A 118,064-nucleotide genomic window follows, 5' to 3' on the forward strand; every position below is an offset into this window, starting at 1 on the left:
AACAGTCATCAACCTGAAACATCAACTCTCCCCTCTCCAGAGATGCTGTCAGGCCTACTGAGCATTTCCAGTACATTGTTTTTATTATATAAAAACTAAAACTGAATTTCAGGACAGTAGACTTCAGGGAGAGTGAAATCCTACACGAAAGGAATAAAATTTCCAAGAAATATTTAAATGGAATCATTTGGGACGGCTTATGATTTTCTTAACATTAAAAAACATACGCAAGCAATTTAGCCCAGAAACAAGTTGATAGTTGATGTCAAAAAGAGAGCAAAACTGATAGAGAAAATGGAAGTCATGGAAGACATTAGGGAGACAGAAAGGGCAGGTAAAATTTTGAAGCGTACAAGGCACAGGATAGGGAGAATTATAAAATCAAGCAGAGAAGGGCCAAGAAAATGATCAGATGCAAAAGGTTGAGCCAGAGATCAGTGCAGATGGACACATCTAATTTTCAGTGGCAGTAGGGAGAGCAAATGTCTAAAGACAGGGATCTGGTGAAATTGCTAAAGACTGTTTTACTGCTCAACAGGGAAAAAGAAGATACCAGGGTTGAAGGAGTAACAAGGGTGTGTGTAGACCTGGAACCCATTGCAGCACAAGACAAAATCTAGTAGATAAGTTTCTTCAACCTAAAGTAAACAAGTTGAGCTCTGAGTTTCCAACCAAGAGTATTGTAGAGTGCAGATCTCCAGACTGGCAAGTAGCACATTTGACACTACATTTGAGAGAAAACAAGGATGAACCTTCAAATTACAGCTTGCAAGCCTCACATCAATTGTGAAAATGTTCAACACACGGATACAGCATTGTATGTGGGATCATCCAGAATGGTCACATATGGGAGCCATAGGTTCAGTTGGGGTTGGTCCTAACTGACCATTGTGCAGGTTTTCTTTGAGGCAAATCTGGTACAGAAATATGAGACAGTGGATGCTACCTACTTACATTTCAGGGAAACATTTAACACTGCCCCATCTAACAGGCTGATTAACAAGATGCAGTAGGTTGAAGAGCAGTGGTACTCAGGGTAGTGCCATTGTGGAAACTGATTTGCCAGTGGTAGCCCACAGAGTTCAGTTTTGGCACTGTCATTTTTATGAGGGCAGAAAATGTTCCAAATTGAGTGCAGTCGTCACTTATGTTAGCCATTATGCAATAATCCAGAGGGAGCCAGACAGTTTCAAGGTAGACAGCTTAAGTATAGAACTTGCTTAAGCTAGAACAAGCAAGAATGTGGAGTAGAAGATAAGTAGTCATATGCCTGAGGTAACAAAGGAAAGGGATATGGTGGCTTTGATTAGGTTATTAATTTTGAATAAGTCATTAAAGCAGTGTTTACAAGCAATCAAAACAGTAAATAAGACATGAGAATTCGTAGCTAGTGGTGGCGAATTACTGGTCAAAGGAGATGGGGTTGAATTGCATCTAGCTTTTGAGAGACCAAGCTTTGGGCAGGATTTTACAGCCAAGCCCACTGTCAAGATCATCCGGTCCTGTCAAAAGTCAATGGACTTTTAGCTGGTTCGCTGCATCCCTGGTGGCAGGTCCTGCCACAGCAGGGCCGGAAAATCCTGACCTTCGTTTCATCTTCACGTTACACAGAAGGCAGAATCATCCCAGATTTGCACCAAGTGTGGTAGCTAACAGGAAAAAGGTTTTACCCACTGGCCGCAGTGGCGGCTCTTCATGCCTCATCAGCCCAAACCTACCTCATTAATCATGCATTCCGGGAAACACGCCGTTTCGATGGTGGGCGGGCTCTCATTTGCCCACCATGCCATCACCTCATTGCTTCCTCACGTCAAGTGCCATATTTAAAGTGCTGCTGCGTGAACACCTGTTTCCAACCCAGGACAGAGGACATGGCCCCAAAAGGTAAGACTGCAGCCCCTCAATTCAGTGGTGTCTCTGGAATGTCTTTTGGACGCAGTGATGCCCTCTCTACCCTCATTCTGGCTGCAGGAGGTCCAGCAATCTCACTACTTCAGCTTGGTAGGCGATGGCAGTGGTAATCAGTGGCAATGCTGTACAGAAGAGGTTGGCCATCTAATGCAGAAAGAGGATGAACGAGTTCATTCATGCTACCAGGGTAAGACAACCATCTCATCATTCTAAACTGTCACAACTCAAGCCCATCATATATTCACTGGCATCTCACTCACTACCAGCTCAAGGGATATCGCCACACACTCACTCACATCCCCTTACATCTCCATCTGGCCTCATCTCTGGAGACTGCCTCCTCAGCTCTGACCATCTTGAGGTCACTTGCACAAATCAACTTGTGCCCCCACACACATACCCTGGAATATTCACTTTCCCTAGTATAGCCCTAACCCTACAGAGCTCGTCTTGCCCGAGGCTGCCACCTCTCTCCCCGAGCAAGCCCTTGCTCTGCAGTCATTGAAAAGCCTTACAGTTGGTTTGCTAGGTAGACACCTACTTGTGAGCCCCCCTACAAGTGATGTGGTGCTGCCTGCGAAGCCTGGTGCTGACGGCCACGCGTGCTGCCTGAAGCAAGATCAGGAAACATACCTCAGAGTCCTGAGTGAAGTGCAGCTCACCAGGTGCAGGTCGCTTACGTACAGTTGTGAAACACGTTGGCATGATCGGATGATCCAGCATGGGGGAATGATTCCGGCAAGCTGGGCTTATAATGATATGCACATGTATCATTGACTGGCAGAGTGGACAATTGCAAACTAGTTTCACAATGTTGTGAAACTAATTTTTGGCCTTGCCATATTGTCCGCTTATGCCACCAAACACGTCCAATGCCATGGGGCATGGAAAATTCCACCCATATTATTATTGATGGGAATCCAGAGCAGGGTTGTGAAGCTAATTGCTGAATTTAATATTCATCACAAGAAAACATTGCTCACTCTAGTACTTTATTCTTCAGAAAGATGAAGATGAGGAGGAACTTCAGAAGCCTAAGATTTTCAAAGGTATAGAAAAATTAGATCATGGAAAGTACTTGGGAACAGAGTTCAAGGACAAGGAACAGAGTCTAAAATTAAGGAAGCCAAAGGTAAAAAGTAAGTTCAAACAACATATCTTTAATTAGAGGGTGATAATATTGTGGAATAGATTAGCAGAGTTGGAAAATAGCAAAGGTTTGAAAGGTGACTAGATGAATTTTAGTGAGGATAGAAGGCTATTAATTCCAGAATCGAGTAAGCAACCAGAGGATAGGGTAGGCTAGACAAACTAGTGATCTCAAAAACATTTCATAATGTTTAATATTTCAGATTAAACCAATATTTTCTATATAGCTTGATTTCTAACATTTGATTTTTTTAAAATTATTTGTACTTTCCTGGCTACCATTTTTGTCAGTGGTTAAAAATGCAATGTTTAAAATAGATTCAATTACACTTTGTCACTGACACATTACAGGTAATTTCCAATCTACTATAAAGTGAATCCAGTGGATTACATCAGTCTTTGTGGTGAGGCACATATTGCAATGCAACTAAACAAGTAGTACTGGATTGGATTCAGCAGTTTCCTTCGCTCAGTGGCTTACCTGATGTGGTCTTCAGTATTAGTGAGCCCAAAGAACCAAATGCTGGTGAATGAGTTGCACCCAAACCACATCTCATCATTAGCTGCTTCTTTGGTTTTCCCTTCATGACTTGTGGTCAAGCAGAAGCAAATAAATTGAGTCGCTGCATTAGTCACTGGTTCTTCAGGCAATCTTCCTACAATGTACAGGTTTTTAAAATCTCAAAAATTGATGTCACTCAACCACAATTTTTTGATTCTTGTTTTCCCTTTTCAACTTTGCTTGCATACTGCACTTTGGGCCTTGGCCCTTCACAGCAGACAACACAAACTTTTGATTACAGAATTCATAGATTTGACCAGACTCTACAGTAATATGTCAAAAGGAAAGCACTGCTTGCAACCTGATCAATATTTTGGCATTAATTGGTAATTAAAGAAAAAGATTCAAACTCAAAATACACAACATGCACATAACTGAATTCAAACTCTTTGGGCCAAACCCTTACTGGATGAATCAGAGGTGGATGGCTAAAGAAGAGGGATCTCATGGTGCAAGATATAGAAAATGATTCCCCCCCAACCAACCACCACTCACTTAAGGGGGAAAAGTTAGTCTTTTGATGACCTGATTATCCAAATAAAGTAGCAGACAGTGAATGGTATTTGTTCATCCTTTTTTTCCTCCATCTGTTTTATCACTGGCTTTGGTTTTAAAGGTTGTCTTGAAAGATGACAGAAACATGTTGGTAAGGACTAAAATCAGCTGGAACTATTTCCACATAAAAAAGTCTCAATATCATTTGCCATAATTGAACTCAGACCACTTAAGTATGAAAGCAGAAGAGTTTGAGCTTATACAACTTTTCCCCCTTCTATCCAATACTTAACTTTTTTCCAATGCTAGATTGCCCTGTTTACAGAAAACATATTTTGCCAGGCACAACTGCTTTTTGAAAAAGCATCTGAATTTATTTCAGAGTAGTTTATTGTATGGTCTTACTACAATGTCACACCTGGTAAGTCACATTCCAATTACAACAAATAAATCTACAGGTATAATCGGACAACTGGAGTAGTTATTACAGTATGGAAAATATTTTTCATAATTCTACTTAACCTTACACAAGAGTGTTGAAGAATTTTAATACAAATAAGTAAATCTAAATCGTTGAATTTGTGCTATAACATTCCTGTTCCAATATTTTATAAACAAAGACATGCGTTCTTTTAGTTTGTAGTAGTATTGCTGAACAAAGTAGGTTTTAAAAATGAAATCACAATAAAAACAATCACCCCTTTATGCTGTAAACAGCAAATAAGTCTATAAATTAATGTACATCCCATTTGTACTTTTTATAAAAGTAACAATTACTGCTTGCATTTTTTTTAGTTTTGGGTGTTTTTTTGTACATGTAATTGAACATTTAAAATAGTATGCAATTTTGAAAATAAAGCATACAAATACACAAAAGTTTACCAGTTCGAATACAAGTGCTTGCAAGAGATTTAGTTAGCAAACAGAGTTCACAGTGGATGATAATGACAATATACAAAAAGCTTGCTCAGGATTTAGCAAAACATGCAGGATGTAGAAGAATTGTTATAAAAGTTCTATTTTGCCCTCACCCACAAACAATCCGTCATCAAGACCATGGTAGGCACTTGATAATATTGGAAAGAACCATCAGTCGAACTGGTTAAGTCCTCACAGTGATGCGATACAAAAGATCTGAATACAGAAGTAAGATTTTTATGGCTCAAATTTCCATATTCTCGACTTGTAACTCTGGTGGCACAAAGCTGAGTACTTCTTCGTAGGTTAATCCTGAAAACGAAAGAACAACGTCTTAAAACATTTTTGGATTTTCAAATGTGGATATATTGAATGAAAATGAGCCCCATTACATGGAAGATACAAATACTTGCACTCAATATTAATACAAATTCAATCTGGTTCTACAAACAAACTCCACTCAAAAGCGAAGAAGGAAATTAATGTCATACTATTTTCTACAGGTGTCCATTGTTGCACATTTCTACCATAATTGAAAGGTAGTCCTAAAGTCAACAATAAGAATTCTTATTTTTTTTTCAACTTCTTTTTATAGTTAAAATCATGCATGGCATAAGACGAGGAATGCACAACAGTCCTTATCAATTGGAGTCAAAGGATTCCTTCAAACTGGTTTCTAAAAGCCACCTTCATAAAGGTTACACATTCACTCCGATCAACGACATCCTCAAAAAGTACAAATTTTTAAAAAACAAGGTTTACATTATTTTGTACATATATAGTTCAATTATATACACAGGAAAGCTCTCATAAATGCAAAGAGTTTTGTTGGAAAAATATCACATTTTAAGGATGAAGGAACCAGTGACTTGAGCAATGTCAGGACAACTCCATGGTTTTCTTGCTGAATTGGAATGGTTTGAAAGTTGAGATAGTTTATTATGAGCAATTTTGAATGGGTGCATTTTGGCCTAATTGGGATTTTTCACAAAGGATTTTTGGACTATTTTTAGTTGCCATAAAAGAATCTTGCTGCACATTAATGGTATTGAGAAACGCTCCAATATAGTGAAGATCAAATAAGCATCCAAGGAATTTAGCTTCTTCAGCCACAACGCAACCTTGTATATCCTGAATATTGGTTAAAATGCTGAGTACTTCAGGTGGTTTCTGGTGGTGTACATTTACTATTCGAAACTGCAAATTAATAATTCTTATTAATAAACCTATAAAATAATGCTCTCAGTCTGGAGAAGTGCAATTGTACTGAGTTGGTTGCAGTTCCATGTCAAACACATGATTCAGTTTCTGTCGAAGGGTCATGAGGACTCGAAACGTCAACGCTTCTCTTCTCCGCCAATGCTGCCAGACCTGCTGAGTTTTTCCAGGTAATTCTGTTTTTGATTCAGTTTCTGCCTTCAGTAATAGATAAATCTGCACTTTACGCTTTGTGCTTGCGTTAGTAATCCTGCAATACTTCCCTCAACATCCTTATCACTGATTTTTTCCTTTATTCAGCAATCTTGAGAGCAATTAGGAATGGGCAATAGATGCTGGCCTAGCCAGCAACGCCCTGTGAAAGAATTTTTTTTTTTTTAAAATGTTGCTTTCGACACAGATTGGAAAAAAGAAAAGAACTTATTCAACTTCAGCATTCATCATCCCATCTGAATGCACAGCCCAAAATCCTTTTTGGTACAATGGGCCAGATTTTAACTGTCTCACCTGATCATTTGTTAACATTTTTTTTCTTCTGTTAATCTGTATGTGTTTCTCTATCATACAGTGTCTTTGATCCTCCATTACACTACATAATTTCTCAAATTATTTGTCTCTCTTACTTACTTGTTCTAAAACTGAGTGAAAACTGTTAAGATTCATATTTGATTGGCTGGAAACAGACATTTATTTGTAGTTCTGAAGCTGTCCTTCAGATTATTTTTGTTTAGAAACAAAGCAGGTCCAAGTATTGGTTCTACATTCGTAGTTTCCAATAAAGATTTTTTGGGATACTTTTAAGTAAATTTTAATTGTCCATTTGGTTACAATCATCTCAAAAATCTGGCAACACTGGAAAATGCACAATGACATTTCTAAAAATCATCCTGTTGATATGCCTAGAAATTTATTAACCCAAAGTAAATTGCAAATAATTTGGAATATTAAAAGGGCAAATAGCCTACATTTGTAAATCATCAGGTTTTGGACCAGAAGCCCATTAGAAGGTAATTTCCACACCCCCCCTCCCCCCACCACTCCATTCATGCAGAATTTTAGATCCCTTGGATCCAATAACAACTTGGTCTTATATCATCTGGAAGAAAATATGTTCCAATATTCCAAGGTCGTGCAGCTTGTGGTTGGTTGCAGGTTTTAAATTTGTAGGTTTTAGCACATCTTTGATCTTTGAGTTACCTTCAAAAGCCTCTTTTGAATGTCAACATGCACTAAAGTAATTTGTAAACTCAAAAAGACAGCAGGTCCTAAACCAAGTCTGCAAATTTTACATTTTAAAGCTATAAAAAATGTTTTGACTAAATTAGAAGGATTACCAACTGCATATACATACTGAGCTTTTAATCACAAAGGAAATAGCAAACATTTGGTTTGGTCAGTTGAATGGCTGATGTGGAAATCCATCACCATATTTAAAAGTCTCCAAATCTACATCTGTTTGTAGGATTTCTGTTTGCAAAGTACAGAGAACACACACACACTCTCAGCAGAAGCATATCCTACTTGCCCAAATTGAAACCCCTTAGGGCAATTGGTAGAGCCAAGGATTAGTGGTGGCCATGAGTATTCAGATGTACTATCGGGTTTAGTTAGAAAAATCTTCATAGCTTACCAAAATCACTTCCTACTACATGTCCAGCAAGGAGGAATGATGCAATATTTTCAGAATTGCTTGGAACAAACACATCAAAGCAGTTCATTCAAAGAAAGGTAGAGTGACTTCAAACAGGATGGACAATGGTTGGCAACACTTGCCAGCTGACTGAATCTGTATTATATCCTTAGAGATTCTGGAGATCAAGTATAGATTTGAGATCATGGAGATGGAGTGTAAACCCAAGATTTGGATTTGAATTTTTAAAGTATACAGGTTCATAGTGAGAACCACATGAATTAGTACACTGAAAGCCTTGGGAAAATCAGTAATATGTGTAAAATCCCACTGGTACCTTTCTGACTGTTCCATTATCTGACAAAGCATCACAATGCTTACATGACAAGCTGGATAGCAACCTTAAGAGCCACTGACCGCATTTTTTTTAAAATCCAGAATAAATGTCTTAATTATAGTGAGAGCCTATTCTTCTACCAAGATTAGCAATAGTCTTCACTCCGTTTGATAATCTTTAAGATGGGCCCAGTTAAAAATATAGGCAGTGTACAATTAAGCTGAACTGTACAAAAGGTTCCTGAATGAGCAAGGCAATTTTGCATTAATGGAGTGCAGTCAAAGCTGCACAGTATCCCTGCTTTCAACACCACTATCACATCGAATGTCTCCAATTCCATCCAAAAGCAGAGTCACATTGTTTCTCCATTATAGCAATGAGAATTGCCATCTCAGCCTGATGGGCAATGATGACAGGAAAGGAATATTGTGGACAGCGTGGCATAAAAACTCTTTGATCTTTGAACACAATTCCAGAATCACTTCATATGATGTAAGAAGAATAGTTTCACTTACTTTTCCATTCTTCTATTTCAAGCTCTCGGCTTTCAAACGACTGATCGTAAGGGTCTGCTTCAGGTTCATCATCCGGGTCATGATACTGAGAGAAATATGAATGAGCCAAAGCTTCTGCCGCTGTGATCCTCTTATCTGTGTCCAGCACAAGCATTTTCTCCAAAAGGTCAACAGCTACATGAGGAAGTAATAATAGTTAATACAAAATTGAGGTGTTTTTTGCAATATTATTACCATTTGAGTGTTTCTATTCACTAGCAAAGATTCATACATTGATATGAAAAATGTAGCTGATAACTGTAAACTAACAGAATGTCACAAAAAGCAACTGAGAGAAAGGCATCTGCTTTTGTCTCTTCTCATCCCCTACCTTTCTTAACCACAAAGACAATTAGTTAGGTAAAAAATACACCCGAATATAAATACAGCCTGCAGCTGCTTAGGGCAGGCACAGTAGGATCAGCGCAATATGCTCATTATGAACTTTGGACCATAAAACCATACATTTTAAGAATGAAACATAGCCCCAGAAATCCTACAGGTTCTGTAGAAATGTAAAAAATTGGTTGGATTTTTAACAATATGAGGGTGGGGTAGGTGAATTAACCTATATTACCTATTAACTATATCTTATCTACCTTGCATGCTATTAAACAAAAGCAGCCCTGGGCTTCAACACTTGAATCATTTGCATCCCTATACAGACTTAGGATTTTTGAAAGAATGACACTAGTGTATTAATGTAAGTTTAGGAAAACAAATGATTTGCTGCGAAAGAAAGAAAAACAGGAAGTTGGTTATTGTAAGAAATCACTGTTAAAACCTCAAAGAAATATATTGACTATAGAATCAGCTTGCTCCCTTTCTTCTTTATAAATAGCACCCTGCTGGCTTGACAAATACAGGGCAGCGTAAGTCTGTTATTTCTGCCAAGGACATGATTCTAGCGCAGGGTCTGGAACAATACACTCCTAAACCTAATAAGGTTGGATCTCATGACCAATACCTAAATCAGTAAAGGCTGAACAGGGCGTCCTAACAAGCGATAAACCACAAGATGACTTCATGGGCTTTGGAGGGCTTATCTTGAATATCTGTCCCTTGCTAATGGGCAATTGAGTAAGCGATTGATATGAAACAGCTCTAGAAATAAGGTTCATAAATGGGTTCTCAATAAGGGGGAGAAAGCACTTCAGATAGCAAAGAGCTTCTCGAAGTGCATTCATGCTGGTTTTGGCCTAAATTTCGGCTAGCTCGGGAAGATTGAGAGCAGTGATGGAGATCGGCTTCATCAGCCTGTTTGTCTGATCTAGGACCAGAAAACCGTTCTTGCCTATTTAGCTTACGTATCATATCCAAAGTGTTGCTTCTTAATAAATTGCTTTTAAAATCCAATGACCCCTTTTTTGGGTAATCTGTGACTCCAGGGTCAAATCTTACATGATTAGATTGGTAAACGTAAGGGGAATGACCTGCCCAAAATAGCTAACATGCTTGATAAGTATAAGTGATGACTTTGAGTTTGACTCCTATTTACTGGTAATGGGTTGGCTTTATTTTCCCAATTGAGGTAGCTGGCTGTTATAAGCATGGTTCAATGAGTTGGGAACCCGGTTTATGCCTGTAATTCCTAACAGTGAATTTGGATATCAACTTTTTAAATTGATTATTACTTCTCTACAAAAAAATTACAAACACTAGACCATCTATTCCACTCCTTTACACCTCCTCTCTTCCAGCTCCAATGTGGCAAAAGAACTAAAATAAATTGCTATCTATTCAAATCAGGAATAGGAAACTAAGCTGATGAAAGATACATCCGAATACACATAAAAAATGGCATTACCTTGAGGATTTGCTCCAATGAATACATCTTCAAAGCTCTGCTTTGGCATATGCTGTAAGGATTGTATGTAGTTTCTAGCCTGCAGAAATAGATTATTTATCTTCTACTGAGAATCAGAAATAATTTATCCTCTCAATCCAAGCTGCCGTATCACTTTTCCTAGGTATTTTGTGGAAGCATACTGAAGCTCATGTGAACCATAATCACCAACATAGATCAATTGGACTGAATTACCAGCTGTAATTGCTGTACACTTGACATAACTATGTAGTATTTATATTTTAGGAAACAATTTTTAGTTCGTGGTCACTTAGCAAAATGTATTTTAAGGTCAGAAAGATCTTAGTGCAAGTCCAATCACAATGTTACTCTTCTCAGTTTGAGTTGTGAAAGATAAATTTAAAGATCACTTGAAAAGTGATACCACAGGTTAATATTAAAAAAAATATAAATTTCAAACAGTTAACAGATTTTTGTAAGATATAAAATTAGACATGCCACAATGCAGTCTTCAGAAAACAACCACAACCCTTCCCCCTAACTGGGATGATACTGGTTATAGACCAAAAATGACAATATTTTTGGTTGTCAAACTTTTATAAAACAGGCAGTAGTGAGATTCATCTGCTGCACATCATTTTATGGGCAACTTTGAACAAAATATTCATATAAACCCAAAATTCTCATCCAGAACAATTAATAAAAAAACTCAATGACAACGTATAAAAATGGTTAATGCCAGGTAAAGCTTTGTTGCTTTGATTATTCATTAAAAAAATTTACCATGTCCAACTTGCTGCAATGCTTTATTTAGATAAGCAATTTGCAGAAGATAAATTTATTTCACATCCGTAATTAAAACAAGTTGCAGAATTTGAAGGTATTTCACAAGATGCTCAAAATTCTTACATACCTGTGTCTGACCACATTTTGTTCTGAAGAAAATAATTTTGCTGAACAGATACTAACTTCCCAGGAAATTTTGAATATCAAAATTTCAATGGACAAGAAAAATTAAACTAAACCAAAATAATCTACTATAAAATGGAACAGAAATAAAATTAGAGTACGAATCTTAGAAAATTATTCTCTTCACTAGCAGATGTCTGCTCCAACATCAGATCAGGTCAAGGACAGATAAGGGTATTCGGCAGAACTGAATGCATACAAACTGAGTGAGATAATGAAGACAGTCAAGAAAGCCATTAACTCATCGTTTTGCATATAGTGGAACTAATTAACCATTGATCACTTCTTGGTGTACAGCACAAGGAAAATTTTCAATTCAGGGCTCTAAAGGAAACAAGACGACATTGAAAAATCATTTGCATTAGCTAATTTAATAATTCAATGCGTGTGACTGCAGACCCGCTTGAAGTTCTAAGGAGAGAAATAAAAGCTGCTGGAAAATACCCAATTTTAAACATCTTAGCCAGGTATTCAGTAAACTTAAGGTGGCATAACTTCTGCTGATATCTGCTTTAGTCAATTGTAAAAACTGACAAAACAGGATTTGAGATTGCAAATTAAGTGGAAACTACAACAATTAGGAGCATTTCCTGTTTTAGAACTACAAGGATAGATGTTTTGGGACAGGTTCTTGACAGGGGCAGAGAGACTGGCACTTTATATAGAAGTGGCTTTATAGATAATACTTGGTCCAGGTGATATCTTGGACAGATTTCAACTGCCCAAAGCAGAGGGCAAAGTGCAACTGTCCATATTTTTATCTATTTATTTTGGGCTCTGCCTTGCCAGTAGGAAAGTGGCAGAAGTATGTTGGGTAGAAAGTAAGCAATATATAGCATTTTTCATAACCTTAGGATACCCCAACATGCTTTTCAGCCAACGAAATACTTTTAACAGGTGCTCAAATCAGCATGAGGTGTGGAGAAAGGCTTGATGAACCAAATGGTCTTTTCCTATCCATCAGTTTTGTATGTTGACATCAATTTGATATAGCACAAAGTCAGTATACATTAACCTTGCTAATCTGTCTTAATGAAAGAATCTCTGATCTATCCCTAATGCCTTTTAAACAGATTGCAGCAACAAAAAATTAAAGCTGAGAAATAGCAGTCAAAATTTTTAACAGGATGAAGGATATTTAAATGTGTATTTCTTAATTCAAAGGGCTGCTAATTATACATATCAAACAAAATACAGAACATCTCTATATGTAAAGTCAATGACTTGTTACCTCTCCAGAGGTGGGGACTAAGTTGGGCATTTTTAAAGAGTAAAATTGGCTTTAAACCTTTCAATGAGAGTATAGAAAGAAACCATTCAATATCATGGTACATCATAGACAAAGGTTTCATTTTTCTCAGCTATATCCATTATGCTTTCCATGAGCTTTAGAATAATGGTAATCGTAATATCCAAGTGCAGTTAGCAAGGCCTGGCTTTGGTAATTACAGAACTTACTACCTTCCAAAGAATCACTGGAATTTAAAATAGTTTGACACCATAGGTTGCCTATCTAAACACTATACATTTAAATGGGATTACGGAGATCCTATATAACAAACTGCTTCACACACTGACAAGGTCACACAATTTTAGAAGCTTTACTCCCCTCAATTTCAGGAAACCATCACATTGTCCAAGAAAGATGTGAAAGAGACAGCCCATTTTCTTAAAGCTAGGGTTCTATGGTTGTAAAAAAAAATAAATTAACATATGAAAGAATTGAAGTTCACAAAAAGAGCTAAACAATCCTCCATTCGAAAAGGCTGTATGAAACAAATTATCTGCAAAAATGAGATTCTTGACCACCATACTCCCAAGACTGCAGAAATAAACATAGGGATCTGAGCCACCCAAAAGCCTCAAATTATTGCTTGCAGTTTAGACTTAAAGTCAATTTATCTACATAACTGTCCTCATTTAGAAGTGGGTTTTCTATGTGACACATTTCTAAGAAACATTAGTTTAACAATAGGACACTGCACAGACCTTAGAAATCCTATATGGATATGTTGGCCCACAAACAACTCAAAGTTGTTACATTGAAATCTTACCTATTAGTTCAATTTTGTATTTTGCCCACAAAAAAAAGGACTCTGAAGGCAATTTATCCTGAACAATAGCTGGCAGCTAAGTTTATCATCAGTTAAATGGTCCATTGATCCAAACATACAGAAAAGACATGAGTATCAACAGAAGTCCTCCCTACGAGGAGTTCATTGGTAGCCTGTCTGTCTCACCTCGTGGCTGGGCATCCTGTTAATTAAGGAAGCAGGAGGGGTTCCTGTCAATCTCATGATCTGCTGAAGCTGGTTAATATCTTAAACGCCCAGGTCAAGGCGTTTATCCAATTTTCAAAAGGTACTCAAAAAATTTGAAAAACAGAGTTTTGAACAACTTTAGTAACCATCCTAATGAAATCCTTGTGTTGCTGGTTGTTATATTAGAAAAAGACAGCAGGATGCAGTAGAAAATAAAAGACACAAACATGCAGAGAAGGGGAGATGGGGAAGGCCATGATCAATGATGCAGCATGCTACGGGGTTAGATTGGTTAGTACTAAATGGATGTTACTGTACTTGAATATAGAGCACCTAAAATATAAGCAAACTGCAAACATTCAATATTTGTTGTCAAACCTCACAATTAAAAACTTTTAAAATCAGAAACTGAGGTTCTTGTGTTATTTTAGGCTTGTTATGGATTAGGGTGAAACATTACCTACAATACTATTTCTGTATTAATCAAAATCGCCACAGCAATGTAAAAAAGAACAACATTTCTAGTAGAAAACCAAACCGTGCCAATTAATGTTGGTGAATTTGTGCTTTAATTTGCAGTATTGCAAGTGACTTACTAGAACGGTCAATAACTAATCAGTGGAAAGTACAGGCAATACAAACTCACAGAATCAGATGATATTTTCATCAAAAGTTCTGGCCCTGGTGTTCCGACGAGCTGCATTATTAGCTTCAACTGATCAATATCTAACATTGTAACATAAAGGAAAACATAGGGGACAGGTTATAACAAAAATGGCCAATGCATTTTAGAGTTGTAACGATAACGGAGTCCAGAGGAATCATGAGCCAATGTTCAGGTTATAAATGCCGAATGGATTTAGTTAATTTCTGATAACTGAGGATTGTGGCTTCATAAATTGTACTAATGACTTTGAGGCGGTAAGAGAAAATCTGTTTCACTCAGCAACACAATTCAACTCCTGAATAATACTTATTCTCATGATTTTAAGTAACTGTTTTACTAAAGAATTAAAAATATAGAAATTATTAATTTAGCCCATTGTAACCTAACAATGTGTAAGTTTCAGGGCCAATCAGCAGCATTAACTTACTGCAACATGTAAAAAGTTGTTAAATTATTTGTGGAAGTTTTACTTTAAAACTTTGCTTATGTAACTGTTACATTTGCAAGATACAAAAAGCTGTCATATTACCGATACAACTCTAAACCACTGCCAAAATAAAATACCCTATTCAGACACACATTTTATTCCATTCTTTAATTTTCTCCTTTCCACCACCTACTATCTGGGGACCCTTCTACTTTTCCATTGACCACAACCAGGATGGCAATTAAATGTTTCAACCAACCACTAGACAGGACTAGATAGCAACCATTAACATTTCCCATTTATGATGCCCAATCTAGTGGCATGGTTGAGATTCATGGCACTTGAGATTCAGAGTCTCAAATGAGACCAGACAGGGTTTAAGGTAGACACACTTCACTTCACCTCCCATGCTCCAACTGAAATAATTTCTGAACAAAAAAATGCTTAAGTTTTGCACTCCCATACATCCCAGTGCAGTCTATTGATTCTAGATGCACTTAAGTACAGTACATAATGACATTTAAGTATTCCCCCAAATGTCAGCAGTGATCTATGGAAAATAAGTTTCAGAATTTCTGAAAGTAGTATATTTTCTATGGATATTTGAGGTCAATATTTTTGACGTACTCCAGCATAAGAGATCGAAAGAGTGTGCTAGTGAAGCAGCCAATTCACAAAATTGATCAGCATGTCAGGAATTCAATCCAAATTTTCACTAAATATAAAAACAAGAGTTAAAGCAAAAGATTTATCACAGGAAGCTCCATGTAAACTTCAAAAGTTTTACTATTTAAAAATCAGCATTTGTGATGCACAGTAATTTTAATTGTATTCTATTGATATAGAAGAAATTCAAACACTTACAATGCTATTAGTACAGTTTTATGGGTTAAGATTTCTAGTATTCATTAAAAATCCAAATTTACACAGGTGAAAATGGTCAGATTCAGCATCAATTGAGTATTAGAATATATGTTATAAACGCTGTTCCTTTCCTGAGGTGTTTACTCATTTTGGTAGACAATTCCACCGGCACCAATAGCCATCCAGTATATCACTCAAATGTTTGTTCTTTGAGAGTCAAGAAGTTTTGACATGCTTTTCAATCATTAGTGCAATCAGAAGCACTCTGATAATTTCCTCACCCACTGTCCCTACAAACTTACTTTTAACAACAGGTAAACCACCAATGCAATCACCAGCCCTCCCTTTCCTGCCACCCAAGAACAAACATAGTACCCAACATGCCACTATTGCTGGGAACAGTTCAATCAGCAGAGACCAAGAAATTGGAAACTTCTAGTCTAAACTGTTCAGTACTGTTTGGTGCCTTTACTCACTAGATCATCAGGGATCTCTGCAAGGTCTTTTAAATCAAATTATTTAGTTTATTACTTAACTATACAACCCTATCAGCTTTATAAATGTATTCAATAGCTATAGGTATTGGTCATTTTAATTGACATATCATTGTCAAAAGTCAAATCCTTACTTCATAAGGAAGTTTCAAACTTGAATTTGGCCCCTCAATAATATATTCAGTGTGTAAGCTTGGTTAAGACTGCATGCAAAACAGTTAAATTTTCTTGTGACAAGCTTTAAGAGGTCCAACGAGCAATCAAAATGTTTGTCTGAGCAGGATTGGGTTAGTAAAGACAAAACACAAAATTAGTGTAAACACATGAAACTATGGTTCATGCAGGTTTCAAGTAACCACACAGTGTTATAAAATACTGGGTCACTTTCCTATCACCAATTACATGCATAGTTGAGGTCACAGCTGTGGTCTTCCTTCTAAGCAAAATAACTGAAGCAGGAGAGAATATAAGCATTGAAAAAATGGATTAATTGCAAAACATTCCACAGTAACACAAAGCATTAATTCATGCATAGAGTGCTAACAAACCTATGAACAGTTTTATGATTTACTTATTGTTTGTAAATTATCTTACACAGATCTGGCACACTCAAGTTAGCAATCAACAGGAAAACAAGTACAGCTCAAAAAAGTACTCAGGTAAGTTAGGGGATCACTCAAAGACAAGATAAACGTAATTACAGAACAATGCAAATATATCAGCAGAGATGATTCATAGGTTATTCAATGCAGTACTCCACTGTACTAAAAACAAAATCACAAAACAAGTTTAAAAATATACTGTATTAGGATGAAAGACATGTTTGCTTAAAAACATCTGGTAATGCATTTGTTTCCTAGGTGGAAATGTTCATAATCATGGAAAGGTATATACTAGCACATTGAGTATAATAATTTTTTTTGAGAAATTCAACTACAAAATGTCAAAAATGATATTAATGAGGGGTATTTGAAATTATGAAGAGAACATAATATTCATTTCTATACTGTGGACAGATAATTTCTTAAATATTCACTTTTCAACAGAAATTGGAACTGAAATCACATACATTTTGGCAAAATGCAGTCATGACAAAAATAATTGTTAGTGTTTGAATAGTGTCAGTGTATAGTTGGCAAGGTCAGAGCCAAGAACAAAGTTTGGACAAGGAAATAGTTTTGCTTGGGAACAAATCAGGACACAGGCTACTGAACACATTCAGTTTCACTGATCACAAAGCAAACTTGGTTGCAAACTTTGCTCCAATTCAAAATCTGACAGTTAAGTTCTGCACGATTAGTGGAATCAGAAAAACAACTTCCATCTGAAACAAACTGGATTGTTATGTGATATAGGCAAAGGGAAACATTATGGTCAGGAGAGAAATGCCATGAGAAAGGAGAGCTGGGAATGCCATTATGCGAAAAGAAATGCTATGTTTTGACTATTGAAGGCATCCAACCAATGAGAACCAATCCTATTTATGGGTTGAAGAAACTCATTTTTAGGCATATTATCGTAGAATGGCTCACAGCCTAGTGACATAATAGTAAACCCTAACATGCAGGGTGCTAAGATGTTAACTGTTTATGCATGAACATTTGCAAGCTTCAAAGTCAGGAATCTAAAAAGATGAAAAAAAATGGAGTAACCAGTTTTCCACATTTTGCTTTGCTCAAAGCTTTAACAAATGTTTGGTCTTAGATCAGGTTAATGTGTGTCAGCGTAAACTGAACTAAAAGGCAAGAATGCAATTAGTAATAAGTTAACTTGTCAGGCGATTTGTCAGAAGTGGAATAGCAGATGCTCTAGTAATCAAAAAATGGATATTTAATTTTGTAGAAAGCATAAAAATATAGTACCCAGTATCTAAGATAACATTTTGAAATGGTGCTATAAAAAGTTAGTTTTGAAAGCAACCAAGTCTAAAAACGGCAATATGTAACCATTCAACTCTATTTTAACTAAAGGTTAACCAACTCATGTTTGGAAATGTGTATGGGATTTTGAATATAAGTTGAAGACATATTACCTTGATATTGTTTCAATGAACTGTTTGCTGACAAAAGCTGGAAAAGTCTTGATTCACCATGTTCAGTGGGAATATATATTCACTAAATTAGTATTCATAATACTTTTGACTTTTATATCAGGCAAAATGCTCCAGGTGCTTTAAACCAGGTTGGGGTGGGACATGAGAGAAGTGGGGCAGAAGAAAATTGGGGATGTAATCAAAAGCACAATGGGGTAGGTCTTAGGGAGCCATCTGAAGGTGGGAAAGGTGGACCAAAGTAGTTCAAGAGGGGAATTCCAGAGTAAAAGGAGCATGATAGCCAATACCTTGCCACTGGCCAAAGATCAGATAAGAAGGGGGAAGCATGGGAAACCGGCAGTAGAACAGTTTTTTTGAGGAGCAGAGGGTGCTGGGATGTAGGTTTACAGTAGATTGCACAGCTAGGGAAGAGGAACTTAAAATCAAGGATGAAGATTTTAGGTCACTTTACTGTAAACTAGGGAGTCAATGTAGGTTGGCAAGAACCAAGCTCCTAGGAATGCAGAATTTCATGTAGAATAAGATGAAGGTGACTGAGCTCTGCACTAAGTGGAGATAAAATATTATAAAAGCCAGGCAGATGATTCTTCAGAAAAACCACTCAAATGTATTCTGCACCTTCTGACAAGGTAGTATTACTTTTGTGAAAATACATTTTGAAATGAAGATGCAATTTACTTCAAGGGCATTTGCACAATTTAGAGTTGTATGCAAATTATTAGCAATAAAGCAGCAATAAAGAAGCTTAGTTCTCAATGTACCCATTTTGAAAAGAAAAAACCCATCATGAAAATGTTGTGAAATCTGTTAAAATGCGAAGGGGCTTTAAAATCAAAGACTTTAGTTCAAAATTCAATAGTTTCACAAGGAGAGTTTGTTCAAAGAAGTTAATTAAGAAATTCAATGAATGCATGTGTTAATATTGAGGTAAAGTTGCTATTTTAGTGAAATAATGCACTCTAAATGCCCAACATCAAAAATAATGGTCTTAAGACACTTACCCAGCTTGTGAAAGTGCAATAAAACACTTGCTACTGTGATGACAATTTAGTATTTATGGCGAAAGAAAGACAAAACCCTTCTCCCTGCTCAAAATTTAAAAAAAAAACTTCAGGTGGTGCTAAGATTTATTTTATTAATAAGCAATCAAGGATACGGTCTGTGCCTGGAAACAGAGTCTTTCCTGTCAGCAATTCTGCCATAATGCAGCCAACAGACCAAATATCAACTGGAAATAGAAAAGAAAAAAACATCAATTAGTATTTTAATTCAATTCCATATGAACTATTTAGGAATGAAAAAAATTACAACACTTAAATTCATTTACTTGTATGACTCAAGAAAATGAACAAGGTCTTTAAGCCATTTAGTTGAAGTCAGTGTATTAAAATTACATTTTTAGAAACATTCTATAGTGTAAAAAATAATAATAACTGTGTCAATTCCAATTAAGCCAACATTATAATTATCTGAATGCCAAATGCCATACAGCAGCTAATTTTCAATAGTTGACAGCTCTAAATAAACAAATCAGTCAAAAGACCGTTGTATCTGCTTGTAGATGTTCCCAGTCAATGACTGGCCTTTTCTTAAAAGTTTTATAATATAGTTTTCCATCTTAATGTAGGACATCTGGTTTGCAATTGATGGGCACTAAAAATACAAAAATACCGTATCTACTACATTTTTGTCCAAGACACTGCAAATTCTTTTGCTTACAAATCAGGTTAAATTATACAAAGTTTAATTCAAACAGCAACAATTCCCAACTGAATTAGTAAAGTGGGAATAAAAAAGAAACACCAAAATTCAAAAAAGCCACATATAGAAAAAAGGAAATTCTGCAATTGATACCAATTTAAAAATGATGAACAAAGCAAATTGTTCCAACTTTTAAAAAAACAACCTCTGGTTACCAGCTTGGGTTCTCCACTAAAAATATTAACAAAATGGACAAAGTTATAAAAAATGCTTTAAACTTGCCAATACAAAACACTTTCTTTAAAATGCCTATAATGTTTTTCAAGGCAGCTCTGTGCCTATGTGAGAAGTCATGCAGATTCCCAGACTAAGCACCACTGAAGAGACACATGCTAGGAGGTTATAATATAGACCTGTGCCTACAACTTCTTGGAGCTATGACTGAGAATGCAAAAACAATGACTTCATTTAAACAAACAGGTTGCAACTTGCAGAAATCTATGTCAGGAAGATATAATAATTTTCATAATGTTATTGGAATTTGTCGAGTAATAGTGGGGTCTGTGTCAATGGGGATGTGTGTGTGTTAGTTAATTGAATTAAAGACAGCTGGGCTGAAGGCTTTGATGTATCAGAAGATAAGCTAGGTTGAAATTTTAAATAGGTAAACATGGGTAAGTTTTAGGATGTAAGGTGTAAAGGGAACATTTGCATTTTTAAATAAATCAGACAAGCATGAATTCAAAGGAGGGAGTGAAATGTTACACCTAACCAGGATAAGTTAAGAAACAGTGTTTATTTTTCACAAAGATTACTGGTAAAATTGGTACTATGATAGATTTGTTATTATTAGAGGTAAAGTCCAAAGACAGAGTGAAACAATGGGAGTTTGCATTCAAAGGGGAAAACATGTATAAAGGAGAAATGGCCGTGTGTAAGGGCAGGAATTCTAAGATCTAACACAAGTTTGAAATGCCTCCAGCATCTAAGCCTCAAGCTGCTGATTACAAAGAACTGAAGCTGAGAAAACTCACTTTGAATTCGACTGTTCAGGGTTTGTGTGTTGCTTTGCCTGGGTCTTTTAAAATCTGTGTCTTACTGTTGCCTTAACAAAAGTGTAACTGGGAGTTAGATTAACGAGGAGATTTAGAAGTTATCATAGTAGTAATCTGTAGATCTATGTAAATGTTTCAAACCATTTCTTCTATTAATAAAGGTTTAATTTAGTTTTATAAGAAACCCAAGACTCTGTGGTCTTATTACTACTGAATTCAAAGTCCGTATCTGGAAATACATATAAATTGAAAATAGTTGTGGTAGTTGCTTCAAGATTCTCTCTGGGATTTGTGCAGTTCAGCATTTACCATTGGCTGTGCCACAACACCGCACAATTGAGTTGAGACAAAGTTCTGAATAAAAGCATTAAGTTTAGAACGATCAAAACGTTCTGCTTAAACAAAGAACTATCACCAAGAAATTTGATAAAAATGAAAAATGCAAGATTAAACTATAAATTTCTTGGATTTCATTATTAAAAGCCACGTCTTGAACAGGTGCACAATAAATAGTTCCATAAATTCCACATATACCAAATGTAACTTTAAACAATATAAAATATAAAAAGAGTACATTTTGGAAATTTCACAATCCCCAGGCTTTTAATTCATTTATGCTGAAAATTCAAAAGAGGAAAACAGTTACAGTCACACCCCGCACGTTGTAACCCATAGTGTGCTAGCTCTAGTTTCCTAAGTTAATGGCAGTGATTCTGCCAACCAACACAAATTTGAACCTCACTTTTTTGCTTTGGACAGGGAACCAAAGAAAAACACCGTTGTACGCAATGGACTTGTAGTTATGTAATTATTTCTTTAACTACCTGAATCAAACCAGAGCACAGCATGTGGAACTACTCAAGGAACTACCAAGGACATATGAAGTGTATGAGCAGTCAGCATAATCCATCAATAAAAGAAAGATGAGGAGAATAAATCAAAGTATTCTGAGAGTTTGCATAGCATTGTCAGTGCTGAAATGCTTAACAACATTTTCCACAGCAAGTCTGTTACAAGAAGCTTAAAACCAATCTTCATTAGGTTTGCAGTGCTACAACTTGGTCAGTTCAAAACAGCCCTGGAAAAATAGCAGACTACAGCTTAAAACAGCTGTATTTAAACACTCTGGGAGAAAACTAACAAGTACCTGTAAAAACATGCACTGGTCAGGCTCAAAATTGAAAACTGAAAACATTTACAAAGAAAAAAATGACGAACCCAAACCTGTGGGTAGACTAACTGCTTACCCCAATATAGTAGTAAAACGAAAGTCAGCTGGCAGAGGGTGGAGAGAAAACAAAATAACGCAGTGGTTTTCCATAGTGTAGAAGTAGGAGACTAAGTGCAAATCAAAATATGCCTAACTCAAAATTCAAACATTTCTTTCCTTGTGCCAGAGACAAAGCCCTGTCAGCTAATTTAAGACAAACAACATATTTTTAAAATTAAAGGGTCATTATTACTCAGATTTAAAAACACATTACCACTGTACCTCACCTGTTTGATTGTAATGCATCCAATTTAGCATTATCTCTGGAGCTCTGTACCATCTAGTGGCTACATATCCAGTCATCTCATCATCAGTATGACGAGCCAATCCAAAGTCCAAGATCTATAAGCATAAAACAATTATAGAAAGATCACAGAATTTTATCATTTAAAATTTTAAAAAGTCAAAATTATACCTAGTTTTTGCAAGTAAAGGAGATGCCTTTAAGTTAGCTGAGAGATAGTGGGAGAAAGAAACTAATGATAAATAGGGTGATCTGGAAATCCAATCATTATATTAACAGAATATTACATATATCCCAGTTTTGCGTTACAATAGGACACTATGGGGAGATGGTGGCATAGTGGTAATGTCACTAGACTAGCAATCCAAGGGGACAGGGATACAAATCCCAACATGGAATTTAAATTCAATTATTGAAGCAGTCCATGTCCAAATGCAGAAAGACCTGGACAATATTCAGGCTTGGACTGACAAATGGCAAGTAACATTCACGCCACCAAGTGCCAGGCAATGACCATCTCCAACAAGAGAGAATCTAACCATCACCCTTTGACATTCAATGGCACTACCATCACTGAATCCCCCACCTGGGGGGGTTTCCACTGACCAGAAACTGAACTAGCCATATCAATACTGTGGCTACAAGAGCAGGTCAGAGCTAGGAATCCTGGAGCGAGTAACGCACCTCCTGACGTCCCAAAGCCTGTCCACCATCTACAGGGCAAAAGTCAGGAGTGTGTTGTATTACTCTGCACTTTCCTGGATGATTGCAGCTTCAGCAACACTCAAGAAGCTTGACACCATCCAGGACAAAGCAGCTTGCTTGATTGGCACCCCACCCACAAACATTCACTCCCTCCACCATCAACGTACAGTGGCAGCAGTGTACACCATCTACAAGGTGCACTGCAGCAACTCACCAAGGCTCCTTAGACAGCACTTTCCAAACCCACAACCACTACCATCTGGGAGGACAAGGGCATGAAATGCATGGGGACACCACCACCTGCAAGTTCCCCTCCAAGCCACACACCAGCCTAAATTAGAAATATATTGTCATTCCTTCACTGTTGCTGGGTCAAAATTCTGGAACTTGCTCCCTAACAGCACTGCGGGTGTACCTGCACCACATGGACCGAAACGGTTCAAGAAGGCAGCTCACCACCACCTTCTCAAGGACAGTTAAGGATGGACAATAAATGCTGGCCTAGCCAGCGAAGCCCAGATCCCATGAATGAATAAAAGAAGAAAAAATCTGGAATATAAAGCTAGTCTCAGTAATGTTAACCATAACCATCATCAATCGTCTTATAAACCCATATGGTTCACTGTCCTTTAGGGAAGAAAATCTGCCACCGTTACCTGGTCTTGCTTACATGTGACTCCAGACTCACAGCAATGTGGCTGACACTTAACTGCTCTCTGAAATGGCCTAGCAAACCACTCAGTTCAAAGACATTTAGGGACAGGCAACATATGAGGGCTTGCCAGCAATGCCCACATCCCATGAAAGAATAATAAAAACATAACTGATGACTCAATTCTAATCTCAAATGACATGTGCAAGCAGGGTTCTTCCTTTGGGCAAGTTTGGCCAAAGTTCAATCTAAGGAGGGAGCACAAAGGTCAAAGTACAGTGTTCTTGCCTGCTGAGTTCACAAGTGACCAACTGAAGTCTTTTATAGTAAAATACTATTCAAGAACTATTCCCAGCCTATACAAAACAAATGAAGTTTCTGTGAAGTGTACATTTCAAAGTTGTGTACCATTAATTCGTATTTTATTTTCCATACAGATCTACTACCCACTTTTAAGAACAAAATAGTTGTCCTAACATTCAATGCAGAGAGTAGTAGGATTCAGGTGCAAATTTCCACGCAAACTGCCAAGCAGGGATCACGTAATTGGAGTACTGATGGGGTGGGAGGCGTGCAGGTGAGTGCAAGAGAGAAAGAAAAAAAATTGAGTGTTAATTATTCTACCTACACACCAGCAGGAAAAGCAGGCTGCAAAGACTTTACAAAGCTTTCTGTCAATTGCTGCTGAGAACTGCTACTTAATGTATTTCAGTCAATGTAATAAGGAAGGCATTACTCCCAAGCCTTTGCTAAGTACAAGACCATGACCAACATAATGCATACAAGGCTCCTTTGCCAAGCAGCACGACTATTGTTTAGAAAGTCACATCGCCCATCAGGTGCTTTAACTGGAAAGTTGGCATTGTTCATCCAAGAAAAAAAGTCAGCCAGGCTCTTGCAAACACCATGTTTTCATGGTGGGCAAGGGCGGGGAAAGAGTAAGAGGAGGAGAAAGTTAAATGGCAAGGCCGATCTATGTCATACTTTGCACCATAATCCTTTCTGCATTATCTCTTTGCCATATGAAACTAGACAGGTCAGAATATTCCAAGCGGTAAATGTGTTTTCATCAACTGTATTCGTGATACTGCGTCATTTTGTTAAAAAAAACGATGAATGAATACTTGTTATACTTCCACAGGTTAGCTATCTAGAACAGCTAGCAACCATAGGAAAGACATTACACATACACAAGTTGATTGCGTAAGATGTTCCCTCAAGTCTTTGAAACATTAAACAGTAGCTGTTTCAAGCCATGCTATTTAATATACAAGTCCTGAGTTATAAAGCTAAATAATATAGAACAGCCAAAAATGTCAATCTGAGTGGTAAAACTGATCAATATGACTGTGTGTCTTGTTGCAAACAACTGCATTGATCTGAGCTGTTTTCCAAGTCTGCTTCCACTTCAAAAATTCTAGAATATATCTTCACAACTGATTTAGGATATTCAGTTCTGTCACCTGTCAGTTTCCATGTGCCACAGGGAAAGAGTTGAATAGAATTGAACACCCATGTTATATTCAAAGACTGAATTCAAAAATTCTGAGAACAAGATTTTAGATTTTTATTTTCAAGATAATTTAATGTATTACACAAGTCAAGCACTGAATAACTTTTCTTTTCCTTTTTTGTAATTATAGCTTGGAAATTTGGCTATAAGTTAGCATGGTCTCTATTTTAAATTCTGCTTTTCAGAGTGAAACACAGGTGATGCACAGACCAGTCAACCTCTGGTTTCAAAGATAATTAAAGAGCAATTTTTAGTCTATGGCCCACTACCGTTTCCACATTATGCTTAAATTTTCAAGATCCAATCTTTGGATATACAAGTAAAATTATGAATGTTACCTTGTTGCACTGGGAGAGCAAAACATTGTAATGAGATGTGCTGTGTTCTGACAAATGAATGATGCATACAAGGCTAACACTGTGCAATTAGACCAAAGGAAGTTGTGAAGAAGGATAGCATTGCCAGCCATGTTAAGCTCCAGAGGCCGAGGTTGGGTAACAAAGTATGCTCAGTGACAACATTTTCTCTGGAAGATTTCAATGCTTTGGATAGAATGCCAGAATAAGGCTTCTTATAAAAGCAAAATGCTGTAGATGCTGGGAATCTGAAATTTTAAAAAGCTGCAAATACTTAGCAGGCCTGGCAGCATCTGTAGGGCGAGAAACAACTTTTCCGGTTGATGATCTTTCATCCTCTGGTGATCATTGACCTGAAACATCTTTGTACAAAATACAGTTTATTTAGAAGCCCAGTTTTGCCACTCACATGGTGGCCTACAATCCTTAAAAGATGATGCAGAGAAGAGCCACTAGATTTATAATTAATATAAAGGTTTTAGCTACAATGATGAGCTGAGAAAGCTAAATCTTTCACTCTGGAAAAGTATTGAATTTCAAGAGATATGATGGAGATCTTTAACATAAACATAATAGTGATTACAAGTGGATAGGCTTTGAGTCAGGTTAGAGGGACTAGGGTATAAGTACTGCAAACATAGAACTAGGCCAGATGCCTGGAGGTATTTCATTTCAGATAACGACTTTTGGAGCATCATTGGTGAATATAGATTTGTTGCAAAAATTGAAGAGTGCTGGAGGGTTTCTTGAAGGTGGCCAATATAACTACACATAGAAGAAAGGTGGGTATTATAGGGGATTTTCTGCCCATCACTATGGTCTTTTGAAATGCTTAATTGTTTTTAGGAGCTGGAGAGGAATTTCCCCAGAGTATTGTTTCTAAACCAACCCAAGGGTTTTTCTGGGTTTTTTTTTGCCTCTCCTATGAGATGGTTTGGGGAAGTGGAAAGGTTAATGACTTGCATAACTTACACCATCATTTGGAAAAGACTCAACGAGCCAACTGAATTGTTCCTGTCCTTTATTTTATACAAAGCATATGGAAATTAATTACAACAATTTATACAGAGTTGCCACTTGGAGAAGTTCACAATCTATTGTAGAAAGTTGCTTGTGCAATTATAACATAGTAAGCCATTGCCACTAAGTGACTGTTTAACTGCAGGGGTATTCATATTGTGATCCAGCTATGGGGTGAGAAAAGAATTTAATTTTAAAAGCTGTTTTGAGGACTGTACTTACATGTGCACTGCAGCATGTGCTTCGTCCAGAATGTGCAATCTAGCCCATAAATACCTTCTCTTATGGAACTCATTTCGAGATGCCATCAATGATTCCACACAATCAAACTAAATCCATTTCAATATTAGTTTATTTTGTTTCTAAGATTTTACCATCTGCAGTTACCCACTTAAGAACCACTGACTATTCTGTACATTCTGGTCAAGGAAGCCTTGCAACAAATCAGCCAACAATTTAACTTAAAATATTTTCTCCTTACCTTTAGCTCACAATCTTCATTCACTGCTAGATTGCTGGGTTTCAAATCCTGCAACAAGGAATAACTTTTTTCAAATGATTTGCTTGGCTGCTTTGCTATATTTTAAGTGACTCAAATATATGCTGAACCATTCCATTAAGCATAAGCTAAATGCCAAGGGTAAAGGAAGAGCCTGCATAGCTGAAGTCAAGACAAACATCCTGGCATTTTGATTCACACTGACAGCTTTTCACTAAAAAAGCTGTCTTTAACCTGATTGGCCCAAGTAACCAATACTGCTAATCTGATTCAGATTTCCAGATTGATTCTCTGATCTAGCATTTACAATATCAAAAGTTTTCAATGTTTAAATAAAACAAAATACTGAGGATGCTGGAAATCTGAAATAAAAACAGAAAATGCTAGGACAAATAATTAAGCAACAGTGACATTGAAACCATTGGCTTTTATGACAATTGACAATCTGGTTCACTAATGTCCTTTAGAGAAGGAAATTTGCCATCCTTACCTCATCTGGCCTACATGGGACTCTAGGCCCACAGCAATGTCGTTGATTCTTAACCCCCCTCTGAAAAAGCCTAGCAAGCTACTCAGCTCAAGGGCAACTAAGGCTGGGTAACAAATGCTGAGCTTGCTAACGGTGCCCACATCCCACGAAAGAATAAATTAAACAAAGCTCTTGAAGTAGAACCGGTTACAAGATTAACCAAACTCCTTGCAATTCCAGTTTCTTTCCCAAGTGTTACATAGGATAAAAATGTTAATACACATGTTCCTCCAGCCAGGAAGGCAGTATCCGACTTATGTGCAGGTGCGTCACGATGCAACCTCCAAGATATAGCCAGAAACCCAATTTCACCCAAATCACAATCGCTAGTTTGCAGCTTTCTTACCCACAATATGAACTGCCCCCTCCCCGTCCATTTAAGCTCTCCTAGCCAATCTTGCATATCCTGTGGCCTTGCTCACTTCCTTCTACCCCACCTCTGAAAACTTAGATCATTATTTAGTCTCTTTGTCAAAGTCATTAATATAGATGACAAATAGCTGAGGCCCCAGCACTGATCTTTGCAGCGTTAATAGTCACAGACTACCAACTTGAAAATGCCTTATTTATCCCTATTATTTGCTTCCTGTCTGTTAACCAATCCCCTATCCATGCTATTACCCCCCCACCCCCAACTCAATGTGCCCCTATCTTCCGTATTAGCCTTGTGTGGTGCCTTATTGAATACCTTTTCGAAATCCAAGTATACTACATGTACTTGTCCCCTTTATCTACCCTACTAGCTACATCCTTAAAACTACTAATGGATTCGTTAAACATCATTTCCCATTTGTAAAGCCATGTTGACTTTTTTCTGATCATAGTGATTTTCTAGGTGCATAAGACTTCCTTAATAGATTTTAGCACTTTCCCAATGATTGATGTCAGGCTAACTGGCCTTTCCTAAATAGCAGTGTTACATTTGCTACTTTTCAATCCACTGGGACTGTTCCAGAATCTAGAGAATTTTGGAAAATCATAACCAGTGCATCCACTATCCTTGCAGCTACCCCTTTTATAACCCTTGGATGTAGGCCATTAGGTCCTGGAGATTGATCAAATTTTAGTCCCTATTTTTCACCAATGTTTTTTCTCTGCTGATATTAATTATCTCAAGTGCTCCCTCAGTTACCCTCTATTTCTGGTTAAGTGAACTGGCAAATGAGGCTAAGGGATAGGTCAATCGAGGTTCGTGACAGATATTTCAGAATACACAGAACATCTATAGTCCAATGAGAAAGAAAAATTCCTTCCAAGGGGAGGGCCCATCACCCACAGTTAACTAAAAAAGTTAAAGACAACATCAAACTTAAAGAAAAAGCATATAATTACGCAAAGATGGGTGGCAGGTGAGAAGATTGGAAAGAATATAAAGAACAGCAAAGAATGACAAAAAGATTAATAAGGGGAGAAAAAAATTACTGTACGAGGGAAAGGTAGCTAGTAATATAAAGACAGATAGTAAGAGTTTCTATAGATATTTAAATAAGAACAAAGTGAACATTAGGCCTATAGAAGGTGCGAGGGGAATTGGTAATGGAAAGGAGGGAGATGGTGGATGAATTAAACAGGTATTTTACTTCAGTCTTCACTATAGAGGACAGAAGTACCATCCCAGAAATAAGTGTAAATGAGGGAATGGGAGGGAGACAGGAACTTGGGCAAACTAATCACCAGGGAAGTGGCATTGAGCAAATTGTTGGGGCTGAGGGCTGACAAATCCTCAGGTCCAGATGGACTTCACCCTAAGGTCTCGGAAGGAGTGGCTCATGAGATAGTTGATGCAATGGTATTAATTTTCCAAAATTATCTAGATTTGGGGAAGGTTCCATTAGATTGGAAAAGGGGAGGTGGGGTGGCGGGGGGGTGTGCGGAGAAGACAAAGCAGGAATCTACAGGCCAGTTAGCCTAACATCTGTCATTAAGAAAATGTTAGGAGCTGTTATTAAAGATGTTATAGCAGGTCACTTAGAAAAATTCAAGGCAATCAGGCAGAGTCGACATGATTTTGTAAAAGGGGAATCATATTTAACCAATTTATTGGAGTGCTTTGAAGGAGTCATGTGTGCTGTGGATAAAGGGGAAGTGGTGGGTACCATACTTAGGTTTCCTGAAGGCAATAGATAAAGCGTCACATCAAAGTTATTGCAGAAAATGAAAGCTCATGGTCTAGGGGGTAACATATTGGCATGGAGAGAAGATTAGCTAGCTAACAGGAAGCAGGGAGTTGCCATAAATGGGTCTTTTTTGGTTGGCAAGATGTGACAAGTGGTGTGCTCCAGGGATCAGTGCTTGGGCCTCAACTTCTTACAACTTATATAAATGACTTGGTTGAAGGGACCAAAGAAATGGTTGCTAAATTTGCTGATGACACAAACATAGGTAGGAAATTAAATTGTGAAGAGGACATAAGGAGGCTATAAAAGGGACATGTATAGGTTAAGTGAGTGGGCAAAGATCTGGCAAATGGAGTATAACGTGGGTGGTCCAGTTCTGTTGAAGGGTCATGAGGACTCGAAACGTCAACTCTTTTCTTCTCCGCCGATGCTGCCAGACCTGAGTTTTTCCAGGTAATTCTGTTTTTGGATTTCCAGCATCTGCAGTTTTTTGTTTTTATAATGTGGGTGAATGTGAAGTTGTCCATTTTGGCTGGAACAACAAAAAAGATTATCTCAATGGTGAGAGACTGCAGAGCTCTGAAATTCAAAAGGATCTGGGTATCCTAGTACATGAATCACAAAAGGCCAGTATTCAGGTACAGCAAGTATTAGGAAGTTAATGGAATGTTATCATTTATTGAGAGGGGAATTGATTACAAAAGTAAAGAGGTTATGCTTCAGTCAGACAAGGCACTGGTGAGACCACATCTAGAGTAGCGTACACAGTACTAGTCTCCTCATTCAAGGGAAGATGTAAACATGTTAGCAGTTCAGAGAAGGTTTATGAGACTAATGTCAGAAATGGGCAGGTTGTCTTATCAGGTAAGATTGGACAGGTCAGGCTTGTATCCACTGGAGTTTAGAAGAGTAAGAGGTGACTTAATTGAAACATAAAAGATCCTAAGGGGTCTTGACAGTGTGGATGTGGAAAGGATGTTTTCTCTTGCAGAAAAATCTAGAACTAGGGGGGGGTCACTGTTTAAAAAAAGGGTTGCTCATTTAAGACAGGGATGAGGATAAATTTTTCTGAGGGTTGAGTGCCTTTGGAACTCTCTTCCTTAAAAAGGCAGTGGAAGCAGTCTTTGAATATTTTTAAGGCAGAGTTAGACAGATTCTTGATTAACAAGGGAATGAAAGGTTATTGGGAGTAGGCGAGAATGTGGCATTAAGGTTACAATCAGATCAGCCACGATCTTACTGAATGCTCCTAATTTGTATGTTCTACTGTGAAGACAGACAAAATATTTGTTCAATGTCTTGACCATTTTCTCATGCCCCATGATAATTTTTCCTGTCTCTGCCTCTAAGGTACTAACGTTTACTTTAGCTACTCTTTTTTTTTTAAACATACAGGTCAAATACCCTTTATCCGAAACCCTTGGGGCCGATTGCATTTCAGCTTTCGGATACTGCATATAAACTTACATTACAACAGTCTAAGCCTAGGCTAGCTAAAGTAAATAAAACGGCTAGAATAGTAAGTAGTATCACTGAATAATAAATAGAGTACATGAAAAAGTTTCTTTATAATATGGTCACCACAAAAATCGCAAGGTAAACAGTGCAGACAAACAAATAGACTTTCCGTGCTAAAGGTCGATGAGGTCCAAAAAATGCAGTTTTTGGATGTGTTTGGTTTTTGGATACTTGACTTGTCCCTGTAAATGGTCTTATAAATCGGATTTTATATTCTTGGCCAGTTTACTCTTTTTTTCCCCTTTTTATCAACCTTATGGTGGGCCTTTGCTGATTTCTAAAACACTCCCAATTCAGGTTTATTACCATTCCTTGCAACATAAGCTGCTTCTTTTAATCTAATCAACCTGCCTCATTGCACATTACAAGATCTAAAATAGCTTCATTCCTAGTCAGTTCCATAATATTTTGATCCAGGAAACTCTTTTGAAAGCATTCTACAAACTCATCTTCCAGACCACCTTTACTAATTTGATTGGTCCAGCCTACTCTCCACAATTATTACATTGGAGTTTTTAAACAAAGACAATTTATTGCCTGTTAAGAGGCAGAAAATTGCTCCCTCCAGCATTTTTTGACCCTTGTTATTCCTAATCTCCATCCATACCGATTTACTACTTGATCTTCTGAGGCATGATCCTTTTTCACTACTGTCCTTATGTCCCTTTTTACTATCAAAGCTACTCCTCATTTTCCATTCTTTCTCTGAAGTATGAATATTTCCCAATCTTGGTCATTTTGTAACCATGTCTCTATAATGGCAATTAGATCTAAACCATTTATCTCTAATTTGTGCCATGAGTTCATCTATCTTATAGTAAATATTTTGTGCATTCAGATTAAAAAAGGCATTTTTTTTTTAAAACTATTTGCATTGACCTTATTTTCTAATGTATTTTCAATTCTGCCCCTTCCTATCCCACTATTTGTCTTTGCCTAACTTGCTACACTGTCTAGTGTCTCCACTCTTCTCCTTAGAATTCTAAATCTCCTTTTCACCTGAATCCTCCCTTCCAAAGGGCTCGCATTAATTTAAAGCTCTATCCACAAATTGTTCAACCTTACCATCAGCTCCACTTTTGAAGCCCTGGTTTCAAGGACAACACTTTATTTTCTCCCAGCCCATTAATTCCCTGGTATGACTCGTATTTTTGTGCTCCCCAAGAGTAAATTTCATATCTGGCACACTGACGTAACCATCCATCCCCAGATCTAGCATAGCCAATCAGGCCTTGCTCTCTTCTGGGAGAAAAAAAATTACCTACATCTCAAGATTTATCTTTGAAATCAAACTTTTTTTCTTCATTACCAAATGTCTCCTTAAACCTCTCTCGTATGCCCCATTCATCTTGGTCACAAATATTTACACCATCTGTTTGATTAATACTACTGCTTACCCCACCCTCTTCCAGGCCATACGTCTTAGCCTACTTATTTGCACCCCTTCGGGGAAAGAATGTGCACTCCACAGTCAAACAGAAATCATTTATAGATTATAGATTTTTAGACAGCTTGAAGTGATAGGTTTCAATCTATGCCAGACACCTAAATGATCCAAAATTAAAAGCTAGAGATCCTGAGTGCTCCACCAGGAGACAACGACTATTAATTGCAACTTTTCACGTTTTGAAAACTTTGCAAACTAGATCTTCAGACTGGCAATGAATACAGACCTAGTCAGCGGTTCCATATTTTTATCTTAATTCATTCTCATATCAATATGGAGAAGGAAAACTAGGGCGCTTCAGTTTTTCTTTCCTCTTTTACGCACATGGCCTTGCTTCACAGATGTCATTGTGGACCACAAGAAAAAGGAATTGGGTATCTGTCGAAACCAACTCCCCTTCCTACTATGTCTTGGCTACTTGACAATAATAAAAAGTGGCATTTCTCAGTTTAAAATCAAGAAACTAAATGGCATTGCAGCCATCCTACATAATGTCAGCTCCAATTGCACTGAAGTCTCTTTTTTTCAACCTTCCATAAAAGGATCACAACAAAACTTGCAGAAGTAAAGCTGTACTATTAGATTTGGTGAAAACTACAGGTCGCATGCAGATATTTGATACAATGTTCAACAGTTATCAGGTCTTAAATTAACTTATTTGTGATCACACTCACATAAACAGATAAAACCATTTACAGCATTTAAGATGCACACCAAACGTTACAAGGACAAAAGAATCTGCCATACTGCCTACACACATTTGAAAAGGGTCAATAGCTACTTTTATTAACTATCTATAGAAGCATTGAAAGCAAAATAATACATTCATAACACAAAATACTTACTCTATGTATGATTCCAGCTGAATGAATATACTGTCAAGAGGAGAGCAAAATTAGATACTGTTGTAGTTTAAGTCAAACATAATTCTACAAATTAGATATTCATTTTAATTCATATCTGATTGCAACAACTGTTTAGAAGGCATTCTATATACAACAATAAAATTTGATGAAAGAACTAATATTAACATGGTTGTTTAGGGCTGTTAAAGTTACTGAACTGAAAATACTAAATCAATTACTTGGCTTACAGTAAACACTTCCGTGTTGATGAGGTACAATCATTTGATCTGCTTTTGCACTTACTATTCAGAACCAATAACCAAATGAGGATTTGCATTGCTGAGACTAAGTATGACTAAGATGGTATTCATTCAACATAAATGGTGCCTTACAAAATAACCTTATCAGATCAGAAGTCAAATTATTAGAAAATGGGTACACTATATATATGCTCCAATTCAGGACTGCATTCAAGGAAATCAAGCATCAGATACTTTTACCGTAATATGTTTTAGGATATGAATCTAGGATTACTTTATTTTCAAAGCTTGAGGAAATAAAGAGGGTTGATGAAGATAGTGTATTTGGGTTGTGAATATGGACTTTCAAAAGGTGTTTTATAGAGTGCCACATAATAGACTGGTAAACAAAATTGGGGCATGTGGGATTAAAGGAAGAAAGGCAGCATGGATTTAAAATTAGCTAAATGACAAATAAAAGAGATTATTATGAAGGCTGCTTTTCAGACTGGAAGGGTACAGTGGTGTCACCCAAGGGTCAATATTAGAATTACTGTCCTGATATATATTAATTACCTGGACTTGGATACAGACAGGTTAACTTCAAAGTTTGCAGGTGACACAAAATTTGGAAATATAGTTAAAAAGTGAGGATAGCAACAGCCTCAGGAGGAAATAGATTGGTAAACTGGGCAAACACATGACAGATACAATTTTATGTAGAGACGTTTGAAGTAACGAAAGAAGAACGAGTGTAATTTAAAAAAAAAAAGAGGGTAGGGTGTAGGAACAGGGAAATCTGGGAAGAGGTGTTACATACATAAATCTTTGCAAGTGGCAGGACAAAGTTTCTAAAGCTGTTACAAAAGGCATATATGACCCTTCACTTTATCAACTAAAGCATAGAGTATAAAATTAAGGAAGCTATTCTAAACCTTTATAAATCATCGGTTATGCCTCACGTGGAGTATTATGTCCAATTCTGGGCATCGTACTTTAGGAAGAATGTCAAGGCCTTGGACAGGGTAAAGGGGAAGTTTACTGGAATAATAATCGCCAATCTAAGTCCTTATTCAGTTATGGATCCCAAATAGTAAGTGCAGGGATGAGGGGTTTCAGTGATACAGAGAAACAGATTAACAGGCAATTTAATAGGAGTGCTTGCAGTTCAGGGTTTTGATAGAGTAAAGAGGGTGAAATTAGTTCCACTGGCAGGTAGGTCGGTAGATTGACAATTCAGGTTTAAGAAAATTCACAAAAGAATCAGAGGGAGGAAGCAGTGATTTTTTTTTTATACGTAGCAAGTTATGATGATCTGGTTGCAGTTTATAAAGGGTGGTGAGGATGATGGATTCAGTAATTTTCAAAAGGGTTTGGATGTATTGTTAAAATTAAAAATATTGCAGAACCAAGAGGGAAAAAAGCAGAGGCAGAATTTTCCCTGCCCGCAGGCAGCAGGCGTGATAGTTGGCATCAGCAGACAACACAGCAGGATCGGTTTCACGACGGCGGGAAGGCAGGTTGCGATTGTCCACTCAGCCCACAGATGGCGGGCTGTGTTTCCTGCCATTGGTCATCGGGAACCTCATTGTAATACATCAGCATATCATTATCAGGCCAGACTCTTGCAAACTCGTTGGATCGTCCGTCCACGTCAGCACACGCAGCAGGGGAGGAGTATAAGTGCAGCCCTGTCTCCAAGATGAAGGCTCTAGGATGGGGGCTGGCAAGTGCCATTGAGGCAGGGGTGGGGGTGTAGGGCGAGCGAGGGAAGTGGCCACGTATTTCGAGAAACCTGTAGAGAGAGAGAGTGACCATTCATCTGCATCGGAGACAGTTCAGGCGCAGCCACATTGATATGAGTGGGGGCGGGCTCCTAGCTTATTTGCCCACTCAAGCAACGGAGAGGCAAAGTGCTACCAAGTTCTGCAGAGCTCCCCACCCTCCCCGTTGGACTGCACACATTGTACAAACTCCTCACGAAAGTTGGCCATGTAGCAGTCACTGTTGGAGGCGCTCACAGCCCCTTGCAATGTCAGCATCTTGGTTTGGCATAGTCTCCCTCATGGCTCAAACTAGCAGGGCAGCCACGCAACACACTAATCTCTGGCCATCCAAGTGGTGGGAGCACTTTCCTGGAAGCGTTAAGGGGCCAACACACTTAACTAGGACAGGTTCTTAGAACAGCCATGCTAACCACGTGTCTCTCTCTTTCATCCTGCAGGAGTAGTACATCAGGATCATGGAGCCTGGTGAACCAGCTGTATGCCTGATGGCCTACAGGGAGCGAAGACAACAGATGAGAGCGCGACTGAGGCTCCTGGCTGCAGAGAGAGAAGCAGCAACCTCAGGAAGAAGGGGCAGCTGGGGCTCATGCAACACACCACCCAAGAGCCACAGCGGGCTGTCGCTGGTCAGCACCTACTGACACCCTAGGTCTTTCGACGCCACCTTTCATTCCTGTAGATGACCAGTGTCGCTGAAGACTGCGCATGTATAGGGAACTGGTCGCTCACATCCGCCATTTACTGCAGGATTTGGCTTCACAGGGACATGGAGGGCAACCCCTGCTAGGGGCTGTGAAAGTGACCACGGCACTCAATTTCTATGCCCATGGCTCCTTTCAGGGGACCACAGGTGACCTCTGTGGGATCTCACGAGCTTCCACCTACAAATGTATCCATGGAGTCATGGATGCCACCTTCACGAAGGCACACAACATTGTGCATTTTGCCTGGGACCAGGACAGCCAGGATGCAAGAGCAATTGGATTTGCCCAGATCTCGGGTTTCCCACAGACATGGGTGCAACTGACTGCACTCACGTGTCACTCAGATCTCAGTCGCAACACGGTGGGCTACATCATCTGCAAGGGCTTCCATTTGCTGATTGTGCAGCTGGTGTGCGACCACCAGGAATGCATCCTGCAGATGTTCCCACGGTTACCAGACAGAGTACAAGGTGCCTTCATTCTCAGTCGGTCACAGATCCTTGGAGTCTTCCAAGGTCCATAGAGGCTGCAGGAGTGGCTCCTCGGGGACAAGGGCTACCTGCAGAGGCCACGGCTGATGACACCTGCGCAGCGGCCTCAGACTGCAGCAAAGCGACAGTATAACAAGACTCATACAGCTTGGTGGAGCAGACCATCGGAATGCTGAGTATGAGGTTCTAATGACTGCACTGGTCTGGCGCAGGCCTACAATATAGTCCACAGAGGGTGTCACACATGGTCGTCGTCTGCTGCGCTCCTTACAACCTGTGGCGCTCCAACGGGGTGATGAGCTGGTTGAGGAGATGGAGGAGCTGCATGACTCCCCCGTTGGCGGCAGCATCCTCAGAGATAAGGCTGAGGAGAGGCGACAGGGATGGGGCCTTCGCCCTGGCTAGACGAGGAAGGAGTGCTCAGAGGCCCCCATAGCTGCTCGATTTGTGGAGGGCGATGATGACATGCAGTGAGATGACCCCATTATTCTTCACATTGCATTTGTGAATGTTTGACTCCAGTCTGTCTAATAGCAGCATGAATACCCTCTGAGAATGCTCATATCATGGAAAGGCAGTGGAGGCCCTAATAATTGCTTAATTGCAGGATGACAACAACATGCATTGAGGACACTCCATAAATCTTCACACAGCCTCAGAACTCCTGTCCGGCCAAGGGCAGCTCGCTTGGCTCCATGATCAGGTTCATATCAGAGACACAGCCGTGAAACTTTAGAAACATCTGATGCTTTGTGCGCCTTCAACACAGCATCAGTGGTCACAGATGCTGAAGAGATGGGGGCCAGCTCAATAAAGGTGCTGAAGGTACACCAAGAGAATGAGCGTACTCTTAGTGCCTGCCCACTACATTCTGGCAGCAATGACAAGCACTGCCGAGGTGCAGGCGTCAGTAATGTCTCCAGGGAGTGTGAGGCTGGACCATCACTTTGGTTTGAAGGCTGCACAAAGCACAAGGAAGAGTTCCTGGCCTAAGACACCTGCCTTTATGTTGTGCAGAAAGGTTTCACATCCGAGTGACAAGAACACTGTTCATCAGAACAATGAGCCATAGGCAGGGAGACATTCTTGGGAGTTTACTGACAATAGCAGAACAGTACGTACAAGTGATTGACACCCAGGCCCAGCTGTGCAATTAAACCTCCTTAACTGTCCAAACTCTGCCGCTACATCTTGGTGCTCCTCGGGCATCCACAGCAGTGGTGCAGTCAGCAGGCTGTCTCCAACGTCTTGTCTGTGATGACTCCGAGGAGCAGGGGTAGCTGGACTGAGATGGAGCTGCCCTGCACCCCTCTTGCATACACACTGTTGGAGGCCAATTAAGGCATCAGCGATAGAGTTGAGCCCGCATAGCAGTGCAGGAGCGACGTCCCGGACCCAGGTCTACCATCCTACCAGTGTTGACCTCGGTGCACTGGCATGCCGGCGCCATCACCTCAACCCGAAGGTGGTCGAACTCCTCCATCATGCCTTACAATCCGAGGAGTGCAGCGGGGGTAGAGGACATCCCGACAGGCATCCAAAAGTCGCTTGACTGACGCGTCACTGAACCTGGGTCTGCAGTCTTCTTCAGTTTCAGAGCCATACCTTCCGTGCAGCAGTGAGCTGGAAGCACTGTGAAGTGTGCTTGTGGCTGGACTTCAAACATGGCGCGTGGAGTTGATGGTGGGTGGGCAAATCAAAGCCCATCCGCCATGGAAACGGCATGTTTCCCAGGTGTAATTAAATAATGAGGTGGGTTCGAGACGACATGGCGTGAAAACCCGCCATCGTGACCGGTGGATAAAACCACATTTTACCTGCCTGCTACTGCACTTAATGCAAGTTTTGGAAAATTCTGCCCAGAGAGTGGGACTACTGGATTCAGTTCTTTCAAAGACTGGCACCATGGGCCAAACAGCATCCTTCTGTGCTGTATGATTCTATTACTTCTGTTCATAAGTGCACACCAAATTATTAGTACCACAAAATAGATGAGATTCCTCCTGTCAACTTTATCAAGTTAGCCATACCACTGCAACAGTGATTAGATCTAGAAAAGGGAAGCGAGGCCAAGAAAAATTCTCACCTTAAGGCCCCGAATTATCTGATAAATTAGGAACTGTACATGGTCATCCGTAAGCTTCTGACATTTAACTATATTGTTTAGGTCTGCTCCCATTAGGTTTGTCACCAAATACCTGTGCAGAAAACAACAAATTCAAAGTTACAAGATGGAAAGTATATTAGATCATGCAGTGGTTACGCCCTCTGAGAAAACAATAAAATATATTTAAGTGAAGATCCTCTTATTCTGTGTCATGCCTGGTTGGATTCTGCAATATCAATGTTGATAAGGCATCATTCAGGATTTACAACAGCAAACTGGGTCCCTTCTCCTTGTGATAAGAACAAGGCCAATTTGATCAGAGTCCATTGTTGGGATGAGGGAAACATTTATCATTATAAAGCTAGGGAGCAACTCAGACACTAGTCTTAGAATCTGACTTATAACAGAATCAATATAAAAAGTGGTTCAGGATAAGTTTAATAGTACATCAAACCTGTCATGTCCAACTTCATTCCAAAAAACTCCAGCACACCAAACTGCACTGTTAAAAACAATTCTCCCTTGGCTTATGTTAAATGAAAAGGCTAGAACTTAATATGGAAAATAAAGTTGGAAATAAATATGCAAAAAAATTAGCACTTGAAAACAACTTCTTCCCTTCACTTCATTTGTTCAATTTCCTTTCCATACCACTACAGAATACATACAAGATCTAACTCAAACAACACACATTTGCTGCTTTTAGACTATCAAATCCTTTCCAAGACTTCACTTCTCAAATAGTAACTCTGTTCCACAGAGTTATTTAGGAACAAACCATCACAAGTTAGGTCATCAAAACATAGATCAATAAAAGGGTGCGAAGCACAGATGGGAGAGCAGACAAATGTGGTAAAAGGTGCAGCACAGCTGTTGGACCAAATGACCTATATCTGTGCTGTTGTATGCTTTTGTGTGTCACTAATTTAATGCCAAACTCCCATTTTTCCTCATACACTTTTACTGATTAGAATTGGTGAACCAAACGGTCTGTAGCTATACTCCAGTTATCTGGGATTCAAAGTTTTAGAGCTCTAGTCGTAAAATTTAATGTCGACAGAAATAACCATGATGTAGGATCAAGAAAGCAAATGGTAGGTATTGGGGAATAAGATGAAACAATATTATTGTACTGCACTACATGCTGTATTGTCATACATGCCCATGACATCTAGTTTTTTAAAACATTTGAAAAACTAAATGAATAAAAGTGCAGCTGAAACCAGTTAGTCATTCACTTCTTCAGTCAGAAACAGAGCGGTTAGTTGGGTTGGATGAACACACTGTAGCTGAATTGTCAAGAGGACTGGCCCTCAACCTAAAACTGAGATCCAATTCAGGATCCCCCTACTGTAGATCTCGTCAGACAGGTAGATGAGTGGCAAGAGAACTATGGCTATACGGCATGTTTCTGCATACATTCCAGTTCTGCTGCACATTCTGGTCAGAGGCCTCAAGGTCACTTGGGAGATGATAACATAATCCAAGCTCATGCATTTCTGGCCCAGTAACAGCATAGCAAAGGACCCTGATCAATTGCAAACTTGCACAGATTTTGCTCCTCAAAAAATTATTTTCTGTGGCACAATCAAAATTTCCCTATAAGAAACATGTGTTTTCAATACTTGTGCGGGAGGTGGGGGTGGCTGCAGCATCTGACATTTAAGATAGTAATGTATGGACTGTGCATAGTGATAGGGAAATTCTTCCTGAAGGTCAGTCACTCATCCATGCCAAGCCCCCACAAACCAGAGGGGGCCCAAAGTTACCTGTAGGTACAGTCCTCAATGCCAACAAGAGCTACAGCTGCTGTAATTTATTGCAGCATCTCATCCTTGCCACAAAATTTCCCAGAACCCTGGCCAGGGATGGCATCCGCCGTATTTTCCATCACCCTTGCCCTAATGTATAGGGTTCTGTAGGTTTGTGGGACACTTGCTGCTTTTACATACAAGGGCTATGAATGTCTACTACTGTACGAAACCATCTTGAGAACATATAATCTTCATAAAATTACAAAAGTGCCAAGATTTTTCAGTTGGGGTAACTTGCTCATTAGAAATAGAACACCATAGTTGAAATTGTTGCTGCTTTTTCCCTCCAATTGTTTAGATTATGCTCATGCCCTCCAAGCACTTTATAACATTAAGAAAAGATCTGAAGTTCAATACTTTCTAATACCCAATATAAGGTACTACCAGTTTTCCCAAACTAGCTAAACACCAAAACATTCATTTAGAGTTTAGGAGCAACTTTACAAAGAGTATACTGGATTACAAAGCACATTTTCAGCAATTATTTTTGGCCAAAACTAATTTTTAAAAAAAAATCTCTGCACTTCAACAAATAAAATGTAACCAAATTGGAATTGTGGGGAAATAGGTGGCATAGAAACAATAGTTCTTTCGCTTGATACCTTAAATCTAGCCCAGGGTGACAAGAAATATACCAACTGCAAAAGTTAGGTTTAATTCATCCTGCATCATCAACAGTTTCTAGTTGATGTAAGTTCACACCATAAAGCTGCCTATAATTCAGTATGATATGATTAGCCGTAGCCAAGACATATATTGTGAAAAGTCACTAATGATAACCATTAAAGAAATTAAAATTACGCACTGGTGCATTTAACTTAAGGCGAAATATTTATTCTTCCTCTTCCCTCCCAGAACTTCTGTCTTTCCCATTAATTACCAATGTGATGCAACAGGCCCTCACTTTATATTTTTATAAAAATATATTCTCATGCCTATTTCTTAATTTAAAACTGGACCTTGGCTGAACAAAGACCATTAAAATGGCTGACCCTCTGTTAGTTTTGGTCTGTGTCCCCAGAACTAAAGAAGTCACTTTGAAGTTTCGGAAATCTTATACCTAGTTATCTCAGAGGAGTTCATAACAATCACCTGGGGATTCACAGCCCAACTTCAAAGGGAGCTACATCAAAAACCTTCTGCATTTGATAACCCAGGCTTGCCAGCGGAGATGGAAATTCTAAGGCAAAGACCTCTCAAACATGCCTTTTAACTGCGACATTTCGCAGTCCTGGAGACCCAAGTGAATTCTAGACAATGGATAAACATCCTTTGTTGAAGACCTTGTGGAGAGGTAAAAGCACATGACCTAAGCCTCTGGCTTGTTGAGCAAGTTAATAATGCCTTCCTGAGCTGCATAGCCCAGTTGGCTGTTTTAACAAAACAAAAGCAGAATTACCTGGAAAAACTTAGCAGGTCTGGCAGCATCGGCGGAGAAGAAAAGAGTTGACGTTTCGAGTCCTCATGACCCTTCAACAGAACAGATGCTGCCAGATCTGCTGAGTTTTTCCAGGTAATTCTATTTTTGTTTTGGATTTCCAGCATCCGCAGTTTTTTGTTTTTATCGGCTGTTTTAACATCTGACTGGCAGGCCACACAGAAGGAGCTCTGCCCAGGTTGGACACATGACCCCATCTACCCTGCTTCTGATTGAAGTGCTGTACCATTGCCTACAAAACAGATTCATCTCTGTATGCCTCTCAGTGACTACCACTGGAAAAGTGAATTTTACATTGGTTTCCAGCCCATCAACCTCCGTGAAGGAATGCCTCATTGGGCTTTGATTCTGGAACTTATGTGAACCAATATTTATCTTCTGTGTTCTCTGGACTGTAAAACCTTTCCTCTATCCCTCTTCTTTACTGTATAACTGCGGAGGGGAAGTTGCGAACCCTCCTTTTCGCGTTTTGAATATGTGCAATAAACTAACCCTTTGAGTTCAGCCTAGCTCGAGTTTGCTGTGGGATTATTAGAAGAAATTGGATCGCAAAAAAACCGAGAAGTTGGGAAATATGCCACCACTCATGAAAAACAAAACAGAACACCTGTTTACAAATGGGTAGCGAGTGGAAAATTTACTGTTGAATAGACCACCCTCCTGTCCATAATACATGAATATAAATACTATTTTCCCTTTTTACTTTCCACAAAGGATTTTGCAGACTGTTTCCCCAAGTGTTTAGTCTGCAGTGGTTAACTTGTGAACATTTTCCACGATCTGGACCTGGCTGAGGAGTTGCATCATCTTCAAAATGCCTTGATTGTTTATTAGAAGGTGGTGTTAACTACAAACTGATGTACAATGCATTTTCTAAGTGTCTATTGCTATTGGCCTTTCTGATTCCATTCTCCTGTAAAATGCCTTCACATCTAATGGCTCAAAATAGTCAGCTTACCATAATTAATGCTACAATCAAAATCATTAACCTTTTTCTTGCAGTCATTTTTTTTTATTTTAATACCCAAGTGTTAAATAGCTAGAATTGGTACAAGAAATGCATTTGAAAAAGAGCTTCAACAGTTAAAAGAATACAGCTTACAAGGCTACAAAAAGCCACAGATAAAATTCAAAGGAAATCTTAGTAATGTCCTCCATGATTTCATTTTGTTAAATGGTTACTCATAGCTACTTCCACACAGGAAGCCACTTTCATTTCAGGGAAAGGTGGCTGATTCTTTTCTAAAAATAGTAGCCTGTACCAATCCATTTTTTGGGTCGGGGAAGGGGATGAAGTAGAAAACAGCTGTGATGCACAAAGTCCTGTCTCTGCAAAAAAGAAGCTTCAAAAAGATGACAAATGTATAAAGTGGCATACTTACACATCTGTAAAATCTTCCAAAGTTGTTGCTGGTGTGAAAACATCCAATAGGCCAATTACCTACGAAAACAAAATTTAAGTCAAGGGATAACTCTCAAACTACAGGGGGTTTTATTTAAGATGCACAAACTCAATTTTATAGGTGTTCTAAAACCATTCTACACCTTCAGACGGGATTAATCATATTTTCTGCTAGTCATTCAGGCACTACAGACATCTTTTTTGGCAAAATCCTCTGCAGGTTACAAACATAAACGTAAGTATACTTTAACTGACCTTTTCCTTCGACATCAATGACATGAAACAAATGTGGTTAAATAGTAATGAGGGACCAATCTTTCTGTTGAACATCACTCCAGTTCTTCCTTAAAACCCTTGACATGTGGGGTCCATAGAGCAGATTTGCATATAAAATTTTCTGCAAGTTTAGTTTCCCCCACCCCAAAAGAAGAGCAAAAGGTTCTTAAGATCAACATGGGCGAACAGAGTATTCAGCAATTTAAAAATCACTTGCAATTACATCATTCTAGTCGGGTTTAACGATGAGGAAATGCTGGAATATCATAAAATCAAGCCAAGTTGAATAAACATGAGTCAACTTTGTGTATATGGAAGCAAAAATTCCATAGAGAAAAATTACCACATTTGACAAAGTGCCCAGCAAATCAAACTGCCAGCTAGTCTTTAATCTCGAGGCTGTGAACCAAAAACTCCCAAACAAGTAAAAAAGCAAGCAAGTACAATGAACTGTAAAATACGTCTAAAACAGACAATACCCTACTTATTTACTGCTAAGGCAGAACAAAATGGATCTCTGAAAGACCACAATATTCTTAGGCTGCAGGAGCACATTGGGAGCCATTCAAAAAGTTCAAATATAGGAAAGGAAACTTTAGTTTACAGGCATTTTGTATAACATCTAAAGAAGTGTTAAAAAAAACATCCTTTACTTAATTGGTTTTATGATTGACTTTTCCAGTAGAGCCGGAGGTGGACTTGTGTGTATATGCATTACAATTTAACAGAGGGGCATGAAGGGCATTAAGGTAATGTGAGAATTTGGAAGAATGGTTTAATAGTTGTAAAGGAAAATGCTCCTGGGGAATAGGAGAGTTGTACAGAGAGCTCCAAAACATGCAAGCAGTTGGTGCTGCATTGTGGAGTTTGAAAATAGTTAGTGTTGTGTTTGAGGATGAGATATTGGTGAGGGAGGTTTACAGGATCTGGCAGTTGTAGAAGTGGAAGAGAGATTTAGGAACAGCAGAGGTTGCTACACTATGTAGTGGTGGAACAAGGTTGGGGTTTTGGGATGGAAGAGGAAGTATTGGCCAGAGTGTAACGTCATGGGGTACGCAAAGAAGTTATGTTGGGAAGAGTTCTCAGAATAGGGAATGTGGGATGGCAGAACACTGGGACGCTGCAATAACTGGAAGAGGCTTTTGATGGGTAAGAAGGAACAGGCAGGAGGATTGGTAACCCTAGGACACAGATTTAAGATAATTAACAGAATCAGGGAAGAGTTGAGGAATTTTTTTTAAAAATGTAGTTATGATCTGGAACGCACTGTCTTAAAAAATGTTGGTAGCAGATTCAATTGTAACTTTAAAAAAGGAATGGGCTAGATACGCAAAAAGGAAACATCTGCCAGGGCAATGGGCAAAAAGAGAACAATGGGACTAATGGGATAAACTCAGAGCCAGCACAAGCACAATGTGGTGAATAGCATCCTTCTGTGCTGGGTGATTTTATGATAAATCTGGAGAAAATTTAAACGAACAGTATGAGATGACAAGTGCGATTACAGTAGCATCACCTAAACACTTTACTACTCTAAACCAGTTTGAGTTCATAGCAAATTCACATAATCCCTATTAATTTGTCAGCATTGCTGTGGGAATATTGAGCTAATCAGGTAAAAAAGGACCTACTTTTAAAAAATATCCAGTAGTACAGTATTTCACTCCAACATTGTAAACATATGATGTTTTTATAAATGTTATTTTGGGAATGAAATTCCATACTGCACTGATGAATGTAACAACTTTCAACATTTACAAAAAATATTTCAGCTTCATTATTGTAAGTTGTTTTAGGATGCCAGAATATAATGTTACATTACTCGCACTCACTTATATGGAGTACTTACATTTTCATGTTTCATATGTTTCAACAATCGTAGCTCTCTGTATGTTCGTTTTGCATGAATGACAGATTGAAATGGTCTGGAAAGTTTTTTTACTGCCACGCGAACAGACGATTTTGTGTCAAAAGCAGAGCTACAAAAATATAAGTAAAGCTCATTAACGTTCAGCTATCACTGCCATCAATATAATTGCATTGCACGATGAACTCATTTGAAACTGCAGATGTAAGCCATTAAACATTTAACCTTTAAGACTTTTCCAAGCACAATAGTGTTCTACACTCAGTATTAACTTTCTCATGATCGAGACAGATTTTTTTCCCTCAAAAAGTCCTACATCAAAATCTTCAAAAATATTTAAGATAGAAAATAGTATATTATAATGTTTCAAACATTTTAAAATGTTAAGTACATTTCAACTGTTGTGGCCTAGCCCATGCTTTAGTATTTTAATAAAATAGCTAACCAATGGCAAACTGTAAAATGAAAGATCCCTCTCAACAGATGGCCTATCCCACATTGTCACTCCATATCTGAGCTAGCCAGTATAATAACGCTCACTACAATTGCAACAGCTCACATCCAGCCTTGGAATGGGTGTTTGAAATTAATGCTGACTATGCTACCCCTATAAAGCTTGCTTTCAGCAAACAGAAAAGAGAACATAAATACATCATGTATCATAGGTCTCTGTGGAAGATTATCCACAAGTGCAGATTGCTATTGCACTAGCAATTGGTTAAGCAATTTATTCCTAGATCAAATTGATTGATCTATTTTATTGCAGATAGCCATATTGATATAAATAGCAGAGGTTTTAAGCCAATAAAATTCTGTTGTCAGATTTATTGGTGGTAACGATGAAATACAGTGCATTTCATTGACTAAGCTGATGCATTAAAGGAATTACACAGTCACTTCTGCAGGATCTGAGCACAAAAATCTAGGCTGACACTTCTGTGCAACATGGAGGAAGCGATCTATTTGATGTCTTTCAGACGAGACTTTAAACCAAGATACCACCTGCCTCTTTAGATCAAGAGTAAAAGAGCCTGTGATACTATCAAAAGCAGGGAACTTCCCAGTCTCCTAGCCAACATTATACCTTCAACCAAAACTACCTAAGATTAACTCATCACTTACTTGTAGCTCATGTGCCCTGGCTACAAAACAGTGAGGGGAGTAATTTATTTGCTGTGATACATTCAGGAGGTGGTCAATAACTATATAAATGCTGAGGTTCTCGCTGTCCCTGATGTTGCAAAGGATGGTTCATGTTGCAGTAGAATGCTCCATTCAGTTGGGTCTTACCATAACATCTGTCCCTCGTGCCAATGTCCTTGAGGCCCTTCGAGAAAAGGAGACGATGGACTCTGTCGGATAGCTCCCCAAGCAGGCTGCCAAAGTTATTTGACAGAATGCCTCATCATGAGAACTTTGAATCAAGCACTAAGGCACTACTTGGCTGTAGCGAGAAGATAACGGGGAAGAGACTGTCACCCATCTCCTTCTGGAACATGCATTTGCAAAGATCATCCCAGAAGAGATGCAGTTGTTTACGTCGAGGTTCATCTCATGTAGCTTTGTAAAGCAGATCTTTGTGCTTTATGGGTTGTTCCCAGGGGGCACACTGAGACAAACATCAGCTGCTGCTGGAGGACCATCAACACAGGCCCAAAACTTACTGCTCTTCCAATGCAAAAAGCTAGCTATACCCAAATGCAGCAGACTGGCACATTCCAAGATCCAGAGCTGCACGTTGAGGGATGCACTAAAGCTTGGGGAAGCTGCTGCAAAGGCTCAATGAGGCAACGCCGCAATCTAAGGCCTGCTTGCAGGGCTGGAACCCATGTAAAACTCGAGCTGTATGCAGAAAATGTTTACCTCACATGAGTATTGTAAATATAACCTGCACTTCTAAGTGGAGTAGAGTGACACAAACTGCAATGGAAAAATATTGAACTATATTGCACTGTGGTGACAAATTTGAACTGCTCAGTAATGTACTTTTACAAGTTTTATTAGTAAATTATTTTTGAAAACGACATTCTATATAAATGCAAGCTTTTTCTTTGGATCGTTTACGTTTGGATAGTTGGACAATAGATTGGCAGCATTAACGTCAACCAATAACTGTCAACTATTAAGTTTTTCCCCATAGTCATGTCATGTTGTGTGTTAAGATCCAGATGCACGAGGCCCCAGAAGTGACAACGTAAACGTGTACTACAGATTAATCTATCTATACAGATAAGAGTTTACATTTACAATAGCTTACCATATAGTTTCTTTTCTATCATAAAATAGTAAAGCAGTAACAGGCCTGTAAGCTTCCAAAGACAATAGGTAATTATCATTTTAATTAACTGACAATATTATTTGTAAAGCAAACTGGCAACAAATCTTTTATTCCCTTTTTCCTCTGACCCACTAAATTAAAACATTGAAAAATAGCATTGATTTTTCTGAACTATTTCAAATTTAGGCACTAAGTTAGGCAGCTTCACCATATTTATCATTAGTCAGAATTCCTGCATCTGACACAGCATAACAGGAGAGAAAAATTATATAGATCTTGGAAGGCTGCCAAAAAAATCAAAAGTTTAAACGCTCTAGATTTCTGATTGCACAAAAGCATTCTACTTATTCATTAAAATGTATTTCTTTCCAATTTAAGATTTTAGCAAATTATAAAAATAACTACAGTTTAAAAAATGAGGGGGAAATGATGTAGTTTGTGAAGCTTAATTAAAATGAAAGGATTCTGTATCTCAAAGGGAAGGAGAAAGAGAGAGACAGAGACAGCACATGCGGTAAACCTCCAATACTAATTAAATTCTGAAGGAATGAAACTTCACATTTCAGAAGTTACATTTTCAGAACTAGAGAGGTTTTAAGGCAGTTATTTTGACTGATCATACCTTTGAGAACTCACTAATGCCTGCATGCATAAGTTTCAATGTTTTCTGTTGTCATGTTTAGTGGTTAAGTATCTCAACTTCACACCCTTACATTGATTTCAATGTCGACTCAATCATTGAGGTACTGTTATGTTGAAGCTTGTGGAGGAACTAGTTCACTCAGACCGCAACTTATGGCATTTCACAATTAACTGCACATGCATACTCTGGAAGTTGCTGTCCGCAATAACAGCATTGTTAGCCTCATTGCTCTCAATGCAAAAATCAGGGAAATATTTTATAGTAACAGGACAGGGTATATTCATTCAGAGGTTAGGTTGCCGGTCTAGTAATCCAGAGCAAGCAAGTTCAAGCCAACACAAGAGTTTAGGGATCTGAATTTGGTTCTGGAAGTGGTTAGATTTTTTTTTTAAAAACATCCATTGGTCTTTTAGGGAAGGAAACTAGCCATCTATACCTATCTTGGCCCTATGTGACTTCAGTACCATGTTAACATGGTTGACTAACTCGCCTAGTTGTACCAAATCATCAGCATTTCTGGACAAGTCATCACCACCCTTCTACTGGTAACTTAGGGATAGGTAACAAATGCCAAAATAAGGATCTGTATTTGAACTTGCTGTGTTATGAAATTACATATTCTACACGATAGAAATAAAATATAGCTTGTACAATGATCCATTTACAACCTGGAATGGATCTGCAGTAGTATCCATGGTGTGCATCATGTGTATAACGCAAATACACATTTCTCAACACTTTAGAACACTAAGAACATTGAAATTTCAATTTTACAACAAGACAATTCATTTTTAACAGGGCACAAAGATCTAATACATAACAAAACCACCATTAATGAATAAACACAAGAGAAACAATATGGTAAATAAAAATCCAAGATAAATCTTCAAAAAGAAATTGTGCTGTTCATGAATTCTGTTGACCAATAATAGAATCACCACATCAGGTCAGAAATATCTTTTAATGCTTATAGCAGTAAGTTAAGAAAATATGTAAAATAAGGAAAGAATTTGGTGCCCAATCTGATGGAATAAATGGTTGAATTTCTCAAAAAATTACTGCTGTGAACACAGTTGGATTTGTCTACTATTTCTTAGTTACATTAAGGGAAAAACATTTGAAGAATTTGTAGAATTGTTATGCAAATTATAATACCACAGGAAAGTGATGAACATTCAAGTGGCGCTCCAAAGCAAAATCTTAAATATAAGTACATTCTGTACATTAAGGTTCTGTATTTCCCCCCCCCACCTCAAAATGAAATTATAATTAACATATCCAACAGTTTACACTGATATTACTCATATGCCCTGGGGCCCACTGATAGCAGCTTATGATTCACCTGCACAGCTACATGTTGAGACAAAATTCAGAAAACTTCCTTCCCATGCTAATATTTTTAATAGACTACAAGTCATACCATTTGCCTGCCCCTTGCTCTCCCACACCGCCAAAATTTAGGGAAGTGCCTGCACTCCATTAGGGGTGTCATATTTGAAACCAAGAGTTCCATAGATGGGAAAATCAGGCACAAATGAATGTTCAATCTATTCTACATGTTGCAGCGTTGGACAACATTGTATAACGATTCAATGTTTTTAAATTTGTCAGCTAGACTCAGTGCCCCAAAACCTGGACAATTTGTAGAAGATCAAAATTATATTGTTATGTTTTTGTAAGTTGCAACAGCTAAATCAATTCTTTTTTGAATAAAGGAACTACAAATTCTTTAGGATGAGAATTTCCCCACTTTAAAGGGTTATTGTATTTCAAATCCACAGGGTTATAACATTCCTTTAACTAGTAAGGGATAGGAGGAGAGGCACAGTTTATGGTAACACTAATCGATCTCTTTAAATTCCCAAATGATAGTTGTTCTAACAGTTTCACTAGAAACTTCGAGGTTACAAAAAAAACGAACCTAGTAATTGATGAAGCCTAAGGTAAAATCACTAATTCCTAAAAGGTAATCAAATGTAAAATTCAAGGGCATCAACCCAAAATTATTCATTAAAGACTGAAACCACGATCAACTTTAGTGGAGTGGGAAAACAAGGCGAAACATGCAATTTAATGCAAAATTGAGCCAAGCTTTCAGCCCATCTCCTTTCCATCAACAGGGCCACCTACTTCCTCCTCCATCGCATTCTGATCCTGGGGAGGGGGTTGTGGAGATGGTGGCAGAGTGGTAATGTCACTGGATCAGTAATCTGGAGACCTAGACTAATGCTCTGGGGATATGGGTTCAAATCCCACCACAGCAGGGATAATAAATCTGCAATCACAAAGCCAGTCTTCGTAACAGTGACCATGACAACTACCACATTATCATAAAAACCCATCTAGTTCACTAATGTCCTTTAGGGAAGGAAATCTGCCATCCTTATCCAGTCTGGCCTCCATGTGGCTCCAGACCCACAGCAATGCAGTTGACTCTTAACTGCCCTCTGGAATGGCCCAGCAAGCTATTCAGTTCAAGGGCAAATGTTGACCTTGCCAGCGACAACCACATTCCATCAAAAAAAAATGTTTTAAATCCTGTCTTAACTCAAGTGCTGCTGAAGCTCTCATCCATACCTTTGTTACTGCTAGAGTTGAATATTCCTATGTTCTCCTTGGTAGCTTCCCACCATGTACCATCTGGAAAACTGAGCTTATCCAAAACAGTATTTTACAACTGGGGCTCCACAAGCACCCTTAAAAGAGTTCCGTGCAATTTTCAGGTTGTACCAAATACAGTTTTTTTAAAAAACTGTGCAAAAACTAAAATGAAATAATTAAGATATGCTAGTAATGTACAATCCATAATAGTATATTACAAATATATAGTATTTAATATAGTCTAATTTTGCATTTTTAATTTTAACAGAAGTTAGAGATTTCTAACATGTGACAATGCACCCACTACTTGGGCACAATGTTTATGGTTTCACAAAATTTCAGATTATAGGGTTCCTTTACCAAAAAAATGTTGAAAACCACTGGTCTACATCTTAATTCACACTGAGACATGTTTACCAACCACCTCTGTGCTTGCTGACCTGCTTTCATAGTCAGTCCAGCAATGCCTCGATTTTAAAATTAATACCCTTGTTTTCAAATCACAACCCCTACATCCCCTGTCCTAATAACTCTTTACTTCGGTGTCAAGTTTAATTCAATAATGCTCCTGCCTAGCAACTAGGGGCATTTTCTACGTTAAAGGCACTATATGAACCCAAGTTGCTGAAGAGTGGAAAGGTAAATGTTTTGGAGTATAAACTCAAATGTAAGAAACAGTGTTTTGGAGGATTAGACACATTGGTAGGCAAATTCACAATTTCTTGAAATGTGAGAAGGCAGCAGATAAAGCTATAAAAAGAGACCAATTATACCTCTGGTTGTATAAACATAAGAGACAAATACCAGAACAAGGATTCTCCCAAAGGAAAAAAAATCCCATACATTGAGAGTGACTGAAGATCATCCTATTGACAGCACATAGTGTAGCAACATTGTACTGGAGAGAGTAGGGAGAGTCAAGAGGCAGAAGTGCCGATCAAGTAGGCTGCTCATTTTATGAAGCCAATCTTCAAGTGTCCTTGCAGTTCACCCATCCAGGAGAATGACAAGTATTTCAGCAAACTCAATGTTAGCAATTATTACACGCAGGCATACTAGTTACTGTATACACAGATATGAGGAGGAAAATTGCAAAACAAATGTAATAGGCATTTTGACATGGAGAGGTTTCATTTAGTTCATGTCCAAATTTTAACACACACACTTGCAAGTGCACAAAGGGGCTTTAATGAAAAGTTTAATTCAGGGTATACAACTGTGGCACCATTATTCACATTATGATTTTGAATAAGTATTAATTTATTACCTTTATCAAAAGTGTTTATCTATTCTTTCAACATGCTAAGTTGGGTTATACAAACAAGCTCATTGTAAAAATGTAGTTACTTATCTGCCAAGTATAACCATGAGCCAACATTTGGAACTCTATGGTCACCAACACCCTATTAGGGCATAGTGCCTGGAAAAAGAGAGTTACCTATCTGAAATTTCAATCCCACCAAGGTTTGTTCACTCCATTTTGACTACCCTTCCCTTCCTCCTCTCCTGAAGGTGCTAATTATTGTCATTCTTCAAATGGGCAACAGTTGTACTATACCACACCCAACTCAATGTTCACACGCACTGTCTTGCGGTGGTCACTGGACATCAAAAGCAGAAAACCTTGACTTGTGTTTTCTTTAGCTCAGGGCTACAACAATTACCCTTATATCATAGTGAATTTCCATCGCACCTTTATACACAGTTGCTTGAAAGTCAAGTTTGAATAAATTTTCTGGTCACCAATCTATTCCCAATAGCCAGGGAAGGTTGCAATGGGAAAGCCACATTACTGGCTGATAAGAACATAACACACCCTCAGCCAACCAAGACTGAAAGGGGCACTATAATGTTTCCACTTCTCTTCAGCTCTGAAGAAGGGTCATACAGACTCGAAACATTAGCTCTGTTTCTCTCTCCACAGATGCTGCTAGACCTGAGTTTTTCCAGCATTTTCTGTTTTTGTTTCAGATTTCCAGCACCCACAGTATGTTGCTTTTAACACTAACATTGTTGTTTTGGAAATGGCAAGATGGCAAAAAAAATTACCACACAGGTGAGCATTAGCACCTCCAAGGTAAAACCAGAGCTATTATTATCAGCACTGTAAAGCAAAGGTACCTTGAACTAGAACTTGCATTTCTACAGAAACTAGTTACTACATACAAAGGCATCTGAAAAGTATTTTACGGGGTAGCGGATGGCAAGTTAACACCCAGTCAAGGGAAGAGGAAAAATATGGGCAGAAAGGTGAGAAGTATATGAAGGAGTCTTCGAGGATTTTGAAGACAGAAATGTGTTAACTTAGAGAATTAGATATTCTCTTTTTTAAACCCACCCCCACAGAAACGTTCTTCCAAAATATACTAGGTTTTGGGTAGAACTGCTTGACAAATACTAGTTCTTTTTGTACTTGCATACAAGTCTTACTCTTGGCTCAGTGGTAACACTGCTGCTGCCAAGCCAGATCATGGTTTCAAAGCCCACTTCAGAAACTTGAGCACAATGTAAATTGACATTTAAATTCAGTCTTCAGTGCTGAAGCATTTGTGGTTCCAGCTTTTGGATGAGATATTAAACCAAGGTTTTTTTTTGAGTAGTGCCATGATTGTAAAGGATCTCATGGTACCACTTGCAGAGGAGCAGTACCTTAGGTGATACTTATCCAGCAATACTCATCAAAACAGATTATCCAATCATTTGCTGTTTGTGGAATCATACTGTGTGTGCAGTTTAGCTGCCATATTGACCTGCATATAACAGCGACTACAGTTCGTAAGTAGTTCAACAGCTACTTGGGTCAGAAAAGACTATACAAATTTAAGTTACTTTTTCCTTCTGTAAACGTGAAGGCCTGACATTTGGCATTTTGTCCCTTGAGTGACAATTGAAGTTCTGTTTGAGTTGAACTTGTTTACTTAGGATTTGTATTTTGAAGGAACATCCAAGGAAAAAAAAACAATCGACACAAACCTAATGCACAGCAAATGCATTTCAGTAGATCACAAAAAACTGCAACAAATCTAATCTGTGCAGTACAAAGCGACAAAAATCTATATATTTCAGATTTCCAAACTATTTTCCCCAATTCTAACATCTAGGAAAACAAGTTTACAAAAATAAATTGAACGGTATCCGAAACGTACATAGAATAAAAGGTTATTGGTTTTGATACAAGAACCATTTGTACTATTTTAAGCAGAAGTTCAATAACCAGTTTCAGATGTAGTGGGTCTAAAAGTAGAACAAGGATACCAAGATGTCAGGAAAGTAATATGTTTTTTAAGGTGTGTCTTCTGAAGTTCAATTAAGTGATTTAATTCAATAAGTCTTATGTGCCTTACTTATAGATTTAGGCACACAGTTTGCAAAAGGTTTGTAGCCAAGAGATTAAAAAGTAGATAAGAGCGATAAACACAGTTCTGTCTCAGGTTCAAAAAAACTCCAAATTTCTGATTTGACATAGATTTTTAAAGATCTACCCCTCCAGCAGTTCTGTTTTTCTGAGAAAAGTTTGAAAGTGAATACATATAAAAATCTCAAGACCCATATCAGCCAAAACAAAGTATAATTCCTATCCATTTCCTGGCTAACGACTCCATCACCCTCCCTGACAACAGTCTGAGACCAAACCAGATTACTCACAACCTTAGCATTATCTGATTCCAACATGCGCTTCTGGCCACATAACCACACCCTAACGAAGATCGCCTATTTCCACCTCCATAAGATTGCCTGACTTCCTCCCTGCTTCAGTTCAGCTGCTGCTGAAATCCTCATTAATGGTTTTGTTACCTCTAGACTTGACAATTCAAATGCACGCCTGGCTGGTCTCCCACATTCTACCTTCCATAAACTTGAGGTCATCAAAACCTCTGTTGCCTGTGTCCTAACTCGTGCCAAATCCTGCTCCCCTATCATCCCTGTGCTCATTGACCAACAATGGTTCCCAGCCAAGCAACATGATTTAAAATTCTCACCCTTGTTTTAATTCCCTCAATGGCCTCTGCACTCAAGTCTAGTCTCCTCCGGCCCACATCCTCATATCGGTGCAGGCATGATGGGCTGAATGGCCTCCTTCTGTTCCATTAAGATTCTGTGATCTGTGCTCATTTACTTCTGAGCTCTTGAACATCCCCAATTTTAACTGCTCCACTTCAAGTGGCTGTGCCTTCAGGTGCCGAGGCCCTAAACTCTGGAATCCCTTCCATGCACCTCTCCTTAAAAAATTATTTATTTGACCGAGCTTTTGGTCATTTGTCCTAATACCACCTTATGTGGCTGCATGCTTAATGTTGCTATGTAACACTCCTGTGAAGCACCTTGGAATTTAAAAAAATATTTTATAGTGTACAAAAGCAACTTGAATTAAAGGCAAAGTATTAAAGAAATTACTACTTTCAGCCAGAAACAAACTAAGCCTCAAGCTTTCTATAATAAGCTCTGTAAATATCTGAATTCACGTTTGTAGTATGCTAGTCAAGAAATCAACTAGCTTCAAATGTAGGAGAGTATGAACTCCTGCTAGAACTTCTTTCAATATTCAATTGTTGGCTCAAATCTTAATCCAAATGAAAAAGACAGAAGAGAGACACTCTTAAAAAAGTGGCATTTGCAATGCTGCACTTAATGATTCAACTTTGAATAGCATCTTCATTATCTTACAATTCCCTGAATTTAACCATCATTAACAGACATGACTCAAAACAGCTGCACAGCCTGATACTGAAGGGGAGCGATATAGTGGGTGCAGTCAGGCATCGTCTCTCAGAAGCCAAGCTGTATGGCTTTGTCAGCCATGTAAATAGGTGACATTATAACTGGCTCCTTTTTATTGGTGATCCGCTCAAAAAGATGTCTAATTCATACGTAAAGAAACAGTAAATAGAAATCTACCGTTATCCTGATACAACAGTTAAAATGACAGCTAATGAAGTACTTAGAGGGTCACTATAGTTGTAATGTAGGAAGCACAGTAGCCCATTTGCACACAGCAAGATCCCACAAACATTAAAATGAGATAAGTGCCAGATAATTTATTTTACTGATATCAGTTGAAGTGTAAATATTGGCAAATAATGCTATAGACTTTCTCACGTTCACTTGAGGGGGCAGACGGGCCAAAAGAAATCAACCGCCAGGCAGCGCTCCCTCAGGCTGCGAACACAGTGCAGTACTAAGTTCTGTGCTTAAATCTCTAGAATTAAAACCAGTTGAAACCACAATCTTCTGACTTAGAGGCAAGAGTGCTACCACTGAGCCAAAGATGACACCACACCTTGTATATTTTATGCCTTGTATCCTGTTTGATGTTTAGATGGAAGTAATGATGAAGTCATAAGGGGGAAAGTGAAAAATCCCCTTTCATAGCATTTCTCATATAGATTTTATCACCTGAATATTGGTAAATTCAAAACCATAAATTTTCTCACCACAATAATTCCATTTTTGCCAGATTATGCCCCCTGTACCAGTCACTCACCCATACGGAGCCACACCTTGATGCCCTCTGATCCAGACATGAACCTGTATACTAGACATCAAAGCCATTTATTTCTAGCCCTCCATCAATACCAGCCTGCCCATCACAGCCCTAGCACCAATGAAACTCATTCACATGCTTGCCACTTAATTATTTTAAATGTCTTCCCTGCTGGCCTCTGGTCTTCCCATATACTCCAACTCATCCAAAGTGCACGCTACATCCTGTTACACACTGATCCCACTTACTCAAGCCCATGCCTCCAGACTTCAGTTGCACATCCTTAAGCTGCCTCAACCTCTACTCTGCTAAAAAAAAAAAAATATTCATTCACGGGATGTGGGCTTTGTTGGCTGGGCCAGCATTTATTGTCCATCCCTAGATGCCCTTGAGTGGTGGTGGTGAGCTGCCTTCTTGAACTGCTGGAGTCCACGTGGTGTAGGTACACCCACAGTGCTGTTAGGAAGGGAGCTCCAAGATTTTGACCCAGTGACCTTTACTTTATTCTCTAACTTTAAAATAATCTCAAAATTTAACCTTTTGGACGCTTCTCCAAAATCTCCCACCATGATTTAGTGCCCATTCCCTTCTCAAAGGTGCTTTGGGGTGGTTTCTAAATTAAGATGCTGCATAGATGCAAACTAATAGCAATACATGAGATAGCTATTTGAAGTATGGCTGTAACAGCAGAAGTCAACTCCATAGGCCATAAGAACATAAGAAATAGAAGCTGAATTAGGCTGTTTGGCTATTTCAGCTTGCTCCATCTTACAGCAAGATCATGGCTGACTGTCTATCACAACTCCTTTCGGCATTGCCCCTATATCCCTTAATTCCCAAAAAGTTAATTGACCGCTGTCTTAAATATACTCAACAACTGAACATCCATAACAAAAATAATAAAAATAACTGGAAAAACTCAGCAGGTCTGGCAGCATCTGCGGAGAGGAACACAGTTAACATTTCGAGTCTGTATGACTCTTCAACAGAACTAATTAAAAATAGAAGAGAGGGGAAATATAAGCTGGTTTAATGGGGGGTGGGACAAGTAGAGCTGGATAGAGGGCCAGTGATAGGTGGAGATAGCCAAAAGATGTCATAGTCAAAAAGGACAAAGTGGTGTTGAAGGTGAACATCCATAGTTCTCTAGCATAGGGAATTTCAAAGATTCATAACTCTTGAGTGGAGAAATTTGTCATGTGTCCTAATGGGCCCTTATCTTTAAACTGTGGCTGTGTTCTAGATTCTACCGTCAGGGGAAATATTCCCCTAGCCCATCAAGTCCCTTAAGAATTTATGTTTCAATTAGATCAACTCTTGTTCAGGGAATTTAGGCCTAGCTAGTCTACTCAAACTCTCCTCAATGTAACATAGCAGGTCATTGTAGGAGAAGTGCATTATCACCAAGGGATTTTCAGAATTGTGCAAAGAGGTTTTAATATATTTTACAGGACTTAAAGTACAATAAGTGTGTTTGCTGATTAACATGTATAACAGTGACTATATAATTAAAATACCACAAATAAAATGTAGATTTCACAATATTGAATTTAACATCATGCAAGTTCATTTTCAGAATGGCTATAATTTTTGGACATGACCATTATGTTAGTTACTTTCAACATTTGTTTAGACAGTTTCATCAACAGCCAATTTTTAAAAAATAATTTGCAAAATACTTCAAATATTTAAGACATCAATTAATTTGTTTGGAATCATTACTGAGCCCAGCAATGACAGGAACTGAATTAGCATGCACAGGTGACAATGAATCATCCGTTGATTTACCTTGAATCATATTAAAATATTAACATGAGCAAATACAGAGATTGTAATTCAGGACAGCTATTTGAATTTTTAAGTAGGGTCCTACTATAACATTGCCTCCAATGTTAGTGTGAATATGTCTGAAGTGGCTTTGAAAATGTATTCTAACAGTTTTACATCCATAGGAAAACAATGGTGATAATCTTACATAATAAACTGAACAGAAACAGTTATTGCTTAATTGATTGCTGTTAAATACACTGCTGTTTATCCGTCTCCTCAAAGGCTTACAGTTTATTTCATTTTTGCTGGAAAGGCGAATTAAACAGCACCAGAAACATTTTGTTCAAAAATAATTACGCAGTTTGATCAGCATTCAAAAGAAAACACTTTTTTTAAAAAACGAGTTGAAATATTGATTCAACATTTCATTATTTCTATTTTTAAAAAAATTCTACAGATGTTATAGTGAAAAAAATTGCATTTCAAAATTAGCATAGGTCAAAATTCAAAGAGAACAAAACTAAGACTGGTTCAAATCTCAACCTTATTCCCCCAGCTCCGTTTTTCTCATCTTCTAGTCTGCACTTTACACTAATAAGTTGTCTCAAAATAGTACTTTAAAGGTTCAGAAATCACAGGCTTAAACACAAATCTATTATTCCCCAACATGAATTTTATAACATACTTGTATTTAATATTTCCATTGAATTGTTGTATTGGCAAATGTATCCATTTATATTGTAATGAGCATAAGACAATTGCAAATAACTACACATGCACTCAACTTCATCACAGTGAACATATCATTCCTGGGTATGAAGGGAAGATTGCTAATAGTGAAACAACATTGTTGGACTGTAGAGGTGGACCAATAAGTAGGCTTGTCTATAGCTAGACCAATTTGTTTGGTGGTTACTGGCACATGATGTTACCCCAGTAAATCCCCTCCCAAAATGGGTTTTGCCCCTTCAGCAGTCATCACTTCAGTTGGTGCTCATCATTGTTGCCAATTTTGCAAAGAAAATGAAATGCATGACTAATGTAAGTGACATTCTGTAAAATCGATGTCACAAACAGCTAGGAAAAAGTCTGTAATTTGCAGGAACTTTAGAAACTTTTGTCATACCCCTCAATTCAGTGGGGTGAAGCAATTCATCACTTGCCTACAATAACTTCCCAGCAATGTTGCAAGTTGCTCAAGACTAAGCAAATCGGTTTTCATAATATCTCCAAAATAAAAGCAATGACTTGCTCCTGCAGAGCTATTTGAGAAGTTTAAGAACTCTTTATTGGCACCCAAACTTCTCAAATCAGTGGAGTGGTGGAGCAGCACTTCAGCCACTCAGCCTGGGGGCACAGATTTTTCGCATTTTTTTTTACCTACTTGCATTTATATTGTAGGCAGAAGGACATCCATAGGAAGCACAATGGAATCAATGTCTGTGGTGCTCCATACTTCTGGAATTTTATATATACATACACACACACACACATACACACACACACACACACATACACACACACAGTGCATATTTTCTGCATACACCATTTGTGATTCTCTGTTCATTGTCTCCAAAGCTTCACCTAAACAATCTCCAACGACCAAAATGCTGCCACTCATCTTTCCTTACCCCTTCAATTGGCTCCATATCTCCCAAAACATCAAACTTCCTCAGCCTCATTTACAAGTCCCTTTACAGCCTTACCCCACCTTATCTTTGTAAGCGATCTCCAGCACTGCATTCCAGGCTTCAATGCTGCAACTTTAGCCTCCGATTCATTTCACACATCTACTCCATTTATGGCAGTGTTCAGTCCTACTTAATGGAGGGGATGTTGCTCATTTGAAATTAGGTTAGTGATGGATGTGAATGAGTCTCATATCAGATTGAGCAGTACCCCGACATTCACGTGCAAAAATAAGACAGACTTCCCAAATTGTCCAAATCAGCAAGTTCTAAAATTTTGCCAAACTACTCATCTAAGTATTCGGGTGTTGTTCCAACTTAGGAAATAACACCCAGTAGGTCAAATCAATGCCACTCAGCGGGTTATCGCTGGTTCTCAAACAGCACTGTTAACACTATGCAATTTGCTCACTTAACGCAAATGTGCTAATGAAAATAAGACTCGCAATCATAAATGCAATAGCTAAAACAAAATTTAGCGCTTAACCAAACAAAATTCAACTACATTCATTTTATTAATCAAACAATGCAGAGAGGATTAAGCAGGCTTTCAATATTCCAAAGGGTTTAGAATTAAACCACAAGACAAACTGGTGGATCAAAGTCCAACATCGGTGATATCGGAACACGGGGAGTAACAACTGTCCAATAAACTTTCACTGCTGCTTCACCCTTTTGTTGCACACGGTATGTAATTTCGGCACTAGACAAAACCAATGCATCATGCAACAAGTTACTGAGCAATCTATTTCTGACCAGCGTGATTTTTTTTTTGACAAACCCTCTTCAAATGAAATAAAATTTGCAAAAAGAAAAAAGGTGCAGGCTGTGCACGGCTGCATGCGCAGCGTCCCAATCACACACCAAACATCGCCAGTCCGGGCCTAGCGAGGCCTGCAGGGGTGCAAAGCAGATATGCAGGCTGCAGCTCTCGCACAACAACTAACTTTCTCACAACTTGTGCAAACCGGTGCGCGGCTCCACTAAAACGGATAAACAAATACATAAGAATAGGCGGTGATCGAGGCACGTACCAGACGGAGCCGTAAGCCCCTGAGCCGACGGGGGAGAGGTTCTGGTATCGCTCCGGCACTTCCCAAATTGTCTTATTCAACTCCTGTTTGTAAAAGTGCGGCCTGACTGCTGACATGGTGGAGAGAGGCTGCTCTCCTCTTGCAAGGGAGGTTGGGGGGGGGGGGGGGGGAAGCTGTAGGGAGGTGGGAGTTGCTGCAAAGAATTTAAAATTTTAAAAGATGCCGCCCCTTTTATATTTAAATAAAATAACAACGGCCGACTTGAATTGATTGGAAGGGGGGGGGGGGGGAGAGCAGTTGTCGCTGCTTTTAAGTCACGATGTGACGGTGATACCCATACAGGGGCAGTCTCCCAGGCATCTGAAGCATTGAGGGGGCCGGTTCAAGAGCGGCAGCTCCCGACTGACATCAGACACCCGGGGCCCGAGCTCCCGCACTTCCCCTTTCAACCGCAGTTACGTCAGCCATCCCGCCCACAAGACGCGCGCGCCAGATTGTTCGACGATTGCGTCATGCTTCCTGGCACTGACGTCCCAGCCGCTCGGGTACACAGGCGCTCGCGGGTCGGGCTCGCCAAACGACGTGCTCGGGCACGGAACGGGCCCGGGAATGCGAGCCCTCAGGACGGGCTCGGGCTCCGGCACGCACACGCGCGCCGCTTGACCATCTTCAGTCATCGCTCCCGCTGCTCTTTTCTCGAGTTGGGTGGACCGCCAAGACAAAAAAAAATTCTGTTGCTGGAAATCCAACATTTATAATTTTACTCTAAAAAAGCTTTCTTTTTAAATTATCTCCCAGAAAATGCTGCCAACATTCAGCAGATGCTGTCTCAATATAGTTTATCTTACGGACCTTATACTTTACAGACAATGCCCTATCTCTGGGTATGGCCTGTCCCGCCAGCAGGACAGACCCACCAGAGATGGCGGCCAAGTGGTATACAGTTGGGAGCCTGCTGCCTCACTACATCATGCTTCCCAGCATTAACATCCCAGATATACTTGAGCACACACATGTGTGCAGGATGGGCTTAGGCATGCACGCCCAACGCTTGACCATCTCCTGTCATTCTGCCCGCCATTCTCTTTATCTCTGTTGCTGGAAATCCAAAAGTTACAATTTAAAAAAAAAATTTTTGTAAATTATCTCCCAGAAAAAGCTGCAAACATTCAGCGGGTGTAGCCTTAATCACAGAATCACGGGATCTTTACAGTGCAGAAGGAGGCCATTTGGTCCATCAAGTCTGCACTAGCTCTCTGAGAAAGCATTCTACCTATTCCCACTCCCCTGCCTTATCCTTGTAGCTTTGCACATTCTTTTCAGACAGCAACCCACTTCCCATTTGAAAAGCTCGATCGAACCTGCCTCCACTACCCTCTCAGGAAGTTTGTTCCAGACTCCAACCAACCTCTGGGCAAAAGTTTTTTTCCTCACACCACTATTCTTCCTTTTGTCAATTACTTTGAATCTGTGTTCTTTTAACATAACTTACCTTACGGACCTTATACCTTACAGACAATGTCACACCGTCCCTAGTTATGTCCTGTCCCACCAGCAGGACAGAACCACCAGTGGCAGAGTGGTATGCAGTCAGGAGGGAATTGCCTGGGAGTCCTCAACATTGATTCGAGACCCTATGAAGTCTTATGGCATCAAGTCAAACATGGGCAGTTAAACCTCCAGCTGATCACCACCTCCACCCCCCTGACTCACTCAGCTGATGAATCAGTGCACCTCCATGTTGAACACCAATTGGAAGAAGCACTGAGGGTAGCAAGGATGTACTTTGGGTGGGAAATCTCAATGTTCATCACCAAAAGTGGCTCAGTACTGATCGAGCTGTCTGAGTTCAAAAGGGCATAGCTGCTACACTGGGTCTCTGACAGGTGGTGAGAGAACCAACAAGAGGGATAAACTTACCCGATCTCATACTCAACAATCTACCTGTTGCAGATGCATCTGTCCATGACTGTATGGGTGGGAGTTACCACTTCACAGTCCCTGTGGAGATGAAGTCCCGTCTCCATATTGAGGATACCCTCCATCGTGTTGTGTGGGACTACCACCATGCTAAATGGGATAGACTTCGACCAGATCGAGCAACTCCAGATTGGATATCCATGAGATGCTATGAGCCATCAGCAGCAACAATTGTCTACAACCGCAATCTGTAACCTCATGGCCAGGCATATCCTCTACTCTACCATTACTATCAAGCCGGATGATCAAGCCTGGTTCACTGAAGAGTGCAGGAGGATTTGCCACGTACAGCATCAGGCATACCTAAAGATGAGGTGCCAACTTAGTGAAGTTACAACAAAGGACTACTTGCATGCCAAACAGCAGAAGCAACATGCAATAGACAGAACTAAGCGATCCCACAACCAATAGATCAGATCTAAGCTCTGCAGTCCTTCCACACCCAGTTGTGAATGGTGGTGGATAATTAAACAACTAACAAAAGGAGGAGGCTCCACAAATATCACCATCCTCATTGATGGGAGGGCCTAACACATTAGTGCAGAAAACAAGACTGAAGCATTTGCAGCAATCTTCAGTCAGACGTGCTGAATTGATGATCCACCTCGGCCTCCTCCAAAGGTGTCCAGTATCACAGATGGCAGTTTTCAGCCAATCCAATTCACTCCAAGTGTTACCAAGAAATGGCAGAAAGCACTGGATATTGCAAAGGCTTTGCACCCTGACAACATTCCAGCAATAGACGTGCTCCAGAGCTATCTGTGCCCCTGGCAAAGCTGTTCCAGTACAGCTATAACACTGGCATCTACCCGCCAATGTGGAAAATTACCCAGGTATGCCCTGTACACAAAAAGCAGGACAAATCCAAACCAGCCAATCATTACTCAATCAGTCTACTCTTGATCATCAGCAAAGTGATGGAAGGTGTTACTGACAGTGCTATCATGCAGCACTTACTCAGCAATAACCTGCTCACTGACATTCAGTTTGAGTTCTGCCAAGGCCATTCAGCTCCTCTCCTCATTACAGCATTGGTCCAAACATGATCCAAAGAGCTGAACTCAAGAGCTGAGGTTAGAGTGACTGCCCTTGACATCACGGCAGCATTTGACCGAGTGTGGCATCAAGGAGGCCAAGCAAAACTGAAGTCAATAGGAATCAGGGGGAAACTTCTCCACTGGTTGGAGTCATACATAGCACAAAGGAAAATGGTTGTGGTTTTTGGAGGTCAATCATCCCAGTCCCAGGACATCACTGCAGGAGTTCCTCAGGGTAGTGTCCTCAGTCCAATTTACTTCAGCTGCTTCATCATAACCTTGACCTTCCTTCCATCACAAGGTCAATTTGCTCATAATTGCACAATATTCAGCACCATTCATGACTTCTCAGATACTGTAGCAGTCCCTGTCCATATGCAGTAAGACCTGGACAACAGTTAGGCTTGGGCTGAAAAATGGCAAGTAACATTCACTCTACACAAGTGCCAGACAATGGTTATCTCCAACAAGAGAGAATCTAATCATCTCCCTTTGACATTCAATGCATTACCATCAATGAATCCCCCACTATCAACATCCTGGAGGTTACCATTGACAAGAAACTCAAGTGGACCAGCCATATAAATAATGTGGCTACAAGAGCACGTCAGAAGCTGGGAATTTTGTGGCGAGTAACTCACCTCTTGACTTCTCGAAGCCTGTCCACCATATACAAAGCAAAAGTCAGGAGTGTGATGGAAAACTCTCCACTTGCCTAGACGAGTACAGCTGCAACAACACTTAAGAAGTTTGACATCATCCAGGACAAAGCAGCCCACTTGATTGACACCCCATCCACCACCTTTAACATTCACTCCCTCCACCGATGCACAGTGACAGCAGTGTGTACCTTCTACAAGATGCACTGCAGGAACTCACCATGGCTCCTGTGACCTCAGCTTCCAAACCTGTGACTTCTACCATCTAGAAGGGCAAGGGCAACAGATGTGTGGGAACACTACCACCAGCAAGTTCCCCTCTATGCCACACACCATCCTGACTTTGAACTATATTGCCATTCCCTCACTGTTGCTGCGTGAAAATCCTGGAACTCGCTCCCTAATAGCACTGTGGGTGTACCTACACCACAGGGACTGCAGCGGTTCAAAAAGTTAGCTCACAACCATCTTCTCAAGGGAAGTTAGGGATGGGCAATAAATGCTGGCCTAGCTAACAACGCCCACAACCTGTGAATGAGTAAATAAAAAAAAATTGTAGAAGAGAAGGAGAACACACAACAAAAAGGTACGTAGATTATTTTCCACAAAGGGCCAATGGATGGCAGACCTGATGTTGATAGGTTTTTGTTAGCCAAAGTTATGCAGAATTTGGGGAAAATGGAGTTGGGTCTCTGGTCAGTCATGAGCTCATTGAATGGCAGAACAGGCTGGAGGGACTAAGCTGCCTAATCCTGTCCCGATCTTCCTCTTATATTCTCATTTTGTTGACTGGATTCAATCAAATTGAATTTTCAAGCTTGGTAATTTATCTTTAGTATATGTGTATGCAAGTATTACCATATAATATAGATTGTCACCACTCCAGAGGCCATAATTTAACCACCACTACTGATGACTCAGATTCATGTCAAGTTCGTTATAAGGCTGAGAATAAGTACAGTGAGGTGAGTGCCTCTTAGTGAGGCATTCTCGAAGGGTCTGCTGCCTTGCATCTTGGGGAAACTGGCCGTCCCTGGAGCAGCTTGCATCATTTTGCTGAAGGTATACAAATATAATTGGTTTTATTTTAAAATATTTATAATATTTGTATCCTTTTCTTGTGATCTCATATATAACCTGTTTTCCTGTGTTGTATTTTAATAAATTGTTAAATTGTGTAAATACAAGTAGAAAGATTGTTTTTACATTAGAATAGCACAGATTTCAAAATTTCAAAGAATAGGACAGGGTAGATCAAAGCATGCTTGATTGAGGGACCAAAAGTGGTCATAAATGCAAGTGTACATGTAAGAGGTTTAGAAGAGGCTAAAAGCTTCTTCACCCAATGAGGCTGTGGATTTCCCTTCAAGGTCAGTTAGTTGAGGCAGAAACTATGGGTAGAATTTTATGTTGCCAGGGATGTGTTGGCAGGTAGGCAGAGGGCATAAAATTGTATGTAATGCCATGGGTCGCATTCCTGGTTCCTACCTGCCCATCCGGACACCACCGCAATTTTATGCGTGGCAGAAGAGACATCGGGCACCCCACCCATGGGCTAATTGAGGCACTTAAGTGGTCAATTAATGGCCATTTAAGGGCCTCTTTGCACCCCTGCTGCAATTTCCCCATGCCGGATGGAGGCCAGTGCCAAGTGGGAAGCTCAGCAGGTCTCACAGCTAGGCCTGCTGGCTGGCAAAGTTGGAGGGTAACTCTTTTACGGATCCCTTTCCCGTGGTCTTCCCAGGTTTCCCATTTCCCCCTCACCCTCTCTCCGGCCTGTCCACAGTGGCATCCCATCCTGCTTGCCAGTGTCTGCTAGCCTAGCCTGCTGACAGCCTCTAGTCCCCACCCCCCACCCACACACATACCTGCTCATCCAGCTCCAGCGAATATCTCTGTTGGGGCCTGGGTGTTGTCCCAGCATTGACTATTGCTAGTGCCATTGCTGGGACCAGACAGCTGCCAGCCATTTATTGGCTGCAGCTCTTGGAAGCGGGAATTCTCAGATGGGGCGGATGTCTGGGCCTGAGACAATTAACACCCGCTGAGTATTAAATGGCTGTGGGGCAATCTACCAGAGTGGGGGTGCACTGAAAATTACACCAGGGGGTGTAGTGACCCCAGAACAAGGTAAAATTCTGCCCTGTGTCAACATTCAACATTAAATTGGATACATGGATGAAGTAAAAGAGATTGAAAGGATGTGGGAACAGGATGGGTAAATGTGAACTATTTGCTTGTGTTTATAGGAAACAACATAGACTGATTGGGCTAAATGACCTGTTTCTGTGTTGTATCTTCTATGTATTTTTATGTAAGTAGATTTGCAATGCGTGCTGCTATCTGAAAATCTCACCACAACGGACCTTTGCAAGTGTGCTGTTTTGTGTTTGATTATATAACAACAAAAACAAGTTGCATTTATGTAACAGTCAAACATCTCAAGGCCCTTCACAGGAGTATTATCAAACAAAATTTTATACTAAATCACAGAAGATATATCAGGGCAGGTGATCAAAAGTTTGATCAAAAAGCTAAGGATTTAAGGAGCTTCTTAAAGGAGGGAAAGAGGTAGATTTAGAGGTTTAGGGAGGCAATTCAAGAGCTTTTGACCTCAGCAATTGAAGGCACAGCTGCCAAAGGTGGAGCAATTGAAATTTGTGATGTGCAAAAGGTCAGAATTGGAGGACTGCAGGTATCTCTGAGGTTTTTAGGGTTGGAGGTGTGACTGAGATAGGGAGGGGCAAGGCCTTGGAGGGACTTGAAAACAAAAATGAAAATTTTAAAACCGAGGCATTGCTTAACCGGGAGCAAATGTAGGTCAGTGAGCACAGAGGTGAATGGGATCTGGTGTGAGTTACGATACAGGTAGTAGAGTTTAGAATGGGCTTAACTTTATGGAGGGTGGGAAATGTGTGGCTGGAGTGCATTGGAATAGTCAAACAAAGGCAAGGATGTGTTTCAGTAGCAGATGAACTGAGGCAGGTCAGAGTTGAGCAATTGTTATGGAAGTAGAAATAGGTAACGTTAGTGTTAGAGCGGATATGTGGTAGAAGCTCATCATGGGGTCAGATATGACACCAAAGTTGTGCATTGTCTGGTTCAACCTCCAGACAATTGCCAGGAAGAAAGATTCAGTAGGTTGTTAATGCTATGTTAATTGTATTGTTAGGATACACAAGTGAAGGGCATTCTTCAATTAAGTGCTTGGAGCACATATAAATAGGGGATAGCTGGGATACTGGGTGTATGTGAGGAGAGCTGTAAGAATGAACAGGGCCAATAAACTCTCTCTATAAAGAAAAGCTCTAGGTCTTGGTTTGGACTTCACCAACTGGCTTGGATCCTATTACCATAGTTGGCTATGGAACAGTGTTTGTAGCAGGGATTGAGGTCAATGTTTCAATCTCCCTAATACTCAGTTGAAGGAAATTTCTGCTCATCAAATTCTGGATATTGGACAAGCAATCAGACAACTTATGGACAGTGGAGGGGTCAAGAGGTGGAGAGGTAGAGCTTGCTGTCGTCAGCAGACATGTAGAAACTAATGCTGTATTGTTAGATGATGTTACCAGGGGCAGCCTGTAAATGATAAATAGGAGCTTGTGGTTTAAGTATTTCAGAACTGCATTTGTCCTCAAAGTATAGAAATTTCTGCAGAATTCAGTCTGTAAAGAAAATGCTTGACAGTTTTGATATCAAACCAAACATTTTTTGAATACGATGGGGTGATGAAGTTTGATAATTATAAAATCATTCCACTCTTCCATTCAGAAATTTCTTTTGAAATTATTTTACAAATTGGCACATTAGCACAGGAATTTATTTTATGTATTATTCAAATATTCCTATATCAAATAAAGCAGAATATGGAAATTTTGCTGTATTAAGAAAGATCCTTTTTAGCTATTAGCTGGCATATATTTAACAACCACTTATTAATTTTAGAGAAAAGTTCCACTTTTCTAATAATGAATCACAGTTAACTGAGACACTGAAATCTGCTCTTTAGCCCTTTCTATATTCTCAGCTAATTTTAAAGTTTTAACCTGGTGCCACATATTGGAATTCACCAGAAGTATTGCTAAGCTAAAGTAAAGTATGTATGGAATCTGAATTGATATGAGTAGTTGCTCAATTTTATGCTTTCTCACTTCTCCTTTCACCTCCTGCAAAATAAAATCTTCATGGCATCTGTTTTACTTCAACATCTAGAATGTACCTTTGCATTTATTGGTCTACTTTCTATTTTTTAGCGACTCTTAGGCCTTAATTATATTGCTCATGGACCATACTTTTTACTTCATGAATTAATTGGTGAGCCCTTCACAATATAGTCATGTTCAGGTAGCAAATGTTTCTTCAAATGTTCTTCTTCATGCATTTTAATTTTATATAGCGATATTTTTTATTCTATATATGTTTGTGTATATATCCAGTGTAATTCATTTGTAAAGCATTCTGACAAAGTTTGATAAAGTGCTATATTAATGGAATTCTTAAAAATATACTCCATTAGATGTTGCACCGCAACAGGAAATACTGCTTTGTATCCACAAAAAATAATGTGCAAAAAATAATGGGAAATGTATTTTAAATTCTTTCCCCATTCCAAATCTTGTCTCTGGTTTCTCTGTCCTTTTGCCTGTCAGCAATGCAAATTCTTGTTTTTAAAAAAAAACATTTCTCACCAGTAATCAGCAAAACATCGCACCATTTGCAAACAACATTTTGCATATGGAAAGGTGTTAACAATTGAGTCACAAAGAAAGCAGGACCATAGAAACAATTTAAAATATAGCTACAAAAAATTTAGATCTATAAGAGGAAGCAGAGGAATGCATTGTCAAGTTGTTTTATAAGCGATTAAACTGAGGTGAAAGGCAGAAACAAAAAGCAGTGGTCAAGTTCATAAGTTGTCAGAAGAAGGGATGAGTAAGGAAGATAAGGAGTTTCAAATTTTTGAGATCCTGAGGAAGAATGGGTTTATTCAGGAATTTCTGTCTCATTCATTTAGTTCTTTTAGTTCTGTAAGAGTCAGCACAAGAGACAACCACTCATGATAAATTAGTTGGAGTAAAATATTGTTAAGATTAGTCATTGAGCACTATTGAGAATGAAGATGGAATAGAGGCAAGTGTTCCTCTACAGAGCAGAGAAAAATTATTGCCTTTGACTGAAGAGCCAAGAAACCCAGATCTCAGGGGTTCAAAAGTGCAATAATTCCAGAGCATTGATCTGCAGACAGTGAAGACAGTTTCTACGCATGTGGTGGTGATAATGGATAAGTGGAAAGAGTTCACTACCCACATCTGCATTACATTGCAGGAAGTTTTTCACAATGTGCAGAACACCCTGGAGACTGTGACAGCCCAGGAAATTGTTGCAACATCAAGATGCTGTGAAGAATTTTTAATACCAGCTGATCTTTAGTGGCATTTGTGGCTTCCAGAATGGCTGCTACCAATCCTTCAGTCAGTATTTGGAACAGAACACTTTCACAAGGATTCCAATACCTTATTCGGAATGCAAGGTCCAGGTGCAAATGTCACTGTCTGAATCTGCTTCTTTAAAGCCCCCCCAATGCCTTCACAAAAGAGGTTCAAGCATGAGTCCAGCACCTTTCCAGGATTGCCAGGCTGCTGAAAACTGGCCCCTGTTGTACAGCAGCTACCCTGAGACAAGGATTATCTCAGTCCTCTAAGGCTGTGGGGAAACTTCCCAACCTCATATCAGTCACTGAATATTTTGTAGGATTAGTAGATTAGAAACTAGAATAAAGGAAGTATCTGGCACAAAGGGTAGTGCATAAGCAAAATAAACTTTTCTGATACTTCCTGGTAAATGTTATGGCTTAAAGTAAATCCAGCTTGATCGCATAGTGTTGTAGGTTGATTTTTGTGTCTACTTTCAATTTTTCGATGTTGGATAATGGCTGAGTAAATGTAGACTTCTGTCTTCTGAAAACTTGGGAGAAGCTTTGGAAAGTGAGAGACTTGTGAGAGTATGAAGGTGAACAGGCAAGTGTAAAATACTTTATTTTGGTGAGCCCACCTTTATTAATTAAAAGCTCTGGCTCTCATTTGGGTTCTCCTTGCTCTGGGAGCTGGCTACTGCTCCTCGTGTTTGATTTTCTGTCATTTTTGTACTTTGGGGATATAATTAATATCTTGGTAAGCGAGAGTGTGTATACATGGAAGGAAAGAGATGCATTCAGTGATATCTGACTATGCAAGCCTCCAACCTAACTTCTTCCACATGTTCATCCTTCCTTTCTTCATAGTTTTCAAACAAAGGTATTTCCATTGAGATATCCATGGTTAGAATGCAGAATTGTACTTTGAACAGAGCTGAATAAAAACAACTCCCAAAAGTCCTAGCTCAGCCCTCGCAGGAAAAGGAACCACAACCATCAGTAGCAACACAGATGTGCTGTTGTAATGCCTCAGTGACACTTGGCAGGGGCTCTTACTTCCACAGACCTAATTATTTGGAACAAAAACAGGATTACCTGGAAAAACTCAGCAGATCTGGCAGCATCGGCAGAGAAGAAAAGAGTTGATGTTTTGAGTCCTCATGACCCTTCAACAGAATTAATTATTTGGAGCAGGCTTGGAGGAAAACAGGGCTGTGAGGTTGGCCATGCCTTCTTGACCTCATGGACTCAGCTTTTGGTGCAGCTGAAAGGGAACTGGCAGTTTCTTTTGGAGCAGAATTTAGAAACAGTTTTTGTGGTGCATTTGAGACAGTAGCCTTTAAGAATGGATCCTCCTCCATTTCCCGCTGCAACCCACCTCGAATTAGATAATTCAGGGGAGAATCCAGGCTGTGGTCTTATGGTTGAAACTTTAAATTGAAGACTGATCTGCCTGCATAGGTGAATGTAAAAGATTCTTTAGCAGAATGACAAAGGGTTTTCTCCCTGACCTGGCCCACATTTCCCTCAACTAAAACCACCAAGAATAGAGTATTCATTCATCTGCCTGCTGTTAGTGGATGTAGGTGGTGCTGAATTGGCTGTAGCAACAGTATTGCACTTAAACAGTAATTAATTATGAGATATTTCAATGTAATTAGTTACTTTATAAATGTGAGTATTATGAGTATTATTATGTCAGCTGATTTCCTGTAACACTACTTACAGACAGTCTAAGGTGTGCATTGGTGTTGTAAGATTTATCTAATTTGATGGAGATCGTATAATTTAGTCCGTTTGTTTTAAAATCACTGCTGAGCTTCTTCCTGTTGGTAAATGGCTTAAACTAAAACATTCTTCTGTAAGTTAGAGACTGATTGCTGTTACTAAAACTAATTTCTTTAAATTGGGAGCTGTTTGGTTTCTTTCCTTGAAGAGAGCTCGGGTTACCTTAACAATAGAAAAACACAAGAAGAAATGTGTGAGTTTCTTTTTATAGCTGAGTAATTTTCCTAGAAAAATACTCTTTTGTTGTTATAAATTGGTATTTGATTCAAAGTAGCATCTGTATCTGAAGTATAATGGATGTACTGGACAAAAGACGTTTATTTGCATATTGCACCTGATCTTTTGTCACCTGGTGTGAAAGGGTAGCTGGACTAGTTGGCGGACTTCCTCATGGGTCTGCTCCTATGCCTGGCCAAGGTTCCCATCTAGAGGTAGAGGATGGACACAGCACATAAGGGTCAATCTGGCTTCTCACCTTTCTCCTGTTGTCTTGTCCCCCTCGCACAGGTTGCTCTGCTGGAGCAGTTTCATGTGGTCCACCACATGACGCCTTCCGTTAATTGAATTGTTGAGGCACTGCCCGGGAGGAGTGGCAGTGGCTGTGTTGCATAATCCTGCAGTCCTCTCTCAGAATGTCAGTATTTGTGTTCACACTCTGTCAGTGCCCTTGCTGTTTCCTGTTAACCAGCCAGCCCAGACTGCTGCCGCCCATGCTGAAGTGATGCAGTCTGAGCTGGGACTTCAAGGACCAGAGCTGCACGAGAGTGTCATTCAAGGAGCATCTGTCGTCTCCCCCACTGAAAGTTAGCAGCCTTTCACCAGCTATGCTGCACCAACTGGGGTGGCACTGTGTAGGAATACTACGTCAGACCAAAGCACCCTCAAGACAGGCACTAAGGAACACATAAGGCTGATTAGTTGAGTATTGTATGGAGTATTGGAGGTGTTGTTGGATAATGTTTTTATGGCATGATAGTTTGTGGCTTTTACTTCAGATTTTGATTGAGGACACTGTGACAGTCTGTCACAGAGGTATGTTGAGGTGGGAAACAACTGAATAATGGAACATGGATGTGGCAGCTGTTTCTCTTCCTCCTCCTCCTTTTCTTTCTCCTGCTGAGGTGGTCACTAAGTCCATGGTGGCAAGAGCTGTGCCGTCTTGATGGCCAGGTTGTGGAGGATACAGTAGACCACCAAGTATCAGGACACCTGCTCCAGCAAGTCCTAGAGGCAGTGGAACTATTACTTTAGCACCCAGATGGTCTGCTCAATAGCATTCCTCATGACAGTATGAGTGTTGGTCACTTGTGTTGATGATGCACAGGGATGTGATCAGGCAAGGGGGCTTTAGAGTGGGTAGCCCTTGTCTCTGGGCAACCACCCTGAGGTTTAATGTGGTGATTGGAAGATTAATGAAACAGTACATTGGCATAGGTGAACAAATCACCCCACTTGATCATAAACCTAAAATTCCTACCTCAAAAATGAAGAACCTCCTATTCCAAAACCCCCATTGGACCCAATAGAGATGGAAAGAGTAGGCAATGCTCCTGCACGGTTATTTAAAGTAGCTTCTCAGGAAAAGCTTCGGCCTGATTTATAATAAAGTTGGTGCACTGGACAGGCTTCTTGTTAGAAACTGTAAACTTTATTTTCAGAGCTCCAGATGAAGCTAAATGATTGCACAAGGTCCATGATTAGAAAGCTCTGCCCCTAAGGTTACCCGTGCTTAGAACTGATTCATCTGTACAGTCACATGCTCCCCAAAACAGTATGAAAGGTTTCACTTATAATTACTACATTCCTCTCCTTTTAATTTTGTTTTACATCTCTTATTTGCAAGAATATCTTAATCCATAACATATACAGGAGGTGGTGGCATAGTGGTATTGTAACTGGACTAGTAATCCAGAGACCCAGGGTAATGCTCTGGGGACCTGGGTTTGAATCCCACCACAGCAGGTGGTGGAATTTGAATTCAATAAAAAACCTGGAATTAAAAGTCTAATGATAACCATGAAACCATTGCCAATTGTCATAAAAACCCATCTGGTTCACTAATGTCCTTTAGGGAAGGAAATCTGCTATCCTTACCTGGTCTGGCCTACTTGTGACTCCAGACCCAAAGCACTGTGGTTGATTGCAATTATAGATTAAGAGCAGAATTTAGCCCTCAATAGGCGAGCGGGCCCCATTGGTTTGGCAGCGGGCGGGCAGCCGACCCCCGCCGCTGAAACAGGGCCCACTGCCATTTTGAGTGGGTGGGCCAATTAAAGTCTGCCCAGCGGCCTGCCCGACAGGAAACACTATGCACTTCCAGCGCGGGGGGATGGGGGGGAGGCGCACAAAAGAGCACACTGCTCCCAGGGGCAAAGTGCTGTCTCAGGGAATTTACTGACAGGTAAGAAAAGTCAAAAAATAGAGAAATATTAAAATTATTAACATGTCCCCCTCATGTGATAATGTCACATTAGATGGGACATGTTAATAAGAAACACATAAAGTTTATTAAATTTTTAAAAAACGGACATGAAACTTCATCCTGCCTGTGGATGAAGTTTCATGAATAATCTAGAGCCCGCTGGGGCTCCTGGACTGCCCACCAGCCTTAAGCTTGGACGGGCAGGGTCTTTAACAAGGTAAATTAGCCTGTCATTCGTGAATTTAAATGGGATTAAACATGTCAAAGCATCACTATATCATCCCTCATTCAATGGGTTAGCAGAAAGAGCAATGCAAACTTAATTGGCCATTGACAGGTCAGCAGACGGACAGCTGATTTTGCTGTTCGCCTGCCTTCCTGAAGATTTAAATGGACTGGGATGACGTCGGGGGTTCCTCCCGACATCATCCTGCGTCATGTTCCCCTCGGCGAGCGGGGTCCGCCCCCAAATCGCCAAGGGGAAAATCATTCAGTAAGTCTTTGAGGTGGTTTTCTAATTCGAGTAGAGCCATGTAGCTTTATGACTTGAGATTCTACCAAGGGATTGACTTGATTAGGAACTGCAACATCACGGACATCCTTAGACAATGGCTCTTCAGAGTTATTAACTTCAAAGGAGACATCAGGTATGTCTATTCTATGTCGATCTGGCACCTCCAGGATCAAAGGTTCGACTTCAATTTCAGGTGGAGTAACTGGTTGTTGAATGTCTCTCTACTTCTGAGATGATCCACATGGTTCTTAACAATTCTGTTTTCCACTTCCACTTGGTATGACTAAGATCCTGTTTCAGAGACAATTATACCATGAACCCATCTAGGTCTAGTTCCAAAATTTCTCACAAAAACTCTCTCTCACACTAAATTTCCGATCTTTACTGTGAATATCATGAATCACTTTCTGACTGCTCTGGTTCTTCTCTACTTTGCCCTCTTAAGTTAGGGAATATCAGGCTCAATCTTGTACGAAGGTGGCATTTCATTAGTAATTCAGATGGTGTTGAATCTGTTGTTGCCATAGGAGTTGTATGATAGTTGAGAAGAAATCTTGAAATTCGTGTTTCTAACGTTCCTTCAGATAATTTCCTCATTCCCGTCTTAAAAGTTTGCATTGCTCTTTCTGCTAACCCATTGAATGAGGGATGATATGGTGATGCTTTGAAATGTTTAATCCCATTTAAGTTCACGAATCTCTGGAATCCATACTAGTGAAAACAGTGCCATTATCCGACACAATATCTTCTGATAGGCCATGTACACTAAAACATTGGTGCAGCTTTTCAATAGTTGCATATGTTGTAGGTGATCTAGCTTCATACATATGCACTTAAAATGCATGTCAATGATCACTAAAAACATGGTACCTAAAAATAGTCTATATGTAGTCTAACTCAGGGTCGATCAGGCCACTCCCAAGGATGCAATGGAGCTGAAATGGGCGACTTCTGTTGCTGCTGACACTGGAGACAGTGTTTAACCATTCTTTCTATATCACTGTCTATACCTGGCCACCAGTATCTTCATTTTCAAAATGCCTGGATGCGCACTGTGAAGTTCTGTCAAGAGTGGTTCTCTTCCTTGCAAAGGGATGACGACTGTTGCTCCCCACAACAAGATACCATCTTGACAACTTAATTGACATTTATGGGTATTGAATGGTTTTAATCTTCAGAGGCTTGTGCATTTGAACATCCTTGCAATACCTGTTCTCGGACTCTTGATGAAATTGGATCCCAGTTTGTCCAATTCTTTATCTGCTTTGCACAGACCAGTGAGGAGTCCAGGAAATTCAACACATGTTTAACTTCTTGAGGAGCATGTGTAATGCTATCTGGCAAAGGAGGATGACTGAGGGCATCTGCATTTGCTTAATGCTCACTTGGAGGGTGCATAAAGGTGCACTCGTATGCCGACAAAATCAAAGCCCATCTTTGAATTCTGGCAAAGTCTATCAGCCAAATTGCTTTATCTTCACTAAATAAACCCATAAGTGGCTTGTGATCTGATACTATGGTGAAATGTAGACGATGCAAATATTGATGGAACTTCTTTACTCCAAGTATTACGGATAAGCCTTCTTTTTCAAGTTATGAGTAACCCTTCTCGGTTGCAGAAAGGGTTCTGGGGACATATCCTATTGGCCTTTCGGATTTGATGTTTGTCTTTTCTTCTTGCATTTGACGCAGATTTTGTCTCATTCTTCATTTTGATTTCACAGTCGGCCAAATTTCTCTCTGGTGAAATCTTAACTTGGTTCTATTCAGCGGTTGAGCTACCCATTCGCATCTTGGAAAGTTCCATGCCTTTTCCTTCTAATGCCTCCTTTGTCTCAATCAAATGGTTCTTCTGTCTCCTTTTTGTATCTTTGGGCTTCCTCCTGGAACATTGAACATTGTTGAATTTTTTCTGCCAACTGTTTCTTCAGTTGGTCCAGAGTGGCCACTGTATTCATTTCGCTTTTTTTCATGATTTTCCTGTGGAACAAACTCTGACCTGAGGGAACCTTGCATCCTGGGAAGGTCCTTTGGTTCTTCTATTTCATTCCAAAAGACACCATCATAATCCCTTATCAATTCAGGATTTCTTCCTTTTTGGACTTGAAAAATTCCTGACCAGTTGAGCTTAAATTCTTTCAACCAATCACGGACCAGAAGACTAACTCCTTCACCTGTTACAACAATCACTGACAGCTGGGCTATCTGCTGCCTATAGGATACAGGTACAGAGGTGATGCCTTTCACCAGTGTATGTCTTCAGCTGAGCCATGGTTTTCTCCAGATTTAGTGGCTGGGTACCTTCTCTGAAGTATTTAAAGATGTGCTCTCCCGCCACTGTGGTCAATGCTCCTGTGTCAACCTCCATGACCAGAGGCTTCCCACTTACTTGAAGGGTGGTGTTGATTGGTTCAGTTTTCCTTGCCTTGAGATTGTATAGGGAATAGGTATCAGTATCAGCAGCTCCTAGTTCATTTATGTTGTGCACTTCAATTAAATTGGCCTGTTGTCTGAATGGTTGGTTGTCTTGATTTCACCCTGCATTGCTTTATAACATGCCCTTTTTTGTGACAGTGGTGGCATTCTGCCTCTTAAAATCTGTAGGTTTTCTTATTTGTTCACAGGATGTGGGCGTTGCTGGCTAGGCCAGCATTCCTCCCTAATTGCCCTTGTTCAGAGGGCATTTAAGCATCAACCACATTGGAGTCACATGTAGGCCAGACCAGGTAAGGACAGCAGATTTCCTTCCCTAAAGGATATTAAGTGAACCAGATGGGTTTTTATGACAATTGTTTCAAGGTTATCCATTAGATTTAATTCCAGATTTTTATTGAATTCAAATTCCACCATCTGCCATGGTGGGATTCAAACCTGGGTCCCCAGAGCATTATCCTGTGTCTCTGGATTACCAGTCCAATGACAATACCACTATGCCATCGCCTCCCCTGATTTCCAGTACATGGTTACCCCTACATCAGTAACAATTTAATTTCTGAATCGATGGTGAGGTGCTTCCAGCATTTCTTTTTGTTTTTCGAGTGGTAGGCACTGTGTTCCGCTTCACAGCTGTCTCCCTGGTTTTTGCATCGTGTCCCGTGATAGGTTCCTGCCCCAACTGAAGAATGGCACCATGTTGCACACTCTCTATTGCTAGCACTATTTCCATGGCGCATTTCAGGTCAATATTAACTTCTGCAAGTAAACGGCGCTGAATTGTGTCATTGGGTGGGATTTTCTGCATTCGCCTGCTGCCGGGATCGTCCGGTCCCACTGCAAGTCAATGGACTTCTGGCTGGGGTTATGTTCATAACTTTTTGTATCCTATTGGATCCTAAATTGAGGGTCCACCTTACATCTTTTCCATCACAAAGACTATCTTCAGAACATCACCAGCCTCTACCCTGATCTCAGCCTATCTGCTGCTCAAATCCTACTTGCTGCCTTTGCCATCTCCAGACTCAACTGTCCCAATGCTTTCCTGCTGCCATTATTGAATCATATTGAATAGTGGAGCAGGATCGATGGGCCCTATGATTTACTCCTGCTCCTATCTCTTGTGTTCTTCAGAAGACATGGTATATTCTTCTTCTTGCGTTCTCTACAGTTCCTTGGAGATTATTTGCTGAACCATGGCAAAGTGCTGTGGTTCTTTTCACTACAAAGCACAGAGGCAGGCCCAGAGTCTACCTCAGCCAGAACTAGGATCAAACCCTAGGCTGTTGGTGTTAATCAAATCCACATGCTAGCCATCTAGCCATTCAGCCCCCACATGGTATTTTAGCCAGTAACCAATGACACATGGAACCCAGACATACAAATCATGTAAATCCTGTAATCTTGAAATTGAAACTTGTAACTTCCTGGATGATGGAGAAATATTTTCTACCATCCAGTTTGCAAGTTGGATAGAAGTGATGAATGACAAATTGCAAGATGTTTACTATTTTGCCTGTTCCAGCCTGGAAGGATCTGCTGGAGAAAAATTTCTAGGGAGGGCATTAACTAGAGTGGCAATGCCAAAAATATCAGGTTGAGGGTAAAATTAGCTGACTAACATTGTGATCTTCCTACTCTACATACTTCCAGTGCACACACATAACAGCCATGCTAACATCCTGAACAAAATGGCGTTCAGTGTGAGCTGTTCTGGAAGTGATTGGGAGCAGTGCAGATGACATTTTTCTTCTAAGCATCTTTAGCACTAAAACTACCAGCACTATGTAGCCAATATTTTTAAGCTGATTATTATTAAGTAAATATAGGGTCAAAGGTCATTTATAATTTAATTAATGTTTAGTTAGGGAACTGTAAAGACTCCAATGTGCTTATGAGTTCCAACTGCAGATGAGAAGCAAATAATATCTTAAGACCATTTTTCATCTGTAAACGTGTGACATCTGGAGTGTTGACGTACTGTTTTTAATATATTAGAGATAGAAACTGTTTGATCAAAAGGTGATATTATAAACAGCCGCCACTCCATTGTTTGCAATATTTTAAAATGATTCAGGATGCTTGATTCAGAAAGCTTTTGCATCCTAGTCCCAATATCCAATTGCTGTTCTTGCAAAATTACTGTGGTAGCCACAAGTTAATCTGAAAACCAAGCGATCTGACACAAAATGTCCTTCTGGTTTTTGGCTTGGCGGCCTTTAAATTCAATTAATTCACAGTTCTTAAGGAGTTTGAAAGTCGTCAGCCCAGTTCCGTCACCATAAGTGTGCATGAGCAGGAATACCAATGGCCACTGACCTCTTCTGCTGACCCTGCTGAAGTACTGTGGGACAAGATAAGTTTAGCTTATTTTAATATTTCTGGTGGTCAGTTTGGGCTTATTTTGGGTGAAGCCCCATTTTTACCAATGTCCATTTAATTTATATCTGTGATGAGGAATAATGATTTCAAAACGGACCCCTGGCGGACTCCACTGTTTGCACCATTCCAGCTCAAAAAACTCCAGCTAACCACAATGTGTTTTCTATACCTCCATCCCCCACCAGGATGGTCTGAGGGCCCTTAGCTTTTTCCTCGAACAGAGGCCCGAACAATCCCCATCCACCACTACTCTCCTCCGTCTGGCTGAACTTGTTCTCATGCTGAACAATTTCTCCTTCAACTCCTCTCACTTCCTCCAAATAAAAGGTGTGGCTATGGGTACCCGCATGGGCCCCAGCTATGCCTGTCTCTTTATGGGGTATGTGGAACATTCCTTGTTGCAGTCCTACTCCGGCCCCCTTCCACAACTCTTTCTCCGGTACATCGATGATTACTTCGGTGCCGCTTCATGCTCTCGTCAGGACTTGGAAAAATTTATTAATTTTGCTTCCAATCTCCACCCCTCCATCATTTTCACGTGGTCCATCTCTGACACTTCCCTTCCCTTCCTTGACCTCTCTGTCTCAATCTCTGGTGATAGACTGTCCACCAATATCCATTACAAACCCACCGACTCCCACAGCTATCTCGACTACAGCTCCTCACACCCCGCTTCTTGTAAGGACTCCATCCCATTCTCTCAGTTCCTTCGCCTCCGTCGCATCTGTTCCGATGATGCTACATTCAAAAACAGTTCCTCTGACATGTCCTCCTTCTTCCTTAACCGAGGTTTTCCACCCACGGTCGTTGACAGGGCCCTCAACCGTGTCCGGCCCATCTCCCGCGCATCCGCCCTCACGCCTTCTCCTCCCTCCCAGAAACATGATAGGGTCCCCCTTGTCCTCACTTATCACCCCACCAGCCTCCGCATTCAAAGGATCATCCTCCGCCATTTTCCGCCAACTCCAGCATGATGCCACCACCAAACACATCTTCCCTTCACCCCCCTTATCGGCATTCCGTAGGGATCGCTCCCTCCAGGACACCCTGGTCCACTCCTCCATCACCCCCTACTCCTCAACCCCCTCCTATGGCACAACCCCATGCCCACGCAAAAGATGCAACACCTGCCCCTTCACTTCCTCTCTCCTCACCGTCCACGGACCCAAACACTCCTTTCAAGTGAAGCAGCATTTCACTTGCATTTCCCCCAACTTAGTCTACTGCATTCGTTGCTCCCAATGTGGTCTCCTCTACATTGGAGAGACCAAACATAAACTGGGCGACCGCTTTGCAGAACACCTGCTGTCTGTCCGCAAGAATGACCCAAACCTCCCTGTCGCTTGCCATTTTAACACTCCACCCTGCTCTCTTGCCCACATGTCTGTCCTTGGCTTGCTGCATTGTTCCAGTGAAGCCCAACGCAAACTGGAGGAACAACACCTCATCTTCCGACTAGGGACTTTACAGCCTTCCGGACTGAATATTGAATTCAACAACTTTGGGTCGTGAGCTCCCTCCCCCATCCCCACCCCCTTTCTGTTTCCCCCTTCCTTTTTTTTTCCAATAAATTATAAAGATTTTCCTTTTCCCACCTATTTCCATTATTAAAAAAACCCCACTAGAGCTATACCTTGAGTGCCCTACCATCCATTCTTAATTAGCACATTCGTTTAGATAATATCACCAACTTTAACTTTAACACCTATGTGTTCTATTGTACTATTGTCGTTGACATCTTTTGATGATCTGCTTCTATCACTGCTTGTTTGTCCCTACAACCACACCAACCCCCTCCACCTCTCTGTCTCTCTATCTCTCCGCCCCCCACGCACACACCTTAAACCAGCTTATATTTCAGCTCTTTCCTGGACTTGAACTCAAGTTCTGTCGAAGGGTCATGAGGACTCGAAACGTCAACTCTTTTCTTCTCCGCCGATGCTGCCAGACCTGCTGAGTTTTTCCAGGTAATTCTGTTTTTGTTTTGGATTTCCAGCATCCGCAGTTTTTTTGTTTTTATCTCTGTGTTTTCTATAGTTTAACCAACTTCCTGCCCATGTTGCCACACTTAATTCTTTTATAATATGTAAGATTCAGACAACCCCAGTGAACAGCATGTGTTAGCATCGGTTATTAGGTGACAGTTTTTTTTAAAATAAAAATTTTGAATCATTTTTGAGGTTTAAGGAATGGATCCTAGCAACGGAAAGAGTGTTCCCAAACATCATGTGCACTAGGCATGGAGACAGGTAACAGGGGTTGTATGTCAGGATTGGAACACATAGGAACAGTGTTACAATCTTCATAGAGACCAATATACTTTAAACCACAGAGCAGAACTTTGCCTTCTTTATCTTTAGCACAACCAAAACTGCACACTTCACAGATATACTTTACACTGTCCTTTCGTAGGCATTCAATTCTCCCACCGTGAGTTCAAAATTATTTTTAGCTCTCAAAGGTTTCCCAACCCAGAAAATTTTAACTCCAGATCTGTCTTTCACAATGTGAGTTTTCCTGGGGGCTTCTTCCTCTAGCTAAAGCTAGGCAAATTATCCAACCTTGTTTTAACTCCCCACAAATTTGGTCTTTCCAATTTGATGATGAGCACCCACTACATGTGTCCATGGTGAACTACAGCATCCTGCTGCCTACAGCTGTTCTCCCTCTCCTAGATCCTGACAGACTAATCTGTCTGTGATATTTAGTGACACTTTAGGAAAGCCTGTAACCCAATATTACAATGATTTCCTCTGTACCACTCATCACCATGGCACCATGAATTATATGGGCATTGTATCAAAGATTAATTATTTTGAGACCCAACTCTCTATTATCTTGGAAGTAAATGGACAGGTTAAAGCATGACATTCTAAATACTTTTCTGAGACTTTGGAGACTCATAGTTAGAACACAGGCTGCTGCCATTGTCTCCTAGCAGAAACACCTTGCAACTTCTTCCCAGTAAAATAATCTGGGCATCTTTAATCCCTAAAAATCAAACCACCCAGGCTTGCTGTCAGGCAGACTTCAGAACAAGTCACATGCCCCACTCCATTCTACCTTAAAGACACAGTCACGAAATATAACCATCTTATAAACCTCATAATTGTAACAACAAGAGAAAGCCATTCATCCCCTTGAGTCTGGTCCATCATTGAATGAGATCATGAATGATCTGTATCCCTACTCCGTCCACCCGTCTTGGCTCCACATCCCTTAATATCCTTGACTATCAAAAATCTATCAACCTCGGATTTTAAATTAACTGAGCCGGTATCTACTGCTTTTTTTATGGCCAGGATTTTTATGTTTGAAAATTGGGACTGCTGCCATCATGCGTGTAATCCAGCATGATGATGTTGTTAACAAGCCAACTGACCTGAATATTATGTTACTCATGCCATAATACGGTTGGCGTGGGCAGGCCATCACACCTCACCATCTGAGGTGAAAAAGCGGGAAGCAAGTGGGGGTACATTCTTTGGAGGTTTTTCATGTTCACATCGGGGACATCCCCCCCAGGATGATACACCACCCCCCCCACCCCCCCGACCTGCTTGTGCAACCCCTCTTGGTCTCAAAAACCCGCCCCTCACCCTCTCACTCCCCGGTGTGCCCAATCCCTCCCACTTACATGAGTCCAGGTCCTCTGGGATCCATTGCTGTCTTCATCGTGGGATTGCTCACATCCAAGCAATTCCCAAAAATGGGCTCTGGCACTACTAGACAGTCGGAGAGGGCAGGACTTCCTTCCACTGAGGGGTGGAAGTCCCACTCTGTGTTTGTGTAAGCCACTGGCAGCATGTTATCACTGTGGGGCAGCCTTTTGTTTTAAATTGACTGGTTTGCGACTCACTTTTGTAAAATTCACCCCCATAAGAGAATTCCACATTTTTACCACCGATTGTATGTAGAAGTATCACCTAACTTGGCTCCTGAAAGGCTTGGTTCTGATTTTAAGATTATGCCCCATTGTCTTAGACTCCCCCACCAGATGTTGTAAAAATCTAAGTTCATGATTCATATGTTTTAGAATATAACTTTTAGTTTTAGGAATTAAAGTGTTAACTGTAGATAAATAGGGGTATCAGGTTGAGAAACTGGTAAACACAGCTCTGATGTGAATACAACTTAAACAAGCCTGGGTTTATTACACTTAAAAGATAGCCTGTGTTTATTCAATAAAGTTAGAGCTGACATTGGAAACACTTGATGACCTAGTGTTAGGTTCGTGGTAAGTTAGAGGGTCTCCACTTACTTCAATAAAAAATTTAAATTATGTATGAAGTTCCAAGATGAAAAGATGTTGGAGGCAGTTTGTCAACAAGAGAGTTCCTTGAAAGGGAAGACACCCTGGAGAGAGGGAAATTATATTCATTGGGGATATAAATTATTTGTATGGGTTACAGAATCAAAGAGTTGTGTTGAAGATAAAAATAATTAGTTTACATTTCTGTTTGAACATTCCAGAGTATACCACATTGTCATGGAGAAGGGCTGATGGGGTTAAAACGTTCCTTTGTTAAATTTATCTGTGTGTTTCTCACAGCAGGCAGTTAAAGACTGCAGCTCACTGAGTTGGAAGAGCCAAAAGAAATAACTGTTAGTCAGGCCTGCATCTTAAGCAGAGAAAATACTCGCTTTATTATTTATTGCATAGAATGTGGATGAGGCTCAAGCTCAGATGGAATCTGTGAGGGGAAAAGATGCTGAAGGATTTGCCTAGCTCAAAGCCAGAGGAAGAAATTTACAGTGGTCCTCAAAGAGACTTCTGGTAGAAGGCAGGTTGCATTTAATTTGGAAGCAGTCAGCTTGGTCAGTCAGCTTGAGGAAGGCAGAGAAAATATCTGCCATGAGCTGGGAATCAGCTTTGGGACCAGCAATTGTACAGAAGCTGTGGGAGCATGGAGGGCCATGAGGAATCAGGAGCATTTTTGATGTTTAAATCCTGAAGCAAGAAGGCAGTGAAGACTAAGTTTGAGCTGATAAGTCCACAGTTATGAGGTTTGAAGAGAATTTGGAGGATCGCTTGGCTAAAAGCTAATGGAAGGATCCCCAAGAGATGTCATATCTCAGAGAATAGCTGGAACACTGAGAAGAAATTTGACTGAATTCCGGAGGACTGTGCATACCTTTGGTTGGTTCCAGGAAAAGTGAGTGAACCTTCAATATTCTTGTAATGTATAAGGGAATTCTTGGGGAGAAGTAAAAAGCAGAACTGCATTTATAGCACAAGTCTTTTTAAGCTATAATGTTAAGTTAGCAGTACCTGCTTTCTATAATTTCTCTTCATATACAGTAAAATTTGTTCTTAATTAAAAATGTGAAATCTTGTGGAATAGTTCTTTCAGTTAATCACTGGATGTTTGAATTTCTCATTAAACATTAACGGCCCCTAACAGGATCATAACACAGTGGAACAAGATTCTCAATATCTGCCCTATCAATTCCCTTCAAAATCTTAAAAACCTCCAAACAAATCACCCCTTGACCTTTTATACTCCAAGGATTAAAACCGGTTTATGTAATCCCTTCTCTTAATCTAACCCTTGGAGTTTTGTTAACATTGGGCAGGATTTCCCAGTCGGCGAGCGGGGGGGCGGGACCCACACACCGACACGTAAAATGACACAGGATGACATCGGGTGGAATTCCCGACATCACCCCGCATTATTTCAATTTTCAGGTTGGCAGGGGTGCAGCCGAATCAGCTGTGTGCCCGCCGACCTGTCAACGGCCTATTGAGGCCATTTTAAAAGTAATTGCAGTAGTTAAAGGACCTGCTCGTCCAACCTTAAGGCTGGCGGGCAGGCCGGGAGACCTAGCGGGCTTCAGAGAAAGCATGAAACCTCATCCACGGGTTTTTAAAAATTTAATAAAAGTTTAACTAAATGTGATGGACATGTCCCAACTCAAGTGATAGTGTCACATGAGGGGACATGTCAGGGAAATTTTATTTTTCTATTTTTAACATTTTTGAATTTGGCGCCGATCTCCTTGAGGCTGCACTTAGTCTCGGGGAGATGAGTGTGCTCTTTCAATTGCATGTGCAAAAGAGCTCACTCTCAGCTTAGGGATTTCCCCCACCCTGGCCCGCACAGCGAGCACATAGCGCTTCCTGGCAGATGTCACGCTGGGCGGGCCTTAATAGGCCCGCTCATGTAAAATGGTGGCAGACCCCAATTAGGGCCGCCAATCAGAGGCGTGCCTGCACGCGCCCACTCCTGAATATCCCCCCTAATGGGGGGGAAATTCTGCCCATTATGGTGAATCAGAGCTGCATTCCTTCCAAGGCTAATGCTGTATGTCACCCTTTACTGGTGTGATGCCCTTTACTGTAGGGTAACCAGATTTTCAAAAGTCAAAAACAGGACACATTGAAAAGCCTTGGGAACATGGAGCTCCATAATGATGGAAATGTTGGGTGACCAATTAGGGAGCAGCAGTTGAAGGTAGGAGGTCATGAGATGACATCTTCTGAAACATGTCTAGTGTCATGATGACAGAAAAACTGTGACAGAGTGAGAGCTCTCTGCAACTTCACCAACTGACCACAGACATATTGAACTGTTTAAAGATGCTCAGCAAAAATTTATCCTGGTCAAAAAGAAGGACTTGATGAGAAAGATGAACCACCTGTGGTTAACAAAGGCAGTCAAGGACAGTATCAAATCAAAAACGAAGTGGTAGGCCAGAGGATTGGGAATTTTTTAGGAACCAACAGCGGATGACTAAAAAGCTGATGAAGAGGGAGAAAATTGATTATGAAAGTAAATTGGCAAGAAACATAAAAACAACCAGCAAGACCTTCTAGGGGTATATAAAAGGAAAGAGAGTAGCTAAAGTGAGCTTGGGACCCTTGGAGGATGCAACTGGAGAATTGACAATGGGGAACAGGGAAATGGCACATAATTTAAACCAATATTTTGCATTGGTCTTCACGGTGGAGGACACTATAAACATTCCAAAGATATCAGATAAGCAAGGAGCTGATGGGAGGAAAGATCTTGTAACAGCCTCTATCACAAGGGACAAAGTATTTGACAAACTAATGGGACTAAAGGCAGACAAGTCGCCAGTGCCTGTTGGCCTGCATCCAAGGGTTTTAAGGGAAGTGGCTGCAGAGATAGTGGAGGCTTTGGTCAAAGTATTCCAGAACTCACTGGATTCAGGGAGTGTTCCAGCAGATTGGAAAACCATTAATGTGACGCCGTTGTTCAAGAAGGGAGGGAGACAAAAAGCAGGAAACTATAGGCCAGTCAGCCTAACATCTGCCATTGGGAAAATGCTAGAGTCCATCATTAAGGAAGAAATAGCAGGACATTTAGAAAAGCTTAACACAATCAGAGTCAACAGGGTTTTGTGGAAGGGAAATCACATTTAACAAACTTGCTAGAGCTCTTTGAGGATATAACAAGCAGAGTTGGTAAAGGGGAATCAGTAGATGTAGTGTATTTGGATTTCCAGAAGGCATTCAATAAGGTGCCACATAAAAGGTTATTGTACAAGAAAGGAGCTCACATTATTGGGGGTAGTGTCTTAGCATGGATTGAGGATTGGTTAAAACACAGAAGTCAGAGAGTTGGGATTAATGGGTCTTTTTCAGGTTGGAAAGGTGTAACTAGTGGAATGCCACAAGGATCAGTCCTAGGGTCTCAATTATTTACTATTTATATTAATGACTTGGAGGAGGGCACAGAGTATAATGTATCCAAGTTTGCTGATGATACAAAAATAAATGGGAGGGAATGTGGTGATGAGGACATAAGGAATCTGCAAGGGGATATAGACAGGTTGGGTGAGTGGGCAAAAACTTGGCAAATGGAGTTTAATGTAGGAAAGTGTAAGGTCATGCAATTTGGTAGGAAGAATCAAAAGGCAGACTATTATTTAAATGGTGAGAGACTCCAAAATAGTGCAGCACCGAGGGATCTAGGTGTTCTTGTGCTTGAAACACAAAGTTAGCATGCAGACGCAGCAAGTAATTAAGAAGGCAAATGGAATTTTGGCCTGTATTTCTAGGGAGTTGGAGTTTAAAAATAGAGAAGTCTTGTTACTACTGTACAGGGTGTTGAAGAGGCTGCACTTGGAGCACTGTCTACAGTTTTGGTCCCTGTATTTAAGAAAGGATATACTGGCATTGAAGGCAGTTCAAAAGAGATTTACTCTGCTCATTTCTGGGATGAAGGGGTTGACTTATCAAGAATGGCTAAACAGGTTAGGCCTTTATTCATTAGTGTTTAGAAGAATGAGGGGTGATCTTACTGAAATGTACAAGATTCTGAGGGGGCTTGACAGGGTAGATGTTGAGAGGTTGTTTCCAAACTAGGGGACATAGGGCAGAATTTTCCCGTTGGCCTGTGGGAGCGGGCCCTGCACGCCGACGCATAAAATGACATGCTGTGATGTCGGGCGAGTGCCCCGATGTCACCAGGCACTATCGCAATATTTTGGTGGGTGGGCGGGTTATGATCTCCGATGCGTGCCCGCCATTAATTAATGGGCCACTTAAGACCCTTGAGGCACCAATTGAAGGTGATTTTTTGGGGCCCATGCGATAAGAGGGGTCAGTGGGGTCGTGAATGCGCTCAGTCAGATATTTAATTTTGAAAGTTACAAATACTTGTTTGTGTGAGCAGAACTGCTTCAAAACTCTATCTGTCAGATGATAGGCCCTGTGATCTCCACTAACTGTGTGGATGGGCATCCCATGCCAGTAGCTCTAAAGGTCACAGCTGCCCTCAACTTCTATGCCTCTGACTCTTTCCAGGGCTCAGTGGGTGATCTTTGCTGTGTCTCAATCAGATGTCCATGCTTGTGTCAAGCAGGTGACAGACGCTCTATTCAGGCATGCATTGATGTTCATCCACTACCGCTGGGACCAGGCCAGCCAGAGTGAGCTAGAGACTTCACAGCAATTGCTGGCTTTCCCACATCCATGGTGCTATAGACTGTACACATGTGGCCATCAAGGTGCCAGCAGATGTGCCCAGTGCCTTCGTCAACAGGAAGGGCTTACACTCCATGAACGTGCAGATAGTGTGTGATCACAGGATGCTGATTCTACAGGTCTGTGCAAAGTACTCAGGCAGCTCCCACAGCACCTGCATCCTCAGACACTCCCAGGTGCCGGGGCTCTTCGTTGCTCCAGTGCGGCTAGATGGATGGCTGGTGAGTGACAAGGGCTATCCCCTCATGACACCTCTCCGCCAACCAAGAACAGAAGCTGAGCAGTGGCACAATAGGAGCCATGCCTCCACAAAGGCTGTGGTGGATAGAACCATCAGTCTCCTCAAGATGCGCTTCCAATGCCTGGACTGTTTAAGGGGCACACTCCAGTACCCCCCAGATGGTGTGTTGCTGATAGTGGTTGCATGCTGCGCTCTCCACAATCTTGAACTGGAAAGCGACGACGCTGTGGATGAAGAAGATGTAGACACAGTGGCTGCAACTGCACCCAATGAGTCCAGCAGTGAGTCCGAAGATGAGCATGCATAGGGAAATGCTGAGGGGATAGACACTGACCCAGGCATACTCCAGGGAAGTAGGGACACCCGGGAGGCTTTAATCCAATGAACCTTCAGCTAGAACATCACAGCTGGACCTCCAACAGAAGCCTGTGCTGCAGGCTCCATACTCAATACCTGAGTGCTACATCTGCCTGGATAGGAACATTAACTAAAGCTCAATGTGACACAACCCACTAATAATATTATGGGTAACCATCCACCTGGAGAGGAAAAGAGGCACCCTCAGCCATGGTCACATGTCTAAATTTAATGATATAACAAAATGATCTCAAGGAAACAAAATGACAAAGATGTTAAACAACACACCAACTAATCATGACCTCATTGCGGGGCAACACAAAAGCACCAGTGAAAAACCTGTGGTGTGCCTAGGTGCTGTCCCCTCACTGGCATTGGCATCTGAGACAACCTGCTCACTGTGCTGTCCTGTTGACCTCAATGGTCTTGGCAGACGTCCTCTGGTTTGTGGAGCCTGTGCTGGCCCCACCGAGGAGGGAGCGGCCAGTTCCACAGCTGGCATCTCACCAGTCGTCGCAGCCTTATCAGATGCAACCATCTCTGGCAAAGGGACGGAGGAGCTGCTACCCTCATCCGGTGCGCCTTGAGAGGAACCTGCAGAGATGATAGGCAGCTGCTCTGCTGACCTGGGGTTGCTTCGGACCTCCCTGCTCACTGTAGATGGATGGGCACTGAGCTGGGAAACCTGGTGCCCAGACCATCCCCCCGCACTGGAAACTGACCATCTGAGGTCAATGCCAATGTGAGGGCTTCCTGGTCCGCGCGCATCCCCAGGAAGCCCTGATTAGTCTCCTGGAGGAGGCTCTCCACAAGAGTCGCCACTGTCTCCATGGAGGAAGCATGGTGCTCGGCCATGAGGCTCATTGCATTGGTGATGGTCCGCATGGACTCCTCCACCACAGAGACCCAGCCAAGCATGGCCTCATGTATCTTTGCAAGTTCTTCCTGCACACCCTTCTGGACTTCCAGCGTTTGCTGCCTCATGGACTTCAGGTGTGAGAGGGGGCCCCTGTGCCTCCTCCTCCTGGCTCTGCTCTGCTGATACTCTTTTGAGTAAACCTGTTTCCATCTGTTTCAGATGAAGTTACATTGTTTCATAGTTTGCCATTGTGAGATTTGAACTCTTGATAATCTTTTAAATGAAAACCAAATCAACAAAATTGGGATAAATCAGGCACAGCCCCTAATTCAGGTCAGCTGTAAAACCAAGAACAAAGTTTAAAGGAAACTTACAAACTTTAAATCAAAATGTGATTAAAGGGGTCAACAAAACACCCCAGTCCACTCGGTGCCCACCGAGCACGGAAGGCCTCGAGAGTGCCAGCAGACACCGCGTGCTCCTTCTCCAGGGACATCCGGCAGCGAACGTAGCCGCGGAAGAGGGACAAACAATCGGGCGGGACTCCCCCGTCGATCGCCCGCTGCCTGGACCTGTTAATGGCCAACTTGGCCAGGCCCAGGAGCAGGTTCACGAGGAGGTCCTCCTCCTTCCCGACCCCCTTCCGCACCGGGTGCCCATAGATCAGGAGCGTGGGGCTGAAGTGCAAACAAAACATCAATAAAAGGTTTTTCAAATAACTAAAAAGGGAGTGCAGCCTACAACACCCTATGTACTGCTCTGCTGATGCTGAAGGGAAGAACAAGGATATTTGATTAGTTAACAATGTGCATCCCTATCTCCCGGATCATTATGCGCTCGTCCTTCCATCAGCAATGGCCAAGCCATGTTGCAAACTTCAATCACTGAACATTCAGCACTGCCGTGGCTGCTGGGACACTAATGGTGACCTCAGTGCTGGGCTAACATACCTGCCTGTGGCACCCCAGCCTCACCGATACTGGTAGACCTGGGCGCATGGCGCGTCTCCAAATCGAGGGCCTCCTGCTCGAACCTGGTAATGATGGCCAACTGGGCCAGCCCTCCAACAGTCCTCAGCCACTTGGCAGCATTAGGAGCATTCTTCTCCTGAAAAGGAAAATAGAGCATTAATTAGTGCAACTTGTACCTGGAATCTCTTCGCTGCCATCCCACCCCAACTAGACTGGAACATTGCAGGGCTCCAGTGCCTCCTTACCCTGCAGCTGCAGCATACTCGCACAAAGATGCCAGGCCTATCGTTGCATCCTCCACCCCGCACCCCCCCCCCCCACCCCTCCACACACTTGGCCAAATGTGGCCTACATCACATTTGGCACCACACGGTCCAACCTTGCAAAGCAAGGAGGCGCAAACACGTGGGACGTAAAGGCCAGCAGATGGATCGGTGCCCTGCCACTTGGATGCTCCCCTCCCAGCATGCCAGCGCCCTGACTTTGATATGTTTTTCAACTTCGCCTAGGTGCAGGTCCTTCAGGTTGCCCCCAAAACAGCCATGTGGGTGTCACTGTACCACATGCTGTGGGTGCAGAACCCACCTCATCACCACCCTCTCAGGGTGACCTTGACATGGCCAATATCTGCTGGCTCACCCAGTGAAGGACACATGCCGTCAATGATTCAATGCAGTAACTGCACTCAGAGTTGGGTGGGGGTGTTGAGGGCGGGGCGGGGGCGGGGTTGGGGGGGGTGGCGGCCAGGGGGGAAAGCTGACCTGCTGGGTTAAGTGACCAATGCCAACATTGTCCTCACCCTTTCAGAGTGCAAAACTTCATTAAAGCATTTGCGGCGCTGGGTTCAGGTGCGCCGCACGACGTCAAGGGCGCTCACTACCTCTGCCAGTTCCTCCCAGACACGGTTAGCCATGTGGGGGAGGCCACCTCCTCCTGTCCCTCAGAACGAGGACCTCCTGGTGTGCTGCCACCTCCTCGAGGAGGGCAGCAAGGCAATTGTCTGAGAAACGAGGGGCGCGGTTGCCCCCAGCCCTACCCTCCCGCCTGGCTTGCTCATCAGCAGCACTCTGGGGGGCCCTTCTGCTGGCCATGTTTGAAAGCCTTTGCAAGGCTGCAGGAGCCCTTTTTAAACAGGCCGCCGCATCACCATTGGACCCAACTGCCATAGCAGTCCCGCCTACACCCGCTTGCCCACTCCCGCTGTCCTCGGGAGCCGCGTTTCACGCTGGGCAGGCCTTAAATAGCCCGCCCACGTAAAATAGCAGTGCGGACCCGATTGCAGTTGGCGAACGGGTCTGCGCCCACTCCTGCACAGCCCGCCCAACAGGCAGAAAATTCTGCCCATTGTTACAGAATAAGGGGGCACTCATTTAAAACTGAGATGCGAAGGGATTTCTTCTCTCAGAGGGTAGTGAATGTCTGGAATTCTCTACCCCAGAGAGTTGTGGAGGCTAGATCACTGAAAGTATTTAAAGAGGAGGTAGATAGATTTTTGAAATATTGGGGAGTTGAGAGCTATGAGGAGCTGGCATGAAAGAGGAGTTGAGGCCTGGGACATCAGCCATGATCTTATTGAATGGCAGAGCAGGCTTGAGGGGCTGAATGGCCTACTCCTGCTCCTGTTCCTTATGTTCTTATGTTTTTCAAAAAATACAAGTAAATACACTGACCAAAGATGGATACCAACATTAACTTGACGACTGATACTGTAAAGTTGACCATTTCTCTGGAAAGTCTATATAAGTTGCACTGCAGACTTGTTGCATGAAATTTCACACCTCGGCGTGATGGTGGGGGTGCGGAGGGTGGGGGGGCATGCTGGGTGGTGGTAGTTGGAGTCAAGGCCCACATCAAACATAAACTCTTGGGTGGAAGGCATTAAAGATGCAAAATGTTAGACTTCGATCAGATACTCAGAAGACATTCAAAACCCCTAACAAAATAACCCATCTCCTTTTGATGTATATCTCAAAAATGTGTCAAAAGTTTCTGAGATGAAAGATCAAAAAAACTTGGATTACTACAACAATGGATACAGTTCATGCTAATTGAACTTCCTTCCAGGAACAAACAGAGATGAGTTTAAAACTAGCTCTGACAAACAGAGAAGAGGGTTCATGCAGAAAAATAAGCATGACAGTATTCTAAGAGCTCTGCTGGAAAACAGCAGAAAAAATCTCTCTCTCTCTCTCCCTCTGGAAGCAAAAAGTGTGTCTTCAACAAATTACAGATCTGAACCAAGACAGAAGGGCTTCAAGAGAGTCCATACCTGATTGAAGTCGACTCCAGAATTCTACCAGAAACCACTTAACTCCAACTTCAACGTTCCACAATCTACGCCTCATGAACAAGCAAAGGAAGTAGTTGTATATTCTTTTAACCTCTATTTGGACTTTAATTTTCTTACTTCTGAGATCTGCATGCATGTGTCATCATGTCTTTTATTACTTTTTCTCAAGTTTTAGTAACTAGTAAATTATTCTTTCTTTGACTCAAGAAAGCCTGGTTTGCTTGGCTCCTTAGTAAAAAGTAAATACGTTAGGATTGGAAAAGTTCTCTTCAGGGGAAAGAAATTTTTAAAAAGCTTTGTTGTGACCAACTGAGGGAGCTGAATAAAAGGGGAGCCAGCTCACTCCTCCTCACCTAATCGTAACACCAGCCAGAGCTGGCAACCCTATTGAGACACCACATTATTCAAGGTAGTATTTTCAATTTTGTTTCAATGACACTTCTGCCTCATTCTCTTAAAAAAACTGAACTTAGGCTTCATTTGCTAGCAGATCCCAGAATCCTGTATTGCACTAACTTTACTGTGTAATGCACAATAGTGAGACCAATTTCCATTTAAAAGCCTGGTTTATTTTCATTTGCTCAATGGGTTCTAACAATAGACGTTTTCAACCAGAAGTTGGATGTTAAGCTAACGAATTTAGGAGATTTTGTTTGCATCCCAAGCCAGAGGCAGGAAAGCACGCGATCTTTCAATTAAAAATTTGGTTGTACGTGTCACAGCTCGCCTGAACTTGCCTACCATCTTCATCAGTGTTGATTGGTGGTTTACAGATGGGTGTCGCCTGACTACCTAGGGCCCAGGAATGGGGATGCAGAGGGTGCCAAACACTGGAGCCCAGGGGCTAGGGGGCCTGGGCTCGGTTTGCAAATGGTGCCCAGACTGAGCAGCAATTGGTGGGGGAGAGTTGTGAGAGATGGTGGGTGGGGTGAGGGGTTGGGGGATTTGGAGTAGGGTGTTGGTGGGGTGGTAGGTGGGGAGGGGTCTGTAGGGTTGGGGGGGGTGAGGGGTAGGTGGGTGGGTGTGGGGTTTTGGGTGAGGTGGGGGTTGGGAGGGTCACTTTTAAGATTTAGTACCATAAAGTTAAACACTGTATACTTCTCAAAATTCTCTATTGAATTTAAACCAGCATATAAATAGTAGTCTGAATTTTCAAGAGTCCCTAAAGTAGACACAATTTTGATAACGTGTTGTGTTGATGTACCAGAGGCTTGAGAATCTTGGGTCTCATCAAAATAAATATAAGAAAATAAAAACCAGGATTGATGAAAACCAGGGTGTTGACTCACTATTGCCCATTTTATTACTCTTGCAAAGTCTGGAATGAAATCCCTATTTGTCACTAGGAGATTGCCTAAAGAAAGGTTTTAAAAATTTCTACTCCATCCTAAGTCCACCCGAGATATCCTGTAATTCACAGTGTACAACATAATTTGTATGACATTTTCTAAGGGAAGGGGAAACAATCTGGTTCTTGAGTTAAGGCCATTCTGAATGTATTTACCATGTATCATTCTTGCCTGAAAAATTCAGATCAACAATTAAATCTATATTTTTCCTGAGCTACTGGTAGATGTCAGATTGACAAATCCTGAGGATAGTATAATTAGCGTAAAAGGAGCAGATGCCATTTATGGTATATTGTGGGTTGGTGCCAGAGAAGTCAGAATGGTAAAGTTGTATTAGCTACAAAGTTGAATTGTTTTGTAAATATAGTGCTTTCTTTGCAGCAACTTTCCTAACATCAGTTAATGGCTCTTAAGTATCCTCAGATAATCAGCATTGGGCCTCCAATTTCACTATTACTACAGTCACTCTGCATGCAGGTGTAATGAACGAAAGACAAAACCTACATTTATACAGCACCTTTCATGATGTTCCAAATCACTTTACAGTTAATTAAGTTCTTTTGCGTTGTAGTCAGCCATAATCTAACTGAATGGCAGAGTAGGCTTGATGGGCCAAATGGCCCACTCCTGTTCCTATGTTCCTAGTGACTGGTACAGCATAGGCAATGTTATCAAATGACAGAGCAGGCTCAAAGGGCTTGATGGCTTACTTGCGCTCCTAAAGTGTATGTTCGGATGTTGGATGGGTGAGATGAGCTAAGCTAGATGGCCTTTGTCTTACAAACAGAGAGTGGAATCTTCACTGGAGTTCTGTTTATTTTGTTAATGAAAGTTTACTGAGGAGGCTTTGTGAGGTGAAATTGTGTAAGGAGTGTGTAATGGGCTCATAGTGAATCAGTAACCTGACTTCGTTGCATGTGGGAGTGTCCCGGCACAGTACTTTATTGGCAGCGAGTTAGCGACATTCTAATTCACAGGGTGCAGCCAAAAGGGTTTTATTCAGCTGGCTGAATGTAAGTGGAGCACAAGGTAAAAGGAAGGGCAGAGGAAGTGAAGAGAAGAGATGCTGATTCTGTGTGAAAAGGTGAAGTGCTGACAAGAATCACTGATATGTTTCATGTAAAGGGGGAAAGGCTGCAAATCAGGACATTTGAGCTATTTTAGCAAATTGTCAGGACACCAGGATGTTTAATGGAAAATCTGGACTGTCCTAGCAAAACTAAGACATCTGGTCACCATACATAAATGTACACAGCACACCAGATGTGGTCTAAACAGAGCTTTGCATAACTGTAGCTAAACATCCTCTTTATATTCAAGCCTTCTAGTCATAAAGGCCAACATTCCACTAACCCTTTTGATTATTTTTTTGTAGCTGACAAATACATATTAGTGTTCTATGTACATGGACCCCTAAATCTCTGATCCCAGCTTTTCACCATTTTAAAAGATTCATAAGAACATTAGAAATAGGAGCAGGAGTAGGCCATTCAGCCCTTCGAGCCTAGTCTGCCATTTAATTAGATCATGGCTGATCCTCTACTTCAACCCCATGTTCCTGCACTATTCATGTATCCCTTGATGTTTTTAATATGTAGAAATCTATCGATCTCAGTCTTGAACATACTCAATGACTGAGCCTCCGCAGTCCTCTGGGGCAGAGAATTCCAAACATTCATCACCCTCTTTAATCTGTAAATCCAATTGTTTCCATATGTCTTTGGAATTTACTTTTCTTCATACTATAAAAATCTTTCATGTTGTCAATATGGCCTTTCCCTTTTGGGAAAAATAAACGTAATAACGCCCGATTTATCCTGTCAATTGTAAAACTTTATCATGTTTCTTTGAAAACCAAACACCTCTACACTTATCTTAAAATGCAAATTTCATTCACACCCTATCTACTGACTTTAACCTAGCTCACTCATTAGCGTTTCAAATACCCTTTTTTCACCTAACTCTTTTGATAATTTCAGCCTTACTGTCTATCCGACTCTAATTCAATTAAATCAGCCACACAGACAGAACCATCCACACGCACAAACACACAGACATATGCCTACTTTACAATACCCCACAATGATATTATGAAAAATATGGTAATTTTGTGACAAAGCCCTGCCGAGACTGTAATCAGGCAGATGGAGTTGGACGGTACCTGAGCCTTCTCCGTGCATGAGCACATCTTTCCTTAAACACCACCCCTTCATCTGTCAAGAATGCAGACGTAATAGTGGCACTCCCGGCCCCAATCATTCAGAGCCAAGAATGCACATGATGGGAGCCTGCGAGACATGGGAGCAAGGTTCACTCCACAAACACACTGCAGGCATTATTAATATGGAGCACTATGTTGAAACAGGACACTCATTGTGGTGAGATGGTTGCACACTGCACAGAAGATAGACACATGAAAGAGACCATTGCTATAAATGGGTGCAAGAACCAAGATATCACACGTGATTGATGGTAACACAGCTCATCATAAGAAGGAGGCATAGACAAGAGGAGATATGAAATGATTGTCAGTCTATTTATATTTGTGCAAATTATATACATGTGGTTAAAAACACCTGTGCCAACTTTGTGCAACTATGTTTTCTTCACTTTCCTTACCTTGCCGCCATGTCTTGGTGCTCCCCTGACATCCACAGTGGAAGTGGAGGTGGCCTGCTGGCTGCTGTGCCCTGTCTGTGATGACCCTGGTAGATGTCCTCTGGAGGACCGAGACTTGGAGGGCCCTGGCCTGCTTTGGGTGTCTTGCTATGGAACAGGTACACGCTTCTCAGTTGGAGCTGATGAGGTCACAGTAAGTTGGGATTTAGATTGACTGGGCACTCCCAGAGTCACCTGGGTAGATGGCCCTGGGATGTCGAGCTGCTGGACCTCCTCCCTATGGGTGCCCAAGGGCCCCTGCTTGACTCCTTGAGGAGAAGGGGCAGCTGGAGTGAGATAGAGGTGCCCCGCAGCCCTCCCATGTTGACATTGATGGATGCCACCAATGGCTACAGTGATGAAGTGCAGCTCTTGCAGCAGTGCAGGACTGATGTCCTGGACCAAGGACTTTATGGCAGCCACAATTCTACCACTGTACATTGGTATGCCGGTGCTATCACCTTCGACTGAAGGTGGGCAGACTCCTCCATCATGCATTGCAATTTGAGGAGTGTATCTGACAACCCCTTCCTAATGCTCCCTTGCTTGACTTTGCAGTTCCAGCAACTGATTTGGGACTGAGTCTGGAGGGTCATCATTGGACTCAGACTCAGCAAAATTGTGGCATCTAGCAGTCCTCTGAATGCCGGAGACCTCTGATGTCCCTGCCTCCACCTGCTATGGACCAGATGGTGCGCTGTGATCACCAGTTTGTGATCCCGAAACTAATCTAGAACTAGGTGTCACCGAGATATGTGTATCTGCACTGGTGGAAGGTGTGGGTGAGTGCTGTGGTAGGTCTTCAGAGGTGCTGTCCTCAAGTTCCTCATCCGAGGTGTCGTCAGGGCTGGAGTTGAGGGTCTGGCTCATGGGTGCCTCAGCAACATCCCAGGGGGCCTATGAAAAACAGAAGAGACAATTAGTGCTTGACAGGTGACTCTGGCCCAGGACATCGATCCTGCACTGCTGCAGGAGCAGTGCTCCATCACTGTAGCCATTGGTGGCATCCATCAGTGTTTATGCGAGAGGGCCCTCCATCTCACTCCAGCTGCCCCTTTTCACAAACCACTCACAGTATGGTTGTCTGATGGATGTTGCAGTGCAGGATCCTAACTTGGGTGTGTGCCGCTGACCTCACCATCAGGCACGGTCTACGTCTTCTACAGCTAGCTCTATGGTGCTGTTCTCAAAGTCCGTGAGAACCTTGATCTCGGGAACTCCACCCCTGGTCTGGGACCTCTCCTTCTTATTGTGAGCCGGCTTGTACTGAATGAAGACACTTGGGGAGAGTGTGAGCAAGACACATGTGAGGGCAGATGATAAGAATGCCAGACATGTTTGGGTGGTGAGTGGAGCCCTGGACAGGATTAGGATGCAAACTCCAGAGGAGATGAGGCCATATGGAGATGTGGAGGTGTGTGAGAGTGAGTGGTGATGTACTTTGAGGAGGCAGCCTTTTTGTAAGATCCTTGTGAGTGTGTGCTGGACTTGTGAGTGTGTGAGTTAAGAGTGAAGGGATGGTTGACTTACCCTAGCGGAACGGATGAGATTGTTCATCGTCTTCCTTCACTGAGTGGCTGACCTCTTCTGCAGGGCGTTTGCAATGACTACTGCTGCGACCACCTCCCAAGTCACATTGGTCACCTTGATGGAAATCCTGAGAACATCAGGGCGGGTCTCGACTGCATCCAACAGGCACACCGGTGAGACGTCAAAAGTTGTACGACTTTGGAATTCGCTGCCTCAGAAGGTGGTGGAGGTAGGGTCATTGAATATATTTAAGGCAGGGGTAGATAGATTCTTGTTAGGGAAGAGAATCAAAGGTTATCGGGGTTAGATGGGAATGTGGAAATCGAAACACAAGAAGATCAGCCATGATCTTATTGAATGGTGGAGCAGGCTTGAGGGGCTGAATGGGCAACTCCTGTTCCTATTTCTTATGTTATGTTGCTGAATTTGGGCGCAGCATGTTTCCTGCCTTTGGAAACGATGTCTTCACTGGAGGTGCCCTAGGCTGCAGAAAGTGCAAATGCCACCACTGGGCTGGGATGCTATTTAAGTGTGACGCCTGGAGTTAGTCAGATGCCGCCAGCCAGGGAAACAGTGTGTTCCTTGTTGATGAATAATTAATCAAGTCTGAAGCGCACTATACAGCACAAAAACCTGCCATTGTGGCCAGTGGGTGGAACATGGTTTATTTATGCCCGCTAAAGCACTTAGTGCATTTCAGGGAAAATTCCGGCCACAGACTCTGCTAATTCCCCCAAAAACCCAGTGTGAACACCTTTTTATACTCTTGTCATGAAGCCTTAATACTTCGCCAACTGGGGACAGCTGCTCTTGATTACCAATTTAAAGCGTGTACTCTATTGCAGCACAATTCCAACATTAACACCTGGTTCCTTTCAAATCCACCACGACCAGCAGTCTCTCGTCACATGGTAACCTGTGCAGAATCAGGAACTTCTCATGACTTCTCCTTCATTTCACACAGCTGCAAATTGCTTTCCCCTCAATACCTCCCCACACAGCCTGCATTTTACTTCTTCTCATTTGCAGCATGTTTACCACTAGCAAAAAACCCATACATGTGCATTCTCCTATTCCAAGAGAACATGGTGCACAACACCAGAGTAAGGAGTGGGATAGGGGCTAACCACTTGGTCATTTCAGATCTGGTGCAGCAAGCTCTTGAAATAAGTGGTCCCATAGGATCTGTACACATCGAGGATTTCAAGGCGGTGAGGGGGAAGGGTTTATTTGAACAGGGTCACTGGCTATTACTTGCATCTCCTTTTGAACCACAAAACAAAATGCACATTTAGCCAGCTTGACTGCATCAAACTTCATTGTCATGCTTGTTATCTGCCACTGTCCAGTCTCTCACGGCATCCTAACAATTATTCTTTTCCTCTGTTTCTCCCTCACATTCATCCTATTCTTCCTCATTAGATGATGCTTCTTCCTTTTGCTGTGTATCCTCCAAATGCAATTATCTTTGCATAGCCCAGTTATGCAAAATATTACACCTTTTGTAATTTTTGTTTCAATGGTCTGCTTTAAGGTGGCCTTTGGGGTTCCATGGCTCTCATTGTATATGTTCCTGTGCTGTGGTGGGGTTGTGTTGAAGTGACATCATCCAGCTGTGGAGGGGGTAGCAAACATTCATTGTCATTCTGGGATGGATAAAAATATGATGGATGGATGAATGTCACAGGGTGAAATGCCATGGAAATCAGCATTGTGGTGTGGCATTATTTTTCTACAATAAATATGTAACAATCGTACAACGAGGGAGTGAATGCCTTTCCTGTTCACAGTGGCTCCTGGCTCTGGTGCATATGCGTGCAGTCTATTGTGCCCTGGACACGAGGGAAGCCAGCCACTGCTGCAAATTCCAGAGCAAATTCCAGAGCTCTCTCAGCTTTGCTGTTGGTGTACATGAAGAAGATAATGGAAGATTTAGTGAAGTAAAAAGGGTCTTGGTGATCTACTTGATGGAGCTGTGCACTGCAAACTGGGAGGAGTGGCTGACATTCCCAGCAGTTTGGAGTGAGCTTGAGATCAATAAGGTTAATGGTACTGTTGCCTTTGACAGCCTCTCTCAACGTATGTGTACATGACTGCTAAATGACCTATCCCTGATCCCACTGGAAATGGGACTGAGGTTGGGGCAGATTGACAGTAGGAAGTCCTGCCCCAACAGACCTTTGGCAGCAAAGTGGACCTCCAGCATTGTAGGCCCAACCTCTTCTGTTATTCTATGCTTCCATTTCTCCATGCAGCCACTTGTTTCCAAAACAAAGGCTTTTTGTGGACCATGTTTCCTTTTTAAAGGCATACACCTGATCGTTAAGAGTTGCTGTCTTAGTCAAAAATTGTGTATTTGGGCTGGAAATACCCCTTAAATGAAAGGGAAAGACTTGCCTCGCTGCACTTGATACTTGCACCATGGGCAAACACAGCTCGCCTTCCCATCTTGCCAATTTTGGAGCTATAGCCATATTTGATTCAGAAGTAGGAATTTTCTTTTGATGGTTTCCTTCCCTTTTTAAGGATGTACAAAACTACCAAAACTATTATTATTAACCTGCTTGTTTTCATTCACATAGTTTTCAACAAAACTAATTTTCCAAACTGCTTGCATTCTACAAAGCAGTTTCTACTTTTGACCCAGATGCTGCTTTGACATTTTGTACCAATGGTTTAATTTCAGTCAGAAACTGATGGGAATGAATCGGCCTTGCAAAGGGAAAAAACTAAGTGGCAACTATTATAAATCTGGAGATTTAATTAGAAAACAGCTGCCTCTCCTCCTCCAGTATGCTACTTTCAGTGTAATGTTCTTCCTCTGCAAACTGAAAGCATCAGTATGAATTCTTCTAAACGAATCACAAGGGATAGTAAAAGGCAGATATATTTTGAAATTTTTAGAACACTTCCTGGCACTCAGAAGATTTGGAATTCAAAGCTTTTTCTCCTCCTGCTAACAAATGAACAATAGGATTTGAGAGAAGCATTATTTCTTGTCCAAAAGAGCCAACCCCCTGATTTTCTGATAACAGGCTGCAAATGTTTGAGATTTTAAATGCCTCTAAGTGGGATGTACAGATTCATCGGGAATGAGCAGCAATTAAGACCATAGAAACATGAAAAATAGAAGCAGGAGTAGGCCATACAGCCCCTCATGTCTGCTCGCCCATTCAGTGGGCTGAATTTTGTGTGTCCCCAGAGGGTGTGTTTCCCGCAGGTGGGGGGATATGTAAAATGTGCAGGATGCCCATCCCACCACAATCCCACTCAACCCCGAACTCACCCCAATAATACGGGGGGGCGGGGAGGTGGGTGGCACCAAATTGGCAGCCTGCCTGCCATATTTAAATGAACAATTAAGTGTCAATTAGGCTTGTAATCAAGCTTATTGACCCTGATAATACGTTGTCCACGCCATAAAACATTTGGCATAGGCAGCAGGGCAGGATCACCAAGTCCGATTTTTTACATGAAATATTTAGAGAAAGTTGGAGGGGTGGGTGTTGTCTGTCGGGGACTGCCCTTTGCTGACTGTGGGCCAGTTCCCCTTAGACTGAACCCCACCACCCCCCCTTCCTATCTGCACCCTCCTTAAACCCAGCCCCTACCTACACCGCCCCCCCCAACCCCCACCACTCCTCACCCCCAACTACCCCTTTCCCTAATGCACCCAAACCCTCCTGGCTCAAGACTCCGGATTTACCTGCTCCGGGATTCTAAGGGCTGCAACTTCCGGTTGGCGAGCGGGTGGGCGGAGCCCGCTCGTCGACGCATAAAATGATGTGGGGTGATGTCAGATGGGCATCCCGACGTCAGCCCGCGTCATTTAGATTCTCAGGTCGGTGGGCACGCAGCCGACTCGGCTGCACGCCCACTGACCTGTCAATGGCCTATTAAAGCTATTAACAAGTAATTGAATCATTAATGGACCTGCCCGTCCAACCTTAAGGTTGGCGGGCAGGCTGGGAGCCCTGGCGGGCTTCTGAGAAAACATGGAACCTCATCCACGGGCGGGATGAGGTTTCATAAGGGATTTAAAAATTTCAGAGTATTTTAAAATAAAAGTTACGGACATGTCCCAACTCATGTGACAGACATGGCAGCAAAATTTTTTTCTCATTTTTATTTAATGTTTCAAACCGGAGCCGATCTCCCTGAGGCAGCACTTTGGGAGATTTGTGCGCCCTTTCGCCTGCATGCCCGAAAGAGCGCACTCCTGGCTCAGGGTTTCACCCTCTCCCGCCCCCACAGGGAGTGCATAGCACTTCTTGGCGGACACCATGCTGGACGGGCCTTAATTGGCAGGGGGAAAATGTTGCCCTAGGTCTTGGGCTCCTTTCTTCAGCAGCTGTCCCAGAAGCTGCCAATGATGCCTTCCTGGACTGCCAGGACTGGTGGAGCTGCCAGCCAATCTGATCAGCTGGCAGGTCCAGAGGGTGGGACATCTGCCCCAATGAGAGGCAGAAGTCCCACTCCAACCTCATTAGTCTGGCCCTCAGCACTTTATGCCAGCGGGGCTGGTTGGCATGGAGTATGTCAGCTCCACACCGACATGCTTTTCTGCCTCCCCTGTATCATTCCGCCCAATAACACCATGGCTAACCTTTGATTTCAACTCCACCTTCCCACCCGGTCCAAAGATCCCTCGATTCCCCATGCAGTCCAAAAATCTGCCTATCTCAGCCTTTAACATACTCAGTGACTGCGCATCCACAGCCTTCTGGGATAGAGAATTCCAATGGTTCTCAAAGTGAAGAAATCCCTCCTTAACTCAGTTTTAAATGGTTGTTTCCTTCTCCTGAGAGTTTGCCCATGAGTTCAAGCCTCTCCAAACAGGGAAAACAACTTCTCAGTTTCATTCCTGAAGGCTTCCTATTTATTTCAGTAGGATTTAAAATATTTCTAGCAGCAGCTGATGTTGAATTTTGTAATTCTGTTTTCAAAAATCTCTTCTACCTGTAAATTAATTCAGAAACAGAACTGTAAACCAGAATCAAAAAGTTACCTGCTTGTATAACAATGAAAGCAATGACTTGTACAAAACATTACTGTCTAGTGATTATTCTTGTGAAACTAACAAGTAACATCTGAATGTATTCATATAAGATTCCCACGGCTTTACTTTTAAAGCAGGCATTAGCTCCTTTGTGTAAAACAACTTAGGGCAGGATCTTTCACTCGGTGTGCGGGCACACGCCCATGTGTGAAATAAAGCGCGTTGACGTCAGCAGAGCATGCTAACATCAATGCGTGCTCTTGCAATAGTTAGGTTGGCGAGTGCGCGCTGGAGCCGGCAGTGCACTCGTCGACAATTAGCAGGCCTAGTAAGACCAGTAAGTTAACAATTGTGCTGAATTTTTCACTGCCCCTTCAACCTAATGGTTGACAGGCAGGCGAAAAGGCCAAGCAGGATGAGGTTTCCTCAAGCAAATAAAAATAAAATAAAAATTTTACACTGGAATTAAAAACACGTCCCTACTCATGTGACAGAGTCATATGAGGGGACATGTTTTATGACATTTTTATTTTGGTTATTACTTTTTTTTAAACAGCGCTTTTTCAAGCACATGCGCAAAGTTTACGCTAGGCCTGCTTGCCCTCCTACCCCCACCCTCACAGGCAGTGCTAAGCGCTGCCGCTCGTGTTCCACACTAGGCGGGCCTTAATTGACCCGCCTGCATAAAATCGTGGTGCGGTGCTGATCACGAGTGGTGGTAGGCTTCCCTACCACCCCTGCCAAGCACCCCTCCAAGGGCATAAACTCTGCCCTTAGTGCCTCCTCTAAGATACAGACAAGAAATGTCATTCCAACATTTTAAGCAATTTCACCTTAATATGGTAACATCATTCCTGCTTTTAAAATGAATTTCCTTCAGAAATAATAAGTAAAAAAGAAAGAATAATTTTAATAATATCAAATATTCAGGGCTTTTGCACCAGTTCCTAGTTTGAAGTTCTATGTGACTAATGTGAAACTTGGTGAATTTGTGAACTGATCAAGAGTATAGATCTCCCCTCTCATGAGGAATAGCAGACTTTTTCATTTCATGGTATGTCTAAGTTTGCTTTGCTAGGAAGAGCACAATTGAGCACAAGAACAGTGTTGCATGCCAGAATGTGTTATGAGTCATCCATCAACTTTCCTACTGCGCCCTCCCAATCACCATTACCCTCCCTCCTGATTGCATCCTTCTCTCCTGGTTGCCACCTTTTCTGACAGCCCCCTTCTTAGTTGTTGTTTTGCTTGATTGTCCTTCTTCCTACCTTCCTAGCTGCTGTATTCCCATCTCCTTTTTTTTTCATTTTAAAACTTTATTGAAATATTTATACAGCTCTTCTTGAAATCAGTTTAGATGATGCCAATCTTATTAGCAACATCCAGTTCATCATTGTCTGGAGCCAGACGGTCGTAAGCTTTCTTTTCACTGTCAGGCCTGATAAGAGTGTAGAATTTAGCTACATCGATATCATACAATTTCTTGATGACCTGTTTTATCTTATGTTTATTGGCCTTGATGTCAACAATGAAAACCAAAGTCTTGTTGTCCTCGATTTTCTTCATAGTGGACTCAGTGGTCAGAAGAAACTTAATGATAGCATAATGGTCCAATTTGTTCCTCCTGGGTGCACTTTTTTTAGGGTACTTGAGTTGCCTTCTCAGCCTGAGTGTCTTTGGTCTCCTGAGGGTTGGTATCATCCTAACTTTCTTCTGCCTGTGACTATGAACTCCCTTCAAAATGGCCTTCTTTGCTTTCAAGGCCTTGGGTTTAGCCTCAGTTTTGGAAGGGACAGCTTCCTCCTTCACCTTCGGAGCCATCTTAGGAAAAGAGCTTCCCTAAAGTGCATTGGTGAACCAGATGGGTTTTTATGACTATTGACAATGGTTTTGTGGTCATCATCAGACTTTTATTCTATTGAATTCAAATTTCACCATCTGCCATGGTGGGATTCAAACCCAGGACCCAAAGCATTACCCTGGGTCTCTGGAATATGAGTCCAGTGACAATACCGCTACACCACCACCTCAGGAATTACTTGAGAGCTGCTGCCAATGATACAGTTGCCCAATCTTTGAAGCCTCTTCCCCAGCGAGCTGTCTGGGGATGCCTGTTAGATGTCTGTAGCTCACCGGTCCAATGATAATGAGGCCAAGGCTCAATATTAGGTGTGCCTCGGGCCTATCCATTAAGGTGCAGTGATCATTTTCTATGCCCAGTTCAAGACCGGTATGAATGAATTTCTAGGCCATTGTTCGTTTTCAAAATTCAAGAGAGCTTTTTAATTAATTAAATTAACACATTTAACATCATGTGTAAACCTTTAATATGATACCTGGTGGTAATCAATCTTTAATTTGAGGCACATAGATGTATTATTTTGCCTTTTTGTTAAATAAAAATCTCTTTTTATTCCAAATGATATTGTACATGGTTAGTTTATTGTCTTTAATTTTACTTTTAGCTTGTTTAGCTTGTTGTTCCTGAATTAATGTTTGAATTAGGCAAAACACATAATGGAAAATCATCCTAGTTTTCTTTTGACGAGAGTTCTATCCAGCAGTTGGAATACTCCACATATTTCTCAATGTCTTCCCACATCCATCTAAAAATATTGGCTCTCCCTACTGAATTCATCCAATGTTTTCCTTTGAAATAGAAAGAGAGTTTGATGCCAACTAAATTACTCATTTTGCTCATCATAAGTGAACAGCAATATCCAGTTAGTATCTCAGGGAATAATGATATTAATTATGTAATAAGCTCTCAGGTTTAAACGATGACTTGAGTTCCAAAGTCTGTAATAGGATACCTAATAGTTCCTTCTTACAGTGGAGACATTGTAGTGCACCAACATAACATATGGCTGACCTCGCCAACCACATACTTGTCAAAGATAGGGTAGGAGAAGTCAGCCATTGATGCCACACAATCCCTCCACTGTAAGACGGAGGTCCAATTTAATACAATCTTTTGGAATTACTGTTTCTGATGAGGAGATTTTTAATCTGCCACCCTTGTCTTTAAGGTTCCAGATGCATCAGACCAGTATTGAAATGTTCAGTAGTTCTAAACGTCTCTCCCATTGGGACTGAATGAGAGTGATGACTTTAGCTTTTATTTAGTTCATAAAGTGATGAACTTTAGGAACAAAGGGGCTGATAATGCACATCTAGGACCATGCTCCTTGAACACTGTATGTACCTGCACTGCAGAGAGCTGACCTCACGCTTTGAACAAATACTCCAAATTTGCACATCTATGTGTGCATAAGGAAATTTAGGGATTTTTAATGTTATTGGTGCTAGAGAGATGCAGACTATTGTTGTTGAAGTAGCTTAAAGCCATCAGCCTGGAAAATACGTTGGCTTCAATGGATGAACTAAAATGAGCCAAACAACCTTAATTATCATTTCTATCTTGTGACTCTCCATCATAAAAAAGTTATTTCCAAAATGATTTTTAAGTTATTATGTCACAAAATGGTAATATTAGTAAGTTATAAAATGAGTCTTCCTAATACTCTCATCTATCTAGAAGATTTAAGCGTATATCTGAAACTCAACTAGTGACAAATCTGGAGACATTACAAACATGATAGTGAGCAAACATGATAGTGAGCCTGTTTCATCATTGTCTCATGGGGAACCTATTAAATGACAACAGGTTACAGATGGATGGAAATGCACAACTATATTTTGCCTTGATCATACTTGTGGAAGTGTTGTAGGAGCACCTCTGAATAGTAAATTTAAAAAATATAATAATTATATTTTTCAATTGGCAAATTGTTGATGACAGCACCACAGTATTTGAGGTCTACTGCCAGCAATGCTATTAAGGAATTAATTCATTTAAGAAAATTGTGTTTTATTTTAATATTTAGGCTTTGAAGACATGTTTCCAAAAGGTCAAAAATGCTTCATTTTCATCTATCAATCCCCATCCCCATCAGCGGAGTTTCCAAACAAACCTTCCAAACACGATTTCAGTCCATCAGACTCTCCCATTCTAGTCAGCATTTGCTTTCAGAGTAACTTGGAAAGGACACACAATCAAAATAGCATGTGACTCACCAGATTTATTGCAGAACCTTAATCTCAAATCAAAGCACTGAGGTACTGATGCATGCATCATATGTTTGATAAAAATAAAAAGCTAAAATCTGCCAAATATAAAAATAAAAGTTACAGATTATAACTGTATAAGGCTTAAGTTTGAAATATTTTGCAACCTAAGTAACCAGCGTCAAATGATTCAAGTAACAGGAATCAAGCTACATATTATGGTGAAAATAGTTTGCTAAAAGGTTCTCTAGAGAAACAATATTTTTCAAAATACTTCTCAATTTGTTAGTGCCAGATTTTAGAGCTGGGTTGTCTGTAGGAAGCTAAAACCTAAATGAAAATCCATCATCTGACAAATGGATTGTTGATAAGAATGTAAGAGCATAAGAAATAGGAGCAGCAGTTGATCATTCAGTCCCTTGAACCTGAAACTCCACTTTCTTGCACCATCCCCATATCTTTTGGTTCCGCTAGAGAACAACAATTTATTGACCTCTATCTTGAACTTACTCAATGTCACAGCATCCATAAACCTTTGAGATAAACAATTCCAAAGATTAACATGAAAGCAAAATACTGCGGATGCTGGAAATCTGAAACAAAAACGAAAATAGCTGGAAAAACTCAGCAGGTCAGACATCATCTACAGAGAGGAACACAGTTAATGTTTCTAGTCCATCCGACTCTTCATCAGAGTTGTGATGAAGAGTCATACGGACTCGAAACATTAACTGTGTTCCTCTCCGCAGATGCTGTCAGACCTGCTGAGTTTTTCCAGCTATTTTTGTTTTTGTTACAAAGATGAACAACCCTATGAGTGAAGGAATTTTTCCTTATCCCAGTCCTAAATGATAGAACCCTTATCCTGACTCCATGCCCTGTGTTATAAATTCCCCAGCCATGGGAATCAAGCCATGGGTTGTATTTTATGCAGACAGCAGAAGTCCTGCCTATTGGGATCGAAAGCTAGGTGCAGGGGTGAGGGCGGTGGTGGGGGTGTGACATTGGTGACCGTGCTTCGGCGGTCAGTGAGACCCAGGGCTGCATTTTGTCAGCAACAGCCAATTAAGTGGCTGCCACCAGGGCTGTTGCCCCTATGAAGAAAGGTGGCCTGCACCCAAGGGCTGCCGGCCCAATTGGAGGGCCCATCAATAGCACTGGCCACTGCTGGGGATTGCACCTGCAGGATGAGGGCAAATTGATGGCCATGCACAATGTCAGGTAAATGGGATCTGGGGGCACCAGGGCCAGTCAGGCAGGTGCCAGCGAGGGGGGAAAAGGGGTCGTCAAGGGCAGGCGCTGCCATTGCCATGAGGGCAGCCATTGCAAGGCCCTGGTGCCTCTTCACTGGTCAATGAGTGCCTAACAGGGAGGGCTCCCACACCCGAAGCATGCCTGGAGGCTGCCAGGGTTTACCTGGTGGCAACACCCCACCCCGCACTACACAGAAGACGGCTCTCCGAACACTGGTAAAGTGCCAGTAGAGGCAGGAAAAGGCCCTTAAGTGGCTCAGTTGGGCTATAGGCAGGAAGGCCATCTGCCACCTGCCGCCCTCCTGTGGCTTTTTGCCAACCTACATCTCCTAGCCCATCCCCTATAAACTGATAAAATTCAGCCCAAGCTCTCAGTGTCTACCTTGTCAAGCCCCTTCAGAATCCACGGGCAGAATTTTATGTTTGGCATGTGGGTGCATGCCCAACACGCCCGAGCATAATATGACACACTATGACGTTGGGCGTAGGTCCCGAAGTCATCGCGCACTCGCTCGATATTTCATTCAGTGGGCATGTGTTGGAGTTGGCTGCACGCCCGCCAGTAATTGAAAGGCCTAGTAAGGCCGTTAACAAGCTAATTAAAATCAAATTAACACTGCCCATCCAATCTTACGGTTGGCGGGCAGGCGAAAAGGCCAAGCGGCCGTCACATTTTTAGGAAACCTCATCCATGAGGAGGATGGGGTTTCTGAAAGCAAATAAACATTAACTGAAAATGTCCCAGTTCATGGGGCAGAGTCACATGGAGGGGACATATTTTTAAAAATTTTTACTGTCTTTAATAATTTTTTTTAAAAGCGCTTCAATCTTCCTGAGGCAGCTCCATGCCTCAGGGAGACTGAAGCACTCTTTTGCATGCATGTGCGAACTGCGCGCCAGACCCACTCTCCCTCCTGCCCCCCCTGCCCACACAGGTAGCGCTGAGCGCTGCCATTCGCGATACATTCAGGGCGGGCCTTAATTGGCCCGTCCACGAGAAATCATGTAGTGGAACTGATCATGGGAGGCGGTTGGCTTCCTGACCATCCCCATCCACTCCTGCCAAGCCTGCCTGATGAGGGAAAAATTCTGGCCTATGTTCCAAAACAGAAAATATTCTCAAATGTAAACATTATGAAGAATAATGTCTGTGACTAATTTAGCTAAAACATTTCTATGCCACCATCAGGAATCCTTTGCTGTCTAATTAATCTGAAGCATCCCTGGAGCATTTGCTACTCTAATGCACAAAAAGCTTCCAAAAGGATTTAATTTGGTTTGCTCTGAAAGAGATACCCTCAAGTGAAATACAAAACAAATTGTTTTGTTACTTGTCAGCATATATTGTGTTGTTTACAGATATTCAATCTTTTGGCTGGGCATTTGAGAATTGAATAAATTATCTTTGTTGAATTGCATAAACATGCCAGAGTATTTACTGACATCATTGTGTCAGCCAATGAGCTGGAGGCAGGATAAGACTTAGGGCAGGACACACAGCAAACTGTCTACTTTACAGCAAATAAAGTCCACTTACTCAGCAAATAGTGCCTACTTAAACCATGCATTACAATAGTCTACAGGGTCTTTTAAAACGAGTCTCTATGAAACAGCAAAGAGACTCATGGCCTAAGATTCAATCTGATCCGCCACCTCTGCCATGTTCCTACCTTCCACTCACCCAACTGGCCAAATTTCCTTTAATGTTCTCCCTGCCCTAGCCCTGAACTCACATCTTTCTCTAGTTCCCTTATTTCCCCTTGTGCCCTTTATGAGCTCATCTTGTCCATGAGATGCATCTCCTGCTCCCTCAATCCTATTCCTACTACACTGCTGATCATCTTCCCTCCTGGCTCCCTTGTTAGCCAATATTGTAAACAATTCTCTCTTTTCATGTACTGTTCCTCTCTCCTTTAAATCTGCTGTCATCGCCCCTCTCCTCAAAAAACGCTGACCCTGTTATGAGCTCAAATACTACAGTCTTTCTAGTGTAATGTCTTTTTAGTGTAGTATCTTTATTGAACTGAATGTAACATGGCTGCCCCCAGACATTCCCTCATGGCAGAGGTCACATGACTATGGCAATACAAGTAGGACCTTTAGTACATGGTTGCATTTCAAAACTCAAACAGACCCCATCATCCTGGCAAACTGACGTCTCATCTCCAACCTTCCTTTCCTCTCCAAATTCCTTGAACGTGTCACCTCCCAAATCCATTCCCACCTTTCCCAGAACTCCTCATTTGAATCCGTCCAATCAGGTTTCCACCCATGCCATAGTATCGAAACGGCTCTTATCAAAGTCACAAATTACATCTGCTGTGACTGAGACAAACTTCCCCTCCTCACCCTTCTTGACCTTCTATTTATCCAATTCCCTTTTAAAAGATACGATCTACAGGGCTTGGTCTCCACAAGGACTGTGTGGTCGTCATTCCTACTAATACATTCATGGAAATATGCAACTGCAGTAGATAGATTGGTGAGGATAAGGTCAAATAGACTTTTTCCTCTTATTGGTACTCACCTCAAGCCCTATTTGACAGTGTGTCCTTCAGTACTTGGCCAACTTAGGCAGTAGTGATGCTACTGAGGCACTCTTTGTGGTTGATTTTGAAGGTCTCCACCCAAAGTACATTCAGCGTCCTTGCCCTTGGCATTTCTTCAGTACTGATTAATACTTAAAGGAGAAAGGAATTGCAGAGATATGGAGAAAGATCCAGGGAAAAAGAGCAACTGAAAGACCCAGTGCAGACTGGATAGAGTGAATGGTGTCCTTATGCGCTGTAATAATCTATGACTCAATGATTCTTCACACTGAGGGCACCCTCCATCATGTTGTGCGGCACTACTGCTGTGCTAAATCATTACAGATCCAGTAGCCCAAAGCATCCATGAGGTGTAATGAGCCATCAGCAGAATTATATTCCTCCACAATTTACCTTTATTACCTCATTGCTGGCATATCTTTCACTCTATAATGACTATCAAGCCAGGGGACCGATCTTGGTTCATTAAGAGCGTAGAAAAGCATGCCAGGAGCAGCACCAAGTGTATCTAAAAATGAAGTGTCACCCTGGCCAAGCACAGTACTACATGCAAGCTAAACAACAGAAGCAGCACGCTATAAACAGAGCTAAGGAAGCTCACAACCAATTTATGTGAGGTATGGTTGCAGAGTGGATATGTTACTAGACTAATAATCTGGAGAACTAGTGACCCAGAGACTTGAGTTCAAATCAAAATGGGAATCTTAAAATTCAATTAATTAAATAAAATCTGGAATAAAAATCTGGGTTGGGATTCGGACAGTACCGGAAATTCCTGTCTGAAGTCAATGGATCTTTGGCTGGTCTCTCAAATTTTCTGTCCTGCCCGTGATAATTCCTTCCATGGACAGGACCAGAAAATCCCAGCCCTGGTATCAATATTGGTAACCATGAGGGGTCTCGATAGGGTGGATGCTGCAAAGATGTTTCCCCTTAGGGGAGAGACTAGAACTAGGGGACACAGTTTAAAAACAAGGGGTCTCCAATTTGAGAAGGAGTTGAGGAGAAAGTATTCTCTTAGAGGGTTGTTAATCTGTGGAACTCTCTTCCCCAGAGAGCAGTGAAGGCTGGGCCCTCAACCTTTTACGTTTTACATCAATGACTTAGATGAGGGGAGCAAAGACATGGTAGCTAAATTTGCAGGTGACTCAAAGATAGGTAGGAAAGTATATTGTGAAGAGGACATGAGGAGGTTGCAGATGGTTATAAAGAGGTTGAGTGAGCGGGCAAGGATCTGGCAAATGGAGTTTAATGTGGGAAAGTGTGAGGTTATTCACTTTGGCAGAAAGAACAAAAAAGCAGAATATTACTTAAATGGAGAATGGCTGCATTATTCCGAGGTGCAGAGGGATCCAGGTGTTCTAGTACATGAGTCACTATGCAGGTACAGCAAGTAATTAAGATGGTTAATGGAATGCTATCCTTCATTAGGAGAGGGATTGAACATAAAAGTAAGGATGTTATTCTTCAGTTATACAGAGCATTAGTGAGACTGTACCTCAAATATTGTGTGCAGTTTTGGCCTCCTTATTTAAGGAAGGATGTAAATGTATTGGAGGCAGTTCAAAAGAGGTTTACTAGATTGATACCTGGATTGAATGGGTTATCTTATGAGGAAAGGTTAGACAGACTGGGCTTGTTTCCACTGGAGTTTAGAAAGGTAAGCGGTGATTTGATTGACCCTGAATGGCCTTGACAAGGTGGACATCGAAAGGATGTTTCCTCTTGTGAGAGAATTTTTTTTTCTCAGAGGGTTGTGCAACTTTGGAACTCTCTGCCTCAGAAGGTGGTGGTGGCGGGGTCATTGAATATTTTTAAGGCAGAAGTAGGTAGATTTTTGTTAGGAAAGGGAACCAAAGGTTATTAGGGTTAGTTGGGAATGTGGAAATCAAACCACAAGACGATCAGCCATGATCTTATTGAATGGTGGGAGCTGTGTCAAGGGACCAAATGGTCTACTCCTGTTCCTATTTCTTCTATTCTTATGTTCCAAGGTTGAGACATCGGATATTTTTAAGGTTGAGTGGATAGATTCTTGACTGACAAGGGAGTCAAAGGGTAAAGGGGTTGACAAGGAAAGTAGAGGTTACAATCAGATCAGCCATGATCTTATCAAAAGGTGGAGGAGGCTTAAGGGGCCGAATGGCCTACTCCTGCTCCTAATTTGCATGTTTGTATGTATATATTTTTTAGATTGTCATAAAAACCTATTATTAAAAAGATGGAGATTTCTTTTTACATGAATAGTGCCAAAAATAGTCAATGAGAGGTTCAATACTTTTAATTCTTCCTACAACAATGGAAGCAATTTATAAACAAACTATTGTTAAAAGATAGAACACCCTTGAATGTGGGCATGCATTCCTTTCGTATCTGTCGAACAAAAGAAAAATGGCTTATACATTACTCTTCCAATCAAACTGGAAGTGGCGTTGCCTAATATGTTAATCATTTGTTTAATTCTGAACAACTTCAGTATATGCTTATCCATAGTGTACAAGTTAAAATATTTCGACAATCAACATTCATCAATAGCTATCAACATTGTCAGCAGATCACATGTGTCTAAGTCTCCTTATTTTGTTACTGCTTTGATAATATTTTATTGGCAAGACTTCAAGTCTTGTCACAGTGGCTGAATAATGAAGACACTGGCTGTTGCCAGGTTGAGTTCTCTTTCTCTCTCTCTCTAACTGACGTTTGCTCAAGGGGTAACTTCTTCTGTTTCTGCTTTAATTATGTTAGCATTACAAATCAATATCCATATCCCGTAGCTTTCTCTTATATATCAATATGCTTTACTTTTTAAAGTTTTATTTTGTTACTTAAACTTCCATTCATCAGAATGTTTTATGTCGCTCTTTATATTTAATGATCCTGGCTTTCTTTCAGTGCCCTTGCTATCTCCTTGCTTTCCTTATATTTTCTCTATCTCTTAATGCCTTCCTTACACAGTATAATGCAATGATTATAATTACTGGTGTTGTCATTTGTGCTAACACCAATCCCATCTGAAATAATCTAACTCATGGATGTAATTCCATACCTAGTGGGTACTATTCATGATCTCCTAGAATTTTAATGCTTCCCTCTATCCCTTTATTATTATGAAGCATCAGCACAAAATATTGTTGCAAGGTTCTCATTTGGTAAATTATTAACTTCCATTTAAGTGATGAGGGAGATATAGAATGTCTGTTATGCAGTATTTCCTTCATGGCTTCATCCTCCAGTGGCAATTGCATCTGTACCTCAGTTAGGTTGCGATTGTGTACCAACACCAGAATTTTTCCACAGGATGTACACAAAACAATTGTAACGTGGGATTCAACCACACAGACAACACAAAGGTTATAAAACAAAGTTTGTTTATTCCACCGGCATCAAAGCTGTATAAACTCTCAAGGGAAAGCTTAACTTAAAGGAACAAACTATTTACAGAGAATATGCATAGTTGATGCTCCAGATCTCTGTCCTATTCGTGGTCTTATCTTCTTAACGCAATGACTCACCTGTCTAGAACTACTGCTCCAGCTCTTGGCTGCAGTCCTGCTCTCCTGTCTCTCCTCAAGGCTTCTGGTCCCTCCTCTTCCAACCCACACTCTTGGCACATTTGAATCCACATTGGTGGCAGCATTTTCTTCATGCATCACTGATCAGGGCAAATGGTAAGGATTTGGATGATATTCGGCATTTGGTCGAGATGCCCTTCTCAGCCCCTTATCCATTCTGGCACTTTGAATAGGGTCCAGGCTTTGTAATGCATCAGCCACTTAGGGGTCAAGGTCGGTCATGTGTCCCGGGACCATATGATCGGCAGCACTTGTCACTTCAGCTGCAGCCTCACTGCATGTCATCTCTGCATTCTCTTCCAGTACCGGAATAGGCCTCCTCACACCAGATACACCCTGTGGGATCGCAACACATGGGTCACCCCAGGATCTGTCGAGTCACCATCCATGTCCCCTTCGCTCAAGCTGCTGCCCGCTGACACTTCAGGTTCAGCGATGCCCTTGAATGAGCTGCTTGCCCCATATCATCTGCCAGGCTTCTGGGCTTGAGCAATTCCACTCTGTGAACTATTTTCTGAGGCAACATAGATGCGGCCACCAACGTCAAGCCACTTGCTTTCTCGAATGCCTGACTTAGCCTCGCATGACGTTCAGCGATCCATTCATTAACTTAGTCATCTCCGTCTGAATTTTTGGTGATAAATGTGGAGGACTGGGTCTCTTCCAAAGAAGAGATAGTATGGAGAGTAACCCGTGGAGGAATGTGGGGTACTATTGTAAGCATAAACCAGCTTCAGTAGGTACTCAGGCCACTTTTGTTTACTCTCAGGAGGCAAGGTGTGCATTCAGTCATGCAGAGTATGGTTGAATCATTCGCACTGTCCATTATGCTCTGGATGGTAGGTGTTAGTGTGGCTCATGACAATGCCATACACCTTGCACAACTTCTGTGGAATCTAACTCTCAAAATTGCACCTTGGTCACTGTGGATTCGACACAGAGGACACCAAATGGACAAACCAAACGCGCACTAGCACTCTGGCTATAGTTGAGGCCTTTTGGTCACAGGTGGGAAAAGCCTACATGAACTTGGTGAAGACATTCATGAGTGTAAGAACATGCTCGATCCTGTTACTACTGGGGTTGAGGACCATAAAATCCATTATGATGACCTCCAGAGGCCTAATGGCAACCAGGGACCCCATGCTGGGGTGAAGCTGCTTTCTGCTTTAGCCAAAATACACCTCTCACAGTTTTGATGGTGGTCATCCTGTGCCAGGAACACTGCTGTCTCTTTAATGCCGTTGTCTTTTCTGACATCTGGTGCCCGCCTGATCATGAACTGTTGTCAACACTAACACTTGAGACTGTCGGGCAGAATTAATTGTTTGCCTCTCTTCCATTGACATGAACCAGTCGATAGAGAACTCCACCCTCCCCCCGATCCTTTTTCAACACCTCAGGATTTTGTGCTTGTTCGGTCTCCCTCATCAGATGGTGCCGGGTTGAAGGATGTTGGGCTTCTCAGTTGTGGTGTAGTCTTTTGATGTCTGCATCGACCAGGTGAAGCTGCCTGAGGTTCTCTTTTGAGATGGGTGAGAAAGGTGAAACTGCGCATGGTTCCACCTCTCTAGCCCTGGTTTGGATCTTATTCATAAGCACGTTGAAGACAATCTGTCAAATCCTAGCCTGGATGTCATGAGGAATTGGGGTTTGAATGCTGCCTTTGGTTTGAGGCACTGGCATAGCATCAGCCATCGCCTTCTCTAAACGGGCAGGGCTGGGGTTCATTCCTGTGGTCAACTTTCTGACAAGGGCACCAGCATTTGCATTACTTTTGCCTGACCTGTATCATATCTGGAATCAGAACTGAGTGAGTTCAATGGCCTATCAGGTTTCTGTCGCACCAAGCTTGGTGGACATTTGAAAGTAGCTGAGCAGGTTGTTGTCTGTAGAAATTTCAAACTCTGCACTGATCAGAATGTCCCTGAACTTATGGGAAATAGCCCACCTCAAAGCTAACAGTTCAAGCTCCGTACCAGAATAATTCTGTATATTCCTCTTGTTCAGCTTGAGACTCTGACTGGCATAAGTGATAATCACTTTTTTCTGCCCTAGAACCTGTGAGTCCCACTCCTAGGCCAAAGAACCTGGCATTGGTTTCCAGTATGAAAGGGAGATGGGAATCCAGGTAGCCAAGGACGGGTGCTGAGATGAGCTTATGCTTGAGAATGCAAAAGGAATCTTAACATACTAGGGCCCATCTCCCAGTGACAGTCCGCATGGTGAGAAGGCTTAGTGGTATTGTCACTGACTCGTATTCCAGAGGCCTTGGGTTCGAATCCCACAACGGCAGATGATGAAATTTGAATTCAATAAAAATCTGGAATTAAAAGTCTGATGACGACCATAAAACCATTGCTGATTGTTGTAAGA

The 118,064-nt window shown here is 41.2% G+C and overlaps 2 protein-coding genes across 5 annotated transcripts; both read right to left on the reverse strand.

The window, feature by feature from the left end:
* Positions 1-4,469: 4,469 nt before the first annotated feature.
* LOC121281850 (mitogen-activated protein kinase 14) lies at positions 4,470-61,852 on the reverse strand. Of its 4 annotated transcripts, none has more exons than XM_041194912.1 (13): positions 61,409-61,852; positions 45,895-46,024; positions 43,750-43,808; positions 39,095-39,206; positions 33,788-33,817; positions 27,314-27,361; positions 22,570-22,684; positions 19,473-19,544; positions 13,791-13,870; positions 13,160-13,233; positions 10,582-10,660; positions 8,736-8,909; positions 4,470-5,347 (listed from the first exon to the last, which is right to left on the reverse strand). In XM_041194912.1, the coding sequence occupies exons 1-12, from the start codon at positions 61,522-61,524 to the stop codon at positions 8,748-8,750; spliced, it is 1,077 nt and encodes a 358-aa protein (XP_041050846.1). In that variant the 5' UTR covers positions 61,525-61,852; the 3' UTR covers positions 4,470-5,347; positions 8,736-8,747. The 4 variants fall into 4 exon arrangements, with proteins under 4 accessions (XP_041050846.1, XP_041050845.1, XP_041050844.1 ...); XM_041194911.1 differs by lacking the exon at positions 13,791-13,870 and adding an exon at positions 14,458-14,537; XM_041194910.1 differs by lacking the exon at positions 13,160-13,233 and having other exon boundaries at positions 61,409-61,849.
* Positions 61,853-105,541: 43,689 nt separating this feature from the next.
* LOC121282337 (60S ribosomal protein L23a-like) lies at positions 105,542-106,067 on the reverse strand. Its single transcript, XM_041196030.1, has one exon. The coding sequence runs from the start codon at positions 106,065-106,067 to the stop codon at positions 105,600-105,602; it is 468 nt and encodes a 155-aa protein (XP_041051964.1). The 3' UTR covers positions 105,542-105,599.
* Between the last annotated feature and the right edge of the window lie 11,997 nt (positions 106,068-118,064).

Source organism: Carcharodon carcharias, chromosome 9 (assembly GCF_017639515.1).
Source record: "Carcharodon carcharias isolate sCarCar2 chromosome 9, sCarCar2.pri, whole genome shotgun sequence".
In the NCBI taxonomy this organism is placed as follows: Eukaryota; Metazoa; Chordata; class Chondrichthyes; order Lamniformes; family Lamnidae; genus Carcharodon; species Carcharodon carcharias.

Bases quoted from the DNA above. Each gene is read 5' to 3' on its own strand.
- LOC121281850 (XM_041194910.1), bottom strand. From the start codon at position 61,524: ATGTCAGCAGTCAGGCCGCACTTTTACAAACAGGAGTTGAATAAGACA. The intron at 10,661-13,790 runs GTGAGACAGACA...CTATTTCTGCAG, and splicing joins ACAGGATGCCCAGCCACGAG to GCTAGAAACTACATACAATC. The intron at 8,910-10,581 runs GTAATGCCATTT...TTCCTCATGTAG, and splicing joins CATTGGAGCAAATCCTCAAG to CTGTTGACCTTTTGGAGAAA.
- LOC121282337 (XM_041196030.1), bottom strand. From the start codon at position 106,067: ATGGCTCCGAAGGTGAAGGAGGAAGCTGTCCCTTCCAAAACTGAGGCT.